The sequence below is a fragment of the Prunus mume genome, linkage group LG5 (genome assembly GCF_029339155.1).
Source record: "Prunus mume cultivar Tortuosa linkage group LG5, ASM2933915v1, whole genome shotgun sequence".
NCBI classification, from domain to species: Eukaryota; Viridiplantae; Streptophyta; class Magnoliopsida; order Rosales; family Rosaceae; genus Prunus; species Prunus mume.
In genome coordinates, this window is record NC_142702.1 from 13,990,238 (window position 1) to 14,112,074 (window position 121,837).

The 121,837-nt window shown below is 38.3% G+C and overlaps 8 protein-coding genes, 1 long non-coding RNA gene and 3 pseudogenes across 16 annotated transcripts; 7 read left to right on the forward strand and 5 right to left on the reverse strand.

Moving 5' to 3' along the window:
• Positions 1–10,140: 10,140 nt before the first annotated feature.
• Positions 10,141–11,215, reverse strand: LOC103331233 (E3 ubiquitin-protein ligase SDIR1-like). The gene has a single exon (XM_089053095.1). It carries the CDS (start codon positions 11,029–11,031, stop codon positions 10,315–10,317), a length of 717 nt encoding a protein of 238 aa, XP_088909221.1. The 5' UTR covers positions 11,032–11,215; the 3' UTR covers positions 10,141–10,314.
• A 20,198-nt stretch (positions 11,216–31,413) lies between these two features.
• Positions 31,414–35,824, reverse strand: PHF1 (phosphate transporter traffic facilitator1). Its single transcript, XM_008220715.3, has 10 exons — positions 35,560–35,824; positions 35,250–35,350; positions 34,246–34,378; positions 34,049–34,140; positions 33,525–33,624; positions 33,319–33,391; positions 33,119–33,239; positions 32,596–32,715; positions 31,925–31,995; positions 31,414–31,820 (listed from the first exon to the last, which is right to left on the reverse strand). The coding sequence occupies exons 1-10, from the start codon at positions 35,746–35,748 to the stop codon at positions 31,624–31,626; spliced, it is 1,197 nt and encodes a 398-aa protein (XP_008218937.2). The 5' UTR covers positions 35,749–35,824; the 3' UTR covers positions 31,414–31,623.
• A 320-nt stretch (positions 35,825–36,144) lies between these two features.
• Positions 36,145–42,132, forward strand: LOC103319193 (Transducin/WD40 repeat-like superfamily protein). 3 transcript variants are annotated; one of them, XM_089052519.1, is made up of 10 exons: positions 36,145–36,347; positions 37,082–37,176; positions 37,708–37,776; positions 37,861–37,950; positions 38,191–38,323; positions 38,870–38,988; positions 39,591–39,658; positions 40,193–40,241; positions 40,952–42,009; positions 42,096–42,132. In XM_089052519.1, exons 2-9 carry the CDS (start codon positions 37,129–37,131, stop codon positions 41,987–41,989), a joined length of 1,614 nt encoding a protein of 537 aa, XP_088908645.1. In that variant the 5' UTR covers positions 36,145–36,347; positions 37,082–37,128; the 3' UTR covers positions 41,990–42,009; positions 42,096–42,132. The 3 variants fall into 3 exon arrangements, with proteins under 3 accessions (XP_088908645.1, XP_008218938.1, XP_008218939.1); XM_008220716.2 differs by having other exon boundaries at positions 40,952–42,132; XM_008220717.2 differs by having other exon boundaries at positions 36,188–36,347; positions 37,088–37,176; positions 40,952–42,132.
• A 3,840-nt stretch (positions 42,133–45,972) lies between these two features.
• On the forward strand, positions 45,973–48,858 carry VTE5 (phytol kinase 1 VTE5). 2 transcript variants are annotated; one of them, XM_008220719.3, is made up of 6 exons: positions 45,973–46,405; positions 47,327–47,394; positions 47,520–47,651; positions 47,740–47,855; positions 48,195–48,266; positions 48,347–48,858. In XM_008220719.3, exons 1-6 carry the CDS (start codon positions 46,097–46,099, stop codon positions 48,367–48,369), a joined length of 720 nt encoding a protein of 239 aa, XP_008218941.2. In that variant the 5' UTR covers positions 45,973–46,096; the 3' UTR covers positions 48,370–48,858. The 2 variants fall into 2 exon arrangements, with proteins under 2 accessions (XP_008218941.2, XP_008218940.2); XM_008220718.3 differs by having other exon boundaries at positions 45,979–46,405; positions 48,195–48,858.
• A 15,133-nt stretch (positions 48,859–63,991) lies between these two features.
• On the forward strand, positions 63,992–70,447 carry LOC103319196 (glycosyltransferase family protein 47). Its single transcript, XM_008220720.3, has 4 exons — positions 63,992–64,723; positions 65,189–65,311; positions 68,127–68,294; positions 68,534–70,447. Exons 1-4 carry the CDS (start codon positions 64,355–64,357, stop codon positions 70,214–70,216), a joined length of 2,343 nt encoding a protein of 780 aa, XP_008218942.1. The 5' UTR covers positions 63,992–64,354; the 3' UTR covers positions 70,217–70,447.
• Positions 70,448–71,844: 1,397 nt separating this feature from the next.
• On the forward strand, positions 71,845–74,073 carry LOC103319197 (pentatricopeptide repeat-containing protein At1g08070, chloroplastic pseudogene; annotated as a pseudogene). The gene has a single exon (XR_016126844.1). The product of XR_016126844.1 is annotated as a pentatricopeptide repeat-containing protein At1g08070, chloroplastic pseudogene (transcript).
• A 4,538-nt stretch (positions 74,074–78,611) lies between these two features.
• Positions 78,612–80,926, forward strand: LOC103319252 (transcription factor bHLH91-like). Its single transcript, XM_089053666.1, has 4 exons — positions 78,612–78,793; positions 78,914–79,913; positions 80,187–80,603; positions 80,698–80,926. The coding sequence occupies exons 2-4, from the start codon at positions 78,978–78,980 to the stop codon at positions 80,797–80,799; spliced, it is 1,455 nt and encodes a 484-aa protein (XP_088909792.1). The 5' UTR covers positions 78,612–78,793; positions 78,914–78,977; the 3' UTR covers positions 80,800–80,926.
• A 930-nt stretch (positions 80,927–81,856) lies between these two features.
• LOC103319253 (COMPLEX 1 LYR-like protein) lies at positions 81,857–84,280 on the reverse strand. 4 transcript variants are annotated; one of them, XM_089053687.1, is made up of 2 exons: positions 83,932–84,280; positions 81,857–82,170 (listed from the first exon to the last, which is right to left on the reverse strand). In XM_089053687.1, the coding sequence occupies exon 1, from the start codon at positions 84,242–84,244 to the stop codon at positions 83,972–83,974; it is 273 nt and encodes a 90-aa protein (XP_088909813.1). In that variant the 5' UTR covers positions 84,245–84,280; the 3' UTR covers positions 81,857–82,170; positions 83,932–83,971. The 4 variants fall into 4 exon arrangements, with proteins under 4 accessions (XP_088909813.1, XP_088909811.1, XP_088909814.1 ...); XM_089053685.1 differs by having other exon boundaries at positions 83,972–84,277; XM_089053688.1 differs by lacking the exon at positions 81,857–82,170 and adding an exon at positions 82,468–82,710 and having other exon boundaries at positions 83,972–84,280.
• Positions 84,281–84,986: 706 nt separating this feature from the next.
• Positions 84,987–88,255, reverse strand: LOC148917024 (uncharacterized; annotated as a pseudogene).
• A 1,728-nt stretch (positions 88,256–89,983) lies between these two features.
• LOC148917025 (uncharacterized) lies at positions 89,984–91,898 on the forward strand. The gene is made up of 2 exons (XR_016126637.1): positions 89,984–90,377; positions 91,509–91,898. It is a non-coding gene; the product is annotated as an uncharacterized LOC148917025 (long non-coding RNA).
• A 10,941-nt stretch (positions 91,899–102,839) lies between these two features.
• Positions 102,840–104,399, reverse strand: LOC103319256 (uncharacterized). The gene has a single exon (XM_008220767.2). It carries the CDS (start codon positions 104,397–104,399, stop codon positions 102,840–102,842), a length of 1,560 nt encoding a protein of 519 aa, XP_008218989.2.
• An 8,003-nt stretch (positions 104,400–112,402) lies between these two features.
• On the forward strand, positions 112,403–113,137 carry LOC103319257 (protein DETOXIFICATION 49 pseudogene; annotated as a pseudogene).
• Positions 113,138–121,837: the final 8,700 nt, after the last annotated feature.

Sequence of the window (121,837 nt, forward strand, 5' to 3'; positions counted from 1 at the left end):
GTGAGCCTTTGTGCTTTGTTTCATAACCAATGGTCTTTCTTAGAGAGTGAAAATTAATTTCACCAAAAGGCACAAGAACCCTATTAAGCAAATGACTAGTCAACTAAGGCAATATCATAACAAGCAGCAATTTTAGTATCGACCCTGAAGAAGACATGATTTTGGTTCTAAAAAAACACAAACATGAACTAGCAAATATATCAAGTGATCAACGATGTATTAGCTACTATGGCCTAGTCCAAGTCTTCAAGCAAAGTAAGTGAGAGAGAGAGAAGATAACCACATGTGCAAACAAAATAATTGCAACTAACTTTGATAGATAGAATATGAATTAGATTTCATGCTCAAAGATAAGACAAGATGGACAGAGGAGGTTCGAGCCAAAAGAAAAACACAAGAGATGAAGAAATATCACTCTTGGAGAGACAAGTATATAATGAGCCTTCAAGACATACTCAAAGCATAGACTCAACCTATTTGATTTTCATCACTCGATCTGGCCATTTATTATGTTTGTTATTTGCACATCCCAGACTTAAGTGCTTGAGTGGCCCAATTTTGCGGCTCTTGCTCTAGATTCTTCAAACATATCACCTTATACTTTCCTAGAGTCGTGACTACATTTGTCACACTTCCCTTTTTTTCTTCTTATATATATATATATATATATATATATATATAACAAATTGCCTAAGAGAGTGAGATAAGATAGGATATTATAACAGTGATTGTCCACAATGGATCACAACACTTGTCTCACCAAGAGGACGTAAAAACACCAAAAAATTTCATCTAATGGCTCCAAACTAGAAGGGGGGAATTATGCACAAATCAGGCAAAGCATAAAATGATTCAAACTTCACACCATCAGAGATCAGAAGAAACATATGTTTTTGACATTTGCACACCAAGTAAACATAAATTTATATTTGACTAGTCAACTAAACGAAGATGACTAGTCAACAGTTTTGCAATGTGCTGAAGATAAGGAACAGACAAGCTAATCAATCAATTGAGCAAAGGCTAATGGACTACCTAAGTGTGACATATTTCTGAAAGTCCAAGGCCTTGGTGAGTATATCTGCTAGCTGTTTCTTAGAGGGAACAAATTCCAAAGATAGAATTTTGTCTTCCACAAGATCTCTAATAAAATGATGCCTAATGTCTATATGCTTAGTCCTAGAGTGTTGAACAGGATTTTTAGAAATATCTATTGCACACATGTTGTCACAATAGATTAGAAAGCATGATTGAGCAAGACCATAGTCTTCCAACATTTGTCTCATCCAAAGAAGTTGAGTGCAGCAACTCCCAACTGCAACATACTTTGCTTCAGCAGTGGATTAAGAGACAGAGTTCTGTTTTTTTGCTATGCCAAGCAACTAGGTTGTTGCCCACATAAAAGACACCCCCGGAAGTGCTTTTCCTATCATCACTACATCCTGCCCAATCAGCATCACTATACCCAACAAGATTGATACAAGTGTCATAGGTATATCACAACCCAAACTCAAAAGTTCTACTCACATATTTTATGATTCTTTTGACAGCAAACAAATGAGACTCTTGGGAATCACTTTGGAACCTAGCACAAAACTCCTACACTATAGGAAATGTCAGGTCTACTTGCAGTCAAGTAGAGAAGGCTTTCTATCATGCTTCTATAGAGAGTTTTCAACAGAGACAGATGAGCTGGGATTCTGAGGTTGATTATGGCAAGTTGACAGTCAACTGTGAATTGTTAAAAGTTGACTGGTCAACACTAGATCCAGACCTGGAGATTCTCCATTAAGCATTGAAGATAAAAGACCATCCTCATCTAATGTCATCTCAATAGAGGCAGCAAAATCATCAATATTGACATGATGGTTCCGGTCCTATAATTGTATACTCTATAGGCTTGGCTTGAAGTGGAGTACCTAAGAAAAATTCCTTTGTCACTTTTAGAGTCAAACTTAGCAAGGTATTCCCTATCTCTTAAGATATAACATGTGCTACCAAAGACTCTAAAATAAGACACATTGGGTTTCTTACCTTTCCAAAGCTCATAGGGAGTTTGATTGGTACCAGACCTCAAAAACACCCTATTTGAGATGTAACAAGCTGTATTTACAGCTTCAACCCAAAAATGTTTAGCAAAATTTTTGCTATTGAGCATCACCCTAGCCATCTCAACAAGAACTCTACTCTTTGTCTCCACAACACCATTTTGCTGAGGTGTAATAGGTGCAGAGAACTCATGCTTAATTCCCATCTCTTCACAAAATTTGAGAAACTGAGAATTCTCAAACTCAGAACCATGATCTGTTCTAATTCTAACAAGAGGCAGATGACTAGTCATTTTAACTTTTTGTAAAAGATGGCAGACAGATTTAAACCTTTGAAAGGTTTATGATTTTTCAAGCAAGAAAGAGACCCAAATAAACCCAAAGAAGTCATCTACAATGGCTATGATGTATTCCTTGCCACTAAGGGGAAAGGTTTGGACAAGACCAATAAGATAAATGTGAATAAGTTCAAAAGAACATGAAATTTTGTTGATCACCCAAGATTTAAAGCACGGTGGGAGAGATGATTTAAAGGCATGCAATGACCAAATTTTTTAAAAAAATAAAACAAATGAAACTTAATAAAACAAAGGAACAAGGTGCATATGCATGACAATGTATCTAGACTCCATGAAGCACACACAAATAAGAGAATGGTCTAGATACATAAGATAAAGAAACTAGTCACCAACATGAGGAAGAACATGGTCTTCCTTCTTGATCCAAACTTGCTTCACTTTTGAGACTTCATGAGGCAAAGAGATTACCTTAGGAATTTTGACAACTTTATAAAGAAGATCATTCACTTGAGTTTGAAGTGAGTCATCATTTACTTTCTTGAAATGAACAAAAGGCTTTTGCTCAAAATTCCTAAGCTCAAAACACTTTGGTCTAATGTGTCCTAATGTGCCACAATGATGGCATATAGGAATGAACCTTTTTGGTTGAAAACCAAATTTTGCAAGTGAAGAATGTTTATCTCTTGTACAAACCACAGACTTTACAGCTGCATAACCCTTAAAAGATGACACATGAGTCTTAAACTCACTTTCTTTGGAAACTTGAGACTCAATCCTACGGATATGACACCTAGGTCGAATATGTCCTTTCACACCACAATAGTGACAGGTAGACACAAATTTGGATTGTGGAGGAGACAGCTTTCCCTTAGAAACAATACTCACGGAATCGAAACCCAAGTTGAAACCATGAACAAATTTTGAAGCTTCTTGAGTTGACACATCTTTGACAAATATTGTCTCAAATGATGAAGGTTTAGAAGACTCATTTATATATCCTAAACCTCTTTTATCACCAAACAATTTTCCAAAATTGAGCATTTTATCAATCTTTCCAACACCAATGGTTAAACCTTGAATCTTTTCTTTTTCAAACTTAAGTTCATGTTCCAATCTTATATTTTCAAATTGTAAAGCATCAAAAAATTCAGAATGTTTAACCATGTTGTTTTCAAGTGATTTTATCATCTCAAACAAGTTTTGAACCTCAATGTCTTTCTCAAATAACATACATTGCAAATCAGAATTTTCAACCACAAACTTGTCATGCACTACTACCTTTTCATGCTCAACTAATGACTTTTCAAACTAAAATAAAATCAGACTATGATGAAATAAGGATTTGTCATTTTCAAGTACATTCAACTTCTTAATCAAATCAGAATTTTCTTTTCCAAGAGTGCTAACTTTATGATACAAATCATACATGTCAACTTCATTCTCATACAAGCTATCACTCAACTTCTTTTTGGCCATTTTGAGAGTTTCATTCAGTTCATCAAGTTCCTTGACCTTTTCTTCCATCATGTGATTCTGTTCTTTGAAATTACAGGTTTCATTGAAAAGCATATCATACGTTTCACATAGTTCCCTGTATGACTGGTCATCCTGTTCCTTGTATGACTGGTCATCTTGTTCCCTATATGACTGGTCATCCTGCCTATCATCTCCAGACACACATTCTTCCTTAACTACACGAACTCTAGTAAGGCTAGAGTTATGAATAGAACCAACAAAGGGAAAATTATTTGCCTCGTCATAATATGAAGTGTTATAGTTGTTGGAATCATCACTATCACTATCACTCCATTGTGCACTAATTGACTCTTCTCTCTCATTAGACTTTTTCATGTGGTTATTTGCACATTCCACATCAATGTGACCAGCACCGCCACATAGATAGCACTTTACAAGACCTTTCAAACTTTTGTCCTCTCTAAAGCCATAAGAGTTCAAAAAATTCCTCTCCTTAAAAACATTGTCTTGAATGCAAGGAGGATTTTGACAACCCTCCTATATTTCTTAACAAACAAGGCAAGATCATCATGAATGCAAGGAGTAATTTGATCCATTTTTATATTTACACACCTAATACCAATTAGCACCCAAAGGATCTCTCTATTTATGTTAAGAGATGGTGCTCTGATACCAATTGAAATTGGTACTTAGGTGACGAAGGGTAAATTTAAAAGATATTCAACCAAGAACGCAGCAAACTTCACACACTCTAGACCTTGACCAAATACTCATACTCTTATGACTAGTCAACTGTTAGATATGAATTATACCAAACAATAACATACACAGAGCATACCAAGATGAACCTACAAGCCTAGAGAATTACTAATGACAACCTAGGCACTTAGAAGGACCCGTCAATCTAGGCATCACATGTGCTAGCAACAACTTTGGTGAAAGTGTGTGAAGACAACATAATCAAGCAAACATCAAACAGCAGAAAAAGATGACTAGTCAACCGCACAAACCCAGATGACTAGTCAACTATCAAGAACACAAACCCAGAAAATTTACAGAGATGGAAACCAGAAACTGTTCACCCAGAAACCCACAATTGGGAAAAACTGGGGGTCATCAACCGACCAGGCAATCCACTAAGTAGAAAAAGATTCTTACAAAGGAACACAAGTTAGCAAAGCTTGAAGCTCAGTTCTTCATGGCAATGGCAGCTCCTTCTCCAGCTCGTTCATCCCATGGCACTAGCTTGCAAGCTCCAACACAAACCGAAACCAAAATTTGGATTCAAAGAAGAATGACCAATTTCTTCAAGAAACCATACTCTTGAAGAAATCAGTCTTGAATCTGACCTAGATATAAATGAGAGAATGATTTAAGTAGCTAGATGCAGATTCGTGTTTCAAATGCAGTTTTTCAAAAAGAAATCAATTGGAAAAACTCATAGATGAAAATAAGATGGTTCTCTCGAGGAAGAAGAAGCTAAAGATGGCAAGCAAAACTTTCCAAAACTTCCACCCAAAAGAGACAACCGCCAAATGAGCAAAATCATAGCCTTTACAGACCAAAAAATTTCTTAGGTCAGAAACCCGCATGGCAGCATAGAGATAGAAAGAAGAATAAGACAAAACAGTTTTTTATCTAGTTGGAAATCCTACAGAGCAAGGATGACTAGTCATATGAGAAACAGATGACTAGTCATCATTTTATGAAGACTGTTTAATGTAATGATATGCAATGCACAATACCTTTGTCAACTTGCTTGAACCTCCATAGAGCATAAATTAGAGAAGAACACCAAGAAAAGTTTTCCTTAATCTAAACTTGAGCTTGATAAATAACAATACACATCCTATTACAAAAGGGAAGCCAAAAGAAAATAACAAAAACCATACATTAACACATATGAGAATTGTAATATATAAATTTATCTAGAGTTGCAAGGCAAGTTCTCAAATCAATTCCACAAAATACAAAGTAGGCCTCAAAGAATAAATGAAAGTCTAAACCTTGAAACTCATGAAACTAGAGTTGGCCTCAAATCAATTCCACGAAACTAAGAGAACATTTCACCAATTATTAAAAAATTCATTCATTTTGGAAATAAACAACATAAATTTATAAATTCATTCTCTTATGGCGATTTGGAAATAAACAACACCAATGTTTAAAAAACCAAATCGCCAAACAATATAAATTTATATTGTTTCAAATTAAAACAAACATAAGTTTATAAAAAATAAAAAAAAATTAACCGAAATTGAGGATTGTCATTGAATTACTTCAAATTAAAACTGCAAGGGCAAAAGTGACCAAATTGAAATCACAAAGACCTTAATGTAAAAGTGATGAATCACAGGTGTCAAAAGTGACTTTTTGTCTTTTCCTTTTACTTTGAATTTTCTTTTTACAAAGTTGGAAAAGGCTACTAAATTTACAACTGTACACCCGAGGGCAAAGGAAACCAGCCCACCAATAGTTCGAATTACTTGACATTAATTAACATAAAAAGAAAGGGCAGACATGGACTTAGACAAGTTGGCTAGAGCAGATATGCTCTCCACTCTGCACCCGAGTTCGAATCCCCCTCCCCGTAGTTTAGATTAATTTAAAGTAAATTATCGCTTGTAAAAAAAACATAAAAGGAAAGGTAACTATGCAATGAGTTGTGAGGATTTAAATGCCAAATCACACATTAAGAGCACTAAACTATTCATGCAAGACATTTTGATAATTTCAAAGTTTTGTAGGTGCGAATTCATTTGGAGGTTGTTGGATGAACTAATTTGGAAGTCCGGTGAGAATAAATAGTAAATATAGTGTACAAAGAAACATTATAATAATAGGATTTGCTACCTTAAAAGCGATTATTCCATATAAATATGTAATTTGAAAATCCAACTCAAATATTATTTTCCCTTTCCTTTAAATTGCTACAATATTTTCTTAACATGACAACAAATTGAAAGCTCTCATTTAGGTCTATATTCAGTCACCTTCTTGTTCATGTACACAGTTTTATATGGACACAGTTTCTTTCCTATAATTCTAGAGCATTTCTCCTTTTTCTAAACCATATGCATTGGATGTCTTCTTTCCTTTGTTATGCTTTACTGTGTGGACACAGTTGGAGGTTGTTGGATGAACTAATTTGGAAGTCTAGTGAGAATAAAATAGTAAATATGGTGTACAAAGCAAACCTTATGATAATTTGATTTGGGACGATGAAAACAATTGTTGATAAATAAAAAGATATGTAATTTGAAAATATAACTAATATTGTTTTCACTTTCCTTTAATTTGCTCTAACACGTTTTTAATGATATATAAATGAATTTAAGGAAGCTTGTATTTTATATAAAAAATAATAATGAAGGGACACATTTTCTTCCGTATAAATCTAGACCGTTTTTGCAGAGATGAGCATAGCCAAGGTGGCTAGAGCACATGTGCACTCCTCACTCTGCACCCGAGTTTAAATCTTCATTCCCGTAATTTAGATTAAAGTAAAATATCGTTTGTGTAAAAAAAATCTAGAGCATTTCTCTCATTAGACTTGTGCACTCAATGCCTTCTCTCATATGTTTTGCTTTGTTGCCTCTATTCTGCCTTGTTTAGCCGTTAAAACTCTCTCGTTCCCTCTTTCTCTCTGTCAAGATGTCTAGCTGCACTTCACAGAAAAACATCGCACTGGTACCCTTCACCTCTAAGCCTAAAAAGTCGGTATTAGATTAGTGCACATAGAAAATGTTCCTTCATCTTGGTTGGATATAGACTTCACCAATCTTTGAGAGCTGTTTGAGTGACTTATGGTCATCAACAACCACTAGCCTCTTTAGAGAAATTGAGAGCTCTAGTACTGAACTTGAGGAAATCCAATAGAAACTGTTGTTGTAAGTAACAGGCTTTTTAGCCCATGGCATCCTCTTGAAAAAGGTTGGTGTAGCTCAAAATTCTCATCCAAACAATATGGAAAGCATCCAACCAACGCTATCATGAACTCTGATCGAGTAAAAGTTCTTGATGAACATCAAGCCAACAATATTTTGAGCCCTACAAAACTAGATAGGGCACAGTGGCCAATGCAAACCACTCCACCACTGATGAACTTGATGACTAATGCAACATATCCAGCAACAAGTATAGGAAACTCTTAACTGAAAGTTTAGACCATACTTACCATTCCTTTTTCTCTAAAACCCTAAGGCCTTCCTCTTCTCTTCCCAGCCCCGCACTGCCCATTTGGGGAGGAAGAGGTATGTCCCTCCTCCCCTCCTCTTCTCTTTCATGCTGTTACCTCCCTATCTCCCCTACCTTGGCTTCTTTTGGTGGGACTGGTCTTACCTTTCGGTTTGAGCCTGTTGTGGCTCTGCCTATGGCTATCTTTGAGAGTTTGATTGATTCTCCTCCTATGGTGACTGCTTGAGCCTTGGGCTTGGTTCTGAGATTTAATGTCTCAGACTGATTTTGTGTCCCCCGTTCTTTGCCAAATACCCTATATAACTAGATTTACTTCTTCCTCCACATCCTCTCCTCTTCTTGCCTTCTCTTCATTCTAGATTTGGCCTCTCCTTTGGGTTATATAAACTATTTCTATATGCTTTTTTTTCGTCTTTCTGGGAATGTGTATAGAGCTCTTACTACAATTCTAGATATGGTGCTTGCACCACTACTTTTAGCTAGCTATGTCTATCTTTGGGTATATACCAGATGTTGGTGTGAATGGTTGTTGTTTTATCTTGGGTCCAGAGACGAATTTGGGTGTGATGGAGAAGATGACTCTTGGATGACTATTGGTGTGTGGATGGATGTGTTTTCTGTGTTTTCGGGAATTTTTCTCTTTGGCAGATGATTAGTGGGTCTCTATATGCAGCAGTGTTGACCTGTGTGGAGGATGTGTGTCTCCTCTTTTGTGGCCATTTTGGTGCAATCCCCATTCCATTAGGGGCGACGTGGCTTTGTTTTGATTTTGTGATGGGGAAGATTTATTATGCTAGATTGTACTGGTTTTAGTTTAATCTTTTGTGTGCTTGTTGTACTATGTTCTTGGCCTTTTTGGCTCATGTATTCGTTGTTTTTCCTTCCCCTTTTGGGGTTTGAATGAACTTTAATTGAACCAAAAAAAAATGTATGGGAAACTCCACCATTGATATTAATGATGAGTTGTACGCAATCATTGGAGATTTAATTTGTAGTCGAGAACAAGAGTGTAGAATATGTCTCTAAAGATGATCTTTAATAGAAGATGAATCGGTGAGCTAATTAATTAGATGACACCATTATAGGAGTATTGTAACGTACTTCTTATGAGTATCATAATTTAGCCCTTGGCCACTATATAAGAGATCTACATGAGTTTCACTCGTCGAACTCGTGTGCACGCATATTACACGAATGGTTCAATTCATTTTATCTTTGTAATCAATGTGCCGTTTTAGTACTTGAAAATTGAATCGACTTGTCTTCAATAGTATCTCACTTTGAATTCATTGAGTGAATCAGAGTGATCAAGCACACTCACCTCAACTACGATTGAAGCACTATCAAATTTCTTGTCACAAAGATCGAGTGGCGACGACTGCTTGTTTTGGGGGTTTTTTAGTTCTTTTGGGCCTAAATTATTTGTATTGAACTTATATGTCACTTTCTATGGCAATGGCATGTTCATTCCTCTAAAGAAAAAAAAAACTAAAAATTGATTTTTTTTTTTTTTAATTGCTAAAATTTGTGTGCCAAAGTATTTCATGAGTGCTGGAAATTTTGAAGGTTGACTCATCTTGTCATATTCATTTTTTAGCTGATTTTTTCACTTGTTAAAGTTTAAGGAGATTTATCTAGAACCTACCTTAGTAGAAATTTCATTCAAATCCTCTCCACCTAGCTTGCAAAACCAACCCTAAATTTATGGTTTATTACATCCTTGGCTACTCAGTCAAACTGACCATCAAGTAAACCCTTTTTAAAAAAAAATGAAACCTTCTTTTTTTTCTTAGTTACATTGGAGGAAAAAAAATCTCATTAGGATTCGACATGGTTGCCATTGGCAAGTTCTTAAGTGAAAAAAGTTTAAGACTTAGGCTAGCTCAACAATTTAATTCCATTCCGTTTTATATTTTTTATAGTTTTAAAATAAAGAATAATAATAATAATAATAACTAGCGAGTGTTAAAGGGGAAATTATAAAACTCCCCAATTAGTTTTTATTAAGGGCCGGCCCTAAATCTTGAATTTCATTAGTGCGAATAGCAGTGCCCAAAATCCAATTCTATCAGCCGAAAGTAACAAATTAATTTTTGTTGTTGGAAAAAGTAACAAATTAATTGGAAATTAGGAACAATCATATTCATTAATAACAAAAATAAAGAACCATCAAATTACATCCATCCACAGACCAAAAATAATAATAAAGAAATAAAGAATATCAATCGGGCAAGTGACATTTGGTGCCGTATCCTCTCAAGAGGCATTTCAACAAACACTTCGGTGTCCGTTGTCTAATCGGGCAACAAAATAGAAGAGACGGTTTGCCGACCCGACCCGCGGCCCGACAGATCGGCAGGCAGAGAAAACCGACACATCGGGCAAACCCTGCTCTTCTGCAGCCACTCCACAATGCAGCCCCGGTGATAAAGATGCGAGCACGGCATACACGTGGAGTCCGATCCAACGGCCATCTCCTCCAGACAAACCGCGCACACCGACGATTCTTCCACCGTCGCCGTCTCCAACTTCGAAATCGCCGCCCTGCTCGCCGGCACGAATTTCGGGGTGGCCGCCTCCTCCTCCTCGGAGCCCCCGAACTGCTCGACGAAAACATCGATGCACGCCTCGATGTGAACGACCATGAAGTCCGAGAAAGGGCGGGAACTAGCCTCTTCCGCAACGGCCCCGTTTGCTACCTTATCCACCATGGCTGCGCAGAGCTCCGGCGGGCAATGCAGCTCGGAAAGCAGAGCCTCGGCGAGCGTTGCCCTCGACGCATTTTCGTCCATCAGTAGGTCAAGTTGGAGCTCGTGCGAGTAGTATTCTGAAGTGGGCGGTGAAACGGCGTCGTTTTCTTCATCCGAGGCGTGATTAAAAGTAAATGTCGTGGACTCGACAGTGATCAAGAATTGGGTACATGGCAACTCAGTTTCGGGCTCAATCACGGCTAATGTAGATAACCGGCAGCGGCAGGAGACTTCGCTTCGCCTCTCCGTCGGTTGATCCATCGAGACGAAAATCGACAAGCAGGAACTGAAGATGACAGGAATTAGGGTTTGAGTATGGTGTAGAATAATTGTAGCAGAAGCAAATTGTGAGGCTTGTTGGAAAGTCTTGTAACGTTTATATACAGAGAGCTAAGGCGGTCTCCAATTTAAATAAGGAATTGTGATCGAAGTAGGATTCCATGTTGCATTAGGATTGATGAGGGGACGTTGGTCAAAGGGTAGTATAGTAATTCAATAATGGAACAAACATTTGTTTATTTTACGAAGAAAGTTAATTGAAAATCGAGTGTGCCTAGTCAACTCTTTGACTCTGGGCAGGATCTCCGTTTTGCCTTGCTATTACTCGTGGTACAAAACACAAACAAAACATTTGTTGCGGGCCCATCAGGCGCACCACTCGGCATCTCACCTAATTCCACCAAGGTTGTAATGTTTTTTTTATCGAAACCCAAGGTTGTGATTCTCTTTCCTTTTTTCTTTTTTCCTTTTTTTCAAACCCAAGGTTGTAAATTATAATTCATATGATTTTTTTTAATCATTATTAGATAATATATAGATATATAAAAATATAAAAACTGAATATGCAACATAAAAGAGGGATGTGCCTGCAATCAGTCGCGGAGCTAGGATTTCACATTAGAAGGGGCCTTTCACAAATTTTTTAAAATAATTCAAATAAGGGTCCTCACGAGGGGTCTTTCACAAAATTTTTAAAATAATTCAAATAAGGGTCCTCAAGGGTTAATAAGTTAATAATATCATTTCATACTTGATTAATAATTGATCCATTTATTACAATCATAATTGTCCTGAATTTCATATTTTTGAATATTAATCTCATCATCTACACTATTAAAGACTCAAAATTTAATAATTTATACTTCAACAGAGAGAAGAAATACAAAAAATGTTCATAAATCCTAATATTAAGATACCCTACTTAGACATGTAAAATGGGGGGAAGGAGAATTCACAATGCTTAAATTAAACAAAAGAGGAAGAGAAGGAGAAAAAAATAAAAATAAAGAAGAGTTTTCACTCCAAGAAGCAAACATATAAGTAAAAATATGAGGAAATTAAAAAAATTGCGAGAGGGCCTGGGCCCACCCAGTCCTTAGGTGGCTCTGCCACTACCTGCAGAGGGAGTAACTGTTTCTATGTAATTACTTAGGTGAGATTTCTTTTTTATTATTATATGAATTATTCACTCTTTTTAAATTTTGGTTACATTTTAGAAAATCACAGTAAAAAATATGGCCAAAAGTCACTTTTGGTCCCTATAGTTTGGCACTTCAACTACTTTTGACCCTGTAATTTCATATTTGGAGCAATTCAAGGATAATATAAAATTTCTGTCAATTTCTTTAACGAAGCAACCACATGCCCCTCACGTGGAGGGGCAATATTGTCAAACTAAAACCCCACACTAAAAGCTAGTCTCTACCTCTTTCTCGGGCGTGAAAATGGGCAACCCAAATCTCAAAATCCTCTCTCCTTCACTATCTCAAATTCCCAACACCTAACCAAACTCCATTTCCTCCATCCCTTTCTCTCTCCCTACAGATTCAATCTTCCAAACAACCAATTTCTATTCCTCCTTTCTCATCTCCCTCCACCATTCTCTACCTCACACCCACCACTACTCAACAACTATAGCAATTGAAGGAGAAAGTGGCTACTTTGAAAGAGGGAGGATTTTAAGATTTGGGTTGCCCATCTTTGTGCTCTGGGGAAGAGGTAGAGACCAGATTTTAGTGTGGGATTTTGGTCTAACAATATTGCCCCTCCATGTGACAGGCACGTGATTGTTCAGTTAAAGAAATTGACAAAAATTTAATATTGTCCTTGAATTGCTCCAAATATGAAACTACAAGGTCAAAAGTAACGAAATTGAAACTACATGGTCAAAAGTGGTTGAAGTGCCAAACTACAGGGACCAAAAGTGACTTTAATGCCACGTGGAAGATCTTCAACTTTGGTGTGTTAGAACCTGTTTGTTGTGCTTCTTGTGAAAAACAAAAACTTGAGTACTTGAGTTTTTGGGTGTTTGTCTGCTTGAACCCAACAAAGATGATTTCTTCCTTAATTTGGAAGTTTGACTTCTGTTTTTTTTTTTGAGAGATTCACTATTATACCCAATATAATAACCCAAATTATATTAAAAAATTTCCATATGAAATAGATTTTAGAAACACACCCAAAGCCCATTTACAACATAACAAAGAGGCTTCTAACTTCTTATAAATTACAAAACTGTCATCGATTTCTTAAAACATATTCAACCCCTGTTTGGGCCAAAATTGACAAACCCCAAATAAAATTAGGCCTGTAATAAAGCCGCAAAAATCAAAGAAAGATGGAAGCCCAAAACTGTAATAGACCAAGGCTCATCTGAGCAAACAAGGCTAATCTAGGGCCTCACAGGCCCAAAATAATAGGAAGAGGGAGCCCAGAAATAGGAACAATCCCACGTGACATCTCTGGGATAAAGAAAAGTCAGCAATGACGATCATAGAAGAAGTGATTGAAGGGTTCATGACATCAAGTTGATTCTCAAAATCAAGATCAAATCCCTCTTACATACATATATATATATTCAGAGATTTTTCTTCTGTCTTTTCAGAGAAGGTAATTCTCCCAAGGAGATAAGCAAGTTACAATCTCGAGAGAGGATAAGGGAAAGCAGTGGAGCTGTCCGAAAAGGAATCAAACTAACCATCACGGGTAAAATATCACAAGGGGCAGTTGAAATTGGGAAAGAGATTAGGTTCCTTTTCAAGAAAATCAGGGAAGTGATTGCCTATTTGAGAGCCTATCTGCCAAAACTGAAGAAATCCTATTTTCTTTCCTTCCATTAAAGAAGAGAAAAAGGGGGGAGATATCTTTGCCGCCCAATAAATAAACACAATCACCCTACTCCAGAGAAGAAACAGTTTACTATAAATACAAGAAGGAGTGAACAGGGTAACACACAACAAAAATTCATCATCCAATCAAACAAAATCCTACACAAGGAAACCATCAGCCAAATGGACAACTCAAAATCAACCAACAAGCCCACTTGAATTTCAAGTAAAACCAGCTTCAAATCAGAATTCCCAAGGCTCAGACTTAAGAAATAAGTCATTCAGAACGAGATTTTTCTCGTTACAAATTTGGTTCAGCAGAAACCAAGATAGGTAGAGCTTGAGTTCTCTCCAAAAATGGAAAACCTCAACAAATTTCACAGTGCAGTCTCTAGCTCACCGACGTTCTCAAGAACACCACCGCCCTTTCAGATCAAGAAGCCGCATTTCACTAAGCTTCACAAAAGCTTAAGGTACATTAAACCTCCGCAATCAACCTTTGGTATCGATTTGTAGTTGAAAATCGGGCAATCGAGTTGTCAACGGTCCAAATTTGATATTCCCATAACAGAGCCTCCCATCCAGCAGTAAATGAAGATCCAAATTATCTTTTTATCTTTTTAGTATTGACATCTATTTTTATAGTTTTGTAAAAGGCGTTCCGCCTAAAAAAGCTTAAATTTCATCAACCCTTCTGGCTAGAACAACCTCTTTATACTGAGATAAATTGTTAAAGTCCTCACCAGTCTGAGGCAAGAAAAGAACTTACTTGGGAGATATTCCTCACCCAAATTCACAATCGTTTGTTTAAGAAATCAGTAACTTGGGGCGCAAGTTATCCATTCCAGACTAAGTCTGCTAGAATTTTTATTACTAGCAGTGGCACGCCGCACACCAAAAGAAAGTCGACTTGTTGACCAGTTTATGGTTCTCAAGGCAGTGGGGAACTTTGCCTTTCCATCATAGGAGTAAACCAAGAACGGGCAAACAATTTGGCACGCCTAGTAGGACTTCTCAGTATACATTTTCTCATTGAGTTCTTTACCACTCCATGAATACTGGAAGCTCTAGCCAGAACCCACACCACGACATGGAAATAAACCAAGTGGCCCTCGTGGAAGGATCGAATCGAAGAAAGTGATGCCCATTCAAGACATGGCAAAGACAGGAGCAGGAGGTCCAGACCGGCCTGTCGGAAGGATGAACTCTGACATAGAATCGTGTTACGACAAGAGGTCACAACACAAAGGAGCCAAGATACCTAAATAATATGACACCATGATGCAATGGCAGTCAACAAGCATTCAGAAGGATCGGAGGTCGCCATGGCTGTAATTCCTAATCCCGATGAGGTGGTCCAAAGAACTAGACCTTCCCTATGGTCCTCACCGTGATTGGCATGGCCATATCAAGAGGTGGTCCCGCAGTGTAGCCGGATACTGAACGGGAGAAATCCAGCCGGACACAGGAAGTGATTTTTCCTGTCCAAGAACGTCTCGCCCCAATAAGGCGAAGCTCGCGCCAGACAAGTCCCAGAATCGGCCAGAGCCTCACTGCTCGCAGAAGCGGCCCCACAAGATCTCCCTATGGAAATTCTGACAAAGCAATATTACCCTACAGCCCGTAAGGATGGACCTCAATCCATTCCTCTACCGCAAGAGGAAGGAGAGGCAGAGGGGAAACTATCCTTATGCTAATAACGATGTAAACAGCAGAGGGCAAACCGGAGGAACCACCCAGACTGGAAGAGCCGGAGGAGCACATGGAAGAAGTTCGCTAGACCATATAAGGCGTAACCACGATTTGCTCAAATGTAACAGAACAAAACCCCTCCCGTTAATGCTCTAAATGACGTGGGGCATTGCAGAGGATGATCAGGGAAATGATGGAGCCTGAAGCCAGGAGGGGGGAAAGGCCCACCTATAGGAAGCCATATTCACCTTACATCGATCAGATACCCTTGTCCCCAGGTTTTAAAGTACCAAACTTCACTTTATTCAACGGAGAGGATCCTCATGCTTCATCAGTTGAGCACGTAGGCAGATTTTCCACCCAATGCATAGCCATAGAGAATAACCCACTGTTAAAGCTAAGACTTTTTGGGAATTCTCTATCTGGACAAGCTTTCACTTGGTACACTAACCTGCCAGCAAATTCTATTCAGACTTGGGAGCAAATGGAGAGCGTCTTCCATGACTACTATTACAGGATTCAACCAGAAGTCACCATCAGTGACCTTGCCGCTCTCAAACAGAGTGAAGATGAACCTGCCCAAGACTTTATAAACAGGTTCAGGAAGCTCAAAATGAAGTGCCGAATCCTCATCGAAGAAAGACACTTCATCCAAATGGCTCAGGCTGCCCTCAAAATTTCTCTGAGGAAAAGATTTGATGGGATGTTGTTTGGAGATCTGCAGAATGGCAGATAAAGCACCAAGATGAGGAATTGCTCAGAGAGGAAGCAGAAGAGAAACTCTTCCAAAGGCACGTATTACATAAATCCCCTTCTTCCTCAATACATATGATTGAGGTGGAGTCAGAAGAAGATGCAGAGGAATCGGAGGAGAGAGAGGTTGCAGTTGCGGAAATGGCAAAATTAAAGCATCCCATCAGTTGTAAAACCCTTACAAAGCCTCCAAGGGATCAAAAGCCGCCACATTCACAGGAGGGTTCGTTCCAAACAAACCCATGCAGAACAAAGTATATTCTTTCGATCGACCAAAGTAGATGCTTTGTTTGATGAAATGTTGCTACAGAAAGCAATAAAGACGCCTCACAGAATGCCCAAACCAGAAGAACTCAAGGGCAGAAGATTGCAGATGGCACAATTCTTGGAATCATTCTACCAATAGTTGTGTTGTTTTCAGAGATGTTATACAGGAAGGGATAACAGAAGAAGGTCAAGCTAGCGAAAAACCTCCATCCGTCACCATAGATCCTTTTCCCGCCACAAGTTAATATGGTCAACCTAAATTGGCCGAACGAAAGAAGGACAGAAAGCTATAGAGGCCGACTCGGTAGAAGCAGAATAGTTTCAAAGGAGACTATGGAAAGACCAAAAGCAACCATTTCGCTTGGAATAGTGCTCTGCAGCAGTGCAAGTGTGAGGTCTGAGAAATGGAGGTAATCCCGAAAACAGGATCTGCCCACTCCAAGTGTTTTTGACCGGATTGGAACCACGCCCAGGATAAGGCCGACAGAGAAACTACCCTAGGCCTGTCCAATCCAGCAGAAGAATGACTAAGCAGCCCAATGAAGAAAAATCAATAAGAGTGCCTGTAGTGATAAACCTTTGGCGGCCATCATTGAAGGCGGTGGTATTCTCGGGAAAAGTGGCGGACCAACAATGGAGCTGACAAGAACCCAAAGGAGGAGGGTTCGAGACAAGATCGCACATTCCTCAATAACGAAAACGCACAGTGCTTCAGAGACCAATCTCGCCAAAAAGGGAAAGAGCAAATATTTCCTGCATGTAACAAGCAATCTCTCAACCACGTGAAGTTGAAAAAGCAGAATCTTCAAAGAAACCTTCTATCCATTCTACCTCCGCCTGAAAATCTACTTAAAACTCCCCGACCAGAGGAAAAATCGATCCTATTCCAGGAGAAGGGCAATGAGACTGGGTTGAGGAATATGAAGAGGAGCAATGGATTATGAACCATCTACAGATGACAGAATGCGCCTCAAATGAAGAACTAGGAGAATGGACGGAGGAGTATGATGGAGAACAGATGGATTATGACGGAGAATTGGATGCGGAAACCGAGGCCTTCGGTGCAGTGGAGGACTTGTTACGTCGACCTAGGCATCAATATGGTGTTCATTCGCGAGAAAAGTTCTGGGCAGAGAAGGACAAGAGCACTGACAGAGACGTATTTTCCCAAGAAAGTTTTGAATGCAAAGTTGGCGAAGCGGAAGAAATGCCGAACAACAAACAGATCCCTGCAATGTATGAACAACCCACAAGTTGGCTACAGATCGCTTTGCTTCTCCAAACCAACCAAAGAAATGGCAAACCACCTCAGACCCTTATTTATAACAGCAAACTTTGGGGGTGTTCCTATTCCCAAAACTATGGTAGATGGAGGTGCAGCTATCAACCTTCTCGCCTCACAGAATCGAGCAAAATGGGAGAACAGAAAAGGATTTAATTCCAACCCGCCTGACCGTCACCAATTTCGCAGGAGGCATCACCAAAACCCTTGGGATCCTAGATGTGGATGTTTTAGTAGGAAGCAAGAAGCTGAAGGTTGCATTCTTTGTGGTAGATACTACCTCTACCACTTACAATGCATTGCTTGGCAGAGACTGGATTCACCAGAGTCTATGTGTTCCTTCCACTCTTCATCAACAGTTAGCTTTATGGAATGAAGAAGGCTACATGGAGATAATAGAGGCCGATCCACGGCCATTTCTACCTTCTGCCATGTGTTGTGAGGCAAGGTATTATCATGATGACCTTGGTCCTTTCACCTTCTTTGGAGTCAACCAGAACGGCCGCCCCCATGGTGTCACGGCCCAGAGGCTCATTGAAGAAGGTCTAACCAATTCCTTGGAGGATTGGAACAGACCTTTTGTTCTAAATTTCCATAGCACTAATGTCTAGTCCCAATCAACAAGAAAAGGATCGAGCTGCAACAATCCGGTCCATTACAAAAAGATTGTTGATATACTGGAAGGAAAGAAAGTTTTTTGCGCATAATCCAGCCATCAATATGGCAGAATTCACTCATGAAAGCACGGAAAGCCAGGAGGAAGAGGAACTACAGGAGGAAGTGCTAGATTTTGCACCAGCCGCCTGGATGACTCTCTGCCAGAGGTAGAAGATCCTTTGCAGGAAATAAACTTAGGAACAGGGGAGGATCCAAGGCCTACCTTTATCAGCGCACTATTGAAAGAGCCACTTAAGAATGAACTCGTTGCACTTCTACAAGAGTTCAAAGATTGTTTTGCTTGGCATTATCACGAGATGCCAGGATTAGACAGGGAATTGGTAGAACACAAGCTGCCAATCAAAGAGGGATACCTTCCGGTCAAACAGGCCAGAAGAAGGATGTCCATGGACACAGAACTAAAAGTCAAAGAAGAAATAGAAAGGCTGCTCAAAGCAGGATTCATCAGTCCGCCATCTATGCTAATTGGCTAGCTAATATTGTACCAGATTCCCAAGGTTGTCAACGGTCCATCCGGCCCAGCGTCCCGGCCTGTATCTCAAGGCCCCAGCCTGTATCTCCAAATTCCAAATTTAAGGCCCCATCAGCCGGGTATCTCCAAATTCACCTGCACTGAAAACGTGGGAAAGAGAAGACATCGACGTGGAGAAGACAAGACGTCACCGATATTGACTAGCTAATAAAAAGCTAGTAATCAAAATCGCTTCAGACGGGCACTAGCTTAGTGGGAAGAGTGGCGACGTGAGGTAACGAGGAATTTACCACGCGCCAATTTAATGGCCATGTCATTTAAGTCCTGAAACCGCTCCAAAATGATTCAGACTTAAGGGGGCATTGTTTGGGCCAAAATTGACACACCCCAATAAAATTAGGCCCGTAATAAAGCCGCAAAAATCAAAGAAAGATGGAAGCCCAAAAAACCTGTAAGAGACCAGCCCAAGGCTCATCAGAGCAAACAAGGCTAATCTAGGGCCTCACAGGCCCAAAATAATAGGAAGAGGGAGCCCAGAAATAGGAACAATCCCACGTGACATCTCTGGGATAAAGAAAAGTCAGCAATGGCGACTGTCATAGAAGAAGTGATTGAAGGGTTCATGACATCAAGTTGATTCTGAAAAAAATGAAGATCAAATCCCTCTTACATACATATATATATATATATTCAGAGATTTTTCTTCTGTCTTTTCAGAGAAGGTAATTCTCCCAAGGAGATAAGCAAGTTACAATCTCAGAGAGGGATAAGCAGGAAAGCAGGAGCTGTCCAGAAAAGGAATCAAACTAACCATCACGGGTAAAATATCACAAGGGGCAGTTGAAATTGGGAAAGAGATTAGGTTCCTTTTCAAGAAAATCAGGGAAGTGATTGCCTATTTGAGAGCCTATCTGCCAAAACTGAAGAAATCCTATTTTCTTTCCTTCCATTAAAGAAGAGAAAAAGGGGGGAGATATCTTTGCCGCCCAATAAATAAACACAATCACCCTACTCCAGAGAAGAAACAGTTTACTATAAATACAAGAAGGAGTGAACAGGGTAACACACAACAAAAATTCATCATCCAATCAAACAAAATCCTACACAAGGAAACCATCAGCCAAATGGACAACTCAAAATCAACCAACAAGCCCACTTGAATTTCAAGTAAAACCAGCTTCAAATCAGAATTCCCAAGGCTCAGACTTAAGAAATAAGTCATTCAGAACGAGATTTTTCTCGTTACAAATTTGGTTCAGCAGAAACCAAGATATGTAGAGCTTGAGTTCTCTCCAAAAATGGAAAACCTCAACAAATTTCACAGTGCAGTCTCTAACTCACCGACGTTCTCAAGAACAACCACCGCCCTTTCAGATCAAGAAGCGCGCATTCGCCCACTCGAAGCTTCACAAAAGCTTAAGGTACATTAAAACTCTGCCAGAATCAACCTTTGGTATCGATTTGTAGTTGAAAATCGGGCAATCAGAGTTGTCAACGGTCCAAATCCCAGACATTCCCAGCCCAAAACAGAGCCTTCCATCCAGCAGTAAATGGAGATCCAGCTATCTTTTTATCTTTTTAGCATTGACATCTATTTTTATAGTTTTGTAAAAGGCAGTTCCGCCTAAAAACAGCTTAAATTTCATCAACCCTTTTGGCCAAAACAACCTCTTTATACTGAGATAAATTGTTAAAGTCCTCACCAGTCTGAGGCAAGAAAAGAACTTACTTGGGAGATATTCCTCACCCAAATTCACAATCGTTTGTTTAAGAAATCAGTAACTTGGGGCACAAGTTATCCATTCCAGACTAAGTCTGCTAGAATTTTTATTACTAGCAGTGGCACGCTCGCACACCAAAAGAAAGCTGACTTGTTGACCAGTTTATGGTTCTCAAGGCAGTGAGGAACTTTGCCCTTCCATCATAGGAGTAAACCAAGAACGGGCAAACAACCCCAAAACCTCTTTAAAAAAATCCAAAACATTCAATAGGGCATCAAAATAATTTAATAATCAAAATTAAATTTAATAGGACCAACTGTCATTTTTTGGGTTTGTTTATAGAGATTAAATGGTGTAGGTTCGATAAATATCATTAGTACTAAGAATGAGTATATAACTAAATATCTCCTCTTCTTTTTTTCTTGATTTGGATGGTGTAGCTTCTCATATTATGACATGTGCTTTCTTCTGTGGATCTTTTCCTCTTCTTGAGTTATATGTAACATGTGTATTTTGTGTGTCACTCATAGAATCTCAAAAGTACATTATATTGAAATTGCAAGAATCAGATTATATTGAAGAATACAAGAAAGTTAAAGAGTTATTTTAATCAAAAGTACATTATATTGAAATTGCAAGAATCAGATTAATCAATATCTCACCAAAAAATTAAATTCACCTTCATTGGCTTGGCTACAATATTTTTAAAAAAAAATACAAAATTTGAGCTACATGCTTGCTTGCATCATATCTAAAAACTTCGTCCATCATCTCTTCACACCTCTCTCTTCATGCATCAAAGTAGGCATGGAAAATCGACACAATGGACAAGACCTGCTTTTGTCCAGCCACTTGAGAATGCAAGCTCCATGAAAAAGATGAGAACATGGCATACAAGTCCCTTCCGAACCAACCACAATCTCCTCCATACAAATCGAACACACAGTCGAAACTTGTACTTCTCTCACTCTCTCCAACTTATTCTCAACCCACAATTTTTTCGACCACGGCATGAATTCTAATCTGGCCTCCCCCATGTCATCGTTCCACACGAGTGTCAACAACATGAACATTGATGAACACCGAAAGATTCAAAACCTTATGCCCGGTACCACCGCTGGTAACCAACAAATAGAAAGAGGCATCGTTCATTATTTTATCTGTCATCCACTGACGAATCGCGGCTGGCACGCTTAGAAAAGATAGCTTGCCGGATATGGCAGTCCTCAAATCCTCGTCGAGGCGTTGCCACCTCGAAGGGGTCGATCTTGAGCTTTTCGTTCTTAACGCTGACGAGGGTGGTGCAATTTTTATGGTCAATGTGGTTGTCCTTGTACAAGTCCTCAAACTCAAAATCCCAGCAGGGGTGAAGGCATGTAACCCTAGCCTCCATGTTCAGAAGGAACTTGGTGGATCGCAGCTCGGTTTAGGGTTCAATTACGGCTTCAAGCTCAGTAGTAAGTCTGAAACGAGGGTCACCAACAATGTGATAGAAAATAGAGAGAAGAACAGAATAATACTTGAGAGAAAACCAGAGGAGTAAACTCAGAAAAATGTTATTAAGAAGAAAATTACAGAGATATGTAGCCACTCAAGCTTTATATACAGCAGAGCTGTGCTTAATCTCTAAGTAAGCTCTGTAACTAACTCACATGTATATTACAATTACAGCTGTGAGCTACACGTGATAAACCCACGTGGCTTAGTTAATAACAGATAGCTAACCAATTCTAGAAGCTAAGCTAACTAATTCTTATTTTGGTAAACATCCCCCCTCAATCTCAGTTGGGATACCCAGTCGAGATTGATACAATGTTTAACAAACACAGGACCATGTAAACCCTTGGTAAAGACGTCTGCAATTTGCTCTTCAGTAGGAATGTACTGCACCATGATATCCCTACGTTGAACTCGTTCTCTAATAAAATGAAAGTCTATATCCAAATGTTTTATCCGAGAATGTTGCACAGGATTTGAACTGAGAGCTAAGGCAGAAAGGTTGTCACAGAATAGTAATGGAGGCTCAGGAAGATACTCATGTAAATCAGCCAAGACTTGTCGAACCCAAGCAATATCAGCAGCTGTATTGGCAAGAGCCCTATACTCGGCTTCCGTAGAGCTCCGGAAACTGACCCGTGCTTCTTAGATTGCCAAGACACTGGATTTGAACCAATGAAAACTACAAAGCCTGTTGTAGATCTGCGAGTAGATGGATCTCCGCCCAGTCTGCATCACTGTAAGCATGAAGGTGCATATCACCAGGAGAGAAGGTAATACCATACGCCATAGTACCTTGTATATACCTCAAGATGCGTTTAACCAACAAGAAATGAGTCTCAGAAGGATTTGTCATATATTGGCAAACAGATTCACAGAATATGCTAAGTCCGCCTTGTAAAAGTCAGATACTGAAGAGCGCCAACAATGCTACGATATAAAGATGGATCGTTCAATGGTTCACCTTCAGCCTGAAGAACTTGTGTATAAGGCTTACAAGGTGTGGAACAAGCTTTACAAGTTGTCATACCAGCCTTTGTGAGTAGCTCCTTTGCATACTTTTGCTGACTAACAAAAATTGAACCTGTACTCAGATAAGAGATTTGTAAGCCCAAGAAATATGTTAACTGCCCCATGTCTTTCATTTCAAATACAGAACTTAACTCCTCAATTGTAGTTTGAACAAGACTTGTACTGGAACCCGTAAGGATAATATCATCCACGTATAACAAAAGAATAACTATTTCAGAACCTTCTTTCTTAACAAACAGGCTGGGATTAGACTGAGAAGCTTTGAAACCAATGGCAGGTAGGTATCCTGTGAATTTGGCATTCCATGCCCTAGGGGCTTGCTTTAAGCCATAAAGAGATTTTCGTAACTTGCAAACATATTGAGGATGGGTGGAATCCTCGAAACCTTAAGGTTGCTTCATATAGACTTCTTCCTCAAGATCTCCATGTAAAAATGCGTTCTTTACATCCAATTGTCTTAATTGCCAACCATGCATAGCAGCTAAACTAAGAATAAGCCGTACAGTCGTGTGTCTAACAACAGGGCTGAAGGTTTCTGAATAATCGAATCCCTGAGTTTGACTAAAGCCTTGAGCCACTAGCCGAGCTTTGTACCTAGACACATTTCCATCCGAATTTCTTTTCACCTTGTAAATCCACTTGCTACCAACTATATTCACACCAGAAGGAGGAGGAACCAGTGTCCAAGTACCCTGGGTATTTAAAGCTGAGATTTCCTCTTGCATAGCAGTGACCCACTCAGGAGAATACCGAGCAACTCTATAACTAGATGGTTCATCCAATTCAGGCAGAGCAAGTAAACTAGTGTGATAACACTCATAATCTGTAAAATCTTTTCTTTTAGTGACACCAGACTTTGATCTGGTTTGCATAGAATGGTGATTAGTAGGAGAGATATCTGAAGCACTAGAGGAATCAAGACTAGGAAACAACACATCCAATTGTTGATGAGTAAGAGCTGGCAGAACAGTGGAAATTGGCTCTTGATCATGAACAACAGATGGAGAAGAGAAGTGTGATGTTCTTGGGCCTAAGGGAGAAGACACAGAGGCAATAGGAATAGGAGGAATGGCTGGAGGATCAGATAACGGAGGAGGAACATCTGCATGAGACAGTATAGGTAAAACAACAGAGATGGGTGCACTAGAGGTTGATGCAACCGAAGATGAAGATGAGCCTAAAACAGGGACGCCTTGTTTAAAAGGAAACATGCCTTCATCATGAACAACATCCCGAGACACAAGCAACTTGGCAGTAGACATATTGAAACAAAGAATGCCTTTATATCCCATGAGGTAGCCTAGGAAAACACATAATGTAGTTCGAGCCTGAAGCTTGTTTTGATTGATGGATCTGAGACAGGGATACACAGCAGTACCAAAAATCCGTAAATGTTGAATATCTGGGTGTTGATGAAATAACCGAAAATAAGGAGACTTGTGATCAAGAACTTTGCTAGGCATGCGATTGATAAGATATATAGAGTGAGATATAGCATGAAACCAAAAGTGTTGAGGAAGAGAAGCCTCTGACAATAAGGTAATTGCAGTCTCAACCAGATGTCTATTCTTCCTTTCGGCTAAACCATTTTGTTGAGGTTTGTAAGGACAAGAAAACTGATGCACAATGCCTTTGGAACTGAGAAACTCATGAAATCGATTGCTAACATATTCACCACCCCCATCACTCTGAAAGTACTTAATAACTGCTGAGAATTGATTCACCACAAAAGCATAAAACTTCAGAAAGTGAGAGAACACCTCTGATTTTGCAAACATTGGATAGATCCAAGAGAAACCAGTGAACTCATAAATGAAAGTAACAATGTATCGATATCCTTGAAAAGATTTACAAGGGGATGGTCCCCATACATCGCTATGAATCCGATGAAAGGGACTTACAGCTTTATTATGATGAGTAGGAAATGGTAAACTATGCATTTTGCCACTCAAACAATATTGGCAAATGTGAGGGTGAGAATCGACTATGTGAGGTAAGCTAGCAGACTTAAGCATACTATGAACCACTTCATTAGTAGGATGTCCTAACCTACTGTGCCACAAGGAGAACTTGACCTGTTGTCCAAGATAAGCCACTTCATGAGGAGCAGCTTTATTAGGAGGTAAGGAGAAAGCAGCCACACCAGGAATCAGATAGAGGCCACTATGACTCCTCCCTGTGAGCAGCACCTGTTTGGTGACCTTGTCCTGTGTAGAAAACCCAAACTGATCAAATATCATAGAGCAATTGTTCTCCTTACAAAGCTGATGCACAGACATCAAATTAGCAGTGAGTTTAGGGACATGGAACATATTAGACATGTGTAAAACAGAAGAGGAACTAGAAACGGAGGCATGACCAATATGAGCAACAGGCAAACCTTCCCCATTGCCAATTACTCTATTCTCGAAGCACAAGGCTGAGCTGACTCCAAAGTATTGACATTTGACACCATATGATGGCTAGCACCACTGTCTGCAATCCACAGAGTCTCAGGAGCATATGAGACTTGAGCAGTCATAGCATTGAGAGTAGGTGGTGGAGGAGAGCCTTGATAGACATAATTCGAGTGATGATAATAATCAAGAGCACCATGGCCACGTTTGCCACAAATCTGGCACTTCACCACAGAGGAGGAAGGAGATGATGTAGAGGAAGGGTTGCGATAAAAGCAATTCACAGCAGTATGACCACGCTTAGAGCAGATTTGACACTCAGGTGTGATACCAGACCTAGGAAAACCACCAGATGGCCTCGGAGCAAAATAACCACCACGATTGGTAGGACGATGATTAGGAAACCTCCCACGACCAAAATTCTGAGAAGAAGGCCCATAGGCTGGAGAAGAGGTAGCCCAAAACCGGAGGGAGTAAAAAAGAAGGCGGTGTAGGAAGAATACCAGCCCCTGGAGTTGGAGGCATCGATGAACTATGGCCAATCATTGCCGTCATAGGAGAAATAAGAGAGGAAGGACGTGACTCAAAGAGCCTGCTCAAAGAACAAGGAGCTGCGACGAAAATCCTTGAGAGAAATAGGTGTCTCACAAGCAACAAGCACAGTTCAATCATATCATAATCGGAAGGTAAACTGCGTTCAAGTCTGAAATCATAAGGTCGTCATCGTAAATGGACACACCAGCAAGTGCAAGCCGATCACGCACATGCTTAAGACGGCGAAACTTTTCAATGGAATCGCCTTTCGGCAAATCAAGCTCTGCTTTGAGAAAATTGAGACGAGCTCGAGAGAGTATATCGATCGATAAGACTGAGCCAAGCATCACGAGCGGTTTTGCTTCCGATAACGCACTCGATCGCGCCATCGACAAAGTTGCAATTAGGAGATCGAGAAGCGCTTTGTCAAGCTTGGGCCAAAATTGACACACCCCAAATAAAAGATGGAAGCCCAAAAAATCGTAATACCAGCCCAAGGCTCATCAGAGCAAACAAGGCTGATTTGGGCCTCACAGGCCCAATATAATAGGAAGAGGGAGCCCATGAATAGGAACAATCCCACGTGACATCTCTGGGATAAATAAAAATCAGCAATGGCGACTGTCATAGAAGAAGTGATTGAAGGGTTCATGACATCAAGTTGATTCTAAAAAAACTGAAGATCAAATCCCTCTTATATATGTATATTCAGAGATTTTTTCTTCTGTCTTTACAGAGAAGGTAATTCTCCCAAGAAGATAAGCAAGTTACAATCTCAGAGAGGGATAAGCAGGAAAGCAGGGAGCTGTCCAGAAAAGGAATCAACCTAACCATCACGGGTAAAATATCACAAGGGGCAGTTGAAATTAGGAGAGAGATTAGGTTCCTTTTCAAGAAAATCAGGGAAGTGATTGCCTATCTGAGAGCCTATCTGCCAAAACTGAAGAAGAAGAGGAAAAGGGGGGAAATATCTTTGCCGCCCAATAAATAAACACAATCACCCTACTCCAGAGAAGAAACAGTTTACTATAAATACAAGAAGGAGTGAACAGGGGAAAGGACACCCAAACAACCAAAAAATCAATCAAAAACAAAAACTCAAAATGATCACTTGATCTCAAAAAACCTTCAAAACACCGAAGCAACCAAAGCTCATTGAGCCACACACACAGACAACAAAAATCAACCAACAAGCCCACTTGAATTCCAAGTGAAAACCAGCTTTAGATTAGAATTCCCAAGGTTCAGACTTAGAAAATAAGTCATTCAAAACGAGATTTCTCTCGTTACAAATTTGGTTTAGCAAAAAACCAAGACAGGTAGAGCTTGAGCTTTTCCCAAACATGAAAACCTCAACAAATTTTACAGTGCAGTCTCTAGCCCACTCAAGTCCTCGAGAACAGCCACGCCTTACAGATCAAGAAGCCGCATTCGCACTAAGCTTCACAAAAGCTTAAGGTACATTGAAGCTCGCCAGAATCAACCTTTGGTATCGATTTATAGTTGAAGCTTAGCAATCAAGGTTGTCAACGGTCCACCAAAGCTGTCTTCCAGCCGGACATTTTCCCCTGTAATGTAACCTTCCATCTCGATGTAAATGGAGTTCCAATCAGATCTTCATCTCTCTAACATAAGTATTTATTGTTATAGTTTTGTAAAAGGCGCTTAAAAATTTAAATTCCATCAACCATTCGCCGTAACAACCTCTTTATATGAGATAAATTGTTAAAGTCCTCACCAGAGGCAAGAAAAGAACTTACTTGGGAGATATTCCTCACCCAAATTCACAATCGTTTGTTTGCAGAAATCAGTAACTTGGGGCGCAAGTTATCCATTCCAAACTAAGTCTGCTAGAATTTTTATTACTAGCAGTGGCACGCTCGCACACCAAAGAAAGCTGACTTGTTGACCAGTCTATGGTTCTCAAGGCAGTGGGGAACTTTGCCCTTCCATCACAGGAGTAAACGCAAAACGGGCAAACACAAGCTTAAGCCAGTTCTTGTAGGCAGCCGTAACCTCAGAAGTGGCTACTTCTTCATCTACAAAGGCAAATTTGGGAGGAGGAACAACGGAGCCATCGAAGTGACCAAAGAGCTCATGTCCTTCAAGAACTGATTCAATTTGATACCGCCACTTCATGAAGTTATCATCATTGAGGCGAATCGTAATCAATCCAAGGAGACCATCAACCTTGAGAGAAGAAGCCATAGCTGAAAGTTTGAGGAAGAGACAAAAACGAAAGGTTTTGCAGATTTGCAATTGAAGAAAATTAGGGTTTGCAGAGGGTAGAATTGGGGAAAAAACGAAGAAGAAGATTAGAAATTAAGTTTGGCAGAGATTAGAAGTGGAGAAGAGGAAGAAGAAGACCAGAGCAAGAAGGCGGAAGACAGAGAACTCAGGAAGATCGAGAAGGCGTGAGCCACCAAGGGCGCTGATACCATGCTAACAGTATAGAAAATAGAGAGAAGAACAGAATAATACTTGAGAGAAAACCAAAGGAGTAAACTCAGAAAAATGTTATTAAGAAGAAGATTACAGAGATATGTAGCCACTCAGGCTTTATATACAGCAGAGCTGTGCTTAATCTCTAAGTAAGCTCTGTAACTAACTCACATGTATATTACAGCTGTTACAGCTGTGAGCTACACATGATAAACCCACGTGGCTTAGTTAATAACAGATAGTTAACCAATTCTAGAAGCTATGCTAACTAATTCTTATTTTGGTAAACACACCCACCACCCTTTCCAAAACTTCAATCGACATGGTCATCTTCTATACGCACACTTCTTGATTCACAGTGATCAATCGAGCACTTTTTGGAAACTAACAACTTTGTGTTTTGGTTGTAAAAACTAGCATTATATATATATATATATAAGCTTGGCTGGTTTTCAAATCAATTGCTAGGAATCCCTGTCGGTTGATCCATCAACTTGCAAATTCGATCGAGACGAAAATTGACAAGCAAGAAATCAGGGTTTGAGTATGGTGTAGAACTGTAGCAGAAGTAGAGAGTGAGTATACGGTATGAAATGTTACTGGCATTTGACGTTTATATAGAAAGCTTGGTGGTCTCCAAATTAAATTAGGATTTGTGATGAAAGTATGATTCCGTGCGAGCCAACAAAGACATGAGGGGTAGTATAGTAATTAAGTGATATATAAGCTTGGCTGGTTTCCAAATCAATTGTTTCCTTTTCGATAAGTATTTTATTAGTTTAACAAAAATTAACGTTGTTTTTGGTCGAAGAGGTTTGGGCACCAATAGCGTGGGTCGATGATGGATGACTCGTTGGCCGAATTGTTAGCGACGTTGCCTGTGGAGAAAGCTATGTATTTAATAAACAATATATTATATATGTAGTCGTTTCTTTAATATGAAAAATAATTTATTCTACTGCTCATTTTATACTGCTCTTGCTTCTTTATTTATTTATTTTTTTTTCGATTGAGAAAATATGGTATTTCATTCAACCGAAAGGAACATCACATAGTAAGAACTAGCATATTAACGGAGGTCTCGTTAAAACCTTCCTAGAGAAACAAAATTTAAGTGTAGGAAAGAGTACCACCCATGCTATTGACTAAATAGAAGAGTCAAACAACTTATACGAAACAAACCAACCTAAACCCCAACCACAAAACCCTTAAAAAAAACATCTTATCACTACGTAAGTACTATCAAAGAAATCCTCATATGATCTAAAAAAAGCATCATAATTCTTCGTACATAGTCAAAAACGTACTATGGGTATCAAAATAGATCCAACCAATCACCCAACCGCAAAACCATTGAAACACATCCCATCACTACACAAATACTGTCAAAGAAAGCCTCCTATGATCTAAAGAAAGCATCATAGTTCTTCATACAAAGTCAAAAATGTATTGTGAGCATCTTAACAGATCCAGCCATACACCAACCGCCACCTCCAATTTTCTTGATCCAAAATCCCAGCTAACAAGCAAGGGAGACCAAGATTGGCCTCTTAGCCTGAAGAAAATTCCAAAGAAAGATCTTCATAGTAGGAATGTTCATCGGTTACCAAGCCCACGAATGTTCCATAGGAGAATTATTAGGGAGATCTTGGAGACCCCTCGAGGCTGATCTCCTCCGTCTTGTCAATAAAATCATCGATACAAAAACTATGCTTACTAGAAAAATCCATGCCATTAACAATCAGATGCCCAACACCAGTTTTCGCACCTCTTCTGATTCCCGCTTGGTGTCGCATACTTGTCATCCCGTTGAGCAGAAGAGGCGGTGGCCATCTCCTAGCGTTAAGATGGAGACCCTTCACCAGCGACTAGCTCCTTGGGAACCCAGAAAGGAAGCCAACACAGCCACCCCACGGAGAACAAAAGAGCAACAAACAAAAAAACGTCATACCCAATTCACCAAGAAGAACCCAAAGAGACAATCAGAGAAGACTGAGAACGATGACTCAGAGAATGAGTAAAGAAAACTGAAGAAACCCTAACCCTAGCCATCAAGGCTCTCCTCACGTGAACAAACAGCGACCCCTACATCATCATTGTTTCTTGAAATGTATTTTCTCTTGCTTCTTTGGTTTGTTTTCTGGACTCTGATGGGTCAAGCTCATGATAGGGTAGTAGTTGTTCAGTTTGTTCCTTTTCTTTGGCCTTAGCCTGCCTTTTCCCAAAATAATAATAATAATAATAATAATAATAATAATATAATTTATCTAAAAAAGAAAATGTGAAAATATATTGACTTTTTAGGAATTTAGTTTAGATAGCTGCACGTACTTAAAGACCATGTTTGTTTTGGTGACTAATTGTATTGAATTATAATGTAGAATTGGAGCACGTTAGATTACAATGGATTGGAGAGAGTAACAACAACACGTGATTAAGGGGCTGGACTCCAATTCGCTACTTGACCATTACTCTTCATCTTGTAGGCCTCCCTCAAAAGTCCACATGATGAATGGTGGAGATCTTCTAATCTAAAAATGTACACCAAAATGTACTAGACCAGTACAACATGCTATTAGCATATGGTCACCCAAATCTTTTAGAAGAAGAAAAATGATCACAGGAAAAAATACTTTTGACTAAGAACAAGATGTCAACTGAGAATAGGAAAATTAGTAAAGAAAAAAGGCAAATACGGTAAGGACTCTTAAGAATTCAATCATCGGCAAGTACTGCAATGCGCATAAATGCAATCACACAACACTCTGGCTTCCCACAACAAATTTAAATCAACTATGTATTGTGAAGAGGAAGAAATTCTCTACTACATTTCTGTGAATGCTATATACACCACAAAAATAATGTCCCATGCGATTGAAATAAACTAGGTTAGCTTGGGGACTGAAAGAGAATAGTTTTTGTCCAGTTACTGATACGATATTTCTTCCCATCGATTGTAGAGAGTGGACAATAAAAATCATCACATATCAACTGGACCCCAAATATTTCTGTCATCAGAAGACTTTGAATCTCTTAAAAATGCTCCCAAGTGCGGTTTTGCTGGTTGATTTCTTCCAAGAGGGAAGTTCCAAAATGAATCAGAGTTCTCGAAGAAGATGTAAAAGGCGACAGCGGATGCTAAAAACAGTCCTAAAAGCACCATATAGATCTGCCACTCTGCGTATTTGGAACAAGGGTAAACAAAACTGTCAAACCACACCCCAAAAAACATATAACAACAAAAGAAGAAGAAAACAGAGAGAGAGAGAGAGAGAGAGAACCTTTCCAATCTGCTGGAACAGTTAACTTAGTTACAACAGCTCCCCATTCATTAGAAGTAGTGAGCACAACCCTGAAACCAAGAAAAACGTGAGCATCCAACAACCAAAGAATTGCATACTCCAAATTTTTTGGGTTACAAAACATGTCTAAAGTTAAATTTCATTGGAAGTTTCCAGCAACGCTTAGTACTCTACTTTAGCATTCCGATGCAGAAGAAAAAGAAACAAGAAATTTTTTTCCAGAGTCAAAGCCCCTTCCTGAGCAAGACTATAATTCCAATGCTGTTCAATGAAGGCAAATAGAAGCATTAAGAAAACTAGAAAAAAGTTGTGTGCTGATCCTTAATACATTCAATAGAATGAATACCCAGAAAATGGCCTCTAAAGAAGCATTTTCATGAAAAATACATACTACAAAAGTGCATCAAGCGCGACCTTAGATCTGAAAACAAGATGAGCTCTAATAACACAAGTAAAACCTTCTCTATAACATATGCAAATTATACAGCAAATCTATCTGTATTACAAAATAAAGTCAAATTTTATTATATTTAAATCACGGTCAAGGAATGGATTGATTGTTAAGCACCGGTCAATCAATTATGGTAATTCAACATACAAAAACATGTCAGTAGTAATTCACAAAACTGTATTGGTTGGAAGGGCCTTACCTTTCAGTGGGACAAAACTCCAGAGTTTCAATGCATGTACCCAGGTGTAGCCTCTTACTCCAGTGGCAAATCTCCATTTTCTTAACTTCAACCACACAAATATCTCCATCTTTGCTTCCTCTGCAATTTAAAGAAAAAACTGGTGAAACCGATATCGTAAACTATGTCCCAACAACAACATTCTGATAATATTTACCAAATCATCAAAGCTGTATCCAAATGTGGAGTGACTTATCATTGAACCAAAGAAAGAACATAATAAACAGTCAATTAATATATTTCTCTGATTCACATAAACATTGAACATTTGAAAGATTTGTCCTCTCTCTTAAAAGGGCGTGTGAGCAGGCATATCTATGTGTACATTACATTAGCACTCAATTCATTATAAATATGAACCAGTCTAATTACCAGAGATGTTTAATGTTCAATTCGATGCACCAGCAGAGCAATTTATTGTTTAATAAATTCTCATTTAAAGCCTAGTATATAAACACAAGATAAAATGCAGTAAAGCGCTTACAGAGCAAGATATTTCCCATCCTTGCTGACAGACATAACGGAAGCAGACTTTTTAAGTAGCCTCTTATGCCCAATTTTAGTCCATGTACTTATGTCCCAAACTGCAGTGAAAGCTTTATCACCTGTTTGATTAAAACAAATATATTTACTTTTCTGAGAAACAATGATATAGCAGTACAGAATTATTTTAGAGAGGTAGACCTCTTTGAACAGTGCAAAATAGAAAGGGTTTTGTTGCATCCTTAGAAAACCGACAGAGTTCAATCTGTTCATCCTGCATGAATTAAACTCCAAATATTACCCCAAGATTCCACCCCAAAAAAAAAAAAAACACACCAAATATTATGCAAGATAGGAGAGAAAAAAAAAGGCAATATATTTCAAAAATTTAAATGAATAAGCCATACCGAGTTGCGAGTCAAAGTAGTCAAAGGAACACAATCTTCCATCTTCCATATCCTTGCTGCTCCATCAGTAGATGTTGAAGCTAAGAACTCGGAGTCTAGGCTAGAGTAGGATAAACATAGACCAAAACATTCAAAATCCAGTATAGGAAAACTGTGCAAATCTTCTTAAAATATTCCAGTCTATAGACCCCATACACCAAAAGAAAATGAAAGAGAAAAAGAATCCATTAACGTCTTTTATTTTCATTACATAACCAATTCATCTTTGCTTATACTAAATTCAACCAAGACAGGTGGTTTGTTTGAGATTCTTAGATTAGTGCAATAAGTACTGCGGGAAAACATCATGGCCTTTTCCTACGTAACTGCAGTAGCATTGATTAAGATACATAACTCTTCTTGCTCAATCATATGATAATGCCAAATCCAACAAAATGTAAACAGATATCTGATTATAGCATTTTCTTATGCCTTGTTATCTGTATTTAAATGTACACAAGACAATCAACAAGCATTTTCCTCACCTGAAATCCAAATCACGAAAAGACTTGTGCGCCCTTGGTTCATCTAAAATTATTCGGAGGCTTGGCCACTCCAAAATTCTCAAATGCCCATCCTAAGGATGATTAGGGCATAATTAAATAAATGTTTGGCATAAAAATTAAGCTGCTGCATGAGACGTGTATGGTGAAAATGGACAGTAATACAGATTATTGCTTACCACCCCACCGGTAGCCAATTTAGATCCATCAACACTAAAAGCTAGACACTTCTGTGGACCAATTCCCTTCAAAGGAGCTAGTTCTTTTGCCAGCAGCTTTGCATTTGATTCTTGGCCATATAACTCAAACAATCTGCATTTCTCCCAAAAAAATATAATTCAATATATGAGATATACTGACAACTCAAGGAAAAATACTGGATGTGGCCACACTTGAGGACTACATAACCTCCACTAGAATCTCAATAAACAGACTAGCTAACACAGAAAGAGGAGGAGCAGGAGGAAAAAAAGCTCAATCAGCCAACAAACACTGGCAAGTTGAACAACAATTTATACGAGAAAAGTATCCCCATCATGCTCTTGTCTCTATCTTGGTTTAATCCTAATAAACTCCACCTTAAATTTGAATGATATCTTTATACAGAGATCATGTTCTTTAGTTGAAGTGAAGTCAAAATGTGCAAACAAAAAGCAGTGATAGTAGGAAAATAAAGCACATGGAAGACCCAAAAAACTTATCTTCTCGGTTCTAAATTTAAAATGGTTCAAGAAAGCCAAATATTTGAACCTTGCCACCGAAATAAAATAAAAATAAAAAAGCACTTAAAAAAGAAAATATACAGATGTGTACCCACATATCCTATCCAAGCACTAATAATTATAGTACTATTACAACAATGAAGCAATGAATCAGATGGGAAGCTTTACGCTCCAGTTTTAGCAATCAAACAGCACAGCCACTCTCCAACAACATCAAACAACAGTACAGTTTGAGCAAGCTTTAATGATCAAACACCATAAACCAACGAAATGCAAACAAGGTCAGCTTAAAAAAAAAAAAGAAAAAAAAAGGGTTCTTTAAACTTATAAAAGGCGTCAACTAATAATTAGCATCAAATTGGGAAACACCAAAATAAAAACTAGTACCACGGATATAAAATAACAAAAAACAGCTGTTAAATTTCGAAAAACAAAATCACTAGAAGAGAAAGAAAGCTCACTTGCAGCCACCATTAGAGGTAGAGCAAACGATATCGTCTCCGGTTGGGTGCACCGCAATGGAAACTGGCTCACCCTCCACTTCTTCAAGTACATATGTAGTCTAAACAATCAATCCAAAACACACACAAAACAAAAGTTAAAGTCAAACGCAAGCAAACAAAAAAGTCAACCCTTTCTTCAAGGTCTCTTGGGTCGAACCGGTAAAACAAAAAAACCCAAAATACGAATACCCAATTCACAGGGCAGCAAAAATTGCATCCAAAGCTTGTAAATTTCAAATAAAAAGAGATTTTAGAGAGCGAGGGAGACCAGGGGAGAGGAAGAGAGAGCAGTAGTCTTGGGGTCGAAGGAGAAGATCTCGAGAAGTGAAGAAGACGACGACGAAGAAGAATCCTTACGCCTGGACCTCCCGAACACCGCCCAATTGGCGCTTTCGGGCCGTCGGATCCACGACCCGCACGTCACCGGACCCTGCTGTTCTGCCCCACCGCTCGCCATTCAGTTCAATTTCTAAGAAGAGAGAGAGAGAAAACAGAGGCAAAATCTGACAGGGATAGAATTAGAAATTTCGTTAGTTTTCTCCCTGTATATTTATTTATAGAAGTAAAAATGGACCCCACCAAAACCCCCAAAAGGCACAAGAACGACGACCATGTTGTTGTCGTTGTGGGTCCCACGGAGCTCTATCGACGACGATGATGCTGATAACAATGTTGTTGGCGGGATGGGACGACGTCAACTTTGTTGATGGATATTCGCTCCAAAGATTCTGCGCCTTTATCTTTTTTCCCCTACAGGAGTAGGTTTGGGCCTGGTAAGGCCCATAATGGTTTGAGCTCGGCCCATGGGCCCAACCTTTGTCTGTTCTTTTCTTTTCTGTTTTTTTCCTGCAGCAAAACCTCAATACTAAAACCCTACCGTTTTTCTGGGTCTCCGTCGTGAAATTTCAAAGCTCTGTTGCCCAACAAAGCCTAAGCTTCCATTCGGTCTACTGTATAACTGCTTATCTGTCAGAGACGCATTGAAGGGCTGAGCTCTCTCTCTCTCTCTCTCTCCCAGTCTCCAGAAACAGCAGCAACTAAATTGGGACCAGAGAGGTATTGCCTTAACTCACTGAGGGTGCATCACAAAATGCTCTCCAAGATGCACACCAACTGTTTGGTGATATGTCTCCAAGAAACATGTTGGATATTGTTTTCTTTTTCATTATTGCTTTTAAGTAATTTAGGTACCAACACACCAGCTGCATACTGACGTTCTATCTTGTGTTTCGTTCTTGTAAAAATCTTTTGCTTACACTTTCTATTGTTTTTCTTTTGATAGGGTAGTGTTTCTATCCTTTCTTGACAAAACCCAGAATTTGATTGTCTCAAATTCATTACAATAATCAATTCTTAATGGATTTTAAAGGATTTATAAACCCTTGTGGATTTTATGGATTGTAATTGAATAGGGGTCCTGCTTCTCTCAGAATAATTTCTTCTCCTAAGTTTGCCTGAGCTTTCTAACCCTGCCCCTTGATAAAGGTCCAACGATCACAATTTAATGTGAATTTGTTCATAATACATTGATATTAATAGCTTTCTTTTTGCATTTACTTTTTGTTTTTCTTAATGCATTGAGTTTTTTCTGTCCTCTTTCCTCTTCAATTCAGTGTTTTGCTATTCAAAATTCACCTTTTGAGTTGGGTTTGCTAGTTTGTACAGAATGTGTATGGGTGTAGCTCGTGATAGGATATGGATTCTCCGGCTAAAAGATTATGTGAACCATTTTATTTATTCTTGTTTTAGAAAAAATTGAATATTGTAGTTGAATTGCATTACTCATCAAGTTTCAGGGCATTTTGTATTTTACAAATACGAAAGTGGATTCAGCAAGATGGGTGTGAAACAAGACGATGGCAGTATTATGCCTACATCTGAACAGGTACGCATTAATTCTCATTTTATTTTATCCAAATGAAAATCAACCAATTATATCTTATCTAGCACTAGCAGTCCCTCAACATGTGCTTGCAATTATGGTTCTATTCAGTCTCATAGATGTTTGCTCATCATTTGTTTGGTTAAGATATTCGATTGTAAATATTTTGGCATTTTTCTTATAGTAGTTTTTTGTGTTTTTTTTTTTTTTTTGCTGAACGTGATATTATGGCTGTTTCTTCTTACTTGATTGTACTACTGTCTTTGTTGCTTCCTGCTTTCTAACCACATTCGGCTGTTTATAAGTAATACTTGTGAAAATAATTAAACTCTCATCTGTTTTTTTTTTTTCCTAGCTACGTACTTGGAATGTGCCTGACCATTTAAGCAATCTGAGCTGTAATCTTGACACCTTCTTTACATATCTCCACTATCTCACTCCTCCAACATGAGAGCTGAACACTAGGTTCTTATGTAAATATATGGCTTCCTGTTACACGATTAGAAAATAAATGGTTCATATTTTAATTTGCAGGAGAAGATCTCTGATGAGTTAGATATCAGAGTGAAGAAGTTTCTTAGAGGCGAAAAAACTAATTTGGAGGTACCGTGTTGTCAACGGAATTTGACTTTTCATGAAATTTGACTTGTTTATTTCTTATTGCATCTTGGATTGTCGTGTTTGTAGGGCTTGCAAGATAAAAAATTGAAGGGTCAACTTGCTGTTAGAGAAGAATTGTTTGGAAAATCTGCACAAGCTGCTGCCAAGGCTGAGAAGGTGAATTTTTATTGAATGTGATCTGTTGGCCTTTGTATTAATTTGTATAGATTCAGCTATGGTTTGTATTTTTTCCAGTCGTATGCTGTTTGCTTTTCATCTGAATTATAGTTTTCTCTGATTTACTGGATTTAGTTCATGCAAGCTGATCTTCTACAAGATATTTTGCTTCTCCTTTTCTTTTAGTAGATGTAATAACAATAGACTTTAATGAATTTTCATTTGTGATCAAAATTATAGTGGCTTCTGCCAAGTGAGGGAGGCTATTTGGAGGCTGAAGGCATAGAGAAAACATGGAGGATCAAACAAGAATCAATTGCTCGTGAAGTAGATATCTTAAGCGCAAGGAGTCAATATGATATTGTCTTACCAGGTTGAAACCTAAACGTTTTTATTGATTTCTAATGATTAACAGTCAGTCAGAATTTTTCATTCAAACTTTATTGTTTTCCTTATTGAAGTTGAAAGTTTTCATGTCCTATATCTGGTTGTGTGGCTTTTCTCATTTCAGTTATGCAAATTCTGATTCAACTGGCCTAAGCAAAATTAGTTTTGGGATGACCTGTATTGACTGAGAAGAGAGTAGAATTTGGAATATCCTGATTTATCGACAATAAAGAATGAAAAGAAAACTGGAAATGTTCTTTTCTCTTTACAGTGTTTTCAGATAAGTCCATTGATATTTGGTGGAAAGAAGAAATAAATGAACTGGAGCAGAATAAAAAATATAGCTTTGTTGGGTGCTGGATATTAGTTGAGATAATGGTTCAAGGGGTTGAATGTGGGATTCATAACATAGATATTAAAAATAAGGCAGATTTCTTTGTGAGGTCTAAAAGCAGGTTTATGCTTTGTGAGGTCTCCTGCATCACAAATCTTACTCTAAAATTTATGATTTATACCTAATTCTTATCTGCAGATCTCGGTCCTTACACACTGGATTTCACCTCAAGTGGTCGGTATATGGCAGCTGGTGGACGCAAGGGCCATCTGGCTATTTTAGACATGAAGAATATGAGCCTGGTTAAAGAAATTCAGGTATTTTGGGCAGTATGAATTCAAAATAAAACTAAATTTTTTCTACTGAGTAGTAATACCTTTTCAGTCAGATACTGTGACCTTATATTATACATGATTGTTCGGCTCTCTTTTTTTCTTACCAAAATTGTTCGCCTCTTGCTAGATTGATTTAGATATGTTTCTTGCAGCCATGTCCCCATGTCTTAGTCTTCATATGCAAAGATATAATGTACTAGTGTGGAATTTGATGCACTAGATTAGATTCTGAATTTTGTAACCAATGTTATGAAGATAAGAGTTGCGGGAGAGAGAATGAAAGGCATCATGCAAGTACATTTTAAACAGTTTAATCTTTGAACCTTATCAAGTTTTGATATGTTTTGAGTCAAATTATCAGTTCGATGTAGTTGTAGCTTCCCACTGTCCAAATGTGAAAGTTTAGATGGGTGGATGTTACTGTAGTAAACCCTTGTTGTTTTCCTCAATGTACATTTAGTTCATTAGTGGAAAACATCTTTTTCTATGTTTTTAAATGTTATGCGCAAATGTTGGGTCCTTGTTTGATTTGTACTTCTTGGTTTAACTGGAACATTGGACTGATTAGCTAATTGTTTGTTCAGGTTAGAGAAACAGTGCGTGATGTGGTGTTCTTGCACAATGAGTTGTTCTTTGCTGCTGCCCAGAAAAAGTACAAAACTGTTTGCTTTACTTAAATTAATGTTCTGTAGTTTGGTAATCTTTTTACATTTAAAGGGTAGATTATGGAGGGAAATTTTTTTCTGTTGCATGTGACTAAATTGCCAAACATTGAATACTCCCATTGTACAATTTTTGTTTGGACAAATGGACAACTCCAGATATTACTAAAACCTGCACAATCTACTTTGAACTGACTTGTTGGTCCAGCAGATTATAGATCTCTCTCACAACCACATTTTTCTTTATTCCTGGTGGTGGCATGGTGATGCACTTTTGTCCGATTTTATATACATTGATTTAGCCCTGTGTACTTGTTGGAGGATTCACTTATGTTGTTTTAGCCAATATTCTCTACCATGGCCTTTGGTTAAGTACATGTTTTTTTTTCCCTTTGCAATGTGAATAAACACAAGAGTTCAATTTTTAAGCAAAATCTCGTTTTGTAATTTTCACTAGTTTATCTTCTAGTTAAGATTGATGTTTTATCTTATTTAGAGGTGCTAACCATTTTAATTAACAACAGGTATCCATATATTTATAACAGGGATGGCACTGAACTTCATTGCTTAAAGGTTAGCTTACTGTATTGAATAGATTGTTGTCTAACTAGATGGATCGCAATGATTTAAAGGCTTTTCCCTATTATTAGTAACACAATACTAATTATCGTGCAAGTGTTTATTTTCTTATCCCAGGTCTTTGTTTGAGTTGTCTCATTACAGTGCATGTATTGTGAACTGGCTAATCAATTATATCTTCAGTTCGTGCTCCTAATGAGTTTATATTATAGATTGCATAGAGTTTAAAAGCTCTTCAGATAGGTTGGTGATGCTCTGGGAAAATAGCAGTATTTTAAGATTACTCCTTTCTTTTCTCAAATTGTAATCTGCGACTCATGGTCACTTCATAAATAGATATTTAATCTATTCTGGGATCACATTTAAAACTTAATTTTCTGAGCCGTGATTTCTGCCTTTATCCCATTAATAAATTAGTATAGGTAAATTCTTAGGCAGGTCAAACATGTTGAATAATGCGAGATAAAGCATTGAACCAGAATCTTAAAAGTCAGTTGCTTGCCTTTATGTGTAATTGTGCTCTAGGCGTTCAATTTCTAGGAACCGTGTTCCTCGTATATATGCAGCTTATTCCATAATTTGCTTTAATACTCTTACAAGTCAAATAGTTCCTTGTGATCTGTTGTGAAGTCTCCTTTAATAGTTAAGTGAATGGTTTTCAGATGCATCTGTATGGAGCTAAAGTTATACTTCTTATCATGTAGGAACATGGCGCAGTATTAAGGCTTCAATTTTTGAAAAACCATTTTCTCTTGGCATCAATAAACAAATCTGGGCAGCTTCGTTATCAGGATGTAACAATGGGCGGGATGGTAGCTAATTACAGGACTGGCTTAGGCCGTACCGATGTGATGCAGGTGAACCCCTACAATGGGGTTGTTGCTTTGGGTCATTCACTTGGTACAGTTTCCATGTGGAAGCCCACAAGCTCTACTGCTCTTCTCAAGAGGCTGTGTCACAAGGGGCCCATCACGGCAATGGCATTCCACCCAAATGGCCATCTCATGGCTACAGCTGGGAAAGAGAAGAAAATTATGCTTTGGGATTTGAGGAACCTTAAGGATGAGCCACTCCAGACTTTGCCGGGGAATGCAGATACTCTTGATTTCAGTCAGAAAGGTCTGCTTGCTCGTTCAACTTCATCATTTGTACAGATCCTTAGAGATTCATCTGGGACTCAGAACTACAATAATTATATGACTCATAAAATAATTAAAGGTTACCAAGTAGAAAAAGTGTTGTTTCGACCTTATGAAGATGTTCTCGGCATTGGGCACTCCATGGGGTGGTCTAGTATTCTGATTCCTGGTTCTGGGGAACCCAACTTTGATTCTTGGGTGGCTAATCCATTTGAAACATCTAAACAGAGAAGAGAGAGGGAAGTGCACTCTCTACTTGATAAGCTTCCGCCTGAGACAATCATGTTGAATCCCACAAAGATTGGCACAGTAAAGCCTCAGAGGAGGAAAGAGAAGAAAACAAAGGAGGAGAAAGAGGCCGACATGGAAGCCGCTGTGGAAGCGGTCAAGGGCATTGAACCAAAGAAGAAAACAAAAGGAAGGAATAAGCCGAGTAAGAGGACAAAGAAGAAGCAGGAGATAGTTGCGAATGCCAAGAGGCCTTTCTTGGAGCAACAAAAGAAAGAGGAAGAACAAGTGGCTAGGAAGAAGCAGAAAGTAATTGAGCAAGTGGAGCTACCAACATCTTTGCAGCGGTTTTCTCGCAAGAAATCAGCTACATAGTTGTGCTAATCTAGGTTAAGGTGTTGTATTTTAATTCAATGTTATTCATTTGTGATTTGTGTTTGTTTGTCTTCAATCAAAAATAACTTTTCCATTTATCTATCAGTAAAAGTACGAGCCAAAGGGGTTCTAGTTTCCAAGCTCATCCCCATATTCAAATTTCAGATTTGGGATTTGATTTCAGTTCAATAGGGTTCATGTAAATCTAATATTCATAGGATTATGCATTTCGGTTAAACTATGTTGTCCAGATTAACCAGATTGATCTGGTTCAGCACAAATAACATGAGCTCAAATGGCAAGCTTAACCTGTGTATTGAATCCATGACATGAGTTCAATCTCCCTTACGTTTTGTATATAGATCAATTCAATTTATACATGGTGGGTGCGGTGCGGTTTATTTAGGGTTTCGGCCTCAAATCGTACGTAGAATCAATGAAACATCATGATTTGAATTGTTTTGGTTTAAATATCAAATTGGTAGCAAAAGCAAGCGTGAAGCCACCCTTAGGCTAGCGCTAATTTTTGGAAAGTTCGTCAATTTAGTGGAAATCAGCCAATCTCATCCTATGAAAAATGTAGTCCACTTCATTCATCTTAGTAACTCCTTAAATAAATAAATATATATATATATGGCACACATTGTATTTCACTAATCAAAACTGTTTATTTTTTAGATAATCATTCAAAGATCATCTCTAATAAAATTCACTTAAATCCAATATCATTTGACCACTCAATTGAGTTATTGAAATTTTAGTACTTTCTTGAAACACAGTATTCATTGATTTTGTAGGACACAATTGGATGTCGAAACGGTTTCCGATTTGTCTAATTTTTTGCAAAGATGATCTATTAATGTAGACTTAAAACATAGATGGTTTGGATCGTTGAAAAAAAAAATCATAAGGGACCCTAAAGGTTGTTCCTTAAATAAAATTATTTGAGGAATCCCTCAAATAAGCTTATTTGAGCGACACTCTTGTATGGCTCACTCTGCATTGTATGTAGGGCTCACTTCGCATTGTATTTCACTAATCCATACATCTATTTTGTAGATATTCATTCAAAGATCATCTTTACAAAAAATCAATTGAATCCGATATCATTTGACCACTCAATTAAATTATTGAAATTCAAATACTTTCTTGAAGCACCGTGTTCATTGATTTTGTTGATTCCAATTAGATGCCTTAATGATTTTCAATTTGCATATTTTTTTTCAAGGATGATCTTTGAATAAAGATGTGAAAAATAGATAGTTTGGATAGTTGAAAAAAATTTCGTACGGGACCCTAAGAGCACTTCCACATCATTGTGCCATAGCAAAGGGCAAGGGCAAACACTATTCACGAGAATAGTGACTGCCCTAGTAATTTTTTGATGCATTCTAACCCATTGTCATAGCAACCCAAGGGCGACTACTATTTATATGAGATATGAGGAGAGGAATTTGTATGAATTTTGATGTGGGAAGTGAAGAACATGGCTAAGTATTTATGGGGAAAAAAAAAATCTGAATTTTTTGGTATTTATATTAGTTGTTGACCCAGGGATAGACTTAGGATTTCAAAATGGGGTGGGCTAGTTTACCTTACTCGACTATTAGAGTTTAGGCTCGCCTAAATCCTTATAAGGAGGCTGATGTAATTAGTCATAAATATATAAATTTAATTTGAGAATATTTCATTTTAATTTATTTATTTAAAAATGTCTATTTGACCCCAATAAAGCCAGCAACAATTGATTATATATGCTTACCATTAACACTAACTATAAGAAAAGAATACAACTCACCTGGGCTATAGCCCAGGTTGTACATGCTATGGGTCCGTGTTTGGCTAACGTCAGTTTGCCTAGGTAGCAGACAAGTCTTGTTTTCAGGCTTGCCCACTTTCATGGGCCCACTTCTTGCCATGACAACTTTTCCTTTGTAAGGCTTATAGTGTGACATTAGCGGCCAATTTAAATACCAAAAAAATTCAAAAAAAAAAAATTCTATAAATACCTAGTCTTGTTCTTCACTTCCCACGCCAAAATCCATACAAATTCCTCTCCTCATATCCCATGTGAATAGTGGTTGCCCTTGGGTTACCATGGCAATAGGTGGGAATGCATCAAAAAATTACTAGGATAATCACTATTCATGTGAATAGTATCTGCCCTTACACTTTGCCATGACACCATGAGTGGAAGTGCTCTAAAAGATGTCCCTCAAATATTTGTGGAATCCCTCAATAGAATGGGTATATATATACCTCCCTATAAATAGACCCGGCAATATCGTACACGACCCGTTAACACGACACGAATTCGCAAAAAAATTTCAGTTTCCAGGTTTGTGTTATCGGGTTGTGTTGCTATCGTGTTGACCTGTCGTTTAGTGTTAATTCGCGAAAACACGAATCAACCCGTTAAGAGAGGGCATTTTTGTAATTTTATATTTTTGAAAAAATCCTTACTTTACTTACCAACCCTAGCTATCTCCCTCTTCATTCTTCATTTTCTTCTACGGCCTTCTTCCCAGTTCACTCTCTTTCTTTCATTGCCAAGCTGTTTGCTTTGAAGTCAAAGCTTGGAGCTTTTCTCCCATGGCTGCTTCCTCAGTCACTATAACATACAATTTCAGCCAAAAAACTCTACTTGCTCGAAAACCCATCTCCAAAACAATCCCCTCTTATGTTTTAACTTCCTCAACAGCAACCCACTTGAAGAAGAATAGAGGGAACGTTCTGCGCTTGGTTATGGACATACATGTTATTTTTCCTTTTTGTTATCTCAACTCTCAAGTTTGGTGTAAATGTTCAATACATTTTTTGCTTTTTTTTGGAATTTTTTTCGGCATGTATAATGTATTGTTAGTAATTGATATTTTATTTTAAGATTTTAAAATATATTTTAAAAAACTGTTTATTTTTCTTATCGTGTGAATCATGTCGTGTCGTGTCGTTTGATTCGCGAATTGTAACGGGTCGTGTTTGTGTTGGGCATTTCCAACCCGTTAAGAAAAACGGATTGACACGAACACGACACGAATACTTGCAACACGACACGAATGCCAGGTCTACCTATAAACTCCTGGCTCCACCCAACCAAAGCAATCTGTCCAATGATTCGTTTTGTTGAATTTAGATTGCTTTGCTTTTACAAGCAATTAAACAACTATTCTTTATTCTCTATTGTCATAAATTTTTCTTTAAAAGAACTTTTTCTTTCTTTTATATAAGCGATATTGGGGAAGAGGGAATTGAATTTGGGATATCGACTATGTGGGTAAATGTTTTTAACCACTTTTTTTTTTTTTAAATGTAAATGATACTGGCGGAAGAGGAAAGTAAATATAGAATCTCACACTATCAGTACACAGCAAGGACTAAAATATCGATAATATCGACGCAATATCGTCGATATTATCGTTCTTTCGAGTTTATGATATTTTGGAATATATACATACAAATATCGTATAATTATCAATGATATCGAGAAATATCGACGTCGATAATTTCTCACACGCTTCAATAAACATTTGGCTAAAATATTGTGATGATATCATCAAGATAGTGAAAATAGTGAAAATTTTGAACCTCATAGGAACTCTATGTGGTATTAAGTCACTCATGTATCTTAGCATGCAATGGTATGAAGTGTACAATATTATAGTAAATCATTATAAATAAATGATTATGATGTGTTTAATCTTCTTTTATTAACTATTACATATTTTATGCACTCCAAGTGTTTGTCAGCTTACTATATAATCAACTTAAATAAGTTAAACACATCATTCAATGCATTTTCTTCTAATTTTTTATGATAAACTAATAGATAATTAACTAAATAAACATTCTCCAAAGTTTTCATAAAAGTTTCCATTTTTTATTATTTACATTCTATACTTTGTATTTAATTTTTACCAATACCGATAATTTCCCAATATTTTCATTGAAACTTCCATATTTTCGGACCATTATATTTCCGAAACTTCGTTCAAAGTATGTCGTACAGTTGTCGAGGTGAAAAATAGGAAAACCAGAAGTGTCGTCTCTGTGTTTTCCATCATTAAAACGGAAAGACTACTTTGAACTTGGTGTGAGTTTTATTTTCTGATGACGAGCCTCTTATCCTTCACCACAAGCACCCCCTCTCTCCACCTCCCTACTTTCTCTAACGTGCGCCATCATCATTGCCTCAGCCCCACCACCCTCCTCATCAGCTACCCACATCCGCTCCCACGAGTCCAGATCCTCTACCGTACGCCGCATGCTCCCCCACGCCCCTCCTTTTCCGCCTCCGCCCTACGCGCCGCAGCCGATGGCCTCTTGCAGGACGCCGGAGCCACCGCGTTTGTGCTCGCGGGCGCCTACGGCCTCGTCCTCTGCTTCGACAATCTCACGCAGCGAAACCTTCTCCAGCAGGTCATTTTGCTCTCCCATTGATTTTTCTTCAAATCTCCAATTAATTGTTTCCATTTTGATTTTCCATTTCTGGTACCCTGTGGAATTTTTATTCTGTTTTCGGTCATAGATTGCTACTTTGATTGTGAATCTATGAAATGCTGAAATGGAGTCACAGATTGCTACTTTGATTGTGAATCTGTGAAATGCTGAAAATGGAAATAAGACAACCCCACTGACACTGTTCTGTTTTTCTCTGTTTTTACTGAAAAGTTGAGAAGTTACCATATTTTACTGAAGGGGTAACATTTACTTACCCCAAAAAAAAAAAAAAAAAAACAATAGCTCCATAGTTGCATACTTAAAAGAAAAGAAGCCATAATGGCATATAGTCCTATCACTTTTTCTCAAATTTTTGTCACATAAACCAGTCACTATATTTGACCCAAAAAAAAAAATCACTATTTGGTTCAAATCTTATCAACAACAAATGTTGGATAAAAAATATATTTTAAAAAATGGTGACATAATAGGATTTTACTTCTTAAAAATAACTGAGGTCTAAAGTAAATTTGCAGACGTTCGCTAGGCCAGTTGGACATCACTGTGAGCAAATGAAACATAATAAATAACGTGTGGTGTTTATCGTAGCATGTGGTGTTTGATGAAAACTTACCTTAATGAGGTGTATATCTCCTTTGTGTCTATAACACTTATAATGTGCTATAAGTGTTTGATAAGTGTTATATGCACTAGGAGGTATACACCTTGGCATATGTAGGTTTTACTCGTGGCGTTTTGGTCTCTCTAGCATTACTCTTTAAAATGTGCACCTATATCATTAGCATATAAATTGTAATATACGTAATGTGTTACTTTTTTGTTAAGTAGCATGTGATGTTTTTCACATTTCTTCTTTGCTTACACAATAATTGAATGCAGAGTTTAAGCAGAAAATTGGTGCATATATTGTCTGGGCTGCTCTTCATGCTTTCCTGGCCAATTTTCAGGTAACCCTTTTGTTATTTTTGTTCAGAATTTCTACAACTTGTTTGTTGTTCATTCTTTTATATCCCCAGCGGGCAGTGCTAGAAGTTTCCTTGACTACTTGAGCTCATCTTTCATCCTAGAATAGCACCTCAACAGCGGCTCGCTACTTTGCCTCTGTGGTTCCCCTTGTCAATTGCTTGAGGCTTCTTCTTCATGGCCTCTCCATAGTCACCAATGAAGGACTAGTCAAATCTGTCACTCGAGAAGGAAACCCAAAGTAACTTTTACCAATAATTAAACCTTATACATGCAGCTAATTTTTCTAAAGCCAGAGTGATTTAGCTTCATTTTTTTAACATCTGCAGGGAGTTGCTTAGAGGTCCTTTGTATTATGTTCTGATTTTGATTTTATGTGCTCTTGTATTTTGGCGCGAGTCTCCAGTTGGAGTGGTCTCCTTGGCAATGATGTGTGGTGGGGATGGTAACTTCTTTACTTTCTCTAACCAAATTCACATGTCCCTTACTCATTATTCCATAAAACCAGTTTTATACAACGACGTGTCTATCTCTCGAGAAGAACTTAACTGTAACATTCACTACCCCTCTCTCACCACGCATCTCTCATCACACATCATGTGAGAGAGGACAGGGAACCCACTGCAGTAAGTTTAGTCCTATCCCTCTCTCTCATCATGGCATGTCATGTGATGTGAGAGATAAGCACACGACACGATTGTATATAACTGGTGGTATGGAAGAAAATTTTCTCTTACTGCTTCCAATAGTGCAATGATAACCTTTTCAACTTGGCTGTTTATAGGTGTTGCTGATATCATGGGAAGAAAATTTGGGTCCATAAAGATCCCTTATAACCAAAAAAAGAGTTGGGCTGGTAGCATATCCATGTTTCTTTTTGGGTTCTTGATTTCCATTGGGATGCTCTACTATTACTCATTTCTGGGATATTTTCAGTTGAATTGGGTCGAGACGGTTGAAAAAGTAGCATTGATTTCTCTGGTGGCAACAATAGTGGAGTCTCTTCCAATTACAGAGGTACTAGATGACAATATATCTGTTCCATTGGTGAGCATGGCAGCAGCATACTTGAGTTTCTCTTTGTAATGAGTAGCTGTCGTTCGGCTCTGCAGTGATTAAGCGTTAAAAGCTCTGTTGTGAATGGGAATGTATGCAAAGTCGAAACCGCATCCATTGAGCTCTGTGACACATTGACAAAAATAGAGCAAAACCAAAAAGCCAACCAATTTTAGAGCCAACAAGGTAAATGGTGTCTAGCTAATTTTCATGCCATCCTATGAAAAAGGGTCTTATTTTCTGAGTTGTTTTTGTATTCTTTGCGAGTAGTTACCCATGTATCCAAGATCAGAATTCGGACTACTATCCCCTTTCGATTTCCTTTTGTAACCGAAAAGTGAAAATGTTTGTGTGACTAGGGGCTAAATTTGAAATGCATCGTAGCTTCAACAGATGGGCTTCCGGATTATGAACTGCATATATGCCTAACAATTGCCAATTCTGCAGTGTCCCTAGGTAATCCCTACCTTGGGTGGGTTTTATATGCCAATTTGATCACCACAATTGGTTGCTCTTCGCATCCAAGCTCATAGTTAAAAAAAAAGTTAAAAGCGGTTTCTAAAGGTGCATCAAATTATTTGGTTTAGCGACATTTAGTCTCCACTTTTTAAAGGAAGTCTTGAGTTCAAATCTCATAGCCGAGAGTTTGGTGTGGTGTTAAATACATTAAAAACAAGCACAGGATTACATTATTTATTTGCTTGAGCTAAGGGCATGTGTTTGATAAGACTCGGGATTACAATTTTCTTTGCTCCCATGAACAAACGCCACGGGTTTGAGTAGGCTTAGACCGAAAGATAAAAACAAACCAACGTGGATTCAAGAAGGCTGCATTTGACCCACGCGGATTGAAACTACTTTTGAGCCCAAAATTTTTTGTTGGTCTGACATCAAATGTAGAACACTCAGCTGGGCCAAAGTATGATGATAGGATTTTATCTGTAAAAACGTTTCCCCACAAAAATGCTTTTAATAGAAATATTAATCATAAACAAAGAATATAATTGTTCCTAAGCATTCCAATTCTACCCGACTAGCTATTAGGTTAGTGGTATTTATGTTGGAAGATATCTCAAGTTCGAATCTCTGTCCCTTATTGATAAAAAATTAATATAAAAAACAAAAATGTTATGTTGTGAGCTGAGAATAATAGGCTGTTAAAGCATATACTTAGTTGTTCACGTAAAATAATCAAAAGCTGTTTGTGGGAAAGTTTCACACCCATTTGGTTTGCAGATAATGTATATAATTATCATACTGCAGTTTATATGTTGAAGCATGGCCAATAATGTTCTGGATGTGGGAACAAATAATCACCTTTACAAGATTCCACCTTTATAGAATTGTTTTCACCAACATACCCTCATGTTTTCGGTTTTTTTTTCCACAAAATTCCCTGAGATTTCATAAATTACACAAACACCCATGAGGTTTTAAATTGTTTCTACAAAACACTTTTTTGTTGATTATGATTGATGATTTTGTATACAAAATTTCTCCAAATGACAAAGTTAGCCTTTGAGGTGAGGTTAATTTTGTCATTTGGATAAGTTTTTTTATGAAATCATCAATTTTTGAACGAACAATCAACGAAAATGAGTTTTGTGAAAACAATTTGAAACATCGGGGGTGTTTGTGTAATTTTTTAAACCTCAAGGGGTTTTGTGAAAACACTGAAAACCTCAGAGGGTAATAGTGTAACTCTACCTTTATACCTTATCAATTAAAGATAAGCATAAAGGATATTAAACATGTTTAAAGTCATTTTAAAATTTTCACAAAGAGGTCCATTCTAACATGACATTTTATAAATAAATTTATAAAATAAAATAAAATTAAAAAAAAAAAAAAAACCTGAAAGAGCTTATTTGGAGAGAAAAACCCGAAATTAGCCACTTGCATTTTCTAATTGATTCTTAATGTGTTACAATTTTCTAAGAATCAATATTAAAAAAATGACAAGCGGCTAGTTGATGGTTTTTCTCTCCAAATAAACTCTTTAAGAATTTTTGTATAAAATATCACCTTAAAATGGGTCTATTTGTAAAAAGGTTATTAAAAGAATACATAGATTAATGAATGATGCCTGGAATTTTGGTATTTCCTTTCGGCATAAAAGGGAAAGCAACTTGAATTTTGTAATGGAATCTGAAGAAAAATTATATGGTGGAAGATGGAAGATGCTGAAAAGTAGCCACATTTGTAGTTATGGCATGCTCAATTATTTATGGCTTCAAGTCATGGGGGGACCTCTTGATTGGTTTTTGAGGCCATTATAGTTCTTGGTCTTTCTCATGAGTTGTATTCGTCCACGTGAATAAAAGCGAAAGACCAAAATATAAATTAATAAATATAAATAAAATAGTATGAAAATCCAAGCCAATCAAATTAACTGCCATCGAACACAATAAGGTTGACCGTTGACAATGAATAATGATATTGGAAGGCTTATCTTTGGTTGTTGTTGCCCTAGTTGATTGAATTGAACAGCATGCCAAAAGTCGTCTCCACAGGATAGGATGTGTTGACCGAAAGCGTCGCAGGTGTTAACAAGTTCCCACCGTTGCAGACTGCCTATCCACTAAGTGCCAGTTTGGCATTGCTTATTTGGGGTGATAAGTGATTTTTAAAAAATTTTGAGAAGCTCAACCCGTTTGGTAAACTGAAAAAATCACTTATTATTAAAAATTGCTGTGAGAGAAAGCTATAAGGAAAGCGGTAATGAGGTGCTTTCATTTTCGATTATGCAGAATCGGTTTGCCAAGAGTGTTAGGTTTAATGATTATGCAGAATCATTTTCTGATTTTGCGTAAAATCAATACCAACAACACTTTTAACAAAAATTTTACCAAACGCTAAACTGTTTTCTTTTGATTTCTCTCACAAAGAATCGACAATGATTATTTTCACAAAGACAAAGAATGCAAAGCCCTAATTGTGAGTGGTACAATGATAAAGAGTTGAAATGTAACCAGTAATGTAACAATCGGGTGTTAGTTGAATCGGTCCAGGTATTTGGTGTACTTTTTAAGTGGCTTAAATTTAAGTTCTCATGGATTCATTTGTGTGAGTTTTCCCCCTTTCCCTTATTAGTTTTGGTAACAATATATATATATATAGCATAGTTAAATTTTCAAATGAAAGATGTTTTTTTATTTATTTATATTTTTACATAAAATAAGATACTTTTTATAACGCGTCACCACATCCACAATAATTATATGCTGTCACAATCTGAAATTCCTTCCAATAATGTAATTAAGAGCTAATTACATTATATAATGGATGAGGATAGGAGGTTTCATTTGGTACGAAAACCCTTGCCTTGAACTCTTGAGGTCATTCATTGATTTAAAAATTCGAGAATTAGCTTGGTTCAACATGCAATAAGTATAAAGTGGCCCCTTTTCAGCATTTCTTTCACCGTATGAGGCCGAAAGGAAGGGGTAAGTGAGTAATCAATAATACTGCTATTGAATTTTTCACACCATTCCATTATGAACTTAGTAGTATCTACAACATAGAGTACTCTTTCAATGAAAATAAAAGTGTGTTAGAGTGTGGACTGAGAATAGGGATAAGGAAGCTAGTAAGTAGTTTCTTGGTGGGTCTAGTGCTCTTTTATATATGGATTTTGAACCATACTTACATTCCATGAATCCATGATTATGGTATGTTAGATTTCATAGACACCTGTCAACCCCCATTATTACCGGTACCGATATTGTTCCTAACTTAACTATCTGCAAAGCCAAGTAGGTGTGGAATTTTACCGGAACCCGATTTGGAACTTTACATTCTTAAACACCATAAGCCATCATCCAAACATCAAAATATACAGTTTCTGAACAGAAAAAAAACACATGTACACTTCAAGACTTTGAATCAATTTAGGTAACACTAGATAAAACGTTTGTCCAAGACCCGAATTTAATTCAATAGTAGGGACGCTATTGATATAATTAGGTTTACCCTAATCAATATGCAAAAATAATAATATTGAAGTGCAATTCAAGACGTTATACTTGTTCAACTCTTATCTCACACATCTCACAATTTTATTCCTAAAACTAATTAACAGAAAAAGTTAGGTGGATATGAACATGAAAAAATTCAAAGAAAAAGAAACTCATCTTTCCCCCCTGCGGACCCAAGAGATCATAAATGTTATACGTGTTTTAGTTGAGAAAGCATGCCTCATCCCATTAGGACCACCACCATTGTAGATCAAATGGGGCCTCTCATCTCTTTCATGGCTAAACCGAAGGCGACGTTGGAAGCTAATGCCTGAACTTCCATGTCGCAAAGTCATGGTCTTTTGGTATACGCATTTGCTTTTGCACCGTAGTAAAGTAGCTACTCGATTGAGGCCAGCTGAAGTAGCCCACAAAACAATTATTAATCCTCTTGAGAGAAGGACGACACAAAGATATTGTCTCTCATTTGTCGATAATAAAAAATATTTAAAATATTTGCTATGATTTCCATCCAATAAAAGAGGGCTATTTCCACTATTTATATCTTCTGCACCTTTCATTTTCGTTCTAGTGGTTTCTAACACGTCTAAATTTCCGTCCAATTTATTAACGAAATAAACATGTGTTCCTTATATAGAGGGTTGTTATCATACTAATAACTAGTTCTTTTTTTCATCAATTGGGAGAAAGGACATTCGAATTTAAAATATCTTCTAATATTAAGAAAATAGATATATGTATTTTTTTTGGTTTTTTGCCAAACGAAGAGAGTTTTATTCAAGATGAATTGAAAGGTTTACATCTAGCCAAAATATCAAAAATCAACTCAGGCCACACTTAGTCCCAAACATTGTTACCTCATACTCTAGACAAAAAGGCTGAAACCTCATACGTTGCCTTACTACATTGACGGGGAGGTAGCTATAAAAACGACATGTTGTATCTTACTAGCAAGCATCTTGACGTCAAAAACGACCTATTGTAGTTTACTAGCAAGCATCTTGATGTCAAAAACAATAACTTCCACCATAAATTCTACGTGACGCTCACCTCTGAACATCTGGATCATTTGCACCGGTCAAATTCAACTGCCACACACAATATTTGACGCTTGAGGCAAGCAAACAAAGTTTTCGATACGAAAAGACAAGAGAAAGTTCATAAAAGGTTGCAAGAAAATTGGTAGATATATATTCATCATTTTCAATCGCCATTGTACTTTTCGTTCCTATGTGTATATATCCGAAATTTCCAACTCATAGCCAAATACGATGAGAAATTTCGCAATTTCCAAACCCTACAAAGCTCCAAAAGCCAAAATGGATAATAATATAATAATAACAATAATATGATGGCGGCAAAGAATGTTTTGTTCTTGAAAGAATCCAGTTCACCACAAAGAATTTTAGGCCACAAAATAATAGCAAAATATTTAAATAAAAATGCAAACACAATGTGTTTTTCTTATAGTCAACTCCTGTCAGTCAACTGCACCGCAAGTACGCCTCCCTATCAAAATTCATTTCATTCTAGATATTGCTAACTGGGGGGAGAAAACAACTTTGTTATGACCAACCTTTTTAAATTTTATAATTTTATAAAACAAATACAAGTTAAATATTGAAAGAGGGCTTGAGAGTTTTTATTTATTTGTATACAAATCAAGCTAATGTTTACTTGATACAAAATCTGAAATTATATTACTGCTGTGTTCACCAATTTAACATTCCTTCATATACTTACAAAGTTTATGCAACTCGCAAGTGATGTTAAAGACAATTGTTCGCACACGTGAGTAATTGTCAGACAATGATGTTTATCCATGAAGCTTTACTTGTTTAGGCCATACGATTGGAGATCGATATTATAGGTGTCTTGTAGCCAAACTGTCATGAGGAGTCACTCTCAACTCTCCACCACCACAAATGAAAGTTAGCGACGAAGGTGAGTTTCAGCCCATTCCATTACCCATTATAGTGACTTCTTTCAAATTCTCATCCCATGGCAGATATTGCATATAGCTCGACCGTTACCTTTTTGTGGTGATTTTCTATCAAATGCATTGAGTTCTCATGCATGGGTTTCCTTAGCTACTAAGGGAAAAATGATTGGCTATATTCTCAAAAATATAAAAACATCTCATTTTTATCTCATCAATCGCAAAAAAACTTGTATGAATCGAGTTATCATAATGGATGGGCAAACAAGTTAATTAGTAATGAGCATCTAAGTACAAATGTTTATCCTTTTTAGAGGAGGGGGAGGATAAAGACTACCTATATTTTCGAAATGAAAAGCCAAGAGCTTATTTGGAAAGGTGTATTGATCATCTTTCTAAGTACATTTTGTATTGATTACCGACTTAATATGTAGTGGATATTTATAAAGGAGATGCGTTTAATCATCTTCAATCATATATACCCTCTATTTTCAAATTGAATGTTAGCTTAGAAAACTATAACATTAGATTAGGAACTTCTAATAAAATTTATACTCCGACTGTGACTCTAGTTTTGGTAGTTACAATGACTAGGAATATTGAAAAAATGATCATTAGTAATAAGGAGCCATTAGGAGTTCATTTATTATTTCTTTGATTTAGGAGTTCCAGAGGTCTCCATATTTTAGAAGATGAATATATAACATAGTTGGAGTTGAGCTTTTTCAACTCATCTCTAAATTTTAGCTTAAAAAACTGATATAGAAAGGTGTTGGTTAGGTGATGGACCTCCCTGGCTCCTAGATGGCGTTAGGGAGAATTGGTCTCATTTTGTCTGACTTTGTAATAACGGTGTTGACTCTTTTGTTTAGTCATTAGCATGAGTGGTGCTCTTTCCTACCCCGGGAGTTTTATTCTTTATGGTTTTCCCCGGGAATGTTTTAACGAGGCCAACGTTAACATGTTTGTTCTTATCATATATTGTTCTCTTTGGATTGAATACAATACCATTTTCTCTCTATAAAAAACCAAAAAGAGAGTCCATTAAATGTGCTCTTAATACATGCGTCTCCAAATACCAAATATTATGGCGACGATTTAACATATCCCCTTGTTTTTAATTCAAGGGAGATTTCAATCTGTTCTCTATGTCATCTAAAGCTAAAACTCATCAACATAATGAAAACAAGAATGTTTAACCAACTATTATTCTCTCCACACCCACTCGAAAAGAATGTTTAACAATCCAATATTATTCTCCCCACACCCACACCCACACCAGACCTAGACTTATCGATTCAGCTTTCCAAGTCAATAGCTCTTTAACGTAAGGTCCTGCCCGAAAGCTGTTGCGTTGCATGACGGTCACGATTAGAGAAAAAACTATTGTCCATTTCCACATGCCGTGTTACATAAACCCCTACCATCCACACACTCTATTTCCAAGGTGAGAGAAAAACAGATAAAGTGACTTTATTATTATTATTTTAATTTCTTTATTTTTTAATTTTTAATATTTTTTTTTCTATAGACTTTTCCATTTTTTATTCAAGGACTGGTGCTCCCAGTTTTGTAAATATTATCATATGGAAAATGCTAGGAAGATCATATTTATAAATCACGGTGATTAGTTTATAAGGTTGAATAGTCAATTCGTCTCTGAATCTAGAGGGTTGTTATCATACTAACAGCATCCATAGTGGGGGGATGTATTTTTTGGGGTATATTTTCGAGGATGTAAAACCACTTTTACATCCCATTTACACCTCCAGGGGGTGCAAATACGTTTTTTTTGCTCTAATGGGAAACAATGTATTTTTTGCTCCAATGAGAAACAATGTAAATCCAAAGATGCATATTCGATTTGTTTGTGATAAATCTTTTTTGTGTGTTTTTTTTGTATGTTTTAACTTTTTAAAATTAATTTTGTGCCTGATAGATTTATTTTATTTTTCCAAATAAATGGACCTAAAAAAATTTAAATTTGGAGAACATATGATTTTACCTACAAATTAACATAAAAATATCTATGTAGAAATCTGGGCCATCGGAAGTGCAATGCAAATTGCATGAAATATAGGCCTTCCATTTTGAATTCGAATCCTTCTATTTCCCTTTTTCTCTTGTGGGTCCCGCCTGCAAAGGATATAAAAAAAGATGCAAATGTGCATTTAATTTTACATCTCCATAGTGGGGGTGTATTTTTACAACAATTTACATCTTCCCATTGGAGATGATTCCGGCGACAAAGGGTGTATATTTAACATACACCCCTTTATACACCCTCCCATTGTGGATGCTCTAATAACTAGTTCTTTTTTTCATCAATTGGGAGAAAGGACATTCGAATTTAAAATATCTTCTAATATTAAGAAAATTGATATATGTTTTTTTTTTTGGCCAAACGAAGAGAGTTTTATTCAAGATGAATTGAAAGGTTTACATCTAGCCAAAATATCAAAAATCCACTCAGGCCACACTTGGTCCAAGACGTGGTTACCTCCTACTCTAGACAAAAAGACCGCAACCTTATGCGTTGCCTTATTACATTGACAGGAGAGTAGCTATAAAAACGACATGTTGTAGTTTACTGGCAAGCATCTTGACGTCGAAAACAACCTATTGTAGCTTTTTTTTTTTTTTTGGTCGAAAGTTGATATTTCATAAAACAAGAACCTCACCCAACACGGGGAGAGCCTAGAATTACAACATCAGCAATCCAGTGAGGAAGCACAACAGAATAACTAATCTGTGATATCACATGAACAAGAACACCAAGATTGTCCCAGATGTTGATACCAACAGATAAACAGAAGTTACAACATACAACAACAATTTGAAATAAAACAATTGAACAACAAACAAAAGATAAGCTTATCAGCCACAGATCCACCACCATAACCAAAACCCTCAAATCCGTCAAAAGCCGAGAGTACCGGAACCATGAAAAAGGAAGGAGGTGGTGCAAGCACCCGAGCCGTAGCACTGCCGTGGCTCTACACAACTTCCGAGATTTACGCGAGAGATCGCGTTTCGGATTAGCCGCAATATCCAATAGACACAACCAAGTCGAGATGGAAGAGTGAGGGACCCCTGCTCCACCAGATTCGAAATCGACGCACCTAGAAGATAAAAACGGCCAATCGGGGGATAGCCAAAGGACATCTCTGAGGGGAAAGGTATAGTGAAGATTTGGGGATGCAAACAGGGAAGGGGGCATGATGCCACAGAAACGAGTAGGTGAAGCTCGAAACACGTCACCAGCCCTCGAAAGAGAGAGCTACGGACTGAGCAAGATGGGGGTTCCAAATGCTCCAAGACAGAATCGTCGAAAGGCTAGCAAGTTCCAGTAGAGTGGGAGGGGGGAGGAGGACTCCTCCTCCCCCTCGCAGAGATGGAGCGGCGCTAGATCTAGGGTTTGGTTATTTGGGAGAGCGGCGGGGTAGGGGGATTCAATTCTGTTCTTTTTGTTTTTTGACCTACCTATTGTAGCTTACTAGCAAGCATCTTGATGTCAAAAACAATAACTTCCACCGTAACTTATACGTGACGCTCACCTCTGAACATTTGGATCATTTGCACCGAATCACGATCTACTTCCACACACACTCTACTTCCAAGGTGAGAGAAAAACAAATAAAATGGTCACAAAAGTGACTTTTTTTATTAAAAAAAAATTCTTTTAATTTTTTTTTTCTATTGACTTTATCCATTTTTTATTCAGGGAGCGGTGCTCCCAACTTTGCAAATATTATTAGAGCATCCACAATGACGCTATCTATTTCTTAGCTAAAATTTGGCTAAGAATATAAGAAAGCTATTTTAGGGGCTCTCTAAAAAATTTCAACTCCAACCATACTTCATAATTTGGAGAGTCATAAATGCTATAACTCTTTTTTGATTGGTCCATCTCTATTAAAAAATAAAATAAAAAATGGTTAGCATTAAATAAATGTTTGAAATACTCATTAAATAAAGCAGCATTAAATTATAGGGAGCCACTATGAGTCATTTCTCTCTCCTCATATTTAGGAGCTCCTAGAGGATTCCCTGTTTTAGGAGGTGGATAGGGAGCGTGGTTGTAGTTGCATTTTTATCATTCCTCCCTAAAATTTGTCTAAGGAGATGGTTTAGGGAGCCCATTATGGATGCTCTTATATGGAAAATGCTAGAAATATCATATTTATAAATCACGGTGATCAGTTTACAAGGTTGAATAGTCAATTCTTCTCTGAATCTAATCTAAATTTATTTTTTATTTTTTATTATTGAATTTCAATGGGCATCTTAGGGCGGGATCTAAAAACTCTTCATCGTGTTGCGAATATCTACAATGTGATCTCTCTAACATCAACCTTATCATATTATATATGCGAATATTTTGCATATTTCTCCTTCTCTTCTTGTGTATATCAAATTCAATGCCAAACATTCCAATCGACAAAGTAGTTCCTTGAGAACAAAACAAAAACGACAAAGTTCTCGACGCACCTTGATGAATGACAGCTTTTAAGGCAATAAAATGTAGGACACGACCACTCTGTAATAAAATGTTTATAGAATTCGATTGTTTCTGCACAAAATAAATTGTGTGCAAACTTTCTTAGGTGAGGCTGCACATGTGAACAGTCATTTGGATTTGAAATATGCCCGTCTATTTTTTCTAACCGTTTTCTTTATTTAAAAAGGTCACTTAGAGATAAAATTGTTGAAAATGGTAAAATGCCTTAAGCGTACTTTTATCCCATTTTGCTATGGTAAAGGGCAAAAGGAAATATGGGCAAACATTATTCATGTGAATAATGACAATCCTAGCAATTTTTTTATACATTCTCACCCATGGCATCCAAAGGCAACCGTTATTTACATGAGATATGAAGAGAGAAATTTGTATGGATTTTGGTATGAGAAGTGAAAAACATGGCTAGGTATTTATAGGAAAATTTTTTTTTGAATTTTTTTACAATTTAAATTGACCGCTAACATTAGCATGCCTAAGCAGCAACCTAGGCAAGTCTTGCCTTCAAGCTTGCCCAGGTTCGTGGGCCCACTTCTTGCCATGACAACTTTTCCTTTGTGGGGGTTGTTTTTTGAGCCTAAACTCCATTTTACTAGGGGGTGAAGTGCTCTAAAACAAAAACAAAAAGGGAGTTTCACTAAAACACCCAAAATGAGGGTTGAAATTATAAAAAAAACCCAAGCACTATTTAAACATATAAACACACCCAAAACCCATCATTACATACACTTAAAACTCATTTATAAATACACCCAAAAAGTTGACTTTGGGGTTGATTTTGGGTGTGTTTCTATGTTTAAATAATGCTTGGGTTTTTTTATAAATACATGTGTAGGATTGAGTTTATTTATAAATTTGTAAAACAAAAACTACAACGAGTTTTTTTTCCTTCTAGCAATGACTGATGTTGGCATCTTCAATCACTGCCACACACGACACTCTCATGATACGTCAGCTCAAAATAGGATTAAATTATTAACAAAAACAAGAATGTGGGTATAAATGTGATGATTTAGAATTTCTACTCCATGTCTAATGCAGTTTGTGACCATCCCACCTAGGGTTTCTTAACAATTCAAAAACTATCAGAATCCTCCTAGATAGATAGATTGCAATATTAGGATATATTTTAAAACAATAAGGATAGATAATTACAATAGGGTATATTATTAAACAATCATGATACAATATTGTTGACAGGTGATTATGTGTGGTGAACAAAGGACTTCGATCGGATCAAATCAAAGCTTCCACCGGGCCCAGGTAGGAAGGATTGGGAGAGTAGATAACCTCAACTTAGGGAAGAAGGCGTGTCCGACCGATGCCGTCATATAATGACGAGTGGAGGCATCTCGATCGCCGGGGGATCAACCATGACGTACATGACAACTTGACGAGGATCGAGAATGCATTTAATATTAGGTCCAGTCATACGTGGAGTGTTGTACCCAGATTTTCTTTTTATTTTTTTGTCAATTTATGGTCGAAGTATGCGATTTAGAAGATTTCAAGGCAATCACTTGTTTTGCATGCAAAATGGAGAAAAATCTAAGAGAATTCTGGAGATATTATGAGATACAATTTTGATTCTTGGTATGCAAAGTACGGAGCACATTTTTGTGAAGGAATTAAACTTCATATACAATCCCAAATCATTACATATGTACAAATACGTATATATATACACACAGTGAGCTTATATTGAGGGATCCCTCAAATAAGCTTATCCGAGGGACACCCCTTGTAGGCCCCATTTTGAATTGTATTTCACTAATCCAAACCGTCTATTTTGTAAATACTCATTTAAAGATCATCTCTACAAAAAATCACTTGAATCCGATATCATTTGACCACTTAATTGAGTTATTGAAATTTTAGTACTTTCTTGAAGCACCGTGTTCATTGATTTTGTAAGACACAATTTGATGTCGAAACGGTTTCAAATTTGTCTAATTTTTTTGTAAGGATGATCTATGAATGAAGACCTAAAAAACAGATGGTTTGGATCATTGGGAAAAAAATTGTAGGGTATCCTAAAGGGCGCCCTCAAATAAAATTATTGGATGATCCTCAATAGAAGGAACTATATATACACATACATATAAGCTCTTTTTTTGTGAAGGACAAAAAAAAAACTTATATATATATATATATAAAGCAAAAGGCAGAGAATGATGAAACATTCAAAATACCAGAAAAATGTCATTGGTTAATCCAAACATTAAGAATTGAAATTATTAATTAAATGAGAATAATATGGTAAATTCACACTTTTTCATATTAAAAAAATTAAAATTAAAAGAAAATTCAGATAATGAATTTTATTTTTATAGAACACAACTACCCATTATTTTTTTTAAATTTTAAAATAAATTTTTAATTTTTTAAAAAAACTTTTGTCAAGCACGAGAGCGCTGCGGAGAGACTAGTGCTTATAAAAGACAAAAATAACTGATTTCAAATTTTTTATATATTATTCCCCATGATCTATGTTTCTGGCTCCGCCTTGGTGTGTAAATATAATAATATTATTCTTTGTTTTTGGTTTGCTATTGGTTTGTTCATGAAAGGGTCAAACTTGTTTTGGTATAAACGAAGTGCTCTAAGTCTAACCAAACCAATTTCAAACTGCCCTCGAGGTTTATGCGCATATTCAAATGAAGGCCTGCACGCAGTCAATAAAAGCATTATCCACTAAGCATATGGGTTCATCTTTGTTCTCTACATCATTCATTTGTCCCTATCAATGTTTCTTTTATCAAATTGTGGCTTTTCCAACATCATTTGCAAGGAGATTTATGGATATAAGTTAAAACTAATTACAAAAGTGTAAGAAGCTTTTAATTTATGAGGTTTAAGTATGTAAGATTTTGGTATTTTATCCTCCTCTTATAACTTAAAAAGTATGATCTTTAGACGAAAGAAAAAAGAATAAAGCCAATTAGAAAATGGTCATAACAAACTAACTTTTGGTCTAGTGGTATTTACCTCAACTCGATTGACAGTCTCGGGTTCGACTCACATAGATAGCGAGGAAGATATATATTTGTGACGAATATAACCCCATAATAGTGTAACTTTGTTGTGACTGTATGAACCCGTTGTAAAAGTAGTTTTTATAAATAGCCTAGTATGATCTTACCTCTAAAGTACGTATGAGCTTCTAGAAGCCAAATTGTTATCAAATTTCGTGTGTCCCAAAGAGAAGTTTAGTTGTAACTGCCGATTAGCATTGTAGCAAGTCTTCTATATAGAACTGCAAATTGGATTAAATTACAACATCTTTGGAGGTGCTGAAGTATACAATTTGATTTGAACTAGGGTTGACAAAGTCAAGGTCAAGAAAGCTAAATCCATCATCAATTCCTCCTTATCCCCTTTCTCTTTCTTTTTCAAAATCCCCACTTGGTTTCTCTTTCCAATGGGCAAACAAAAACTGCCCTCAAATTTTGAATATATATGCCTTCCCAAACAAAGCCCTCCCCATAATATACCTCATTTTCTTAGCCCAGAAGAAAAATAAATATATATAATTTCAAAGGTGACAGCTTTTTTATTTTTATTTTTAATAAGACAAATAAGATGTTCCCATTTAACACCTCCCCGCGATGTATTCAACATTGCATTGGTCAGTTCATCGTATATGGTTAAGAAATTCAATTTGAATTATGTTATGTGGATTGTGGACCAAATATTTTTGCTTTATTTATTTATTGCTATATGCTCCTCAATTGTATCGAATTTATTATATCTTGGAATGAGGAGGCTCCTAGCTGGATGATCTCCTTCCTTCTGAGGATATTCTTTTTATTTTGATTCATGAATTTCAGTTTTCATTCTATATGTTTGTATAATAAAAAACCATATATGTACTGAGTGCATAGTTTTGGTGCAAACATGTCGCAAGTCCAAACAATGTTAATGTTTGTTCAACATTTTGCAACTAATAATTGATTATAAAAAAAATGCAAAAGGTCACTTTTGATTACTGTAGTTTACCGGTTTTATCATTTTAGTTCCCGTGGTTTCAATTGTGTCAATTTTTATCCATATAGTTTTAAATTCGAACAATTCAAAGACACGCTACAAATTCTGTCAAAATCATTCTGCTTCCTATAAAATGGTTGCAATTAAGATCCAATCAAGGTTTTCCTCAAATTAATTTGACAAAATGCCAACTTGGAGGACTTACTTCAATCTTTTTGTGCTACACCACAACACAACATATCCACGTGTAAATATTGAATACATATGAGTCAAGCACGCATTGCCTCGATAAAATTTGAATTCGAATCGTGTTCAGGCAATTCAAAATTTGGTTTGTGAAAAAGAAGAGCTGAGCGCAAACAAAATATAAGGCCTATTGGAGATTAAAGCCCGAGCTTGAGCTTTGGTCTATGAGCTCAGCTTGCTCGGCTCATTGCAATTGGTTAATAAATAGTAATAAAATATTGATTTCTGAGTGTCTTTATTAGCTTTCTTTGTTAATACCACCGATATCTTCTGTTTCCACATAAGTTACGGTGCCTACCATAAAAATTTGAGTAAAAAAAAATTCAGATACATTGGCTTTGATGGCACTGCTGCTCAATTTTTAATTAATTAATTTTTTTCCAGATTCAAAAAATTTATTTTATTTTAATAAATTTATTAAAAAAAACAGAAGAATTATACTATTTGAAACAAATATGTTTTTTTTTTCCTTTTTTTATTTTATTTTAATGCTGGAGAAGATGAGAATCGAAATTGTACTCTTTGGATTGTGCCAGGACAAATTTATTAAAGTATTCTTCCTTTAATGCACTTTGAAAAAATGAAAAGCTTATAAAAGACCCACTAGTATAGTAGTTCGAAGTAATTGTTCCCTCATAAAATGTCTTGAGTTCGAATTTTATCATTCAGTAGTATGTGTGAATTTAGTTTTTTATCTGAAAAACTGAAAAGCCCCGCATAATTTAAAAACAACTATTTTTGCTCTTAAGCCAATAATTAAAAAAAAAGAAGTTAAAAAGGAACTTGACTTGTGAATTAGAGGTCCGAAGTTCGAATACCATTAATATTTTACGACATCTTGGTGGTTGTATGCGTATGCGTGAAAAGGTAAAAAAACAAAAGAATGAGTAAAGTGAGATATCATAGGAGCAGTCTAGTTCTCTTATAAGGCTTGATCGGCGGACCACTCTATATAGATATAGTCATATACATTTTCCATATACTCATATTTTTTCCTTAAATTTCTTCGAAGCTTTCTCTATAAGAACACAACTCAAACCTCTCTCGCTCCGTCACCTTTTTTCTCTTTTTCCCAAACCTGTACGGCCAAAATCCGAAAAAAAGCGCCTAATTATCAAATCAATTAAACAAAAATGCCGGTGGCGGTAATTACGGCGTCGTTTCTGCGGCGGTGACACGTCGGCGTTTGGTGGTGGGGTTTTCTTTTTTTGAAAAAATAAATGGGTTCGAGTCCGGCGGGGAGCGGTGGCGGTGGTGGTTCCGGTGGTAGTGTTGTCGGCGGGGGCGGCGGCGGTGCTGTGGGTGGTTGTACCAATGGTACAAGCAATAACAGCTGCTGCAACGTGAGCCTCAAGTGTAGGTGTAGATGGAGGTGTTTAATGTCCTCGGGGTTCGTTTTCTTCTTGGGCTGCTTCGTGTTGTTCGGATCAGTGGCCACGCTCTACGTCTGGTTCGCTTTCACGCCCTATTATGCTCGTACGGCCTTGTCGTCTTCCTCCATGCTTGGTTGTCAGGAGGACAATGAAGGTTCCTGGTCTGTCGGTGTTTTCTTCGGTGACTCTCCTTTTTCCCTCAAACCCATTGAAGCTGTAAGATTCTTAATTTCTTTAATTTTGTAATTTTTTACTGTCTGGGTGTGTGTGTTTTGTGTTTTTCTAATATGGGTATTTTTCGAATTTTATTTATTTTTAGTTTAGTTTTTGGGTTATGGTAGGTTTGCCTAGGATTTTTCAATTAGGTTTGTTTTGATTTTGACATGTTCGGGATGAAATTGGCTTTGCTGAAAATTATTATAATTTATATTTATTCCACAGTAAATTATTATAATTTTCTTTTGTTTTCTTGGAGGAAAAGTTTTTCTTCAAGCAAACTGCGCTGTTTAACTTAAATTTTTCTTCTATGGGTTGTTCTTTTATTGTTTGGTTACTTTTTTAGGGTTTTAATTTCTTTTAAAAAATAAAATAAAATAAAATTTGTGAGCTGGGTAGTGTATCTGTTAAATTGTGGATTTTGGGTGACTTTGAATTTTGAAAATGGTTTGGAATTCGGTGTAGATGAATGTATGGAGGGACAAAACTGCGGCGTGGCCAGTAGCCAACCCAGTTGTGACTTGTGCTTCAGTTTCTGATGCTGGTTTTCCAAGTAATTTTGTTGCTGATCCTTTCCTTTATGTCCAGGTAATTTCTCTGGTCTCTATTCAAATTTCTTAGTTTTTACAGTTCTGTAATCTAATTGATTGCATGTCAATATTCGAAGGACCAATTTAATGTACTATAGCAAAGGCACTTGAAATTTCATGGCTTGTACGTTTATAACCCTGAGTGAATTGTAATAGCAGAGTATTTATGGTCATGTTTCTGATAAAACCTTCAGGACTACATGGTTTCATGCTTAAATCTCAAGGGGAGATGGTAGGATATTATCATGTTTCCTTGGAGTGGGAGGTAAAGGGCTGGACTCGGTGTTTGATACACTTAAGTTTGAAGGTTTCAATTATATTTTTCTTTTCTTATTAGCAACAGTGGTAACAAGTTTAAGTGAATTTAAGCAAGTGGGTGAGAATAGCATAATGATGGCATTACTGATGTTATCCGAAGTTTCAATTGTTAGGTAATACTTTGAATTGATCATTAGCAGTAACATAGCTGAAGGAAATGTTGGTGACAGAGGCAATCAGGATTAGATTGAGTTATGCCTTACCTCATTGTTCTGACGGACGTTGATGGTCTTCTAATTTAGTATGCCAATATATAAATTGGAAAGGTTTATAGTGTTCCAATTTATGTGCATGGCTGTTAGTAATTGAAAAGATATATATTTTTTGGTTCTAGGTTGAGAAAGGATCACTTGTATTAATGGTTCAGTAGGATGACACTGATAATATTTAGTGTATATGAATCTGGAAAGCATGGACATGACGATGAGGGTGAATTAGTGAGTGTTATTTCCTTGTACCTTATAATTTTTAAAATTTTGAGAAATTGTTTTACCTTGCTATAATCTGATTCTTATGGCTATTCTCACTTTAAACAATAACCATAATGGATGCAGTAAACCTTTCTCATGTTCAAACTTAAGCTGTTGTGATTCTCTGTACTAGAAGTGGCTGTCTTTTTACATTTGGATTACTTGTCTGCAGAAATCATCTTTATGCGCTTAGTGTCAGTGTCTATGTAATAAGCATAACCCCTTTTTCATTGCTCATTGGTTGCAATCTTATTGCACGTTGTGAATATCATTGCTCTTGTTCAAAACACCCTGTTGTTGGATGCTGGCTAGATTTATGCTATCATTTGTCCTTCTGTAAGCTTGTGTCATAGGCACTTCTTGCAGAATGATAGTTTCTCTTATAATTTATTCTTCTGAAAGCACTGAAATTCTTTGCCATCTCTGATTCCGAACTGCTGGTGTGTTGAGGCGAATATGTTTTTTCTTCTCATTCTTTTTTATTTTCTCTTTTTATATATTGGTTCTTGTTATCCTTAGTAAAATGCTAGTTGATTGCTACTATCAAGGTCAATCTTAAAGTTCATATTTCTCTAAATTTGTTGACTATATATGGTTTATATATGTTTGTTGAACAGTTGTAGTAGAGGAGATATATTTCATTTTACGATACTGTCTCCTGTGCAGGAATTTTATTGGGGTCAAATCTCCTGTGTAGGATATTAAGTGCATGATTTAGTGTCAAACTTCATTCATGCACCATTTGATGTTGTGCTATTATTATGTTTGGATGGTTCGTCTTTCTCTAGCTAGGCATGATTTTGATAAATACTCTTAGGTAGTGGGAGAGTCCTTCTCTGTTGCTGACATGGTATTCCTTTTCTTCTCTGGATTCTTGTGGTGAAAACTTGACTTTGTTTTTTTCTCAATAGATTGTTTTGATAGTGGTATCACCGAAATTTTCTGGTTGCTGGATATAGATACATTCCAGGAACTTGATAATATAAGGCCCTGTGTGTATTCTGATAGTGCTTAGCCCGGGACCACCACTAGTTGAAAACATTGCTGGAATTATCATGTTATTGATATTTTTATTACATAGAATGCAGTTGCCATGAAAGGGACAACCAATATAAGTTGTTGTCAAGCTTTTCCTCATTGTACTGGCCTTGTGTTTTATCCCTTCTCTTTTCAAACCTCAATACAAATAGTAGATGTTTCTACTTGATTGTACCAAGGCTCCATTTGATTTGGAGGAAAATATTTTCCAAGAAAAATGATTTCCTTCATGGAAAAGGCATTCTCTATTATTTGATAAATTGAAATTGACTATATTTTATTTGGGAAGTTGGTTTGAAATTGACAATAAAGACAGGAATTATAGTAGTGGGGGCGGTGGGGTGGCGGTAGGGCTGCCATGAATGGATTTTCTGTCATTGGCCAAACAGTCAACACTGGTCAATGTCAGTCACTTTCTATCTCTTCAAATTTGTATCATCCTAAGGCCACCATAACTATACCCAGGCACCCATCACTGTGCTGTCCTACATCAGTTATTTAATGATTTTTTAACAATTTTTCCTGTTGGCCATGAAGTGATTTTCTGTTGGCCTAGTTGTTTACCAGGTCGTAAACACAAGAAAATCCAGAAATCATTTTCCAGAGATATGAAATGTTGTGTGTTTATTCAACCGGACTACAATTCTCCCAGGTGATGGGCATTTTGGAGACTGTTATCACTGCCATTGGCTCTCCGTGCATTTGTGTACTTGTGCATGCATACCCTTTGAATGAGTGTTTACTTTGCAGATGTATATGCCAATATCTTCACACTGCATGTCTTAACGTGCTAAATGTTGTAGCTTAGAATTACTTGATGACACTATTCAATATTTCGGCTTCTTGTTTCAGGGAGATTTTTACTTGCGATTGTATATTCCAATATGATATTGGCAATATTCCTGTAATGTCTTAACGTGTCAACTGTTGTGGTTTTTCTTAGAACTACTTGATCGCATTATTCAATATCTTGGCGTCTTGTTTCAGGGAGATATTTTTTACTTGTTCTATGAAACCAAGAATTCAATCACCATGCAAGGAGATATAGGGGTTTCAAAAAGTACCGATAAGGGAGCAACATGGCAGCAATTGGGCATTGCCTTGGATGAAGATTGGCATCTCTCTTATCCATATGTCTTCAACTACCTTGGCCAAGTAAGATCCAATTTCTTTTTGCATGCACACCAACCCAATTGATTCCATCACCAGGGCGAATGGAAGCAAAGACACATAAAAAATATTTCTGCACAATTTGTCATGCATCTTTTGGTCAAGTTGCAGCATTCAGGGACACATGTCTGGGTTGATTGCAGACACAAAAACCACTGATAATCTAATTTTCGAGGGTAAATTTTATATCTATTGCATAACTTCTTTCTTCTTCTTTCTTACAGATATATATGATGCCTGAGAGCAGTATGAAAGGAGAGCTTCGTCTGTACCGAGCAATCAATTTTCCAATGCAATGGACTCTGGAAAAAGTGATCATGAAAAAGCCTTTTGTTGATTCCTTCATAATAAATTATAATGGAGCTTATTGGCTTTTTGGTTCAGATCACAGTGGATTTGGTACCAGAAAAAATGGACAGTTGGAAATCTGGTATAGCAGCTCACCTCTTGGTCCTTGGAAACCACACAAAAAGAACCCTGTATATAATGTTGATAAGAGCTTTGGGGCTCGAAATGGAGGCAGACCATTTTTCTACAATGGGAATCTTTATCGTTTTGGTCAAGACTGTGCTGAAACATATGGGAGAAGAGTGCGCACCTTCAAGGTGGAAGTTCTTACCAAAGATGAATACAAAGAAGTTGAAGTCTCCTTAGGCTTAATAGAGCCAAGTAAGGGGCGCAATGCTTGGAATGGTGCTCGCCATCATCATCTTGATGTGCAGCAGCTGAATACTGGTGAGTGGATTGGAGTGATGGATGGAGACCGGGTACCTTCCGGAGATTCAGTTCGGAGGTTTATTCTTGGCAGTGCTTCAGTTGCGATTGTTGCTGTACTTGTTATATTACTGGGAGTACTACTTGGAGCTGTGAAGTGCCTAATTCCCCTCAATTGGTGCACTTACAACTCAGGTAAGAGGAGTGATGCATTCTTGGCCTGGGAAAGGTCACATTTGTTTTCTTCGAAAGTGAGACGGTTTTGCAGCCGCTTGAACAGAGAAGTTTCATTCTTCAGAGGCCGGATTAAACCTAATACCTGCGCTGGACGACTGGTTCTTGCTATACTTTTGGCATGTGGAGTCGCAGCTATGTGCACAGGGGTTAAATATATATATGGTGGCAGCGGTGCAGAAGAAGCTTACCCATTGAAAGGTCACTACTCAGAGTTCACCTTATTAACAATGACCTATGATGCTCGTCTTTGGAATTTGAAAATGTATGTTAAACACTATTCTAGATGTTCCTCAGTGCGAGAAATCGTTGTGGTGTGGAACAAGGGAATACCTCCTAAAGTAAGTGATTTTGACTCCACAGTGCCAGTTAGGATCAGAGTAGAGAAACAAAACTCACTTAATAATCGGTTCAAGATGGATTCTTTGATAAAGACACGAGCTGTTCTGGAGCTTGATGACGACATTATGATGACTTGCAATGATATTGAGCGGGGGTTCAGGATATGGCGTCAACACCCAGATCGTATTGTGGGTTTCTACCCCCGGCTAATTGATGGAAGCCCATTGAAGTATAGAGGTGAGAAATTTGCCCGGACTCATAAAGGTTACAACATGATTCTCACAGGGGCGGCTTTCCTTGATAGTCAAGTAGCTTTCAAGAGGTATTGGGGTGAAGAAGCCCACCAAGCTAGGGAAGTGGTGGACAAGTATTTCAACTGCGAGGACGTGCTGATGAATTACTTGTATGCAAATGCAAGCTCATCTAAGACTGTGGAGTATGTGAGGCCAGCATGGGCAATCGATACGTCCAAGTTATCTGGTGCTGCAATCAGCCGAAATACACAAGTTCACTACCATATAAGGAGCAACTGCCTCCTGAAGTTTTCTGACATGTATGGAAGTTTGGCCGGGCGCAAGTGGGAATTTGATGGCCGGAAGGATGGTTGGGATGTATAGCCAGGCAGGTAGAGTAGCTAGTCGCTTATCAACTCCAGAATTTGTTAATCCTTCTCTCTTCCTGTAGTGAACTTTTAGTGATTTCTTTTTATACTCCTTTCCCTCCCTAGTCCCCTGTGAATTTCCTGTCGGGGAATTTAGTTTTTCAATATATTAGAATTTTGGTCAGTAAGATGTACATTGTTATTTTTTTGGTATTTCTAATGTGTTGGTGGAAATTGATCTGGCTTAGTTTCTATTCCTCTTGATTTTGGACGCCCCATGGAAATTTTGAATTTTATTGCCAAAAATATGGTATGTTATTATATCCCCAGACTAAATCATGCATAAGATATTATCTATTATGATTGTAATAATGTTATGACATATAAATGAAACAACAACCTAGCTCTCATTTAGTTTTTCTTCCCCTAATGTTGGAAGAGGTCCAAGTTCAAAAAACCCCCTTCGCCGTTGATTAAAGAAAAAAAAAATTAAATTAAATGTTCTGTAGTTTATGAGGAAGCTAATATGCTTAGGGAAGTTTCTCAGTTAAAATCCTTGACCTAAGCTTGAAACACAAATTGTAAGCTCAATACAGAAGTTAAGCAAGCTTAAAAGCTGGGGCCATTTTCATGATTAAGGCTTGGAATGTGGTGGTTGAATAGAGTATGGAGGATGAGACTTAGAATTTTGCATGACTGTTCACAGCAGCTCAAGAAATGGTTTTCTTGTTTGATGAAGGTTGGGGTTTTGCCCTGTCATGGTGGCTTAATTTATAGAGGCTGAAGGCTCCTTTAGTTCTCAAACTCTAGCTGTTGACACTTCACTTCTCCCCATTTCAAGAGGGGTTTTGATTTTTCTTTTTGGGTCCCAACAGAGAGATTATCAGGAGCTAGCATAACTGAAAGCCGATAAGCATAAGACTTAAGTGGGGAATTTGCAGGTCCGTCTTCAAGCTCAAGATGCTTGCGACTCGACAGAGGAGCTTCGCCTGAAGGAAGACGTTTCTCGTCTCAAAGATCTCCCAGCTCAAGCTGAATCTCGCGCAGAGAAGACTTTGAAGCTTCAAGAGGATCCTTCCAACTCCAAGCAGCTCGAGTTAGAGAAAAAAGACACAGAACTTGGGCAGGAGCAAGATTTCACGACTACAAACTTCACACCGTTACTTTGAAGCTTCAAGAGGATCCTTCCAACTCCAAGCAGCTCGAGTTAGAGAAAAAAGACACAGAACTTGGGCAGGAGCAAGATTTCACGACTACAAACTTCACACCGTTACTTTGAAGCTTCAAGAGGATCCTTCCAACTCCAAGCAGCTCGAGTTAGAGAAAAAAGACACAGAACTTGGGCAGGAGCAAGATTTCACGACTACAAACTTCACACCGTTAAAGCTATTTGTCAAAGTTACAATGAACGACTTGACTCTAACATCAGGGGATGCCTATAACAGCGGATATTTGGATGGACATAAGCACAACTCTACTTGTGCAAGCTAACTGCGAGGGCTTAGCCTCTCCCTTGAACATAGATTTTATTTGTTTTAACTTTGCTAATTTTTCACCAACGGGGTCTAGTTCACTGGAAATATACTTGTATTTACAAAGAAATAATGAAGCCAAATTTGTATTCACCTTTTGAAGATGATTTGTGAATTTGAAATGGCCCCCAGACCATTAGTTTGGAGGGTCTAAATAGTTGACAGAAAAACAAACTAAAAAACCCAAAAGAGAAAATTGACTACTCTTCTGCCTCCACCTTGCTATTTCTCCAATTTCACTCTCAAGAGTACATGAACTCCCAAGAATTATGGGTCCAAGCTTATGGCAGACTCAAATCATGCAAATCAATAAGCACAACACAGCTCAAACAACTCCACGCATTTATCATCAAAACAAGGCCTCTCCCTCTCCCAACCCAACACCTCATGTATCCAAAACTCACTTCTTCAACTGAAAAAAACTTCACTCACATTCTCTCCTTCTTAAACCACTTGGAAAAACCGGACCTCTGCCTCAGCCTCTACAATGCCATCATTCAAGGCCTCCCTTCAAACCCCAACAACAAAGCAAGCTCGCTTCGTCAGGTGTTGGAATTACTCAAACATATGCTTGTCAATGGCCTCCTTCCTGATAACTACACTGTGCCCTCGGTTCTCAAGGCATGCGCGCAGTCGCGTGCCCTGAGAGAAGGCCAGCAAATGCACACCTATGCTATCAAGACAGGGCTTGTTTTGTCCAATGTGTATGTGAAGAACACTCTTATGAGGCTTTATGCTGTTTGTGGGGTTATAAATTGTGTCCGCAACTTGTTTGATGAAGGTCCTCAACGAGACTTGGTGTCATGGACTACGCTTATTCAGGGTTATGTTAAAATGGGGTTGCCCAGAGAAGGCGTGGAAGCATTCTTTGATATGTGTGATGCCAAAATGATGGCAGATGAGATGACATTGGTCATTGTTCTCTCTGCTTGCTCTAAATTGGGAGACTTGAACTTGGGGAGGAAGATAAATGAATACATATATGCTAATGGGGTCTACCGAGATGTTTTTATAGGAAATGCTCTGGTTGATATGTACTTGAAGTGTGGAGATGCTGATTTTGCATATAAGGTGTTTAACGAGATGCCTGTGAGAAATGTGGTTTCTTGGAATTCAATGATATCAGGTTTGGCACATCAAGGGAAATTTAAGGAAGCATTGGATGTGTTCCGGGAGATGCAAAGAATAGGTCTTGACCCAGATGATGTTACTTTAGTTGGTGTTTTGAATTCGTGCTCGAATCTTGGAGTGCTCGAGTTGGGAGAGTGGGTACATGCTTATGTTGATAGAAATCGGATTGAGGCAGATGGGTTTATAGGGAATGCACTCGTGGATATGTATGCTAAGTGTGGAAGCATAGACCAAGCCTTTAGAGTTTTTCAGGGCATGAAACGTAGAGATGTATATTCCTATACTGCCATGATTGTCGGATTAGCTATGCATGGGGAAGTTGAGATGGCATTGGATATATTTGCTGAGATGCCTAGAATGGGCATCGAACCAGATGAGGTGACATTTATAGGAGTCCTGGCAGCATGTAGTCATGGAGGACTTGTTGCAGAGGGTCATAAATATTTTAGTGATATGTCAAGTGTGTACAGGCTCAGACCTAAGACAGAGCATTACGGCTGCATGGTTGACCTTTTAGGCCGGGCTGGGTTAATTAACGAGGCAGAGGAGTTTGTTAAAACCATGCCAATTGAGCCTGATGCCTTTGTCTGGGGGGCCCTATTGGGAGCTTGTAGGATCCATGGGAAAGTAGAGCTTGCTGAAAGTGTAATGAAAAAACTATTGAAGGTAGAGCCAGAGAGAGATGGTGCATATGTGCTCATGTCAAACATTTATTCTTCTGCAAATAGATGGAAGGATGCAGTGAAGTTGAGAAGGGTAATGAAAGGCAAGAACATGAAGAAAACTCCTGGTTGTAGTTCAATTGAACTTGATGGTGTTGTTCATGAATTTAAAAAGGGTGACAAATCACATAAAAGAAGTAAAGACATATACAAATTGCTGGATGAGATTATGAGCCACGTAAAGAACCATGAGCTATTGGCACATTGAACTACATTGTTTTGAGACATATCAACAGAAAATCGTCCCGGTGGGTTGAGAACGAAAAGGGTTTGTAGTTTGCACACATTTCTGCTGGCAAAATCAACTTTATCTTTTGGTTCAACATCATGCTTTTTGAGGATTTATTGCATATTCCGGGAGGTAAGCAAGACAACCAAGTTTAATAATTTTTGTCAACCTACTGGGTAATTTATGTAAAGAATTTTATCTTGTAAACTATTAACTACACTCCCTAATCCACACAAAATTTAATTAGTCTACTGTACTATATGATCTATGTTTGCTTATGCAGAAGCTGCTTTTGTCTTCTATGTGCATGATCACATGACAAACCTGGGTGCCTATTTTGCCTCGTTTTAACAAATATCTCAACTTCTAGGTATTTCAAAATGCATGTAGACTGTCTGGAATTTGTTAATTTGCAAAAGAGGATGTTTCATTTTGATTGCCTTCTTTTGAGGCTTCAAACACATAATCATACTATCCATCCAGTGCTTAAGCTTTTTGTATTGTTTTCATGGCTGCCAAGTCCGCTAACTTTCTACACTAGTGGGAAAACTTAGGCTTGGTCCATCAACTTAAAGGAATATGGGCGGCGTCAGCCATCGATGCATTGTTGAACTCAAGTGCATTAATGGCTCACAGTCCCAACGTGCACGTAGACGACTGATGCGAGCACTCATCTCTACTTAATGGTGTTTTTGGTAGAGTCAGCCCCAGAACTCTAGACCATTGACTCCAGCATGTAGTTGCATCATAACCTCGACATCACGAGACACTGAGATTTGCGTATGTTACAAATAAGCAGCAATTCTTTTACTGAGATATATAGGCTTTGTATATTCAAAGCAAATCCCATTACCATAAGTTCAATGAACTTCTTTATTCGAGTTTTAGTTTCAAATAAGTTCTAGCTTTCTTTGGTTGAAATTAAAAGATGTGATAACAAGTTATCATTACCCTGGAAATGTGCCTATGGTTACCACTGCAAAAACTTACAGGTCCTTGTATATATTTTTATTATAAAAAGCCCAATTTTATTGGGGTTATGGAGTGGGATGGCGTACACGCATACCTTAGTTGCTAAGACAGAAGACAGTGGAAGGTAGGGAATTATAGAACCCCACAACTAGCTTGCCTCCTAGAAAGTGTATAGTTTGATGCCTGCAGAATTGGCTTTGAACACTATTATTAACTTATCCGACATTGCCAAATCAAAAGAAACCTGTTTCACTACCGTAAGCTTTGGAAACTATAATAATTATAACTTATAAGGCAGTTCTCTGTAACTACTACATCCGCCAAAAATCTGCCCAATTTCATTCCTTTCCGTTAACAAACATCCACTCATTAAAATATTCTAGTAATCTTTTTCAATCAAACTTTGTTGGGTTTTTCTCTTCATTTTCGTTTTTCGGGTTGTTCGGATGCTTTTCCTTGTTATCCAATTCAAGATCAAAGTAGTTTACTGCTGGATCTCCACATTAGTCAACATGTTTTAGACGTCTACAATACCCTGTTCGGATTCTTGGGTGCTTAAAGTGAAGGGGGATATGCAATACAAATGAGAAAACTTACATGAAACCGATTTATGCAATCTTTCTTTCTATCTCTCTCATCACGTGATAGGTTAACTGAACGAGTTATAGCCAAGTTTTTCTCCTGCAAAGGGCAACATCATAGCCACATAACTAGGAAACAAGGCACCCCTTGAGCTACAAAGAAATCAACATGAAATTTTAGATTATTTCCATGCTTTTTCAAATTTAAAGAAATTCATCTTATTAAGTAATTGAAGAAATTGTTTTCGGTGGTTTTTGAAGGCTCCAACAGTTGAACCAGTAAGCATATGGTCAGGGTACTATATGGGCTGAAAGAGGGAGGACTGAGTCATATCAGTACCTGCCCTTTAGCATTTGCCTTGGCAGTTTTGGCTTGTACTATTCTATCCCGAACATATCGTCCAACTTTACAGTGGAGCAGCAGGGTTTGTCTTGTACTATTCTGGTATTCTGCTATACTTGTCTAAATCCATATGCAGCAAAAACTTTAAAAGAAATTTTAAAAGAACAAAATTTCTGCTGCTATTCATAACAAAACTGATTTTTTTTTTTGGTAATGTTTTTGGACTAAAGATTTCATGTTTCTGGACGGAAAACTAACAGAATGAGTTTTATAAAAACAATTTAAAACCTCATGAGGCGTTAGTATAATTTCTGTTACGTTAAGAAAAAGTGGATGTTAATATTAATAATTATTAAAGTTTTCCTTTTGTTTTCTCCTAAAAAAACTTATTAAAGTTTGGTTAAGCGATGAAAACAATGACCAAATCAGTAATTTCAAGAGAATGTCCATCAACTTCTTCTTTCTTCTTTTTAACAAACTCTACAATCCACTTTTTCATGAGGGATAAGATTTTTGTGATTACAATTGTGAAGGTTTGTGTATTTTATGCCTTCAAACTCAAAACGCCACTTCATAATTTGACCTAACACAATACACTTTACAACCAAAATTGATGATTTGAACGAATTTGAAGTCTTTTTAATTTTTTTGGGGTTAATGAGGAACACCTTATTTCCTCATCAATTACATGAACTTTAGACAAATTCAAACTAGTCAACGGGTATAGCTCAATGAAAAAGAGTCTTGACTTACAGATTAATAGTCTCAACTTTGAACTCTCAAGACTGATAGTGTGTGTGAGAACACCATGACACCTAAACTATCGATTGTATTAAAAAAAGAAAAAAAGAAGACAAATCCAAACTAAGAAATGAAAAGGATAAAAAATAAATTTTGGTAACCAAAGAAAAAGAAGTAATTAAGGAAGATTGAGAGGGGTGAAAGTGCAAAATCACACGGGCAGAATCAAGAATTTCAGTATACAAAGGAGGTTGTACATGGCCGGGCCCCCAGCTGTGCTGCTGTGGCAAATGGAAAAAATCTCAGTGATGAGAGAGAAAGAGAGCACAAAACAAAGCCACTCACTCTTCCTTTAGCTCTTGATTTTGTGAAAACAAAGCTGCCCTGGTTTGGGGCTCTGCCAGTCTCATAGTTTTCAACATGAAAAAAATACAGTTTTTCTAAACACATATGCTTCTTGTTTGGTTTAAATATAACTCTTTCCTTCAAAGTTAAAAGAGTAATGCTATATATACCTGCCACATTTTAGTATCACATATTGGTATGGTTATGTGTCGTAGTTTTATTTGCTGTTTGCATTATTTTGTTTATATATTCACTAAATGAGCATATTTTGTAGATGATATTTTTGTGTGTCTCGTGATAATCTTCAGACAGTGCGCCAATTTCATAGATGATATTTTTGTTTCAATTATATTCGTGTTTAAATTACGAATGAACTTCTTTATTATATCATTTTATACGATGGTCTTTCATTCGTTATGAATGAAGCAATCTTTTAATAATAAAAATAAAGCTCTCCAAATCCAGATCTATTAAATGCAACCCTTGATAATTTATGCTTTACAATCCAGATATACTACAGAAGCTATTTATTTAATTTATGGAAATTAAATAAAAATTTCTCTCTTATTGTAAAATGCCAAACGGTTGCAATGGTTAGTTTGGGGTGGCGGTTTGCATGGAGAGAGGTGAGGAGTGGGGTCCACACAAACTGTAACTACTTATTGTATAAAAAATACAGCTCCTACCTAAACTCACTCTTGAAGAATAACCACAATTTGCGTGTATTCCCCATACTCCAATCTCACCAGGTAGTGCTAATCTTACCACCACTCCTACATAAATTTTGGTACATCTATTGGTAATTTCATTAATTACTTTGGCAAAAAATGGTTTCATTAAATCCATAATAAAAACATATGTAGGTTAGAAACGTTGATCAGGGTTTTGTGCCCGTCTCCTTACACCCAGGTTTAAAACGGGTACGATACAGAGAGATTTGAGGGTTTTTATTTTATTTTATTGTAAATACCACGAGGTGTCCCCACACTCAAAGAGTGTGATTAATTCCCCACACTCGAAGAGTGTGATTAATCCTCACTTGGGGTTCGACTTATCCCTGACCACAAAGTGCTTCCAACGGGTTTCGAACCATTACCATTGATTTTTCCAAAGCAAGTTTAATTTTTGGAGGAGGATTGTGAATGTGAGTTAAATACTTTACCAGTTGAAGTTAGAAGTATTCATTATTTCTTACATTTAGCATATGCACTTATGTTTGCAAATGGTAAAAATCTCAACGGTTTCTGATTGAAAAAGATGAAGGGATGAAAAGAAACAAAAAAAGAAGGAAAAGGGATCAAGAAACGTTTATTAGGCGTTTGAGGCTTTGTGAATGAAGTTTTTTGGGACCAAAAAAGGGTGAGACAAAAGTTTGTTTGGGTCTCATTGTTCAATTTTTGTCTTAACCAAAACGTAGAAAAATGGATATTAACCATTCTGATTTATCGGTTTTGATATTTTCAACGTTTCAAATTCAAAATATTATCATTTGTAATTCATTTCGCTCGTTTGTTTTGGGATATAATTTTATTTGAATAATTAAAATGATGTTCAAAACAATTTTTGAGTACTAAACATCTCATTTTCTCATCAATTACAATTTCTTATATAGATAAATCTTTAAAGTCGCCACATTTTTGTCATAACCATCAAAGGAAATAAGAAGGGGAAAGAAGTAATTAATGAAGGATTGGGGGGTGAAACTGCAAAATCTGGCGGGCAGAATCAAGAAATTTAGAATAGGGAGATTGTGAGTGGGCCCTACTGATCCCAGCTGTGCTGCTGTGGCCAATTGGAAAATCTCATTGAGTCTCAGAGAGAAATAAGAGAGAGAGAGAGAGGCAGCAGAGAAGAACAAAGAAACAATTCTCTCTCTCACTCTTTCTCAGATGTATACAGTTTCAGTCCCTTCTCCTACCACCCTCCATTCTCTCTCTTCTCTGTCTCTCTCTACCAGTACTTGACTTTGTGAAAACAAAGCTTTTCTGATACAGAAGGTTAAGAGCTTTGTATTTGTGGGACTAATTAAGCCTTCATTTTTAAGCTTTTTTTTTTCTTTTCATCTTCATGTGCTTGTGTTAAATTCTGATAATTTGGTTTATGTGAAAATGCTGCAGAGAGACAAAGCAGACCCATAAAAGGCAAAAGGCTCCAGAAGACAAATTAAAGACTGGTCCAAAAATGTATGAGGATACAGTAGGCTGCAACTTTGACCAAAACTCCATGCCAGAATCAGCAGAAAGTGTCCTCAACCTCAACCCTCTTCCCCTACCACCTCCACCACAAGTTCTCATGCCTTCTCCCTCAGAAACCCACAACAACAACAACAGCAGCTTTGCTGTTGCAGAAAACTTGAGACTCTCCATGGAAGAGCTCTCCTACCCTCATCAACAAGATCATCATGCTGCCATGGAAATTGAGCTCCAAAATGAACTTGGGTTCAATCCATACAGCACCAATACTGACCAGAACAACAACAGCAGCCATTTGGTTTCCTTTGAGCAGCAAACCAATTGGGACAATATTCATGGTGTCCATGATCAGATGCAGCAACAATTGCAAGATGGTGCTAATGGTGCATACCCACCTACACCTGACCTTCTCAACCTTTTCAGCTTACCTAGATGCTCACCCTCCTCTGTTCTCCAAAACTCGTCCATTACCTTCACAAACCCCAACCCGAAAAGCTCGAATTTTCCGAACACTTTGGGGTTCCTCGGAGATGTCCATGGTGGGATTGACACCCCGCCAGGGACAGCGAGTTCGGTTCTCTATGACCCACTTTTCCATTTGAACCTGCCTCCACAGCCACCATTGTTCAGGGAATTGCTTCAGTCCTTGCCACATGGATACAGCTTGCCAGGCTCAAGAAATGGGTCATTGTTTACTAGTGGTGGGGAAGAGGGAGAGGGGATTGGAGGAGGGGTTTACTCAGATGGGATTAATAATGGGAGGCAATTTGAGAATGGGGTGTTGGAGTTCTCCAGAGAAATGGGTTCTATTGGAAGAGGAAGAGACGTCAAAGGGACCAAACACTTTGCCACTGAGAAGCACAGGAGAGTCCAGTTGAATGGCAAGTACACTGCCTTGAAGGATTTGCTTCCACACCCAACGAAGGTATATACTTCAAATTCAAAATTTCACATCCTATCACTGCAAAAATATATGCTACTGAATTTGATTAAATTTCACGAAAAAATGCATATTAGTTGTTTTGAAGTTTTAATTGGGTAATGATTTCATGAATCAGTGTATGACATTTTGATATCCAAGTTACTGGCTTGGTAGTTTCCCAAGTTCTCGTCTTTTTTTTTTTGGCTGGATGGTCATTTATTTTGCTGAACTAATGTTTGCCTTTTGGTCTTTGGGGAACAATTAATTGGAGGAAAGAGTGATAGAGCATCAATTGTGGGAGAGGCAATTGATTACATAAAGGAGCTTCTGAGGACGGTGGAAGAGCTGAAATTGCTGGTGGAGAAGAAAAGGTGTGGGAGAGAGAGGAGCAAGAGGCGCAGGACTGAACAAGATGGTGGTGCTGGAGATGATGAGAGCTGCAACATGAAGCCTCTTGGTGACCCTCATGACCAGTATGGCTCTCTGAGGAGCTCATGGCTTCAGAGGAAATCCAAGGACACTGAGGTCGATATCCGCATTATCGATGATGAAGTTACCATCAAACTGGTTCAGAGGAAGAAGATCAATCTGTTGCTGTATGTGTCCAGGCTTCTTGATGAGCTGCAGCTTGATCTGCATCATGTTGCTGGTGGACACATTGGCAATTCCTACAGCTTCTTGTTCAACACCAAGGTTGGTAGTCTGCAATTTGTCCCAGTTTGTTTTTCTTTCATACAAGTGGTGTGGTTTTTAATTAATTATGGTTAATTTTGTTTTAAATCTACAGATGTATGAAGGGTCATCTTTGTATGCAAGCGCTATAGCCCAAAAGCTCATTGAGGTTCTGGACAAACAATATGCAGCAGTTCTACCAACCAACAGTTTTTAGGGAGGCATGAGTTATTTTAATAGATACTTTCTCTGTTGTTGATCTTACCATATGATGCTGAATTTTAAAAGTAGACAATAAACTTGGTGTGACAGAAGCGTGAAATAGAACATATAGGACTTATATATTTTCTGGGTTTGCATGGTTTTGATAATTAGTCACTCTAATATGGCTTGAGCACAATTACACTACGCAGTTATATGTGCCTGTAGTTAATTACCTATAGAGATGGAGGTTTAAACTTGAGAACATTGATCTTCAAGTCGAGACTCTTTTTCCACTTGGGCTTGACCTCGTTGCCAAACAAATCCCTATCATTTATTGGCTAAAAAAGTACTCAGAATACGTGCCTATAGTTAATTGCCTATAGTTGGTTACCTATACAAATATTATGAAAGTCTGGCTCATAAGACCGACCCATTTGAGTTCACGGAAACTCAGTCCAGCCCACCCATCAAAGTCTGGCTGACAGGCCCACCAATAAAAAAAAATATATGTATATAATTGTGGTTTGGGTGGTTTGGTCACTGGTTTCTTTTGGTTAATAATATTTGCCCATATGTCGAAGCCCAGTTGTTTCAAACCGCAGCTAGCCGCCTGCATTCTCTATGTTGTCTCTCACTAATTTGCATGCATCACTTGTGCTCTCTGAGAAGAACGCTCCGCCGCACGGGTCTCCCTCTCATTATCTGTGTTTCGAATTAATTGATGTTGTTTAGATATTAATATCTAAATTAATAAACCAAGCACATATGAGGAGATATAAATGTTATTTAGATATTAATAAATCCCTATTGGTACATTGGCAAGTGATGTTAATATTTTCTTGACGAATAAAATTCCTATCGGTTTTTTGAATACAAGCGAGTAGATTTCTTATACACGATTAAGGTGCCATGGAGATGGAAGTTTGAACTTGAGACCGTTGGTCTTCAAGTCAAGGCTCTTTTTCCACTCGGGCTTGACCTCGTTGCCAAACAAATCCCTATCATTTATTTGCTAAAAAAGTACTCAGAATACGTGGGTCTGCTTTATACCATAAAAAGCTCATGAAATATGAACTAGAAAGCTGCTTTTGATTTTATAAGAACAAAACAGAAAACAAAAAAATCCCTTTTGGTAACTAATGATATTTTTTCGGTGCAGCCAAACGAAGTATTCAAACATTTCATGAAAATGTTTGAATATCTTGGCACATTTTATGAAAATGTAGCATAGATTACAAGTTATACGAGTATGAAAGGAATTAAACGCACAACAAGACCATTTCGCATTGTTGTGCACATACATTTTACAATTTCAGTTCGGTAATCTGCGTAAAAGGGAGAGCAACTGAGAAGCGAAAAATATCTTCACTTCCTAAAGATAGGCCTGCATCATTTTGCACAGGAAACAATTTTAAGCTATGATATTCTTTTACAGGAAAAAAGAAATAAGCAAGGGAGAATTTTGGATAAAGTCATTCAAAATTTAATTCCATGGCACAACCTAACATTAGAAGCCTCAAAACTTGGTATCTAACTGTCAGGTTAGCTACCAACACTGGTATGAGATAAGAATACCATGAAGTTTTTACAAAACCGTTAGCCGAATGCACGAAGCTATGCTCATACAAGAAAACATAACCTAAATATCCTAATACATGGGGATGGGGTTGATTTGGTTCCATTACAAGATATCATAATAATTAACTACTAACAGCAGTTCAGAGAACAACAACTGTATAAACAAGCAAGGCCTCATACCGCAACAAAGTACACAGAACCAACAGTATACACCAAAACCAAAACTACACAGGCAAAACTAAACATCCCCGACAATACAACTTGGAAGATGCCAACTGCTAGAAAATCCTATGCAGAGAACTCGATACATTTTCCAGCGATCGAATATGCCAGTAGCCTGCATAGACTAAATAATCTTCAGATTTAATTGGACCATTCTCTTATATGGAAGTTTTTGGTAATCAAAGAATCTGATATATATACTCAAACTCTATGATATTCACTTGGAGCTATAACAGTCCAACCAGTAGGTGAGATCCAAACATTCAACTATCAAAAAAATTGGCATTGCATATTTAATAATATTTAGATATTAATGAATACTACGCAGGAAACAACAGGTAAGTACTATAAAACAAAATTTCCCCAAGTCATAAGATCACAAGATCAGTCCACAAGCTATCATTCAGCATACCATCAATGATTTTGTAGAAGTTGCACTTAATAGAAATTCTACAAAAAGAAACAAAACAAAAAATTGCAAAATTGATTTAAATTATGAAAAGAAAAATGTAATTCAGCAAAGAAACAAAAAGAACTTGATCGGGTTGCAAAATCATACTAATATTTTTCTTTGCTACTAGAGTGTATCCTGTGAAGGAATCAATCTATTTCATGGTACTACTTCTATACCTAGGTTATTGGGGAGTGTTGACTCTGTACAACTATAAACCATAGATAAAAGACGATGGATTTTCAGATAACAACATTATGCACAGCTTACTCAAGCATAAAATGAAGAACACCATGAATAAAAATGATTCTAAACTACCAAAATTTCACAATCCCAATATGATCCGTATATAACCAGTTTTCCAATACATTATCCTTCTGATTAGCAGCACAAGATGGCCAGACCTCAATCAAGATTATAGTCACTATTGTAGTACTATTACAAACCCCGCACTCATATGTTCTTCAAAAATTAACTCACAATTCCTCTGAGTACCGGAACGGCCCCAAATTTAGCTCAACATGTTCTACTTAAGCACTCCCACAATTCTTGAAAGCAACTTACCTTATAAATAAGCAAGTTATATGCTTCGACCAAAAAAGGAAGCAAATTATATGCAGAAACACATAAGAAGCACTTTCCAAACAATCAAAAAGCAACCACCTCCTGCAATTTGAGGACTTAACCCAACTGGGTTACATTCAAAATTGCAGCACAACTAACAAATTACTCAACCACTGAATGTGTGTAAAAATTTTAAACATTAACGCAGCTAGGAAGCGATTTCCCTAAAAACAGAAGACATTCTGAACCAAAACACATGATAACCATTCGCCAAAAAATCGTAAACACATGGACTTTGAAGAACAAAACCCAACTGGTTCACCTTCTAACCTTCTAAATCTGTGAAGAGGAACCAGAAAAAGCGACTTACTCATTGGATGTACTTGGGTATTTCTCCTTTCCTTAAGAGGGAAAGAGAGTAGTGAGCAGCATCAATCAGGTCATCAATGTTGTGCAGGGACCTCTCCTCAGACGCCACGATGAAGATTGCGCGCGCCTCAGCTTTCTTGGCCAGCCGTGCTGCCAAATTCAGAGGCAAATCCGGTGAGTTGAGGCTTCTCAGAATTTGGCGATACAGTGAGAGAACGCGTCCTCTGTTTCTTGCCAAGTCCTCTGCCGTTGCCCATATCAGACCCTTTCCCATTTCTCACTGCCCAGATTTCAAAGCCGTCAAATGCTTTGAGCTTTTTACTTCCCTATGCCGGGCCGAGCCAGCCTAAAGCCTAGACTGGGCCGGATCTGTCCTTTGTTTTTTATCTAAGTTGGGCTGGGCTGGGCTTATTAAAATCTGGATTTCTATTCGATCTCTTAATCTTGAATGATTTAATATTATATACATGAGACTATAATGGCGCTTACAGTGAAAAGTTATAATGAGAGATCTTGAATAGCCGTTTTATTAAGTGCAGAGTTATTATTAGATTGCTGAATTGAACCCTCTCATTGTATAAGCTCCCTATAATATAATGTCGTGTAAGCTTAATATCTTGGTTACTTCCACCAAAGTTTGCAAGACTCTTGTGTTGCATAGATACACCAATTTTTTGGCCAAGTTGAGCATTGGATGTGTTTGGATTCGGTAGTATTCATGGGTGTGAGTTTTCCGTCCTCTCCCGTCCTAACTTTGGGAAAAAAAAAAACAGGAAAAGCAAAAATCTCAAATACTCACTATGAAAGAAAGAAAATTTTAAAATACGAGCAATCACCACAATTTATCGTAACTGTCAAAAGGAGCAAGTGTTTATGTGAGCCAGTCAGACTCAGAATAGTATACTCATTCCCTTTACCAAGTTTAATGAGATTGTGAGTGGGCCCCACTTAATGGGAATCTCAGTAACAAACTCCCACAAGTTTCAGTCCCTTCTCCTACCACCTCTCTCTCTCTCTCTCTCTCTCTCTCTCTCGCGTATAAATTCCATCTCTACCAGTTCTTGAATTTGCGAACAACTCTTCTTAATTTGGGGGCTCTACCATTCTGATACAAATAGGTTATAGCTAGGTTAATAAGGCTAATAGTAATTATGATATTAATTTGTGGGTGACTAATTTCTCTGCCTTTCACATTCATGTTCTTATGTTTAATTCTGATCTTTGGTTTACTGTGGAAATGCTTCAGAGAGACAAACAAAGCCATAATAAGAAAAGGCTGCTACTTTGAAGACAAAGTAGGGAAATCAACTCCAAGAATGTATGAAGACACAGTAGGCTGCAACTTTGATCCAAACTCCATGCCAGAATCTGCAGAAACTGTGATCAACGTCAACCCCCGCCACCACAAGTTCTCATGCCTTCTCCTTCAGAGACCCACAAAAACAACAACTTTCCTGTTGCACAAAACTTGAGACTCTCCATTGAAGAGATCTCCTACCCTCGTCAACAAGATCATCATGCTGCCATGGAAATTGAGCTCCAACATGAACTTGGGTCACCAATACTGACCAGAACAACAATAGCAGCCATTTGCTTTCCTTTGAGCAACAAACCAATTGGGACACCGCCGGAGGAGTGGACACACAGCCAAGGACAGTGTCTTCAGTTTTCTATAACCCACTTTTGCATTTAAACCTGCCTCCGCAGGCACCATTGCACAGGGAGTTGTACCAGTCTTTGTTTAGTAGTGGTGGGGATGAGAGAGAGGGGATTGGAGGAGTGGTTTACTCAGATGGGATTAATAATGGGAGGCAATTTGAGAATGGGGTGTTGGAGTTCTCCAAAGAAATGGGTTCTTTGATAGGTGCTTTTATTGTGGCCGATGGAACTGCACCTTGAGCACTTTCTTGTTCTGCTGCCCTCTCCTTGTGAGGGAATTTTCAGCTTCTTCCGTCTGCCTGGCATGACCTTCGCCATGGGAGGTAGCACAACTCGACTTCGGACATCTTCAAGAATAACCCACATTCCCTGAGGCTGTACCAGGTAGATGCTATCCGAATAAGCATTCAACCAAGTATTTCGAGTGTAATATCGAGAAGCCTTGGAGTATACATTTTGGTTCAAGAAGCGGCAAACTGCAACGACATGCTTGCAAGGTAGTTGATCAAGCTGAAACTTCCTACAACTACAACTGTTGTTCATCATATGTACAAGGCCGTCCATATCACCATCCACAACATTATACTGTACTTTATTTAGTTTAACCACATTCATCCTTGAAGCATCATCCAACCTATTCCTCAACTTCTTCTCGCCAAAATTGGGGCATAATGTTGTTGTGCATTTCAAAGCCAACTCACGACATTTGGTGAACCATTTCACAAGAAGATTAATAATTTCCCCTATCAAATGAACTACTGGTAGCATTCTTGCAAACCTAAGGACCGAGTTTATTGACTCCGCAATATTTGTCGTCATTACATTGTAGCGGCGTCCATCCATGTGAGCTCTAGACCACTTATGTAACCCTGCCTGTTGAAGATATTGAGCAACGTGTTCCTTCCTCTTGATCTTGCGAAAATGACAATCAAATTCAGTAATTGAATAAGATTTCGCAGCCTGCTCAAAGTGCATCAGTATTTCATCATGCTTTTTCAACTTGCAAGTGCGTTTCATGTTCCCCTTCATATGATAAAAGCATATGCCATGTTGCGTTGTTGTCAAAAGTTTGTTCCACACATTCTCTATGCTAACATTGCAATCAGAAATGATAACAAGATTGGGACACTCACTAATGGCTTTATGAAGTTTAGTGAAAAACCAATGCCATGATGCATCCGTCTCCAAATCCCCGATTACAAAAGCAAGAGGGTATATATTTCAATTACCATTGAATGCATTTGCTACAAACATAACACCCTTGTACTTAGATTTTAAATGAGTGGCATCCGCAGCTATCACTGGGCGCATGGAAGAACGAATATACATACGCCAACTGACATAAAAAAAATTACACGAAGTGATTGTTCTCATCAGTATGGATGTGTGTCTTTGTGCCGGGATTCATACGCTCCAATTCACAGCAATAGGCTGGAAGGATATAAAATGCCTCCTCGGCTGATCCTCTAATGGACATTAGAGCTAACTCCCTCGCTTTCCAAGCTTTCGAATAATGAATGGTCAAACCAAAGTTCTGTTTCACATATCTCATTATGTCACTTGGTCTGTATATTGTCCGACAATCCTTCAATTTCCTTTTCAATGAAGTGGCTACAAGTGATGCAGTTGCTTGACGATGGTTGTCATTTACAAACCTCAAATCACATTCATGGACTGTTGTACACCTCATAATCATGAAGTTGTATTCTCCAATTCTCGATGCTCGGACCCGCCATGGGCATAGACGTTGACAACAAACCACAAGCAACCTCTTTGTACAAGAGAATTGCACCTTAAATTGAAAATGGCCTCTCAATGCCCTCAACCGTAAGTTGGTCAACAAGGCTCCCTTACTAGAGAAAATTTGCCCAACTTTAATTTTCCAATTCCAATCACTTCGCAAATACTCTCTGTCAAAATATGCTTCTCCATCATTTACACCAGCCACATTGTACTGGTTTTGTTCACTTATTTCACTCAAATGATGTTCAGGAGTGGGTTCAGATTCTCCTCCTAAACGCATTATTGGCAACTGGACTGATGTGTCCAAGCGGCCCAAAATAAGAGGGGTAGAGTACACTGACACTTCATTTGTTTCATTACCATTATCACGACCATGCATCTCCTCCACCTCGCTAAAATCAATCATGTCCATAAAATCTGTCCCAACATCACCTCCCACATCAACGACATTTGTATTATTCCGAATTACTTCATTGCTTTCAACAATAGCAACTGAAGACTGACACATCCGACTACTATTTGTCGTCATATGCATACTATCAACTACATCATTTGTCAGTCCTTTATCTTCCATACTCACAAGGAAGGGGGCTAGTTTTGAAGGTGTTACCTCACAATTGTACTTCATAAAAAATTTCACATCATCATCGTCCTCAATCTTTATGTGCTTCCACTCATTCGAGGCCATCAAAACTGAGAACTTTAAGCAAACCTTGTCTTCCATGTTTATATTGCCAATATGATGCACACGATCCAACAGTTCAGCAAATGTGATGGTCCGTGGTACTATTAAGCCTTTTGAGTCACCCCCTTCGTATTTGCACATCTTTTTTGAGGTTACCCATTTTCCATTGTAACAAACCAGAATAACAATTGTCTCCATTTCTGACCATGAAAAAACAACATTTCATTAACAGATTTGAAGCCACGACCAAATCACTGCAATACAACCACAATAACCATGCAATACAATAGCAATACAACAACAATACAACAGAAATATAACAACACAACAACAATAAAACATCAATAACACAGCACTGAACAATGTATCATCACAATTACACTATACAAATCTAATACATCAAATGGAAAATTCCAAGTTTCAAGATTCACATATCCTGAGCAATCTCAATGCATTTGGTAAAAACCCAGACGGATGAGCATCAAGATTCAAAAACATTACCCAAAGCAATTAAAATAAAACCAATTTCACAGCAAGCCAAGCAATCAAAATAAAACCTATTTCATAGAATCCCACAGATATTAACAAAATGACCATCAACACCTCCTATTGGAGGTCAGCAATGGAGTAGAGCTTCAAGGTTGCAAGCAGCTGCGACCTTACGTTATTTAGAAGATATACCTAGAAGATGGGGTCGATGAGAGGTTTCCAGATTCAGAACAAAGAGATGGGGACAATTCAGACCAAAGAGCTAACGAGACAGAGCTGCGTGAGAGGGATACCTTTGCACGAAAAGAGAAGGAGAGCTGGGGTAGAGAGAGAGAGAGAGATGGAGAGAATACAGAGCTGAGAGAGAGAGAGAGAGAGAGAGAGAGAGAGAGAGAGAGAGAGAGAGAGAGAGAGAGAGAGAGAGAGAAAGAGAACGAATAGAGAGCTTAGAGAAAACTAAATTTCAGATAAAGTGTTATGTGGGCAATAACTGGACAATAAATATATATTTATAGGTGGTATTTGCAAAACTTTTGGGGAGGGCTGATATTTCCACTTTAAACTTAAAAACGGGTTGCATTAATGGCTATTTCCCTTAATTCTTTAATCTGTCAATGTAGTTTGGAGAGAGTTTCTGTGTAGAGCTAATTCTAGGGCATTTGGAGAAGGAATAATGCGTCTAGTTGTCTCTGTAAAAATAAGTTTCTGTTGGAAGCTATTTTCAGGGCATTTGGGGACCTGTAAAGACATGTATTTAGAGCCAAGCTTATCTTTGTGCAATTCATGTATGATCATAGAGTACAGATGTTATCGATGTAGCATTCATGGGTAATGGGTAAAGCTCAATTTTTTGGAATGCAATCATATGGATGGAATTTAACTTGATGTAAATTATATGTAAGAAAGTAAATTTTTGAGTATTGGTATCCAAATGTATGGTCCCTCCTCCTTCCCTCTTCTCTCTTTTTTTCATCATGATGGGGATCAGGGAATTAAGAGTCTTGAAGACTGTTGGCCTCTTAACTCAATCCTTGTGTGTCATCCAAATAGTTAGTTTGGTTTTGGCTGAATTTTTTTGTTTGGGATTGAGAACGTTAACAGGATTTTAGATTAACATCTCATTCATCCTTCTTGTAACTACATTTCATTAATAAAATCTGTGAGTGTTATAAGAAAAATTTAAGTAAAAGAATATATTAGTGTGAGGTTGTGCTACATGCAATCAAGTTCACCATGAGGCCATTAGTTCACTGTAAAATACCGGAGGTCTTTGCCTGCCAACAATTGCGGATTTAATTTTTCTTTCATTTGACAGATGCTGGTCCACACTCGCAAGAGATGTGTAATTTAGTGGTCTAATGGTATGTTGAATAGTGATAGTTTGTATGCATCACCCTTTTTCTTTTGGCCTTTCCCATAATTGCTTGGTAACACTAGGAAAATACGACTGCAACTCCTAATAGTCAAAATTTATTCTAATAGTATTGCTACTTCTTAACATGCACTCTCCCACACTTGCTTATTGCTAGATTTTGTCCCGAAAATGAAAGAAATACCCTGTTCTGGTCATTGGTGAATGATAGGCAGTTAAGCTTTTTGCCTCTAAAAGATTTAGTTGTCATTATCCTGTTTCTCCCTCCCTAATCTGTTTCTTATTTCTAGTATATTAGTTTTGTTTCAAATTATGATTTCATCTGCACTATGCAAGTTATGTTCTATGTGAAGGCTTGAAAGATTGAATAGAATATGGAAAGCAAAATTACATGCAATCCAAATTTCCATAGTGGTGGTATGTTTGAGGGACGCATACAAGAAGGTTTGTCTAGTGGTGGTATGTCCTTAAGTCTTGTATAATTGAATTCAGTATTTTTTGTAGGGTGATATATACTTGCCTTGATTCATTGATGGATTATGGAAGTTAGACATGATAGCAAAATGGCCTAACGTTTAGTAGTTTTTTGTAAGGCCTAACATTTACGTCGAAAATTTTCTATGGTTTATTGGATGGATTATGGAAGTTAGACGTTATAGCAAAAGGGTTTATTAGTTTCCATCTAATGTTATTGTTAATTTAATACAAAGGTGGTTGGATGCACATCTCAGAGGTAGCAAATCCAGTTTTAACTCTTACATTAATGGCAGCATTGCGAATTTCCAAGAAGGATTGAGCATGTCAGTAGATAAAAGGGAAAATACCTTTACAAAGGAGCTGCATGAGAAACTCGCATAAATTTCTTTCCCATCCGATCTTGTTTGCTGAATAGATTGGGGAATGTTTATGTATCCAATTAAATAATTTGGACAAGATTTTAATGATGTTTTCATGTAATGTGTGTGTATGTATGTTTTTAAGACAAAGGAAATTTAATACATATGCGGATAATTTAATGCCTGGTATTGTTTTGGAACCATAATCATTGTCAATCTCATTGTTTCTTTAAAAGATTGGTGTGAAATTATTACTTCATTTTCTTCTTTCCTTTATTTTAAGATATTTTTGTTTGGAGAAAAAGAACTCTGTTTTTATAATCTAAAAGACTAGCTATCTATGTCCCACATCTTGGGACTAATTGAATGTGCTTTTTGATATTGAAAGGAAGCTAGCATCTTTGGTTGAAAAAATGAAGGTGTTACTGCTGAAGTAATTTCTAATTGATTTCAATTTGCCTATAAAACTTGTTGACTGGTGCTCAACAAGTTGGGTTTTTGTTGCTTGAATTGGCGTATAATTTAGGTTCGCTTTTTGCATGTAAGTGTTTTAATGGATTGGATCTTCTACCTGTATGTTTGTCAAATCTTAGTCATGTTTCTGAGATGAGTTGTGCAGTAGTGTTGGTTGAAATTAATATGTTATTTATTCATGGAAAGCATATTGTTTCCCGACGGTGAGTATTTGACCAAATTATAATTTGCTGCAGTTTTGTCTTGACAATTTATGTTTCTTTCTTTTTTTCTTTTCAAGTTGTACAAGGAGAAGAAAAGCCGCACCCAACTCGTTTCCCTGTGAAGAACAAATTTGAGGTTAACAGTTACACAATGTGTTTTAGCTGGTTTGTACAGACACTGATGTGCAAGTCATACACTGGCGTTGGAGACCATTTTGTGCATAATTTAATGTGTAGACAAGGAGTTTTTTGAGATGCCTTCTGAAGACAAAAGCAAAGCTTCTATTATGAAAATGCCAAGCAAACTTGTAGCAAACTGTACACATAATTGATTATGCTTGTTATTATTAGTAAGGACATCTAAGACATTATGTATTCTTCTTGTGGAGCCGTACGTTTCTAATATTTGTGTAATGTACTTCATACTGTTTTTGAGGTCATTATTATAACGATATGAAATTTTCATACATGGTTATTATTTTTTATGTACTATTTATTATCTATAGCAACTGAATATTGTAATAGTTCAACAATTAGAACATTATATAATATGGGAAAGAGAGTACAAAGACATCAATAAGGCACTTGTTTATTGCCATTTTATTGCTTTGGCATTGGTTGTCTATTGCCGCTTTATTGCTTGTTTATTGCTTTCATATTGTTTTTGTATTGCATGTCTATTGCCACTTTATAATCTACATGACATTATAATGGAGTGGAAGCAACTATGGATATCGTCAAAATTAACCATTCTTACATTGTCGTCTTTTATGTTTCAAAACTGTCGTATACGTGACTACCATCTCTTGCTCAAGATCCCAAAGTTTTTAAGTAAACTGAATTTAAATTTCATTTAATGGTATCAAAATAATTACATGGTCTCCTATACAATAATATTCAATACAAGTTTTTTATTTCACATAATTTTTAAAAATGACCAAGTATCTCAATTAACAAATTGAAAACAAATTAAATTCTTCAAATTAAAGTTTGTTGACCTATGTGGCGATTTGAAAATGTTGTATTTGGTGGCTTACTATGGGTCTTTATGACCATTGCAGTTGTAGCTCAGCTCTCTCTCTCTCTCTCTCTCTCTCTCTCTCTCTCTCTCTCTCGTGCAGTTGTATCCCTTTCGCGCAGCTCTCTCTCGCTAGCGCTCTTTGTTCTAAATTGTCCCCATCTCTCTCTTTTGAATAGGGAAACCCCCTATCGACCCCATCTTCTAGGTATGTCTTTTGAATAACGTAAGGTTGCAGCTACTTGCAACCTTGAAGCTCTACTTCATTGCCGACCTCCAATAGGTAGTCTTGATGGTCATTTTCTTAATCTCCGTGGGATTATGTGAAATTGGTTTTATTTTGATTGCTTGGGATTCTATGAAATTAAATTGCTTTGGGTAATGTTTTTTGAATCTTCATGCCTATCCATACCAAATGCATTTAGATTGATCTGGATATGTGAATCTTGAAACTTAGGATTTTTCATTTGATGTAGTAGATTTGTATAGTCTGATTGTGATGAATCCTTGTTTAATGTTGTGTTATTGTTGTTGTGTTGCTATTGTGTTGTGGTTATATTGCTGTTGTGTTGTGGTTATATTGCTTTTGTATTGCCATTGTATTGTGGTTGTATTGCAATGATTTGGTCATGGCTTCAAATGTGTTAATGAAATGTTGTTGTCATGATCAGAAATGAAGACAATTGTTATTTTGGAATAAAAAAAGAAATATGCTGTCCAACAATTCACAAAATCTGAAGAATATAACCATGAAATGGTTGAATGTTTCAACAATGGCTTCGAGATGTTCCGAGATTATGCTTCGGTTGTCTCACCGGACTACAATTGGAGCGAAATTGATGTAGCTGGTGTCTGGCAGGTGCTGAATATGGGTGGAGAGGGAATGGCTCATCATAACCTTGTGCATGTAGCGAGGATGAAGGCCAAAGACATGGATCTTTTGGTGGACCTCTAATAATTTCCATTTGCCGTGGTTTGTGCAACTGGGTGAGGTTAAGTGTTGGTTCGCTTCATATTTTGGTGGGTGGCGATTTATTTTGAATGTCAAAATTGAAGGTAGTCTGAAATGGATGTCTGCGTATTGTATGTGTATTGACCTAATATTGGCACCCTAGTGCTCTTATATCGCTACTTGTTTGTCTGTATATTGTATGTATATTGACCTAATATTGCCACCCTATTGTATGTATTTTGTGTCAGCTGGTACTTAGAAGTGTGCACTTGTTTGTTTATTTTGTAATTGTAACCATGTGCCACTTGTTTGTTTATTTTGTAATTGTAACCATACATTGTCTATATATTGCATAACAATGACGGCCTACTGTTATACCTCCCTAAAGACAAATGATAGATTTGTTTATATATCGAGCTGTATGAAAAACCTCAACTAAACAATCTAAAGAATAAGTATGCTAACGATGACGACAACTCCAAAACAAAAGCACAATTTGAAAAGCGAACCAGAATTACATCCCTAGTGGTATTGATTAGACGTACTACCCAATTTCGTTTCACAAAATGAAAATTGATGTGTATTCCTACTCCAAAATGAGTACAAGCTATCTACTATGTCTACAAAATGGATACAGTTTATCTGCCATGTCTACAAAATGGATACAGGTTATGTGCCATGTACGGCAAGTTGCCACTGCCACCGACTGTACAATTTCTCAATATCATCATGTACAACATGGCCGCAGACCCTCAGAATGATTTCCCGTTGCTACACGTAATAGCTAAAGCAACTAGTGTATCGAATCTGGATGGATCACCATATAAAGCAGCTCCACTAGAGCTTCCATGTCTGCATATTCATATATAAAGGATAAACTTAAATAATTAAATTCTGACTGAATGGCCAAGTGATAAGTGAAGACTGAATTCAATTGAGAAACATTATCACCTGTATCTCATATATACGCCTCCCCCCAAAAAGGCTCTATCTTAAGCTTCAGTTGGTAATAGGTGATCTTCGATGTGTCAACTTTATCAAAAAAAAAAAAAAAAATGCCAGCACTGAGATGCTTGATGAATTTGACCGTCATTATTCCGCAAGAGGCACTGTTGGGCCAATAAGTTCAGAAATTAGAACTACACTTATTTACAATATCAATAAACTCCATTACATTAACATAGTTTACCCATCACATTGTTGGGGCAGATCTCCAATGTTGCAAATTGTGCAGCAAAAACTAATATACATTCCCGCCCCACCCAGCTACTTGGCAGCTGAACCAAGGCCTAAAGGTGCATGTCACATTGAAGATATTTCCCTTAGTAATTCTTCAAGTCCGTGCTCGAACAAGTGATTCATCTTATATGACTTGTTTATCATGTGTCCTTCAAATTACTTGTCTCTTGCTCCAATTTTTGTCTCACAAGGATTTAAGTCTTCACCTTACATGATCATTGACAATTAACTAACAACACACCCAGTACTCTGCCACTCCTGCATAATATAATATCTAAAAAGACACGTCTCCAGACACCAGATAATCATGAGACAGTTTAAGCTAGAATGGGAATGTGTGGTAGCAGAAGCCTAATTGAGAACAATTCAAGACTAACGATAGAAATCTATCCGACTAAAAAGAGTTTTAAAAAACAAGAAGACATCGGGAAACAATTGATTGACTTCAAGGTATAATGTAATGGAACATCCTATGAATTAGTGGCAACCACAATAATGACTCCAATATGCCCTCCTTTCAAATGAATGAAATTGGCACCATCCCTTCAGTTTTTTCTTAACAAAATTAGAGGTCTGTATGTGTTGTCTGCTTTATCGATATCAAAGATAAATTAATAAATAAACCATCAAAACTGTATAAAATGTTTGTTAGACATGTACAATTACAAAATTAAAAGTTCTCCTCAGAAACAGAGTTCTCTAAGTATCCATACACAAAAAAGAAAAGCAAAAGCTTAAAGAGTTAGCTTATAGCAAAATCCATGTCCCCATTTCTCTAAACCACACCTGCTGGTGGTAGGTTCCCATCTTCACTCATTTCATGCTTTCTTTTAAGTAGACAATGATCAAGCACAAAACAGCAAACTTTTAAAGAACTCATATTGCACCACATATGGTTCTTTGCGCTTCGTTTAGACATTGAATATTCATCCCCAAACAAATTCCAAAGAATCACAAGAAAATATGAAAACGAAAGAAAACTTATCCATATCCAATATGCAAGCCCTAAAGTTAGTAAACAGAGTTATAAAAAAATATGTCAAATTAACAAGCATTATTCTCAAACAAAAAGTATGATATGGTTGGTAATTTACAAGTTAAAAATGATATACACAGGTTAATTGTCTTAGACTTTAGATATCATCTTCAAGAAAGAAAATAGATACCGATCGATTAGACTTGTAAGAAGGTTAAATGCAATGGTTATAAAGACCCATAGTAAGCCACCAAATACCAATTAATAACTGCTACAAAAACCATAATAAAACCGTAATAAACTAGAAATACAACAGCACTAAAATGCCAATACAACATCAGACAAACCCCGAAACCAATTTCAGTAAAACCCCTAAACCAATTTCAGAGAAACCCCTAAACCCTAAACCAATTTCGAACAAACCCATAAATTCATAGAAACCCATAAACCCTAAACCAACTTCAGAGAAACCCCTAAATTGTAAGAAAATGACGATGAACAGTACTTGTTGGAGGTGAACAATGGACTTGAGCTTCGATGAACAAATTTGGCTAGGAGAGGAAGAGAGAAGAGAGAGTGAGAGCTGAGCGACGAGAGACGAGTGAGAGCTAAGTGACGAGAGAGTGAAGAGAAAGTGAGAGACAGAGCCAAGAGAGATCTGAGAGAGAACTTCAGCAAAAGTGATATGTGTGCAATAAGTGGACAATAAATATATATTTATAAGAGATAATTCCAAATTTTTTTGGAAAGAGGTGGTATTTTCAGTTAAAATTATAAAAAGGGTGGCATTTAGAGCTATTTCCCAAAAATATATGCTACTGAATTTGATTAAATTTCACGAAAAAATGCATATTAGTTGTTTTGAAGTTTTAATTGGGTAATGATTTCATGAATCACAGTGTATGACATTTTGATATCCAAGTTATTGGCTTGTAGTTTCCCAAGTTTTTCTCTTTTTTTGGCTGGATAATTATATATTTTGCTGAATTAATGTTTGTCTTTTGGTCTTTAGGGAGCAATTAATCGGAGGAAAGACTGATAGAGCATCAATTGTGAGATATGCAATTGATTATATAAAAGAGCTTCTGTGGTTAGTGGAAGAGCTGAAAATATTGCTGGTGGAGAAGAAAAGGTGTGGGAGAGAGAGGCACCAGACTGAACAAGATGGTGGTGCCTGGCGATGGTGAGAGCTGTAGCCTCGCGACCCTCAGATCGCTGACAGACCCGCCTGAATTTTCAAACCGGGCGGACTCTTGGTGCCGACATCACACTGATGCCGGGCCCACTTACTAAAACCCAAGACATCCTACCAAAATTTTGGCAGAGTCTCCCCTATAAAATGCCCAAACCAACAATAAACAACCTGCAACAATTTACATCAATGTACAACCCAACTGCCAGCATGCTTTTAACATACTACAATCCAACACAAAATGGCCTCCGGCCTTAAGTAGTAGCCTAACATGGGCAATAACAGAGCGTCTACAGAATTTGTTTACAACAAACAGGGGAGTAGAAAGAATTTATACAGACTATTAATGCAGACGACAAGTTCGAGCTCGTGACTTGTTCAATGCCTTCAGAGCAACACTGTCTGGGCGCAAAAAGTAAAGATGTGAGTGGACAGAAATAAAGTTTCACTTTAAAACAACATAGTAACCCCACCATGTAAAAATAATGCTCTAACATGCAGTTTCACAATTCAGAAACCAAAACTCAAACACAAAATCCCAAGTCCAAAACATCTCCACATCTCAAGCTCACAACTCATTTCCCAAAATATATGCAACTCTCCACAACCCGTAAATACCCATATATAAATATACATATGTATAGCTAGGACTCTAATATAATATATACTCCTCTCCATACTAATGTACCGGGGAGACAATCCAACCAGGGGATTGTTAGCTGGTACGCAGGATTTCCGAACACTAACCCGCGTCCAGGGATGAGGAGTCCAACCGGGACGGAACTCCATAGCTCACACGCCGGCACGCCAACGACACGTGTAGCTCACAAATCTCATATCAAGTCCTACGCGCGCAGACAGTATCATCACCCCACCGCACGCCAACGACGTGTGTGATGATACTCAAGCAATATACATACTCCCCATACGCCGCACCGCCAACGACACGTATGGAAAGTGTCTCACACACCGCATCGCCAACGCCATGTGTGAGACCCGTAATCTCATGGCCTTCCCACCCCACCGGCACTGCCAACGACGTGTGTGGGAAGCCTAGTAACTAGGGAATGGTACTCACCTACCATACTCATACATCTCACAACCATCCATCAAACTCCTATCTTTCCACAATCTCACCACAACAACCTCTCATACTCTATACATAGACAATATAGATAGCCATCCCAAAATCCATATCAACATAATCATCATACTCAAATATATATATCCATATTCAAAATATATAGCCAAGATATATAAACATATTCAAATCCATCAGCCAAAGGCTTATTAAATCAAAGTCACCATCATTTAAAGTATATGCACAAAACTTTCATAATTAAAAACCATGCATATGCTTAAAACAAAGTCCACTCACAAGTAATCCCAAGCTGCCCGGCCCCGTGAGGGTCCCGCCTGCTGCGAGTGATCAACCAAGTACCTATTCCAAGATACAAATCCTTGATTAACAGACGTTTCCAAAACGGAAATTCACGAAAGGAAATACTTAAATCCCCAAGTTCCCGGTGCGCCACGCCCAAAGGAACATCCTAAGGTCCAAGCATGATCGAATTCGCTTCCCAATCGCACGGTGATCGCGATTTCCCTAAACTTCACATTATGGAATCGGAACATCCGGGGCTCCGATTCACGATCCGCGAATTCCTATAGGTTTCTAAGAGTACCTAGATCAACATACTTCAACTTGGAAACGATCCAACGGTAAGAACTTATCGAACCCGGATAACGCACAATATGCGAAATCCGTTCGATAGTCAAACGATATCCAAATTGAGATCCGCGAAATCCTACGCACTCGTGACAACCTAAGGATCTCAACAGGATGAAAAACAACTTCACCCACCTTGCCCACGCGCCGCCACACGCGCCGGCAGCGCGCGGGTGTGTAGAGAGATTTCCGGCAACGGAGAATCTCCAAACCAACGCTCACCCTTCCAATCCTAGATACTACTCGAAGAATGGAGCAACTTTTTCAACTACGGCAACGTCCAATTCGGACGGCAAGTGGCCGGAATTTCAAATTGAAATCCGGCCAAAACCTAGGTTTCCAATTCGAGAATTAACCTGCAAATCTATCAAAACCTATCCCACAGCCAGGTAGAACACACAAAAAGGATGAGAAACCTCACCTTACCCCGGAAATGGTGGTGGAGGTGAGAGATCGAGCGGCTGGAAGTTCCAATGGCCCGCCACGATTCTGCATTTTCGCGAGTCCCGAGGGTTTCTGTATCGTGGCCGGGGAAGAGAGAGGGAGAGGCTGCGGTTCGAACAGACCGGTCTCGCTCGGATGGGGTGGTCGGAAGTGGCGGCTGTGTGGTGGTTTCCGATCGGTGAACAGTGACGGGAAGGAGGAAAATCGCAAGGAAGGGGAAGACGCGGAAGGAAGAGAGAGAAAGTGAGGGGTAAATGTGAAAAATCAGATTTTTACCCCAAACTTACTTCGAAATAATTACGGTTCTGCCACCGAACAAGTTTTGATCGCCAAAGCTTCGTTAAATCTCCGATTCAGCCTACCGCCTGTCTACGGTTTCGTCTCAGTACCACCTACGCAACCACACCACTCACGGTCCCAAAATCTTCCCGGATAAGAAAGTGACCAAAATCACCTTTAACCCAGGAGTAATTTAATATCTTCCCTTAATTAAATTAAATAGGAAAATAAACGGAGTCGGGGTGTTACATCACTCCTACAACAATGGCTCTCTGAGGAGCTCATGGCTTCAGAGGAAATCCAAGGACACTGAGGTCGATATCTGCATTATCGATGATGAAGTTAGTATCGTCGGTTCGCACGAAGAAGTTCAATTCGTTCTGTATGTGTCAAAGCTTCTTGATGAGCTGCAGCTTGATCTCCACCATGCTGAAGGTGTTACATTGGCAATTCCTACAGCTTCTTGTTCAACACCAAGGTTGGTAGTAATTAATCTTATACTCCTTTTTCTTTCTTATAGTCTTCATCAATTACTTCATGCAGGTGGTGTGGTTCTTAATTAATTAGGGTTTACTTTTCATTTGTACAGATGCATGAAGGGTCTTTTTTGTATGCAAAAGCTATAGATGACAAGCTCATTGAGGTTCTGGACGGACAATATGCAGCAGTTCCACCTACCAGTAGTTATTAGGGAGGCATGAATTCTTCCTTGGATTATATACCAAGGGCTCGTTTGTTATGTTGGACTGTACTAACTATTTTTTGTTGGACAATATTAATCTGTTCCAGAGAGTACTGATTGTTTATCCATAATATTATAAGGCGTTTAGTGTTGTTCCGGATAAATAGTCTGACTAAGTTATATTGTGTTTGGTGCTGTTCCGGATAACATCGGATTAGACTATTTTTTTACAAAAAATTCTTTGATAATTTAAGTGGAAACATAGACAATATATACAATATAATTTGCATATATATATGATTAAGAAAAAAAAAGATAATATATTGAAGCCCAAAAAAAATAGGCAAGAAGAGAATCAACAGCCAGCAGAAGCAACGCTAAAATAACCACAAAACAAAACAAGAAAGCACCAAAAGTAGAAGCAAAAAAAAATACAGCAAGAAAAATATAGCCGCATGTATTCTTCTAATCGCTGGCTTGAGATGATAATTTGATTATTAAGTTGGATACTTGGAGAAGATGAAATACATAAAGAAAAAAACGCAAGAAAAACTTAGCATAATGTATTGAGTTGGATTCACAACCGCATGTATTGTTCCAATACAGCAAGAAAAAAGACGTCAAAAAGGAAAACCTCACAACCTAATTTCCTCAAAGATTTAATAAAAGAGGAATATATATATATATATATATATAGAGAGAGAGAGAGAGAGAGAGAGAGAGAGAGATGGATACCTAGAGAAGGTGAAGAGAACAACCTTGGAGAAGATAACAGAGAATAACCCTAGCGAGAAGAAGATGAAAATAGTATCGTCGGATTTTTCACGTGAACGTGTGTTCTTTTTCCCTAATTAAACGTGTATTATCTAAACCAGGGTACGTGAGTTGTATTAGTTAGTCAGGTAAGGAGAATATTAAAAACTCAACCCGTATAAAATAGTCAGGTAATTAAATAATACAAGTTGATACCAAACACCTGACATGGACAATTTACTCTTATCCAGAGTCTAATACGGTATACCAAACAAGCCCCAAGTGTTTTTATATCAATAGATACTTCCGTAAAAAGCATCATGTTTTAGGGGCCTCTGTGCGCAGCCCAGCCCGCACACCCTATGGGCCAGGCTTGATGTCTACCTGCAAAGGGTGCAGAGACAAATGAGAATTTGTGGATGTGTGTATATATATATATATATATATATTTTGTGCAGAAGCTTGAGACTTATATATATGTTTCTCTGATACCATTGTTTCTACATACATATGCTTGACATTTACATAAATTTATAGCACTTGAAAGTTTTTACCTCTTTTTATTTATTTATACAAGTTGCAACCCAAAATCTTAAATGATTAGCTCTCTCTGTTTTAATTGTGCTTACTTTTTGGTCTCTAGTACTTTTTCAATTGCATTGTTCAAATTTTATTTTAATTTATATAGGGTGATCTCGTTTGCACATTGCTCAAATTCAAAGATATCAGCGAACTTCTGTCAATCTGTAATCCATCAATTTTACCTCACATTTAGGGATGGCAACGGGTCGTTAGGGGCCGTTATGGCAATACCATCCCTTCCCGCCACCATCCTGTCCCCGCCCTCGCCCAATCCCCGTTTAGACTTTTCGGGAATCCCCGCCCCGTCCCCGTCAGGGAAGTGCCTCCCATACCCGCCCCAATCCCCGGTTTTGAATAAGATATTTCTTGTTAAAATAATTTTCTAAAGCACAATCACATCATTGTGAAATTTTAAAAACAACCACCACAAGATATTTCTTGTTAAAATAATAACTCAACAAGCCAAAGAAGGTGGACACAAAACTTGAAATAATTTATATCCAAATCTTTAGAAACTTTTTTTCAGTAAGCACAATAAATCCATCTAGTCTCTAGGGTAACTTTGTTTATTACATCATATTAATATATATATATTGATTATAAATAAATATATTACTTATCGGGCCGGGTTTGGGGATGGGGATAACAATCCCATCCCCGGTCGGGGATTTTGCAAATTCGGGGATCCCCATACCCGCCCCGATTTCCCCCCGAAAACTCCCTCTGTTAGGGCCAGGGACCCGACAGGGACCCAACCCGACGGGTATTATTACTATCCCTACTCACATTGGAACAATTTATAAACCGCAGGGGTCAAATTTGAAGCAATTGAAACAAAGGGACAAAAGTGAAACTTTGTGAAAACTACAGGGACTAAAAACGTATTTCTCCTTTGCAAATTAGTTTTCTGTTAGCTAGGCAAAGTGGATTTGATTTGATGTGTTCAGAGTATATCAGCCCATGCTATTACCTTTTATGAGGATTTCTACCAAATGCTCAGCTCATGGCCATTATCTTTTATAGTGATTTCCATCACATGCTTAGCCACATATATATTGTCAAATAGGTCGACCTATTTTAGGGATTACCCAACACGTATATTGAAAAGCTTTGAACACAAAAATATATCAATGCTATCCAATGAAATGAGAGATTTTTTAGGGTCCTTGGTCATGTGTTTATTTTTCTCCTTCTAACACTACACAAAAAAAAAACCAACAATAGCCACACATATATGTACCAGAGGATAAATAGGTAAAAAGCCTATCCAAATCCAGTAACACAATTAGTAAAAATCTTATATATTCGTGTGAATTAGGTTGTAAGCCACGGACTCCATCTAGTTGAGTGTAAATCATTTTATTTTTTATTATATGTTTTAAGTAAACAGTTGCGTATCTATATATATAAAACAAAAGGCAGAGAGAATGATAAAACATTTAAAATACCAGAAAATGCATCTTACATAATAGGGGTGGGATCACCTACCTATGAGAGTATTTTACTAAGTTTTATTTATCTTGAAAATGAAACTAAACATAATTAAGCTGCATGCAAACTAATCATCCCAGCTTTTCTTCCTTGGTATTGTACTTGAAGTTGAAGGCATTGATACCACTGTAAAAACCATCGTCCAAGTCGTTTGTGACATGCACCTGGCCGTTGCTACGAGTGTCCTGACGAGAGTAGGAGAATGGGACGTCACATGAAGCGGTCGTGGCCAGCAGCCTCACCTTCAGCACACTCTTTGCCGGCACATCAACCACGCACACAGTCTCCACTTCAGTTTGGTAGGCCTCGGTCTCTCCCCACTGGACATCTCCTTTAAACCCATCCGAAATTTCAACCTTATTCAATCCGCCTTCGTGTGTCGCGATTCTCGGAACGCCTGGAGCTTCAATGGTGGTTTTGAGCTTCATCGAGTAAATTCTGTTGATATCATTCCAACTGCAACTACTCAGCCTCTTGTAAAACAACTTTAGGGTTACAGTGGTGGTTTCTTGGGTGAAGTTGACGGCCTCTGCGGTGGCGATTTCGAAGTCAGTTTGGTAATTGTAGGTCCTGGCGTGGTCAAGGCGATACTTAACTTTGTATATGGTCCTCGACTTAACAGGCTCTTCCACCTTGAGATGAGAGTATATGGAGAGATTAGGGACGTTGGCACTGAGAGCACATATCCCGCTCGAATATCTCTTGCAGTAATTGTTGTTCCCAACGTTAATGAGAGCTATGGTCTTGTCGTAAAGCTTGATCGCCTTATACAACGTGTCTTTATAGTTTTTGTCTCTGGCGGTCGGGTTAAATGCGTCCGCCCAGATCCACTCTTCCTTGGCGAGTCTCCAATATCTTTCGAAAAAAATATTTTTTATTTGTAGGGTTCCGTCCGCGTTCATGAAGATCTCGTTCGCCACACCCGGATCATTAATATCATTACCGTGGAACATGAGGTTTGGTCCATCGGCATCGTCGTCGTCACCGTGGTAGTCGCTCATTTGGGCGGTGATGTAGTTGTCATCATCGCCCTTGAACACCACGTGTTTCGGCAAAATCACCAGCGATTCCCAATTGACGACAGTGCACACATCCCGGGACTCTAGGTTGTTCGGATCGTCTGTGGTAGAGTTTGAGCCTCCGAAAAGTACTAGGGCATCCGAATCGTTGTGCAAGCAAGTGTAGCGTCCGAGCTGGACGTGGCGAAATTGGACTACCTGACTGTCCTCCTCAAGGTCATCTTCAGGTTTATCGTCCGGTTTATTGTCGTCGTCTTCATCGTCTATTGGATCTACGTAGACCGGCTCGAACAAGGTACATGAGGGTTTGGATTGGTCTTCCTCCGGTTCGTCTGCCCCTGCAACAATCAAAGCATCGCCTTCGAACTTATCCATGCCATTGACGCTTACCCAGTATTTATTGTTGTAACAGCTTCTAATGTGGACAAATCCCTTGTTCTCGGTATTCTTTGCCATCTCCACTTCGTACTTTGCGTAATGGCTCCCGGCCTCTTCTCCGGTGAATTTGAGAAACCCGGCGGGAGAGTCCTCCTCTCCATCTCCTTTTTTGAGGTAGCGCAAGTACTTTTTGTTGTGGTTTGATTTCACCACCACAAACCTTGGCAATGTCATGTTCTCTATTTCTGTGTATATCTCAATAGATCTCTATCTAGTGTGCATGCAGCATCTTATTTATAACGAAAAGCCCACACCGTCAATATTTATAAGAAGGGCAAAATTAGAAGAGATGGCTTCATGCATGGGCATACTGAAGGCAGTGATTTAGTTTCTCACATTACTTGAATAAAACTTTTTCAGCAGATGGGATGTCTGCAGACCATGAAATCATGTAGTGAAGTCCCATGCCGATCGACGCTTTTGTTGGGCTGTTTTTGTATATATAGAAAATATGGCACCAGTTTCTTTCAATGAAAAGTGTTAGAAGAAAATAAAACTTAAGGGAGGACTAAGTCTTCTTTTTTTTTTTTTTTTTTTTTTGGGTTGTTGCTGCCAAAGTTAGGAAGGAGGAGAGGTAAAACTCACACGCAGGTACTAGTTTGAACTCAAAACTAGGAAGCATGTAACACCCCGACTCCAAATTTATTGCATATTTTAATTTATTTAAGTGGAATTACGAATTTACCCTTGTGATAGGGGTAATTTGGTCATTTCTTATCCGAAAGGAGTTGAGAATTCCGGTTGTACCGTTGCATAGAGCACGGCGAGATGAGTCCGTAGAGACGTAGTGAGCTTAAATCGGAGCTGTAACGAAGAAGTTACGGGCAAAACATCACCAGTGGCAAAGTCATAAATATTTTGAAAATGGATTTTTGATAAAAAGACGGAACTGCCCTCGTATCTCTCTCTCTCTCTCTCTCTCTCTCTCTCTCTCTCTCCCTATCTCCTCGGTTTTTGCGACAGCCACCATGGCCGCCGTGTTCTCGTCCGCCACCAAACTTGACGGGCCGGTACAAAATGACCGAGCCGCCCTCTTCCTACCCTAGCTGTGTCTTGCCGCCACCGGGATTTCGCCGTAAAATCAAGAGAAAAGCCTTGTTTCACTAAACTCACGGCCCGCTTCTCCGTCGTCCGCCACCGATTCCGGCAAGTGAGGTATGGTTTCTCATTTATTTTCTGAGCTCTAATTGCCTGTTGGGTAGGAATTGATCAATTTGTAGCGTAGGCAACTTGATTTACGAATTGGGTTTCGGCCGGATTTCGAGGGAGATTCCGGCCACTTCCGTTCAATTTTTGGGGTATACCCAAGAACAAAAGTGACTCCAAATTAGGTGTATTACTTAGGGTAGGAGTCTTGGCTCTAGATTTGGAAGTTTTACGGCAATGCGATATCGCTTTGGACACCCACGCCCGGGCGTGTGGCGGCGCGTGGGCAGCGAAATGAGGGCATTTTGTCCCACTGTGATCCTCTCGATGTCACGAGCGCGTAGGTGTGCTTGGATCTCATTTTGAGTACCGTTAGAGTCCCGAACGGAAATCGCATATCGCGTATTTTCAGAGTTCGCTAGGTTTGGACCGTTGGATGGTCCTGAAGTTATAATATGTTGATCTAGGCATTACCAGGATCGTATAGCATTCGACGGATCGTAAAACGGAGACCCGGATACTCCGGAAATGCCAACCCTAGGGGTAAGGTTTAGTAACCGTCCGATCGTGCGATCATGAGCGATCCGACCGTCCGATCTGGACCAAACTTGCAGGACGTGTGTCCTAAACCTTGTAGAACCTATAGGAACTGTCAGATCAGAATTTTGAGGTTGTGGGCCCCGCGGCCCCGACCCTAGGTTGACCGTGAGACTTCCGAGATAGTCTTACCTTTCTTAGAGGGTTGTAATGACCTTAGTGACAGGTCTTGAGCGTTGTTGAGTTGAATAGATATTGTGGGTTTAGGATATAAATTGATGAATTTAAATGGGGGAGTTTATGGAATGCTTTATTGGTTGAGGTTTATATAGGATTAGAAATTAGAAATTATATATTTAATTGTGTGGATGTATAAAGGTATATAAAGGGATCGAATGTTAGTTTACAGTGCTATACGCACTACCCCAAGCACCCCCCCATATTGTGATTATGTTGAGGCCTTTAAACCCGTGCGGGGTGAGAATGTAGCCAGCCCAAAGTGAACAGATGACGGCCGTGAGAATGTAGTCAGCCCAAAGTGAACAAAGATGATGGTGGTGAGAATGTAGCCATGCCTAAAGTGAACAGATGATGGTCGGTGCGAATATAGCCAGTCCAAGAAATGCGACGATGGCTGGTGAGAATGTAGCTGCACTAAGAGTTGAGGTCGCACGCGCCTTTGGATTAGCCGGCAGTTGATGCACTCCCATATGTGGTGGGTGCGTCCCGACATATGAGGGGAGATATGATTGTGTGCGGGCTGGTGAGAATATAGCCGTGCCCAAGAGTTGAGGTTGCACGCGCCTTTAGATTAGCCGCGTGTTGATGCACCCATACGTGGTTGGGTGCGCCCCGACGTATGAGTGGAGATATGATTGTGTGCGGGCTGGTGAGAATGTAGCTGCACCAGTGTTGAGGTCGCATGCGCCTTTGGATTAGCCGGCGTGTTGATGCACACATACGTGGCGGGTGCCTCCCGACGATGAGGATATATGATTGTGTGCGGGCTGGTGAGAATATAGCCAGCCCAGTGTTGAGGTCGCGCGCCTTTGGATTAACCGCGCAGTTGATGCACTCCCATACACGTAGCCGGGTGCGCCCCGACGATGAGGAGATATGATTGTGTGCGGGCTGGTGAGAATGTAGCCGTGCCCAGAGTTGAGGTCGCACGCGCCTTTGGATTAGCCGGCGAGTTGATGCACTCCCATACGTGGCCGGGTGCGCCCGACGATGAGGGGAGATATGATTGTGTGCGGGTTGGTGAGAATGTAGTCAGGCCTAGTGTTGAGGTCGCACGCGCCTTTGGATTAGCCAACAGTTGATGCACTCTACACGTGGCCGGTGCGCCCCGACGATGAGGGGAGATATGATTGTGTGCGGGCTGGTGAGAATGTAGCTAGGCCCAGTGTTGAGGTCGCACGCGTCTTTGGATTAGCCAGCGTGTTAACAAACCCCAAACATGGCTGGATGCGTCCCGACGTATGAGGGGAGATATGATTGTGTGCGGGCTGGTGAGAATGTAGCCACCCAGTGTTGAGGTTGCACGCGCCTTTGGATTAGCCGGTGTGTTGATAGACCCATACGTGGCCGGGTGCGTCCCGACGTATGAGGGGAGATATGATTGTGTGCGGGCTGGTGAGAATGTAGCCAGGCCTAGTGTTGAGGTCGCACGCGTCTTTGGATTAGCCGGCGTGTTGATAGACCCCATACGTGGCCGGGTGCGTCCCGACGTATGAGGGGAGATATGATTGTGTGCGGGCTGGTGAGAATGTAGCCAGGCCTAGTATTGAGGTCGCACATGTCTTTGGATTAGCCGGCGTGTTGACAAACCTCATACGTGGCCGGGTGCGTCCCGACGTATGAGGGGAGATATGATTGTGTGCGGGCTGGTGAGAATGTAGCCATGCCTAGTGTTGAGGTCGCACGCGTCTTTGGATTAGCCGGCGTGTTGACAGACCCATACGCCGTCGGGTGTGTCCCACGATGAGGAGATATGATTGTGTGCAGCTGGTGAGAATGTAGTCGCCCTGTTGAGGTCGCACGCGCCTTTGGATTAGCCGGTGTGTTGACACACCCCATACGTGGCCGGGTGCATCCCGACGTATGAGGGAGATATGATTGTGTGCGGGCTGATGAGAATGTAGAGACCCAGTGTTGAGGTCGCACGCGTCTTTGGATTAGCCGGCGTGTTGACAAACCACATACGTGGCCGGGTGCGTCCCGATGTATGAGGGGAGATATGATTGTGTGCGGGCTGGTGAGAATGTAGCCAGGCCCAGTGTTGAGGTCGCACGCGTCTTTGGATTAGCCGGCGCAGTTGATGCACTCCCATACGTGGCCGGTGCGCCCCGACGATGAGGAGATATGATTGTGTGCGGGCTGGTGAGAATGTAGCGTGCCCAGAGTTGAGGTCGCACGCGCCTTTGGATTAGCCGGCGCAGTTGACCGACTCCCACACGTGGCCGGGTGCGCCCCGACGATGAGGGGAGATATGATTGTGTGCGGGCTGGTGAGAATGTAGCCGTGCCCAGTTGAGGTCGCACGCGCCTTTGGATTAGCCGACGCAGTTGATGCACCTCATACGTGGCCGGGTGCGTCCCGACGTATGAGGGGAGATATGATTGTGTGATGGCTGGTGAGAATGTAGCTAGGCCCAGTATTGAGGTCGCACGCGTCTTTGGATTAGCTGGCGTGTTGACATACCCCATACGAGGCCGGGTTCGTCCCGTCGTATGAGGGGATTATGTGATATGTTGATGAGTTCTCACGTGTCGTAGGTTTATCCGGCGTGCGGATAGGTCACATACGTAACGTTGGATGTTCCGGCGTATGGGGAGATGTTGTGAGTATTGTTGAGTTGTGATTCCGAGGAAAAAGGGTTTTAGGGAAAGAACTACGTGTCGCTTGATCCCTTAGTAGGGTACGTAGGCAGCCGGGTTACTAGGTGCAGCCACAGATTAGACCCCACTTAGGTGGTCTTATTGAGATTGGTTTGGACCTCGTTGTTGGTCCCGAAACTTGGTTGAATTGAGGCTTGTCCTGGGGACTAAGTGAGTGAAGGTGTGCATAAATAGATTTTGAATTTATTATATGCATGTTTGATGCATTAAGTTATTTTAAAAACATTGTGGGCAGTTCTGCAAGAATCATTTGAAGGCCGGAGGCCATTTATGTAAATTGCATGAGATTATATTGTGCGTGCTGCCGGTTGGGTTATAAAATGTTTTATGCAGGTGGAAATTTTGGGGAAATATTCAATTTATTGGGAGACTCACAAATTTCGCAGAAAGTCTCGTGCCCTTAATCCTCTCGTAAACGAGGACATAGATTTAAGGAGTGAACCCGGCGTGGGTGTGATGCCGGGGTCTCCGCAGGGTTTGTCTCGGCTTCCGGGAAATTCAGGGCGGGTCCTGTCAAAGCACACCAAAGACTTGAGCCAATCCAACGAACATGGTGAGGGCTAAGTTAGTTATATAATTGTTATTACATTCAAAGCAAAGGCCGTAATTTTTGGATATTTTTTGTTTTTTACTTTGTTAAAATTTCAAGCAAAGTTCTTTCAATTGTGCAAAATGAGAGGACCAATATTTGGCCTAATTATGATTATTATTATTTTGCTTAGGGACGTGGTTAACTTACAAATTAAGTAATTATTTGGACCATATATATTGATAAAAAATTTAGAACTAAAAACTCATCACCATATGCTTTTTCAATATTATAAAGGATTATTACACAAATAATTCAATGGAAACATAAAACCAAAATCCCATGATTCATCAAATTACTAATTATCATCAATTAGGATTGAGGCTATAAGAGATGATTTGGAATGAGAGAGAGAGAATTGAAATTTCTTGTAAAAGTAAGTGACAAAAAATGTATTTAATCAAGCCACTTGAAAGAAAATGTATGCCTATAAATGGTTAACTTTTGATGATACATATATTTGGCTAAATTTTTTTCTTAGTGATTAAATTGAAATTCATATAAAATCCAATGACCAAAAAAGTATTTAACACTTAATTTAAAAGAGATATATGATTATATAATAATGCATATACATATTTTAAAAGAGATATATATGGCCCCAAAATCTCAATTAAATACACCCCCCTAATTTCATCTATACTCTTGCACAAAAAATGAAAAATGAAAGTTAAAAACTAAAATTGAAATGGTTATCAAACATTTTCTAAATAGATCGGTAAATATGATGGCCTTTTGGGGTCTTTTTCCTTGCTTGCCCTTTGAGTCTTTGGCCGTAAGAATGGATATGACTAAATATCTCTTATTGTAATTATTTTAAATTTTTTCCGGTAAAGAGGTGGGCTAAAGCCCAGCACAAAACTAATCAACAACAAATCTTGGGGTAGACACCCGACATAAGTCATTAAACAAAGATTCTCTCACAGCAGCTGGGGGAAGTCCCAAAAATGGATCCCGAAAGATTTACGGTGCGTTTGAATGAGGGAAATAAACTTGGGATTTTGACAAAATTCAGAATTTCTAAATTGACATGAACCAATTCCTGTGTTTGGATAAAAAAACATCCGCATGGGAAAAAACATGGAATTTGGTGATCATAAATCTCAACTTTAAATTCTATCTAAAAGTCATCATTTCTAAAATCTCAAGAGAGATTGAGTTAAAAAAAAAGATAACTTTACAAATAAAGGTTAAATTCCGTGTTTTAAATCTATCATCAAAACAAGAAACTTTACAAATTCTAGAACATCAATTTCCGTCATTTATGAAATCTTTTGTACTTTTAAATTTCCTCATCCAAATCTCAATAGACGCAAGGAGATCAGCAGCAGAATTACTTTTCCTATAAGTATGTTGAATGCAACACACACCACCAGACACATGAGAGTTTTACACGAAGAGATAAGGTTAAAGAGAGGGTGTAGCGGATCGCAGCTAGCATCATTCACCAAAGCAACAGCTAGCATCATTCAACCCTATGTTGCCTTGTCTCCTCCTATTCATTTTTCCCATTTTTGTTTCATTTATTTGAGTTTTTTTTTTCTTTTTAATTCAAAATTGAGGGAACAATTTTTATTCCTATAATTTTATTTCTTCGTATAACCTTAATACTTGGTTTTTAAATTTAATAAAATGCGAAGAAATACACAACCTCTAAATTTAACTTTTTATCTGACAAGAGCTTTTTTGTTTTCAAAATATTGGTTTAACTACGTACAGCTTTGTAAAGCCAAATTAACTAGGTTTCCTTATCTTTTTTCTCCTTTTGTTTTGTACCTGTTTTCAAAGAAAAAGAAAGTCAAGATTACAGCTGATCACAGAGGACCGAGTTCACTATGGCAGATTTCTTTAGATTCTGTTGAGATCAGCCAAGAACCAAGTTTGAAAAGTCCAATTGTGATTTTGAACTTTTTCTTTGGCGGAGGGAGAGAAGGAGAGGGGGGGGGGGCGGCTGGGAGTTTGAGTTATAAGTTGCACCTACAACGTAGTCCAAATGCCTTACTGCATGCCGAAGAATTTTGTGGCATGCATGTTCATTGTCGGCAAAGATTCATTACGTTCTGTGAACCTTCACACTTTAATTTGATCTGTGTAACGTCTTTTCTTGGTTCTCATTTTAGGTATCTTGTGAACCTTCACACTCACATCGAAGGTTCGACTCATAAAAGAAAATGACAAGAAAAGGTTCTCCTAATAACTACAAATAAGTTTGGATGGGCAATTTGCTCAAGTTATAATCGAATAGTCCAAAAGGCAGGAAGGAGAAGTCGAATTGTCGGGTCAAAGCACGATTTATCAGTCCAGGCAGAATTCTTGGTGGAATTCTAGTCCAATTTTGACTCATCTCACATTTTCCTGCGTTCCTCAAGCTCCACACCCGTAATTTCCGCTCCCTATTTTCCACACTGAGCTCCACGACAATGTCTTAATAATAATAATTTTTGAATACCTGTGGGGTGACCCTTGCCTAACCCCAAAATCCCTAATATTGGATTATCATGACCATGAAAATAGTCATTGAAGTTCACCTTATTGAATAGTCCCCACCCAAATCACATTAGGGATAGCTAGTTGCCCTAGCTCGGATAAAAATGTAAACGTATCAAATCCAAAGAGGTCGTAAGTGGAACTGTGATCATAGTATAACAGCCCATAAACCCAATTCTGGCCCTTAGTACCAGGACCAACGTTTGGAGGAACACAAAGTGGGTGATCATCAGGCATGCGGACTTCTTTTTTGTGTAGAATTTATTACACGATTTTTTTTGTGTAGAAGAAGAAACAAAATTAAACCAAATCTTACTTCTTAAGAATTGAAAGTGGAATTTACACACATCACCCATCTCTCACTAGGTTTTGCTGGCCAGTCATCACAAAGACTCTATAAAAACCCCTCAACGACCCCCACAATCTCAACTCTCAACTCTCTCTCTCTCTCTCTCTCTCTCTCACACACACACACACAAATTAACTTACAGTTGATTGATCCTTAAGCGCATATAATAATGAGCAAGCTGACATCTCCTTCTCCCTGCTGCAATGGCAATTCAGACCACCCTTACCTTGTCTCCATTAAAGACCCAGAAGGCCCCAAAACGCTCACTAACCCATTGATCTCCAAAAGCACAACGTCCCAACCAGAGCAAGTACAGAAGAAGCTACAACTAAACGCACACCACCAAACACACAAACCCCACCAAAAATCCCATTTCTCCTCGGCTCTAAAAGAAGACAATTCCATAGCCAGCATAGCTTTTCCCATGATACTCACTGGCCTTTTACTTTACTCCAGGTCAATGATCTCCATGCTCTTCCTCGGCCGTCTCGGCGAGCTCGCTTTAGCCGGCGGGTCCCTTGCCGTCGGCCTTGCTAACATCACCGGTTACTCGATTCTCTCTGGCCTTGCCATGGGAATGGAACCCATTTGTGGTCAAGCTTTTGGTGCCAAAAGGCATACGCTGCTTGGCCTCTCTTTGCAGAGAACAGTACTTCTTCTGATATTTACATCCTTACCAATTTCTCTTCTGTGGCTAAACATGAAGAAACTCCTCCTCCTTTGTGGCCACGATGAAGCAATTGCCTCTGAAGCTCAACTTTACCTCCTCTGTTCTCTCCCTGACCTCCTTGCTCAGTGTTTACTGCACCCTTTGAGAATTTACCTCAGAACTCAATCCATTACCCTGCCTCTAACATTTTGTGCCACTCTAGCAATCATTCTTCACATTCCCATCAATTACTAGTCAAATATAAGGATATATGGTGAATTTCTGATATATATTCTTCTCTCAAAGGAGGTGTATATATAGTGTACAATGACTTTTTACCAAAGGAAAAGATAAAAGCTAATCCTGATAGAACAGGTAATACAATATTTACAAGAATCCTTATATTAATTTCCTACCTAAAATAGGACTCACGCCAACACTCCCCCTCAAGTTGGTGCATAGATGTCACCAATGCCCAACTTGTCAAGTGAGTCACTAAATGCATGGCTAGACACTGCTTTAGTCAAAATATCTGCAAGTTGTTCCTCTGATTTCACATGTGGTACACTAATCACATTGCTTTCCAATTTTTCATTAATAAAATGTCTATCAATCTCCACATGTTTAGTACGATCATGTTGGACTGGATTATTAGCTATGTCGATTGCAGCTTAATTATCACAATACAATTTCATGGCATCTTTAGCCACGAAGCCCAATTCCTTTAATAATTTCTGAATCCACAACATCTCACATACGCCATGTACCATGCTTCGATACTCAGCTTCCGCACTGGACAAAGAACAAACCTTCTGTTTCTTGCTTCGCCAAGTAACAAGGTTACCACCCACAAATGTAAAATAACCTGATGTTGAACGCCTATCAGTTCGATTTCCTGCCCAATCGGCATCTGTAAAACCTTCAATTTCCAAATGTCCATGTTTTGAGAACATCAGCCCTTTGCCAAGTGCAGACTTCAACATCAAAATTCGCATAACTGCTTCCATATGAATTTCATTAGGCGAATGCATAAATTGACTCACAACACTAAGACCATCTCCAACCTTTGGGGTGGAAACTCAAATTTTGAGTTTAGCCTCCCAAAACCATCTCCAACCCATGTATTTTGGGAGGTGAAAATTTGAGATGCCTCAAACTTGGACTGGAATTCCACCCAATATTCTGCCTGGACTGGTAATTATGTGGGGCCCAATCTGCTTTAACATATAATTTTTTATTGTAGGAAAGCAGCAGCCCATGTGCCCAACTTTGTTCGTTGGCCCACTTTGACAAGTGGGAATCTTCATTCCTTTTCCGTTTTTGACAAGCAACGGATAGTTTTTCAAATTTTTGTTATGCTGTTTTTTTTTATTTTTTTATTTTATAAATATTCCAACAGCTATAAAATCAACGATTCTGATTCATTTTAGGCAATCTGAACAGTAAAATTTTACATCTAACGGCTCAAATTTAAATCCAACGGTCAAATTAATATTTATAATTAATCTAAGTCAGATCCAACCCCAAAACCTATTCCAAACTCTATAAATAGTCATTCATTTGGTAAATAATCCACCAAAAATCATTTTTTTCCTTTCTCCCTTTGTTTTCCTTTCTCCCTTTGTTATAATTTTTCATTCTACATTCATTCTTGTTGAGAATGGCCCCAAAACCCCAAAGAGGTGTGAATTGGAAACCACAAGAAGATGAGGCATTATGTAAAGGGTGGGTTTCTGTATCTGAAGATGGGGCTATTGGCACGAATCAATCAAATGATTCATTTTGGTTGCGTGTGTACCAAATTTTTTGGAAAATGATCCGGGCATGAGCGGAGCCGAGGTACGATCACCGCAAGCTATTGCTTCTCGGTTCAAGATCATCAACCAACAATGTTCTCTTTGGAAGGCATGTCTAACAAAGGCCAATGCAAGACATGTGAGTGGCTCCAATCTTGAAGATGTGGTGAGTACTCATTTTTTTCAATGCTTAAATTTATAATTTTAATTGTTTTCAATTATTAACTTGATTTTTATTTTATTTCATGGGTAGGATATAAATGCAAAAACAATTTTCATGAATGATAATAAACCTCCAAATAGGCCTTTCAAGTTGCATCATGCTTGGCAAATCTTAAAAGATTGCCCAAAATGGAACGACCTACGTGAATCTCCCACACAATCATTCAAAGATTCTTCTCATAGTGGCAATACAATCAATTTGGAGGAAGATGAAGATGATGTGGTCATGCCCACTCTAAGGCCATTGGGAAGAGATAAACAGAAGGATGAAAAAAAGAAAGGGAAACGTGTTGAAAGTTATCTCAACCAAAGTGGTAAGTTCTTGTCTGAATTGGTTCAACAAGGAAATGAGGCAAAAGAGGATAGGCGGCGAAAGTTAGAGCTCCTACAAGAGCAACATGCATATCAAATCCAACAAGATAAGAAGGCCAATGAACAGAGGATAATGTCCATGGACCTATCCAAATTTACTCCAAGAAAGAAGAAATATTGGGGGAATAAGCAAGACGAAATTATTGAGACCCAGATGAATACAAGTTCCCCCTACAATCCGGAAGACAACTCTGGAGACTATTATCCAAGCCCTCCACATAGTGGTTATTAATTTACGTTTATTTGTAATTGTTGTTTATCTGAATATAATTGTCGTTTATCTTTATTTTTAATTGTTGTTTAGCTTTATTTTTAATTATCGTTTATCTTTATTTGTAATTGTTATTTATCTTTATTTATAATTATCGTTTATCTTTTTTTTATGATTGTCGTTTTTTTTTCTATGATTAGTTTATTTTTTAAATTCAATGATAAACCATATAATTCATTAAAATCACACAACCACTTTTATAATTTAAACACACTTTCATAATTTAAACACACAACATAATTTAAACACGCTTAGATAATTTAAACACACTTACATAATTTAAACACACAACATAATTTGAACACACAACATAATTTAAACACACTTACATAATTTAAACACACAACATAATTTAAACACACAACATAGCTTATTGCCCCTCTCCTTCGGATCTCCAAATGTGGTTGATCAAATCATTTCTTAGATTGTGATGCACTTGTGAAGCACGAACTCTATTATGACGGACCATGTAGTCTGAGATAGTTTGTCTGTCTCGGTTTATATCGTAGGTGATAGTTGGCTCAAGCTCATAAGCAAGTCTTGCTCTTGCTCTTCTAGATGTTCATGGACAATTGTCTTCATCATCAGATTCTGCATCTAGATCCTCATGCTCATCCTCAACAATCATGTTGTGCAATATTATGCACGTCATCATGATTGAATGAAGTTGTTCTTTGTGCCACATACGTGCAGGTCCCCTAACGATTGCCCATCGAGCCTGAAGTATTCCGAAGGCTCTTTCGACATCCTTCTTATAAGCCTCTTGTTTTTGGGCAAATAGTCTTTTTTTTGGAGTATCCGGTTGGGAAATTGTCTTCACCAATGTAGCCCAACGAGGGTAGATACCATCAGCCAAGTAATAACCCAGATTATATTCATTTCCATTGACAACATATTGGATATGGGGAGACACTCCATTCTCTACACCATTGAACAACGGGGAACGAGCTAGAACGTTGATATCATTGTTCGATCCAGCAACGCCAAAAAAGGCATGCCATATCCAAGTGTCGTACGAGGCCACTGCTTCTAGAACGACAGTTGGCTTACGCTGTAGCCGGTAAACTGGCCTGCCCAAGCAAAGGCAATTCTTCCATTCCCAATGCATGCAGTCAAGACGCCTAACATGCCTGGGAATCCTCTGCGACTAGCCTTGTGCAAGAGCTCAGTAAAGACCGGCCGGATTGGGGGAACGGAGGTACCACGACCATACATGGCTTTAATAACAGAACAAAACTTTCGCAAACATTCAAGGGCTGTAGATTCACCCAATCTACAAGATTGCGTCGGTGGAGTCTGCCGAGCATCCATATGCGAGCATTCAAAACGGCTGTTAGCTTCGCTCTGGGGATAGACTTTGTCGTCCGCAAGCATCTATCTTCTGGGTAAAGTATGGCTCATGTGCAACAACATCATTCAAGAAGCGATAGAAAAGCTCTCTTCTCATGCGGAACCACCTGCGAAAGTCCACTGGGGGGTAAAGTGGTCTTTCACAGAAGTAGTCCTCCATGAGACTCTTATGATGTTTTTCTCTCTTCCGATTCTTGTATTCACGGCCTGCAACAGAACCACCATGTTTGGATTGTTGAGCATATTGCTCCAACAAAAACGTATGGTGTTGAACAGCCATTGCAACTCTCTGTTGATGAAGGTCATCATCATCAGAATCATCATTGAAGAAATTTTGTATAGCCTTCCCACGTGAATTCATTGTAAGAAGGAGAATTGAAGGAGATTGTGTGGTCGATTCAGTAGAATAACACTTCTTAAATAGACAAGAGAATGAGATAAGGGAAAGTGAGATGAATAGAGATGAACAATGGCAATGAACAATGGCAAAGTCAGATGAATAGAGATGAACAATGGCAAAGTGAGATGAATAGAGATGAACAAAGGCAAAGTCAGATGAATAGAGATGAATAATGGCAATGAACAATGGCAAAGTCAGATTAATAGAGATGAACAATGGCAAAGTCAGATGAATAGTCACAAAAAATGGTTCAGAACGTGATTGAAACAACACAAGATGTGAAATGGTTCAGAACATTATTCAATGAGGATAAAGGAATCCAATGAAGTAAAAGCAAAAGTAAAAATGGAAGAAAATTATGGCAAGGGCTTCAATGAAGGGTTCGAATTATTCCGGGCATACGTATGGTGTTGTAATTGTTTTTATTTTTAAGTGAAATTCTATTATGTTTTGAAATTTTAATTTTTTTAGGTTAAAATGTTTAGAAAATTAAATCATGAGTATTGAAACAAAAATAATATCAAGAAAAATTTCCAAGAAAAAAAAATTAGGGGTTAATCATTCTTAAACAATTTAATAAAGTTGCAGACTCAAATTATGAGTCTGCAAGGTTGGAGGAAAAAAAATTTTGAGTCCCGAAAATACATGAATAGTTGTATTTTGGAGGGTGAAAATTTGAGTTTAGCCCCAACATGGTTGGAGATGGTCTAACATCATAAGCAATATCTGGCCTGGTGTGAGATAAATAAATAAGTCTTCCAACTAACCTTTGATACCTGTCTTTATTTGTTGGAACTTGATCTGGAAGAATCTCAAGATTATGGTTCTGCACAATAGGAGTATCAGCAAGTTTACACCCAAGCATCCCAGTTTCATTCAATAAATCTAACACATATTTTCTCTGTGACAAGAAAATACCCTGTTGAGATCTAGCCACTTCAATTCCCAAAAAATATTTTAGCCCTCCAAGATCCTTCATCTCAAACTCAGTTGATAAATAATGTTTCAATTTATCAATCTCTTCTGTATCATCACCTGTTATTATCATATCATCAACATATATAATTAAAACAATGACCTTCCCTTTCCTCCTCTTCAGAAACAAAGTATGATCTGCATTGCTTTGACGATAACCATATTTCTTCATGGCACAACTGAATTTGCCAAACCAAGCTCTAGGAGACTGTTTCAACCCATAGAGTGACTTCCTCAACTTGCACCCAAATTTGGATTTTCTGATAGATCAAATCCTGGAGGTAGGTTCATATAAACTTCTTCCTTTAATTCTCCATGTAGGAAAGCATTTTTCACATCAAATTGTTGGAGTGGCCAATCTAAATTTTCTGCAAGCGATATTAGAATACAAACTGTGTTTATTTTTGCAACTGGTGCAAAAGTTTCCTGATAATCAACACCATATGTCTGAGTATATCCTTTGGCAACCAATCTCGCCTTGTATCTATCAATGGTACCATCTACCTTGTGTTTAATTGTGAAAATCCATCTGCATCCAACTGGTCGTTTTCCTTGTGGCAATGAAACTAAATCCCAAGTTTGATTTTTTTTTTTTCAAAGCCAGCATCTCTTCATCCATAGCTTTCTTCCATTGAGGAGCAACTAAAGCATCTTGCACTTTAGATGGAATAAATTCAGTTGTCATCTGATTAGCAAAAACTACACATGCTTCAGATAATCGATGAGTAGAGACATAGTTTGCAATTGGGTAGTTCGACTTCTTTGAATTTTCAGGTGAAAAACGATCTGGTGGAATTCCTCTATTAAGTCTGGGAGGCAATTGATGCCTTGTTTATGCAACACTATCAATATCATTTGTAATTAAATTGTCAGTATTAATCAAATTTGGTTCTGTACTTACCTCAGGGTTATCCAAGCCTCGTGAATTTGGACAGGTACTGTTGGTGTAGAAGAGGGAGAACAATTATATGGGATATGTGGAGTTGCAGGGACCAAAGTGGGGTTATCAACACTACAACATTTTACGGTTTGCGCGACAAAGTAATCTTCGTTGCGCAAAGATGATTTTAGTCGCACATAATTATGTGCGAAAGAAGTTTCGTCGCGCACAGTCCGTCGCGCAAAGTTCGTGAAGAAAGGATTTGCGCGACGATAAAAATCTTTCGTCGCGCAAAAAAGGTAACGACATTACAACTTCGTTAAAAAAACATTTCGACAACCCTAATGTCCGTCGCACAAATATTTGCGCGACGAATGGTTGGTCGTCGCAAAAACAATGCGCGACGAAGGCTTCCATCTCGCGAGATACATGAACTTTGCGCGACGAAAAAGTATTCGTCGCGCAATTAGTCTTTGCACGACGAAAGAGTCGTCGCGCATACAAATTTCCGTGACAAGACGATTCATCGCGATAATTTCACGCGACGAAACAATTCGTCATACATTTCGCAAGAACGAAACTCTTCGTCGCGCATGATTAAAATATATTTTTAACGGGTTTTTTAAATGATTTTGCGCGACGATTTACGTTTCGTCGCTCAAAAGTAATATATATTATTTAAAAAAATTATTATTATTTGTTTTTTAATTTTGTAAAAAAATAAATTTGGTTTTTTTTATAATTAAAATGAAATTACAATAAAAAGATTAATCGCAAAGAAAACATTTATTATATAAAATAAAAGAAATGTATACAAGCGAAATATTTTAAAAGTAATTATAAAAACTAATCAAATAATGTTTCAAAATCTACTTGGTCATCTGCCACATGCGGCTCGGAGGTATGGGCGTCTGCGGGCCGTGGTGTCGGGATGCTCGGGTGGACGGGCTCGAGGTCGACGCACCAAAATTTGGCATTGGAATGCTGGACGCGCGAAGGACCTGCAGAATCACCGACATCCGACCCTCAAGCTCGGCAACTGGCGATGTCAAACAACACCGATCCGTTTGCTCGCGACGATGACCGCGTCGAGGTTCCCTCCGCGGGCATTCCCATCCCCTACAATACGCTCCCGCCTCCTCCCGAGAGTCCGATCCAAGGTCTGCGTCAAAATCTGAAATCCAGCATCATGCGGAGGGTCCACAGACTGATCGGAGTCTCGGGAGGAAGTTGGGAGGCGGACTCTTGAAGAACCAACTGGCTCCTCTCCACCATCGTCGTCTATTTAACATTACATAAAATATAAATTCAAAAATGCATATAAATTGAAAGCGTAACATAAGAATTAAAATTAAATAATACTTACATGAAGGGACTCGGCCAACTCATTCCTAGGTCGAACGTAAACGTCACCAAAGACGTCGATCTCTGAGAATTTCGACCCCCCCTTAATTGAACAAGAGAAGGAAAATATTAGTATGAACAAAATAAATTAATAATAATGATGTATTAAAAATTAAATATAAATTATATTATTTTTACCCGACGCCGTGCATCCATCCTATATGAGAAGGGCCTGGAGCCGGAATGGTGGAGAAGAGTCTTCTTCTTCCTATTGCCCTTATTCACTTGGGCTTTATTCTGTTATACAAAAAATAAAACGTAATAGTTGAAATATAAATAAATTAAATAATAATGACGTATAAAAAATAAAATAAACATTAATAAGAAATATGTAATAATTAAACAAATATTATTAAAAAAATACCACATAATCGGGCGCCTGAAAATGAGCGCAGAGCCACGCCTAACTATCCTCTCTCCTCAAGCTCGTTCGGGCAACCCTCCGAAGGGCGACTTGAGGATCATCAAACGCCAAAATGGTGGTTCAAGTCGCTCTTCCAAAGTGCTTGTACCTCTCACCAAGAGTCTGTTGACGACGCCAAGGTCTCCTCGTTGAGGTCCTCTAAGTGGTAGTTCGTCTGCAATAAATTCATTACATACATTAAGTAATAGAAATATATAAAGTTTGAAAGAAAAAGAATTAAAAGATAGGAAACATACCGACAACCGGCCGCGAACTTGCATCTTGATCTCATCAGCATGACCTTCCAAGACTTCCATTGCATCGGGCAATGGGTCCGAACGACGTGGCCAATGTCGTGGGCCAAGGAGCTATGCAAGTCCGCCGTCGGTGTAGCCCGATGGCGCTTATATCCGATGCCGATACGATCGTTGGTCACCCGGTGACCTTCGCCGTCTTCACCGCCGACACGGCCCTCGGGTGTTCCTCTTGGCTGCAAAGGGATATGACAATACTGTTAAATAAATAACAAATTGAACCATAAAATTCCCAATTAAAAAATTTTAAAAACAAAAACGAAAGTGAAAGGGTATATATACCAGAGGTGCCCCTGAGGCACCAGATGCTCGACCAATGTGGTGTCGGTGGTGGTAGCGGGTCGATGTCGCCGCTTAGCGCTAAGAGGCTGCACCATCGACGAAGATGATGATGCAGCCGCTGGGATCCCCAGACCAGCTAGCCGTGGTCCCTGCTCCATCGATCTTTGGGCGAGGCGGTGATACCGGTGACCCGGGCTCAACTCGTGTAGTCGCCACCGCCTACGACGTCTAATCAAGTCGACATCTGCACAGTTTCATTAATCAAATTTAGCACATACAATGTCAT

Excerpts from the sequence above, each read along its gene's own strand:
- LOC103331233 (XM_089053095.1), bottom strand. The coding sequence starts at position 11,031 with ATGGATCAACCGACGGAGAGGCGAAGCGAAGTCTCCTGCCGCTGCCGG.
- PHF1 (XM_008220715.3), bottom strand. The coding sequence starts at position 35,748 with ATGGCGAGCGGTGGGGCAGAACAGCAGGGTCCGGTGACGTGCGGGTCG. Across the intron at positions 33,392-33,524 it reads CTACTTTGACTCGCAACTCG|GATGAACAGATTGAACTCTG; the intron begins GTATGGCTTATT and ends TAATTCATGCAG. Across the intron at positions 32,716-33,118 it reads GATGGGAAATATCTTGCTCT|AGGAAGCAAAGATGGAGATA; the intron begins GTAAGCGCTTTA and ends TTTAAATTGCAG.
- LOC103319193 (XM_008220716.2), top strand. The coding sequence starts at position 37,129 with ATGGGTGTGAAACAAGACGATGGCAGTATTATGCCTACATCTGAACAG. Across the intron at positions 37,177-37,707 it reads TTATGCCTACATCTGAACAG|GAGAAGATCTCTGATGAGTT; the intron begins GTACGCATTAAT and ends TTTAATTTGCAG. Across the intron at positions 40,242-40,951 it reads CTGAACTTCATTGCTTAAAG|GAACATGGCGCAGTATTAAG; the intron begins GTTAGCTTACTG and ends CTTATCATGTAG.
- VTE5 (XM_008220718.3), top strand. The coding sequence starts at position 46,097 with ATGACGAGCCTCTTATCCTTCACCACAAGCACCCCCTCTCTCCACCTC. Across the intron at positions 46,406-47,326 it reads AGCGAAACCTTCTCCAGCAG|AGTTTAAGCAGAAAATTGGT; the intron begins GTCATTTTGCTC and ends AATTGAATGCAG. Across the intron at positions 47,652-47,739 it reads ACTCGAGAAGGAAACCCAAA|GGAGTTGCTTAGAGGTCCTT; the intron begins GTAACTTTTACC and ends TAACATCTGCAG.
- LOC103319196 (XM_008220720.3), top strand. The coding sequence starts at position 64,355 with ATGGGTTCGAGTCCGGCGGGGAGCGGTGGCGGTGGTGGTTCCGGTGGT. Across the intron at positions 65,312-68,126 it reads ATCCTTTCCTTTATGTCCAG|GGAGATATTTTTTACTTGTT; the intron begins GTAATTTCTCTG and ends GTCTTGTTTCAG. Across the intron at positions 68,295-68,533 it reads TCTTCAACTACCTTGGCCAA|ATATATATGATGCCTGAGAG; the intron begins GTAAGATCCAAT and ends TCTTTCTTACAG.
- LOC103319252 (XM_089053666.1), top strand. The coding sequence starts at position 78,978 with ATGTATGAGGATACAGTAGGCTGCAACTTTGACCAAAACTCCATGCCA. Across the intron at positions 79,914-80,186 it reads TGCTTCCACACCCAACGAAG|AGTGATAGAGCATCAATTGT; the intron begins GTATATACTTCA and ends ATTGGAGGAAAG. Across the intron at positions 80,604-80,697 it reads GCTTCTTGTTCAACACCAAG|ATGTATGAAGGGTCATCTTT; the intron begins GTTGGTAGTCTG and ends TTAAATCTACAG.
- LOC103319253 (XM_089053687.1), bottom strand. The coding sequence starts at position 84,244 with ATGGGAAAGGGTCTGATATGGGCAACGGCAGAGGACTTGGCAAGAAAC.
- LOC103319256 (XM_008220767.2), bottom strand. The coding sequence starts at position 104,399 with ATGACATTGCCAAGGTTTGTGGTGGTGAAATCAAACCACAACAAAAAG.